A 134,143-nucleotide genomic window follows, 5' to 3' on the forward strand; every position below is an offset into this window, starting at 1 on the left:
CAGTGGGGGGAAACTCCGGAGAGCCAGAGCGTTGTATGCCCGGGCTGATGCGACGTGCGGTAGAGCGCGTAGGACGCCCCGAGCGCGCAGCGGGCCCAGAGGGGAGAGAGGGAGACGGTTGTGGAGGCGAGGGCATGCGAGCCGTAACAATTTTGTTAGTCCAATCCCATTCCAGATTCCAGATTTACCACAGTGAAGGCCGATTGAGTCGGCGTTGATGTCTGTGTTTCTCTTCCCTGTGCCATTGGAGACTTTTTGTGTGTTCGTAGCTCCATAATATAATACATTCGAAAGTATTATGGGACATATTATACATCAAACTGTTCGTCTATTTGTCTTGATTCTAGCCATCTAAATATCTAAGCTGACATAAATACTTTTTGAGCTAGAGCCGTCTGAACACGACAGTTCCACTGGCTGGCTATAGCCGGTAACACCGTATCGGAGAAATCCACAGCCTGGCTCCTGCTTGAGTGAGAATTGATCGCTTTGCGTTGCTTATTCCTCATCCAGTGATGGATGGGTGGATGGAAAACTTTCAACTGAATGTTCATATTGTTCTGATAATTGTAGGCTATAGCAACATAAGAGTGGCAGCTTTGACAGCAACCCAAATGAGCTAATCCCATAGTACCATTGCTAGCTAGCCATGAGCGAACTGTTGGATACTGCATTTGTGCAACGTATTCCATTGTCCAGTTGTCAAATCTATTTGCCAACAAACTGTTTGAGAGCCAGCACACAGTGTCCCCTGATCAAAAACATTTTTCATATATCACCTAACCTCTCAAGCACCTCAATTATTTTCTCTCTTTAGAGAAGAGTACAATCCATTACAACAACTATTGCTTAGGCCTACAATGTTTTTTTGTTGTTTTGTAATATTTTATGATGAATATGATAAATAAATGCTCCATGTAGTTAAAGAAAGTGTTATTCAGTTTTTCATATGCTAAAATTGACTGTAAATCTACTTTAAAGCTGATATTTCAAATAATAACTGACTGAGGGAAAGTGCCCCCTGCGCCCATGGGCAGTTCGCCTCTCTTCCTCCTGTCCTCCTCAGTTTTTTGAGTCACCAGCCGCCACTGCTGTACTGTATAATTACACACAACCCATGCTGTATCACACTAGCCAGGGGACATTGTATTCAAGTCAGGTCGAATATTTCAAATGAGTGTGTTATGTTGTTGTAGTGACCGGATATGCCCACTGGGGGGCAGCTCTGGGCTAGTTCAACTTCACAGCGATGTACTGCACATCCTCTTCCTGTTTCTTGGGCCCCAGTGATTGGATGATAGAGTAGAGGGGGACATCCTCCTGGGTCTTGGAGCGAGGGAAGCGGGCTCTGGCGTGGACGCCTTCCTGCTGGACTATAGCTGAATCCCAATCTGAGTGCGCAAACCACCCTTGCGGCCCCTCGCACTTGCGGCCTGAGGTCTGAGCACTTAATTGACGTCAACTGGAAGGGCCAGAGGGTGCAGGGCCGTGAATTAAATGCAAGCCCCCAGGATTCGAAATCTAAAGTGAAGGCCTATTGAACCGCGCCATCTTGGCTAGATTTGTAGTCATTTGGCTATTTCCGGTGACTTTTGTACTTGCGCAGTTGAGCTTTTCTGTCCGACGCGCGTCCACGAAAAAGTTCACCTTTATGTGAAATGTAGACGCATGTTCTCGGCTCTCCCCGCTTTGATTTAGCAATGAAAACCGGCTTGCATATTAAACTGTTTTTGTCAAATATATCCATTGGAGAAATTATTTTTTCATCCAGGCATCTTTGTTTTAACAGGTTAAATATAACTGAACATGTTTTGTTTGCTAGTAGATGGTATTCATTCCGTTCGCGATAACGTTATTGCAGCCAGGCTAAATTCCTCCAGGGAGCCAGTGACCGGCGAGTTGAAAAGCTTCACTCCCCGCCAGCAGGAGCTTTGGCCGCTGCTACCGCATCTCGGATAACCCGCTGAGTTCGTGGCTGCTATTTCACATTCGTCCTTGATCAATCCCAATACCGATCCATGGTAATAATGAATCAATCGTTCAGATCGGCAGTGCTGCATGCATGTTACAACATTGTTAGCTTTATTAACATAACCATAGCCTACATTTATCTCTCTAACGTTAGGCTATCCATCTTACACCAGTCGGCCATTCGATAGCTAGAAGCGGTCAACGCCAACGTTGACTGAAAACACCCAAACTCAGTGTATCGTTTCATCTTTATGCCTACACATCAACTCCTTTCCATTGTATGTGAATAAATTACTGTTATTCTAAAAATATCCCATTTCTGTCCATTCCTGGAAAAGGCTAATAATTGCTGTCAAATGATCACTCCAGTTTATCACCGTATCCCACTACCATTTCAACTATGCACAAGAGGTTGTCTTGTGGTCATTTTCATTAAAAAATGATTAGCCTGATCAGTTTGTTGTATGTATTAAGCCCTTTTTGAGCGGTGTGCTTTGACTACTCTCCTTTTTTGTGGTCATTTTCAATAACACATTTGATTAAACATCCGCACTGGCCTATGAACGGCTAAAGATTCCCCAGGCAGAACTGGTTGATGCTGCTAGGGAAAGGGATGTCTGGGGCTCCCTGCTGGAACTGCTGCCTCCGCGACCCGACCCCGGATAAGCGGATGACGATGGATGGTATTAAAAGACTTTAGCCGGGACCCCGTTGATGTTAGAATTAATAGGCTACCTTTATTTGTGGTACTTGAACTTGTGTCTGCGTTTCTGGCTTGCCATCATGGATGTATTGTTCATAGGCTATGTTTATCGGATGAGATGCAGTTGTCCGGGCAGGTCAGCTAATGTGATTTACGAATGGAAATACATGCTTGGGAATATTTAGACATTTCAAACTTCCTCTGTTAAGGTGGTGCTGGGGACAGCGCAGACGGCCTGCATGGCAGTAAATTATCAAAAATTAGGCAAAATCTATCTATGAAAATAACCTCAGATTGAAACATATTTTGTGGTGAATAAGGCGATATAGGCTTTATGTGTATTTATACGGAGATAAGATTCGATTGATCAAGGGCGAATGTGAAATAGCAGCCACGAACTCAGCGGGTTATCCGAGATGCGGTAGCAGCGGCCAAAGCTCCTGCTGGCGGGGAGTGAAGCTCTTCAACTCGCCGGTCACTGGCTCCCTGGAGGAATTTAGCCTGGCTGCAATAACGTTATCGCGAACGGAATGAATACCATCTACTAGCAAACAAAACATGTTCAGTTATATTTAACCTGTTAAAACTAAGATGCCTGGATGAAAAAATAATTTCTCCAATGGATATATTTGACAAAAACAGGTTAATATGCAAGCCGGTTTTCATTGCTAAATCAAAGCGGGGAGAGCCGAGAGAGCCGGGAACGTGCGTCTACATTTCACATAAAGGTGAACTTTTTCGTGGACGCGCGTCGGACAGAAAAGCTCAACTGCGCAAGTACAAAAGTCACCGGAAGGCCAGAAAAGCACAACTGCGCAAGTACAAAAGTCACCGGAAATAGTCAAATGACTACAAATTTGCCAAGATGGCGCGGTTCAATAGGGCTTCATTGTTGATAGCGGTCAGTGAATGGAGTGGCTGTATCCAATTCTATTAATACATCCATGATTAAATGGGACAGCACTTCCAGCGGCGTGCCAACGATTCCCAAGCTAGTTTAGCTCAATGCCCCTCCCACTTCGTTTTCATTGGCTGCCGCGTCCCTCCCCCCTGCTCTGACGCTCCCCTCAGCTCTCCGCTCGGCTCTGCAAATTGACCGATTGACGTCTGTTTTAATTTAATAATAATTAAAAAATTATGTTGGGTGGGATATGTTTGCAGCATGTGGATTTCAAGATAAATGTTGTGCTATCTGCAAATGTCATCATTTATGTGTGATGCACTCGGATCATGACTCGGATGCACTCAAGCACTGTGTCGCATGAGACGCGGTGGGCTGTGGGTATTTTCTGCTCCTAAATCCACGAAATTGCGGACTTTCGGTAAGTGTGGTTAAAGTGCGCAAAATGGCGGCAGTGGCGCACTTGTGGACCTAGCAATTCCGTTTTGGGACTACCCTGAGCCCTTGTGGACTTAGCGGGAACGCGCATGTAAGGCCACAAGGCCGCGAGTGCTCTGCACTTTCGCCTAAGTGCACGATTTGGGATTCAGCTTGTGTGTGTCTGAGTGTGTGTGTCTCATGGATGTATTAATAGAACTGGATAGGGTCACTCCATTCACTGACTGCTCGAAGACGTGAAGCCCTATAGGACCGCGCCATCTTTGAAAAAAACGTGTCAATGACCTGTTTTTGTAGTCCACGAACAGATGTGAAATGCAAACACGCGTTCATGGCTCTCCCCGCTCTGAGTTAGCAATGAAAATCGGCTTGCTTATTAATCTACTTTCGTCAAATATATCTGTCGGAAAACTTCTTTTTTTTTAATCCATGCATCTTAGTTTTAACAGTATAATTGTAGCTGAACATGTTTTGTTTGCTAGAAAAGGGCTTAATACTATTGACTGATTAATCAAATGTATTAATGAAAATGACCACAGCACAACATCCTATGCATAATAATAATGCATTTTATGTATATAGCGCTTTTCACAATAGTCACTCAAAATAGTTGTGGGGTTGGTGATAAAACTTGAGTGATCATTTGACAGAAATTATTTGCCTTTTCCAGAAATGGACAGAGACGTTATATTTTGTTAATAACTGGAATTAACTTTATTCACATACATGGAAATGAGTTGATGTGTAGGCATAAAGATTAAATGATAAACTGTCATTCAACAATTCCACTATAATAAGCCTACTGGTAATACATCTCTGCACTGGTCTGTGAGTCCCCCGAGCTCGGCGGGTTAGCCGCAAACTTCATGCCGCAACGAGAGACCCCGTCTCTGGGTGGAGAGCTGTTCAACTAGACTGGGACCAGGTTCCCTGAAGCTATTTCGCCTGGCAGTCCATCGTGTTGTTGTGAACAGAATGAATACCACCTACTAGCAAACAAAACATGTTCAGTCACTGTTAAAACTGATGCCTGGATAAAAAAAAAAGTTTTCCAACCAGGGCTTAAAAACGAAATTATTTTTCAATCGGTTCGCTCCGAGCAGAACCAGCATATTTAACGTTTCCGTTCTCGTGTTCCGCCACCAACATAGCGTTCCTGAACCGGTTAAGAACGAAAAATAACGTTCCGTTCACCGTTCCGGGGGTGTTAGCCTATTAAGACTCAGGCCTACAGTATTTCTTGTAAGGTATAACCTAATCAACAAGTCTAGGGTTGTGGTGGCCTTATTGCCAACAATATTAGCCTTGGTGATGTGTGCTGTAGTGTAGCCTTGTTGATTATTTTACAAGAAATACGCAACATTAGTCCTATTCCCGTATGCCCTTAATCCACACCGTAAACTATGCGCAGGTCTATCTTAAGTCATCATCATAGCTCATCATCCTTTTTAAAATATTTTCTTGTACTGTTGCTGCAAGCCATTTTATTCTGCTCCTGTAGGCCTATTGTTTGTTTTTATTTCGTTTTATGTTTTATGTTATTTATAAATAATTAGTCACCTCATTCATTCATCTGCGCAATCCCTATTGTTTATGCTGCGTTCCTTTTGTATGGAGCTCCGGATTTGGCGCCTATAGCCTACGCCTAATACGTAGCCTATCGTCTGCCATCCGCGGTCTTTAATATTATAGTAATTTAACTTATGCTATTCAATGATCAGGGTTGCACGGCACATTGTCACTAAAGTGTGCTCATATTAATTAATGTAGCCTAATCATTTGGTTTGTGAAAGTCAAGACGTGACGGAAATCTGTGCAACAATGGGCTATAACTAGATTCCAAGAGGCGCGCTCGCTTTCACAGCCTAATTGCCGAGTAGAACTCTGAAGGAGGCAGAACATTAAATTCGCAAAACATAGGTTTATGCATCCTAGTATAGATACTAGTATACATCCAAGCAACTGTCACAAAGTACTCCGTGTTTTAAATAGCCAAACCATACTTGGAGCGAGATGCGCAACGAGTGAAAATTGGCTTCCGCTGAATGTTGGTTATAAAGATAGAGGAACTTTATTGCAGACACGCAGGTCCATATAAAACATTATATTTGCACAGTAGGCTACTATTTCTTTCACTTTATTATTTGCATCATTCTTTGTGGACCAATGTTGGAATAAATTTGCCTTCGAACGTTATTGCCCACTCTGACATCCGCGGTCTTTATGTGAAATCTAGTTCTATTTCGTGGAGCTCCGCCCCACAGGGCTAGCTCCTATTGGCTAGCGAAACCCAGCTAGCTACATTGACTGAAGAAAAAAACATACACGCACCTGTGTCCAACCAGGTCCGGTGCACCACTGTATAAGCGGGCTACGCCCGCACATCTGCTCCTTCGAAATTTTCAGCTCGCATTGCTACTGGAGAAGATAAGAAGATGTCTACTCAGCGGACCCAAGCGGAACTGGCGGCGTCCCTAGATGACCCCCTGCCGGTGCCGATGGATCCGCCGGATCGTTTCTGTGTCTGCGGCTCCCGCTACAGCGACGTGGGACACCACCTCTGCTTCCGCTGTCTGGGGCCGCAGCACGCCAGAGCGGGTCTGGCTCCGTCCCCCGCCTGCGAGATCTGCGCCCTCCTGGACCCCATGGAGAGGATGCTCCGGGCGCATTTCTTCGCTCCGCCGCCGCTGGAGACTGAAGGTCTGGTCCAGCTGGTCGGCGAGGACATCGGCGCGCCCCCGCAACAACCGGCGGCCCCGATTACCTCCCTCGCGCCTACGGATGATGAGGAAGAGCTCTCCGAGGCAGACGAGGTTCTCTCTGCGTCGGAAGCCACTACGGCTAGTGGCGCCTCCTTCCCGGGGCGGGGTTCATTCGATCGCGACCTGCCCCGGCTGCTGGAGAGAGCCGCGCATCACCTCGGTATCTCCGTCCCGGAGGTTGCTGCGACTACGGGGCTCCCACTGTGGAGCTCCGTCTGCTACGGGCGTCCCTCTCAGCCTGCTCCTCGTCTCCTGCCGGCTATGCCTGACCTGGAGGCGTTCGTCGAGGCTGAATGGGAGCGGCCGTTGGCCATCAGAGGTCCGCTTCGCCAGTTCAGCAGAGCTACGAGGGTAACCGGCTGGACTGACGTAGCAGCTATCGGCTCTCCTCCTCTGGAACCCGACATTGCAGCGGTCCTGGTGCCTGGTTCCTCCGCCTGGGGCTCGGCCAGGAAGCCTCTCATGCCGGACGTCAAGGACAAGACAACCCTGTCCTTGGCCGACAAAGGTTTTTCTCTGGCCGCGCAGGCCGTGGCTGCCTCCTCCTCCATTGCTATGCTGGCCATTTACATCGGCCAGCTAGCTACGGAGCAAACCCCCCCCTCTATGGATGAGGACAGGAGAGCGGAGATGTCCGAAGCCGCCGGAGCCGTTGCTCAGCTTGTGAGAATCTCCGCCTCCTGTCTGGGTGGAGTGATGGCCACGTCGGTGGTGCAGCAGCGCCACCTATGGCTCTCCCTGACTCGTCTGCGCGAGGAAAACAAGAGTGTCCTCCTCAACTCACCGGTCAGTAGGGAGGGGTTGTTTGGGGCGGCTGTGTCTAACATCCTGGAGCAGTGTCGCAGCCAGGAGCAGGACCGGCTCCTCCTCGCTCGCCACCTCGCTGCTCCGGGGGAGCGCAGTGTGCCGGCACGTCCGCGTGCTCCGGCTGATGCTGCCGCGACTGGGAGCAAGCGCCGGCGGACACACAAGGCTAAACAACCTGCCACGGGGTCCCGCCCCGCTACGGCCCATGGACCGGTTCGCCCGGGCTCCTGGACTGCGCACGCGGCTCCTCCCCCGCGACCTCCCCCTGCCTACCCCGCCCAGGGTGCCGGGACCGGTCCGGCGTCTTCAAGCGCGCCCACCGCTCCGCCTCCGGCTTGGGGTAGGAAGAGGCGCACCTATTGACGGTGCGTGGAGATGCGTGACTGTGTTGTGCCCACACCACGCTCTGTTAAGAGCGGCGGTGAGCAAGTTTCCCTGCTCAATAAAGCAAACACGATGCAACGTTATCAAGCTGGTTGTAATGTGCAGTCCGCATCTCCTCCCTTTTCAACTACTGTAATGTTCTCGGCTAGAGCCGCTGGGTCTTCTGTGAAGGAGTCAGAATTGACCACGGCAGGTCTCGCCGCAGCTGGTAGACCGGCTCGAGCCGCGGAGTCTTTTCCTGCTAAAGCAGACGTGACTCACGCGGGGCTCGCCGGCTCAGCTGATGTGATGTATTCGGCTAGAGCCACCGGGTCTTCCGTGAAAAAGTCGGAATTGACCATGGCAGGTCTCGCCGCAGCTGGTAAACCGACTCGAGCCGCGGAGTCTTTTCCTGCAAAGAGAGCAGACGTGACGTGCGCAGCTCTCGCCGGTTCAGCGAATGTAATATATTCGGCTAGAGCCGCCGGGTCCTCTGTGAGAAAGTCAGATTTGACCACGGCAGGTCTCGCCGCCCCTGTTCTAAACAGACCGTTTGGGTTTTTAACAGAGGGGAGGTGTGCGCCCAGGCCAAGTGCTATGGCTGTACTGCCCTGTTCGGAGTTTTCTCGGGACCGACCGCTGGCGGGGTTTAGCGGCGAAAAAGATGCGCTAGACCCCCAGACGGCGTTCGTTCATTCGGGCCGAGCGTTCGAGCCTCTCCCTGTGTGTTCGACAGGTAGAGAGTTTTCACGCTCACCGGTCAGTGAGAATACTTCCGTGTTTACTGCCTCGGCTGGCTATTTAACACTGCCCGCCTCTCATGTCCCGTCTAGTCGGTCTGGGAAAGACGGCACCTTGACAGATCATGCAAATGAGAAGGCGGGGCTTCCCGCATTGCAACACTCCGCCGTTTTCTCTCAATGGGATGAGCACCGGCGGCTTGTTAGCAATGCGGACGGTGTCGGCTCACTTCCTCTTTTTGTGAATGAAGTGCTTCTTGACAGGAATGCCATTCATCCTCGCGCTGTTCAGGGACATGGAACTTCCAATGGGGATTTTTCATCTCCCTTTCGAGGGTGGCCCGCCTTGGGCCAGGACAGCAGAGTTTCTCAGCTGTCCGGTGGCGGTCAGGGCCAAATTGAACTATGGCAGGTTCCTCGATCTGTTCCCGCGATCTCCGGCACAACCTCTTTCCAACCGCTTCACAGTCTGGCAGGAGAGATGTCTCCTGGACAGCTGGTTGCAGCGTGTTCTACGGGAAGGGTATCTCATTCAGTTTTGTTGCCCCCCACCGCCCTTCACGGGCGTAGTGGAGACAGTGATACCGCGTCCCGCTCAGGCTGCCGCTCTGTCAGCAGAGATTGCAGAACTGATGGCGAAGGGAGCGGTAACTGTGGTCCCGTTAGGCCAGAGGGACGAGGGATTTTATTCCCGCTACTTCCTCGTGCCAAAGAAGACGGGGGGCGTGAGGCCGATTTTGGACCTCCGCCTTTTCAACAAAACGGTGGCGAATCTGAAGTTCCATATGCTTACGGTGCGACAAATGCTGGAGGCATTCCTTCCCGGCGATTTTTGCACCAGCATAGACCTCAAGGACGCTTACTTCCACATACCGATAGCTCATCGGCATCGGAAGTTTTTGCGTTTCGCCTACCTGGGTGTGGCGTACGAATATACCAGACTCCCGTTTGGATATGCGCTCGCCCCCAGAACCTTCTCCAATTGTGTGGAGGTGGCATTGAGGCCACTGCGCCGGCAGGGCATCAGGATCCTGGCGTACCTGGACGACCTGCTGGTACTGGCTCCGTCGCCTTTGTTGGCTCTGATGCATACCGCCACGGTGGTGCGGCATCTCACCGACCTGGGGTTTGCAATCAACTGGGAGAAGAGTGCTCTGTGGCCGGCCCGTCAGATTGTTTACCTAGGTATCAATCTGGACACGAGCGCCATGAGAGCACGGCTATCCGATTCAAGGAGGGAAACACTGGAGAAGAGTCTCAGTGTTTGCCGTCCTTCTCGAAAGATCGCGGTTCTGTCGATCATGCGCCTTCTGGGTCTCATGGCAGCCGCCCATGTGGTAGTGTCACTGGGCCTTCTTCACATGAGGTGCGTGCAGAGATGGTTCGCGCGGCTTCGTCTGGACCCTGTGAGGCACAGACGGCGCCTTGTGCGGATGCCGGGGTCGTTGTCAGCAGACCTCGACTATTGGAGGGACCGGCGCGTAATAGCGCACGGTGTTCCAATAGGCAGGGTGTCGGCTCACGTCGCTGTCTTCACAGACGCGTCTCTAAGCGGCTGGGGTGGTACATGTCTGTCCCAGGCCGTAGGTGGTTTGTGGGCCGTCGGAGAACGGCGCCACATCAACCTCCTGGAGTTGGAGACGGTGCTACTGGCATTGCGCCACTTTGTACAACTGGTACAGGGGCGCGATGTGCTGGTGCGGTCAGACAACCAGACCACAGTAGCTTACATCAACCGACAAGGGGGAGTCCGCTCGCCAGCGCTTCACCGTCTGGCGGTAACGCTGTGGCGATGGGCTCATGTCAATCTCCGGTCACTGACAGCGCGGCACATTGCCGGCCGTCTGAACGTCGGGGCGGACCTGATGTCTCGGGGCGGGCCTCACCCGGACGAGTGGAGCCTACATCCTCAGATAGTGGCTCAGCTCTGGACCCGGTTCGGCAGAGCAGGGGTGGATCTCTTTGCTTCGAGAGAGAACGCGAAGTGTCCCCTCTGGTTCTCTCTGAGACAGCAGGACCAGCCTCCGCTGGGCGTGGATGCGTTCGCGCATGCCCCCTGGCCGGGGGCGCTGCTGTATGCTTTCCCGCCGATGGGGCTGATTTTACCATTGTTGGCCAGGGTGCGGTCAGAGGGTGCATCAGTGATACTGATAGCGCCGGACCGCCACTGGGCGAGATGGTATGCAGAAGTGATGGCCATGACTACTGTAGAACCGTGGCACATCCCTCATTGGCCGAACGCTCTGTCCCAGGCGGAGGGCTCGATTTGCGCACCTCCAGTCTTGGGACGGCCGCTGGTGGCCTGGCTCTTGAACGGCGGAGATTGTCTGATAGGGGACTCTCTCCGGCCGTGATCTGTACAATTCAGAGCGCGCGCGCGGCTTCCACTGCCTTGGTTTACTCTGGCAAATGGGCTGCTTTTGCGCGTTGGTGTGAGGAAAGGGACTTCGCTCCCGAGTCATGCTCGGTCGAGGCGATTTTGGAATTCCTTCAGCACCTGATGGATCATGGTGGCGGTTTGGCAGCATCCACTATCAAGGTGTATGCGTGTGCTATTTCCGCATGCCATGAGGGGTTCGCCAAAACTACGGTTTTCGGGCATCCCCTGGTTAAACGCTTCCTGGCCGGCACGCGCCGTCTTCGCCCTGTGCGTAAGGCTGCGGCGCCGCCTTGGGATTTGCTCTTGGTTCTGGATGCGCTATGTAAAGCGCCGTTCGAACCAATGGAGCGGATATCTCTCAAGTGGCTATCGATTAAGACCGCGCTGCTCCTTGCTCTGACGTCGGGCAAGCGGGTCAGTGATCTGAGGGCGTTGACAGTTTTTCTCATCACGGGTGATGGGAGCAAAGCTGTGTTGCGCACGGATCCATCTTTCGTTCCGAAGGTGGTCCGGGGCGCCTATAGGGCACGGGATTTGGAGCTGGGAGCCTTCTATCCTCCGCCTCATGCGAGCGAGGAAGAGGCCCGCCTGCATTTGTTGTGTCCTGTGCGTGCGTTGACGTGTTACGTCCAGCGCACGGCTGCGGTCCGCACCACCCCCCAGTTGTTGGTTTGCCACGGCCCAGGGAAGGTGGGTTCTCCGTTGTCGAAACAGCGTCTCTCCCATTGGATCTGTGAGGGCATCGCCCAGTCTTACGTGACTGCGGGTCGTCCTCTGCCTGGTGCTGTTCGGGCACACTCCACAAGGGGTGTGGCCACGTCAGTTGCCCTGTTCAATGGTGTGTCAGTGGAGGACATCTGTGCGGCGGCGACTTGGTCGTCCCCGTCTCCTTTTGTCCGTTATTACCTTTTATCCATGTCCTCTGTCTCTGTGGCGTCATCTGTGCTAAACACAGCCGCCGGTGCGAGCCAGCGTTAGACAGGATTTTTCATGTAGGTGTTCGGCTCGAGTCGCCGGGTCTTCTGTGAAAGAGTCAGAATTGACCATGGCAGGTCTCGCCGCTACTGGAGAACCGGTTTGAGCCGCGGGGTCTTTTCCTGCTAGGAAAGCAGACGTGACTCACTCAGGTCTCACCGGTTCAGCTAAGGTAGGAGCAGGCCCGTCTAGTGACGTTCCGTTCCTGTTTATGTGTGAGGCTGGGACGGGCTTGTTACGGAGTAACCGCTTTGGTCCAGCTCTCGCCCCACGTACCTCTCCTTGCCCTCGGCTGTGATAGACTGAGTGTGGCGGGGTGGGGCCAGTGCTTGGGTCGGATCAACTGTTAGTATGGTCTCGCCTTGGAGCCCTGGCTTGTGTCCTGACTGGTTCCCTTACTGGGGCCAGCAAGAGTGTATGGTGCGGTCGTGTAGCTCCGCTTATGCCAATAGGAGCTAGCCCTGTGGGGCGGAGCTCCACGAAATAGAACGATGGTTACGTATTGTAACCCTAGTTCTATGAGTGGAGCGGAGCCCCACAGGGAACAGACTTGCTGACCCCGCAGTCTGCTCGCTGAAAATTTCGGTTAGGAGCAGATGTGCGGGCGTAGCCCGCTTATACAGTGGTGCACCGGACCTGGTTGGACACAGGTGCGTGTATGTTTTTTTCTTGAGTCAATGTAGCTAGCTGGGTTTCGCTAGCCAATAGGAGCTAGCCCTGTGGGGCTCCGCTCCACTCATAGAACTAGGGTTACAATACGTAACCATCGTTTTAGCCTACTGAAACATTACAGGCTATAGGCTAGCCTACTCTTATTCAATTAAACAAAATAAATCACATTGATATCCTTGCTAAGTAATACGCTGTAAGGACGGGCTGAACTACTGTTTTGCACTGGCAAACAAAGGAGAGTGTGTGACAGCCCTGCGCAACGCGTGCTAATTGGCTGCCGCTGAGTGGTTGGAAACATCAAGAATAGTCATGCATCTTAACTTGCAGAGTTTGAGAAACATCGAGTCTGAACTAGGCTATGGTGTGTTGTTGTAATATCTAAATCTCTTCATTTCGCCAAGCAAGCATTGAGGATCCTGACTGTGAAATAACAGAATTAGGGGCCTAGGCTACATTACAAAAACAGGACAAGATGTAGGCTACAAATTTAATAAATGTAATTTAGCCTATTCGGCCATAAAAGGCTCAGCTTGCTTATTTTTTAAAACATTTTTTAAGTTATATAGGCCTACTACAAAGAACGAAAAAATAACGTTATTAACCGGTTTTAAAGAATTCAAATTAACGTTTCTGTCCTGGAACAATTAAAGACCATTTCGTTTTCGTTCCCGTTTCTGTTCCTCGTAAAATACCGTTCGTTTTCGGTTTTCGTTTCCGTTCCTTGAACCGTTTCGGAGCCTTGGTTGTCATACCACAACCACAAGAAGGAGGTGACTGGCAAGGTCAGTCTCCGATTGCTCATCAGAGGAGAGCAGGGCCGGACTGGCCATGTGGCGTACCGGGCAAATGCCCGGTGGGCCGGACCTACTTGTGGGCCGATCTAAAAAAACGAGCTAACGAACGGCCCATAGAGCAGGGACAGCGGCCCATTGGTCCATTTTCTATACTGACACTGGGCTGGCCCAATCATATGTAGGCCCCACCCCTCCCTCTGTTAGTTTCAGGTGTCATTTGCGTGGGCCGTTAGAGAGCCGCAGCAGCACCCCCCCCCCCCCCCGTCAACAAATCGCGCAACAGCACCCCCCCCCCCCCCCCCCCCCCCGTCAACAAATCGCGCAACAGCCCCCCCCCCCCCCCCCCCCCCGTCAACAAATCGCGCAGCAGCTTGAAAACGAAACTGAAGGTGTTCCATCTCACCGCGTCGGCTCGGCTAGTGGGCCGACTGGGGCTACATTTCCCGGTAGGAAATATTCACCCAGTCCAGTCCTGAGCGCGACCTGGCGAGTCGGTAGAGCATCTGCGCGCTGGTTGTGGTGGGCCGGTCTGGGCCAAGATGCCAGGGCTGAATTTTTGTCCCAGTCCGTCCCTGGAGGAGAGGAGAGTGTGGCGGTGGCTGTCAAGGTCACTCTTGTTCACAGTGTATCCCACAGTCATTTAGGTGACACTTCTCTTTTGGGCAATAGAATGTCATTTGGGGAATGCAAGGCGTCTTCTCTTCTAGATCGCAACTTCAATGTCGCGTTGTTTGAAATCAGTTATGTTCAATGTTAGTTGCAGTGTGTGCAGGTGTGGGTGCGTGTGTGGTGCATCTTGTGAGTTTCTCCATGTTGCCATCATAACGATCATGAGAAGGAGGTGACCAGCAAGGTCATTTTTCCTCCGATTCCTCGTCAGAGGAGAGGACAGAGTGGTGGTGACTGGCTTTGGCCTCTGAGCCCTCTGGTTCAGCTGGATCCTTGATCTCCTGGTGTTGGCGATCCCCTGGTGGACCGTCCTCTGCTGCTTGGACCCGTCGGCAATGGCTTGCATGGATCCACGAAGTCCTCTCAGATCGCTGTCTGCGTGATGAGTAGAAACTGGTACGGCCCGAGCCACCTCGGCGAGTTCCAGCTCCTTCGTCTGTGGTCGCGGACCAGGACCCAATCCCCAGGAGAGATGTGATGCAGGAACCCCTCCTTAGCCTCAGGAATGGCGGTCCTCACTCTGTTGAAGACATCTGTTAACATCCTCCGCCACCCCTGTTTTTGAAACATGATCTGGCCCGTGGGCTAGTTTGAAAGCATAATGAAAACATGAACGAGGTAGTACAGGTTTGTCATTAGGCCCTAGATACAGGTTAGTTTGGTGGTGGAATGTGCACTTATTCCTCCATTTCTTTTTCTCCGCAGGTGGAGCAGATGCTTGTAGGTCAGAAATGTCTGCCAGGGACAGTGGAGGAATCTTGTCAGGGTCTGTGGATGGTACAGAGAGCATAGAAAGCACAGGGGAGGAAGCAGAGACAGCCGCAGCTTTTGCAGCGAGCTCTCGGAGGGTGAGGAGGGAGTCCCTGTCCTGGTTCAGCAGGGTGAAGGTGCGGTGGGACACGGTGTCCGTGTGGACGCCACACAGCCAGGGCGCCAGCAGCACGTACAGGCTCTTGAACTGAACCCGGTCCATCCCTGTACTGCTCCACGTAGGGCCGGCCCGGGTCGTGCTGCTGGAGGGCTCATCTCGGCGCTCCCGCTCCCCCAGTACAGGCTGATGAAGTGCTCCGTCTGTGGATCCACAGATGAGAGAGACAAACAGAGACAAAACAGAAGAGCAAAAGGAGAGTCCTCTGGTCTCCCTGTTCCCCTCCTTGGTCAGGAACGGTTATCAGCAGTCTGTTGGAGATACTCAGAAACATGGTTAAGCGCAAGCTCCTGCTTTGGGGAAAAATGTTGTTATTCAGTCAGGAACACTTAAACAGGGTGTCTGTTCCAAGTGTCATTAGAGCCAGTCTGTAGTCCCCTACAGTGACATCAGGGGCAGTGTTAGAATGACTTCAACACGCCCAGTCCCCAGTCATGATCAAGGCAATTGGATTTGGCTCTAGAATTTCTCTCGCGATTTTATGAAAATAAAATAAAATACCCACATTCTCGTCTCAACAAAACAACACCCCCTAAGGGTGAAAGCAAACATTTCCTGAAGTCAGGATAAAAATAGAGATGGGGCAAAGAAAATGACACTAAAATGAACTGGCTTCATTTATAATTAACTAATCAAAAAAAAATCCATTAAAGCTTCATTTGTATAGCTAAAAAATTTGTATATCTAAAACCTCCCTCTTCTGCATTTGAGGACAGAGTATTTGGGCACTGCTTCGGACAAAATGGTCTCTTCTCCGTTTCATACTTATCTGTCGCTCACAGTGAGTTGGTGACATGGCGTTGGCTTTGCATCTCACGAACCCCGGATCGCCCATCTGTAGGGAAACAGGCCGGTAACTTCCATCTGCACCTCCGGTCCTGTGCCCGCCTCCTGGTTCGGCATTCACCCATCACTCCCGGAACGACAGTTGTCTGTAAAAAACACTCAGAAAGAACACTCAGGCCCGATGAATGTGCCTCAAACTATAAACATGAGATATTTAACATAACCATTTAAAAATATATAATTGGGTTATGAGATGCTGCATTCAGATTAAGACACTGGCAACCCTTATCTATTCCCCCCACTATTATGCACAAACCTTATGTCTTAAGCTACATATCAGAAAGAGAGACAAAACAAACAATTAAACAGACAAACAGCAGGTCCCAAGCAGTCCCCAGGAAGGCATGATCCAGGCTCCTCAAAGACCTGCCGCCCAGGGTCCATAGCACCCTGAAAAATAAGACTCAAACACAGACTGGGTTCAATAGCAGAGGAGAAGGCCTAAAGCCAACTCCTCAAAAAACACATCATCATTATATGAATGAAATTCATACAGTAGAATACATAAAACGAACAGCTTATGGCCATTCATTGACTATTGAAACAAACTCCTGAATCAAACACCTATTCAAAACCCTGTCAAAACCCTGTCAGACTTTTGAGTTCGCACCAATCCCTAAAAGATCATCTCAGAAACATTAACAACAACTTAAAACTCAAAGGCTCTACATCTATTTCATCCTGTTTATTTACCTTAAAAATTATATATATATCTCTATCTTGGCTAGTTAAAATTTCCCTTATGGGTTGTTCAAGGGAACTCCAGCAGGTGGCGCTCGACCCCAAATCGGAGGCTCTTCCCTTTCTGACCTGTTCGGACGAATACCTCGTAGAAAGGGGCGCGCTTAAACTCGTAGAGAGAAGGGGCGTGGCTAATGGCGGGGGCATTGTTGTGTGATCATGGCGCAACAAGTCGAGGGGGGAAAATATAATTTTAAATCAGTTATTCTGCTGGGGAAATGGTGGAGAGACTGTTTGCTGAATCTCCTTATCTTTCCTTCCTGACCTAAAAAAAACAGTGCTCGTGCTACTCTCCCAAATCTTAAAAACAGACCAGTCTATAGAATTAACAGGCTTTTCCCTTAACCTAATCATCTCAACCACCTCTAGCTGAGCCCGAATCTTAGAATTTAACACTAAAATGTCAGATGGGGATGTAAGGAATCGAAAATGCTTTAGCGCATAACGAAATCTGCCAACAAACGCTCGCAGAATAATGCTTCAGCGCAACAATCTCATCAGGCTAGACGTAGAATCCTGTGACATCCTCTAGCCATATGTTAGTATCCGGGGTTACAGGGACACCTAGTGGTGATCCCAAAATGTTGCATGTATGACCCGGAAGTTGTCTTTGGCAGCGCGGGGAAATTTAAAGAAACAAATCCCTAATAACCACGACGCAGCCTAAAACCCCAAAACAGCAATGAAAGGAAACCTTATAGTTAACTCACGGCGGGAAAGAATACAATTTCGAAAGAAACAAAGACACATTAATCCGCTTAGTACTCACCCAGTCAGGAAGTGCTTTGTTCTCTTCTGGCTCAATGGCGGATCACCGCGAGAGCGGAGTTTTCCTGCGTCTCCTAGGCAACCAGCTAGCCTACTGGAATCTAGCAGTTACGAAATTTAACAGTCTAAAAAGTGTACAAAAATACTTACAATACTTTACTTGGATCCATGGCGCGCGTAACAAACAATACAAACCAAGAGCCGAGGCTCAACAGAGAACACATAAGACGCATAAGACGAAACAAAGGCCCACGTAACAAACAAGCATGCCCGGCTGCACCAGCAACTTTGGTCCAGGCTAAACCGGATGTCTAGATCCTACCAAAATACTGTACAGCCACTTGGTCAAAGCTAACGCTCGTTATGTTTACCAAGTCACCCGGGAACAAAGGGGAAAACGTTTCTCCAAGAAACGCGGATTGCAAAAACTCTCAATCACTCCCGTAGCTACAGCTCTGCGGTTTTAATCTCATCCGCGACCGGCCAAAAGGGAAACACGTCCTGTGCCAACTCTTTGGCGTATTAGACCAAAACCCACACTTCTTCTGAACACTGCTTAACCCTCGTAACGAAACAAGGACGAAGTCGAAGGACAATACGATATAAATATCTATTGCTGTTCACATCTCCTTGGATAGTTACTTACTTAATACCCACGCTGGGGTTTCTGTTTTCAAACAATCCAGACCAACACAACTGAACCAAATCAAGGCAAATACAGCTCAGAACCATAAGAGGGTTCGTTTAAACGTACCTGTGAGCCTCAAGAATCCAGTGGAAGAACTGAGGAAATAATCTCGGCGTGCGCTCTGGCGCAAGAGAGAAGATTGATTTTCCAAAGCCCATATGGACCGACACGTCTGTCGATCAGTTCATCCACTGGAATCCCGAAGCAAACACGCAGGCAGTTCTCCCTTTTTACCATTCCCGTTCGCCAACTGTGATAGTATTTTAAAACTGGTCTAGTCAAAAGATTTACCAAGATACGTTCAAAAGGTTAAGTCTGGTTTATTGTGGAAAACAATACGTGCGCAAGGACTTCCTGAACAACGCATCAAAGGTGGTTTCGTCAGAGAAGTGAATTCAGCCTCTTCTGCTCTGGCTTATATGCAGTCAAAACACAGGTAAAGTCCTTCTAGGATGTGATTGGCTAACTCATTGCACGTCATGTGAAATGGCAGGCGTGGCCAAGAGTATAGACATGTGACAAACAAAGAAAACAAAGGTCTGAAGACGAAGGTGTGGCCCTTCTGACTTAAACAAAGAGATGAGGAAGAGCTAGGCAGAGGGGGTGTTTACAATTACAAAGGGGGGAGAGTTGAGGTGTTTTACAATTACAAAGGGGAGACTGAAACTAGGGTTTGCAGGGGGCTTGATGAATACTTGGGGGGAGGTGATGAATTACAAGAGAAGTGAGAGGACAAAGGTTTTAAGGTGTTTGGATGTAAATTCCTGGACAAAACCACAATGATAAATGAGGCCACTGGATGGTGTGGTAATGTGTTTAATGTTTATCTGGATGGTGTGGTAATGTATAATGTGTTTAATGTGTATCTGAATGGTGTGGTAGTGAGTTTAATGTGTATCTGGATGGTGTGGTAATGTGTAAAGTGTTTAATATGTATCTTGATGGTGTGGTAATGTGTTGAGTGTGTATCTTGATGGTGTGATAATGTGTTTAGTGTGTATCTGGTTGGTGTGGGGAATATATCTGATATGTATTTAGGTGCTTGATTGTGTAATGACTTATAGACTAATAAACTCATCTTAAAATCTATTCTAAAACTGACAGGTAACCAGTGCAGTGATTTTAAAACTGGTGTGATGTGTGCCCTCCTTCTGGTCTTAGTGAGGACACGTGCTGCAGCATTTTGTACTATTTGAAGTTGGCTATTAGCGTTCTTTGGTAGACCAGATAGGAGAGTGTTACAGTAATCCAACCTGCTACTGATAAAAGACAGACTCAGGGTGTGTCAAGGTTACCTTTACACAGACTTGGGGTGTTTGGGTACCTTTTAAACAGACGCAGGGTGTTTGGTTTTACCTTTACACAGACTCAGGGTGTTTGATTCAGATTCAGATTTGATTTGTCACATGTACTGTATAGTACATCAAGTGTTAACCTGATCTTAAGAATGAATGTAGGTGAATGGCCAGCTGTGTTCTCAAAATTGAATGAGCTCTAAGTTGGCCCATGCTACATCCCTCCACAGACTTTCATGAAAATCGGTCGGGTAGTTATTGCGTCCTGCTAACAAACAAACCAGGAAAGGGTTTGTGGACCCGCCCCGTGATTTGGATCTTCTCCAAAATTGTATGGGTTCTAAGTTGGCCCATGCTGCATCCCGCCACCGAGTTTCATGAAAATCGGTGCAGTGGCTTATGCGTAATAATGACAGACATACAGACGTCGCTGTCACTGGGGCGGAGGTAATAATTTTAATTAGGTGATATTCCCACTATTTCTTTCTTTCTTTCTTTCTTTCTTTCTTTCTTTCTTTCTTTCTTTCTTATTATTATTCTCCCCGCTTTTTTGAACCTTAACTAGTTCTTCATACTTTGTCCTAGAAACTTCATTCAAACTTTAAAATGTTCATGACGTTCAGCTCTTGAACGGATCCATTCAGATTTTTGATATTTTTTATAGTTTTTAAGAAATTTAACTTTTAAAACATTTTTTTGTCCTATTGAAACTGCTTGAAACTGCTTTTGGAATGTTCAGAAATTTTATGTTTTTAGAGTGGTGGCAGCAGTTGCTTTGAAAATATTCACACATTTTGTAAACTGCTGGCACTCCTACAGTTTTGAAAGCTCACACACATATTATACATCAAAACATTCATCAAGGACACTTCCATCTTTCCTTCCTTTCCTTCCTTCCATCCTTCCATTCCTTCCTTCCTTCCTTCCTTCTTGCTTTCTTTCTTTCTTTCCTTGCTTTCCTTCCTTCCATCCTTCCCTTCTTTCTTTCTTTCCTTCCATCCTTCCATCCTTCCATCCTTCCATCCTTCCTTTCATTCCTTCCTTCTTTCCTTCCTTCCTTCCTTCCTTCCTTCCTTCCTTCCTTCCTTCCATCCTTCCATCCTTCCTTCCTTCCTTCCCTTACTTCCATCCTTCCTTCCTTCTTTCTTTCTTTCCTTCCTTCCTTCCATCCTTCTTTCCTTCCTTTTTTTCCTTCCATCCTTCCTTCCATCCTTCCATCCTTCCTTCCATCCTTCCTTCCCTTCCTTCTTTCTTTCTTTCCTTCCTTCCATCCTTCCTTCCTTCCTTCCTTCCTTTCCTTCCTTCCTTCCATCTTTCCTTCCTTTCCTTCCTTTCCTTCCTTTCCTTCCTTCCTTCCATCCTTCCTTCCTTCCTTCCCTTACTTCCATCCTTCCTTCTTTAAACCTTTCCTTCGATCCTTCATTCCTTTCCTTTCCTTCCTTCCTTCCTTCCATCCTTCCTTCCTTCCTTCCCTTACTTCCATCCTTCCTTCTTTCTTTCTTTCCTTCCTTCCTTCCATCCTTCCTTCCTTCCTTCCTTCCTTCCTTTCCTTCCTTTTTTTCCTTCCATCCTTCCTTCCATCCTTCCTTCCCTTCCTTCTTTCTTTCCTTCCTTCCATCCTTCCTTCCTTCCTTCCTTTCCTTCCTTCCTTCCATCTTTCCTTTCCTTCCTTCCATCCTTCCTTTCCTTCCTTCTTTCCTTCCTTCCTTCCTTCCTTCCTTCCTTCCTTCCATCCTTCCATCCTTCCTTCCTTCCATCCTTCCATCCTTCCATTCCTTCCTTCCTTCCTTCCTTCCTTCCTTCTTGCTTTCTTTCTTTCTTTCCTTGCTTTCCTTCCTTCCATCCTTCCCTTCTTTCTTTCCTTCCATCCTTCCATCCTTCCATCCTTCCATCCTTCCTTCCATTCCTTCCTTCCTTCCTTCCTTCTTGCTTTCTTTCTTTCCTTGCTTTCCTTCCTTCCATCCTTCCCTTCCTTCTTTCTTTCTTTCCTTCCTTCCTTCCCTTCCTTCCTTCCTTCCATCGTTCCTTACATCCCTTCCTTCCATCCTTCTTTCCTTCCTTCCTTCCATCCTTCCTTCCTTCCATCCTTCCTTCCTTCCTTCCTTCCTTCCTTCCTTCCTTCTTTCTTTCTTTCTTTCTTTCTTTCTTTCTTTCTTTCTTTCTTTCTTTCTTTCTTTCCTTCCTTCCTTCCTTCCTTCCTTCCATCCATCCTTCCATCTTTCTTTCTTTCCTTCCTTCCTTCCATCCTTCCTTCCTCCTTTATTTCCTTCCTTCCATCCTTCCTTCCCTTCCTTCTTTCTTTCTTTCCTTCGATCCTTCATTCCTTTCCTTTCCTTTCCTTCCTTCCTTCCTTCCTTCCATCCTTCCTTCCTTCCTTCCTTCCTTCCTTCCTTCCTTCCTTCCTTCCTTCCTTCCTTCCTTCCCTTACTTCCTTCCTTCCTTCTTTCTTTCTTTCTTTCCTTCCTTCCTTCCATCCTTCCTTCCTTCCTTCCTTCCTTCCTTTCCTTCCTTTCCTTCTTTCTTTCCTTCCATCCTTCCTTCCTTTCCTTCCTTCCTTCCATCTTTCCTTCCTTTCCTTCCTTCCATCCTTCCTTCCATCCTTCCTTCCCTTCCTTCCATCCTGCTTTCTTTCTTTCTTTCTTTCCTTCCTTCCTTCCTTCCTTCCTTCCTTCCTTCCTTCCATCCTTTCTTTCTTTCTTTCTTTCTTTCTTTCTTTCTTTCTTCCTTCCTTATATTCAAAGAAATGTTCAGAATGGCACTCTTTTTCAGGCTGCAAACTCATAGTAGTACTAGCAGTACTTATAACAAACACCTACTGCAACACCTCCACAGCTACTGCTCCGCCCGGGGTGGGCTATAGACACATGGTCTCCAATGAGGGGTGCATGGGGATGGCCTGGCAATCACTGACCTGCCCCCCCACAACCTCTGACCTTCTTTCTTATTATTATTCTCCCCGCTTTTTTGAACCTTAACTAGTTCTTCATACTTTGTCCTAGAAACTTCATTCAAACTTTAAAATGTTCATGACGTTCAGCTCTTGAACGGATCCATTCAGATTTTTGATATTTTTTATAGTTTTTAAGAAATTTAACTTTTAAAACATTTTTTTGTCCTATTGAAACTGCTTGAAACTGCTTTTGGAATGTTCAGAAATTTTATGTTTTTAGAGTGGTGGCAGCAGTTGCTTTGAAAATATTCACACATTTTGTAAACTGCTGGCACTCCTACAGTTTTGAAAGCTCACACACATATTATACATCAAAACATTCATCAAGGAAACTTCCATCTTTCCTTCCTTTCCTTCCTTCCATTCCTTCCTTTCATTCCTTCCTTCTTTCCTTCCTTCCTTCCTTCCATCCTTCCATCCTTCCTTCCTTCCCTTACTTCCATCCTTCCTTCCTTCTTTCTTTCTTTCCTTCCTTCCTTCCATCCTTCTTTCCTTCCTTTTTTTCCTTCCATCTTTCCTTCCATCCTTCCATCCTTCCTTCCATCCTTCCTTCCCTTCCTTCTTTCTTTCTTTCCTTCCTTCCATCCTTCCTTCCTTCCTTCCTTTCCTTTCCTTCCTTCCTTCCTTCCATCTTTCCTTCCTTTCCTTCCTTCCTTCCTTCCATCCTTCCTTCCTTCCTTCCCTTACTTCCCTTACTTCCATCCTTCCTTCTTTAAACCTTTCCTTCGATCCTTCATTCCTTTCCTTCCTTCCTTCCTTCCATCCTTCCTTCCTTCCCTTACTTCCATCCTTCCTTCCTTCTTTCTTTCTTTCCTTCCTTCCTTCCTTCCATCCTTCCTTCCTTCCTTTCCTTCCTTTTTTTCCTTCCATCCTTCCTTCCATCCTTCCTTCCCTTCCTTCTTTCTTTCCTTCCTTCCATCCTTCCTTCCTTTCCTTCCTTCCTTCCATCTTTCCTTTCCTTCCTTCCATCCTTCCTTCCTTTCCTTCTTTCCTTCCTTCCTTCCTTCCTTCCTTCCATCCTTCCTTCCTTCCATCCTTCCATCCTTCCATCCTTCCATTCCTTCCTTCCTTCCTTCCTTCCTTCTTGCTTTCTTTCTTTCCTTGCTTTCCTTCCTTCCATCCTTCCCTTCCTTCTTTCTTTCTTTCCTTCCATCCTTCCATCCTTCCATCCTTCCTTCCATTCCTTCCTTCCTTCCTTCCTTCCTTCTTGCTTTCTTTCTTTCCTTGCTTTCCTTCCTTCCATCCTTCCCTTCCTTCTTTCTTTCTTTCCTTCCTTCCTTCCCTTCCTTCCTTCCTTCCATCGTTCCTTACATCCCTTCCTTCCATCCTTCTTTCCTTCCTTCCTTCCATCCTTCCTTCCTTCCTTCCATCCTTCCTTCCTTCTTTCTTTCTTTCTTTCCTTCCTTCCTTCCTTCCTTCCTTCCTTCCTTCCTTCCATCCTTCCTTCCATCCTTCCATCCATCCTTCCATCCTTCTTTCTTTCCTTCCTTCCTTCCATCCTTCCTTCCTCCTTTATTTCCTTCCTTCCATCCTTCCTTCCCTTCCTTCTTTCTTTCTTTCCTTCGATCCTTCATTCATTTCCTTTCCTTCCTTCCTTCCTTCCATCCTTCCTTCCTTCCTTCCTTCCTTCCTTCCTTCCTTCCTTCCTTCCTTCCCTTACTTCCATCCTTCCTTCCTTCTTTCTTTCTTTCTTTCTTTCCTTCCTTCCTTCCTTCCTTCCTTCCATCCTTCCTTCCTTCCTTTCCTTCCTTTCCTTCTTTCTTTCCTTCCTTCCATCCTTCCTTCCTTTCCTTCCTTCCTTCCATCTTTCCTTCCTTTCCTTCCTTCCATCCTTCCTTCCCTTCCTTCCATCCTGCTTTCTTTCTTTCCTTCCTTCCTTCCTTCCTTCCTTCCTTCCTTCCTTCCTTCCATCCTTTCTTTCTTTCTTTCTTTCTTCCTTCCTTATATTCAAAGAAATGTTCAGAATGACACTCTTTTTCAGGCTGCAAACTCATAGTAGTACTAGCAGTACTTATAACAAACACCTACTGCAACACCTCCACAGCTACTGCTCCGCCCGGGGTGGGCTATAGACACATGGTCTCCAATGAGGGGTGCATGGGGATGGCCTGGCAATCACTGACCTGCCCCCCCACAACCTCTGACCTTCTTTCTTATTATTATTCTCCCCGCTTTTTTGAACCTTAACTAGTTCTTCATACTTTGTCCTAGAAACTTCATTCAAACTTTAAAATGTTCATGACGTTCAGCTCTTGAACGGATCCATTCAGATTTTTGATATTTTTTATAGTTTTTAAGAAATTTAACTTTTAAAACATTTTTTTGTCCTATTGAAACTGCTTGAAACTGCTTTTGGAATGTTCAGAAATTTTATGTTTTTAGAGTGGTGGCAGCAGTTGCTTTGAAAATATTCACACATTTTGTAAACTGCTGGCACTCCTACAGTTTTGAAAGCTCACACACATATTATACATCAAAACATTCATCAAGGAAACTTCCATCTTTCCTTCCTTTCCTTCCTTCCATCCTTCCTTTCATTCCTTCCTTCTTTCCTTCCTTCCTTCCATCCTTCCTTCCTTCCCTTACTTCCATCCTTCCTTCCTTCTTTCTTTCTTTCCTTCCTTCCTTCCATCCTTCTTTCCTTCCTTTTTTTCCTTCCATCCTTCCTTCCATCCTTCCATCCTTCCTTCCATCCTTCCTTCCCTTCCTTCTTTCTTTCTTTCCTTCCTTCCATCCTTCCTTCCTTCCTTCCTTCCTTTCCTTCCTTCCTTCCTTCCTTCCATCCTTCCATCCTTCCTTCCATCCTTCCATTCCTTCCTTCCTTCCTTCCTTCCTTCCTTCCTTCCTTCCTTCCTTCTTGCTTTCTTTCTTTCTTTCCTTGCTTTCCTTCCTTCCATCCTTCCCTTCCTTCTTTCTTTCTTTCCTTCCATCCTTCCATCCTTCCATCCTTCCTTCCATTCCTTCCTTCCTTCCTTCCTTCTTGCTTTCTTTCTTTCCTTGCTTTCCTTCCTTCCATCCTTCCCTTCCTTCTTTCTTTCTTTCCTTCCTTCCTTCCCTTCCTTCCTTCCATCGTTCCTTCCATCCCTTCCTTCCATCCTTCTTTCCTTCCTTCCTTCCATCCTTCCTTCCTTCCATCCTTCCTTCCTTCTTTCTTTCCTTCCTTCCTTCCTTCCTTCCTTCCTTCCTTCCTTCCTTCCTTCCTTCCTTCCTTCCTTCCTTCCATCCTTCCTTCCATCCATCCTTCCATCCTTCTTTCTTTCCTTCCTTCCTTCCATCCTTCCTTCCTCCTTTATTTCCTTCCTTCCATCCTTCCTTCCCTTCCTTCTTTCTTTCTTTCCTTCGATCCTTCATTCATTTCCTTTCCTTCCTTCCTTCCTTCCATCCTTCCTTCCTTCCTTCCTTCCCTTACTTCCATCCTTCCTTCTTTCTTTCTTTCCTTCCTTCCTTCCATCCTTCCTTCCTTCCTTCCTTCCTTCCTTTCCTTCCTTTCCTTCTTTCTTTCCTTCCTTCCATCCTTCCTTCCTTTCCTTCCTTCCTTCCATCTTTCCTTCCTTTCCTTCCTTCCATCCTTCCTTCCCTTCCTTCCATCCTGCTTTCTTTCTTTCCTTCCTTCCTTCCTTCCATCCTTTCTTTCTTTCTTTCTTTCTTTCTTTCTTTCTTTCTTTCTTTCTTTCTTTCTTTCTTTCTTCCTTCCTTATATTCAAAGAAATGTTCAGAATGACACTCTTTTTCAGGCTGCAAACTCATAGTAGTACTAGCAGTACTTATAACAAACACCTACTGCAACACCTCCACAGCTACTGCTCCGCCCGGGGTGGGCTATAGACACATGGTCTCCAATGAGGGGTGCATGGGGATGGCCTGGCAATCACTGACCTGCCCCCCACAACCTCTGACCTGAGGGGGCGGAGTCTCGCCACCACGCCACTATCCACGCCACCGTCCCCACATCTCAGACCCTGAGTTGGCTAAAGACGCAGTTTTCACGGTTGGGTGCATGTGAATGGTCCGGGGAGCAGTACGCTGTCCTAGACCGGCTCTGACCCGAGGGGGCGGAGTCTCGTCACCACGCCACTATCTACGCCACGAGCCCCACAACTCAGCCCCTGATTGGGCTAGAGACACATGGTCTTCAGGGCGGGTAGGTGGCCCGAAGAGGGGTACACTGTCCTCAACCAGCTCTGACCTGAGGGGGCAGAGTCTCACCACCATGCCACTATCCACGCCACAGACCCCACAACTCAGCCCCTGAGTGGGGTAGAGACGCACGGTCTTCGCTGTTGGGTGCATGGAGATTGCCTGGTCCATAGTAGTTCTAGCAGTAGCTGTTACATACAGCTGCAGCAGCTAGCCAACCTCACATTTTCTCCAGGAAATGTACTTTCTAGTTATACTTACTGTACCATTTCTTATCATTCCATTTACTCATAATGTTTTCATATGGTATTTTATTTCAGCAATGTGGAGTTGTTATACAGCGGTGTAAAGCAACCTGGCAAAGACTAACGAGTTAGTGGAGGGCTGTCTTCATGCCTTCGTTGAGGTGGTTGGTGCTGCTCATCCAACCGTCTGGAGGTTCATTGATGCCCTATGGAAGTAGCAGGCGCTCACTGGTCTCCAGAGGGAGCAGCTTGTCTGTATGATGAAGAGAGTCTCAACCTGCAGGACTACCTCTGTGGCATGGCGTTACGTTTGCCTTCGACCTGGAAGTCGAAACGGACACGACACAGCTATCTTTTATGGTACATTACAAGACATTGTTTGCCCTCTATTTGTAGCGCTGATGGGGTGTAACCGAGTATATAGTCCATTAACCAGGTAACCAATAGAACCTCAAGCCGCAATCACACCAAAAAGACTGCAATGGTCATCTGTCAAAATCTTCTCTTCCTCACAGACAGAAGACGGGTTTGCACCGAAGGTGGTTGTCAACTCAGCAGCTCAGCTCATTCGCCTTTGTTTTTTCAAAACACAAAATAATTTTTTACACGTCAGTGATCCATGTGAAGCCCCTGCTTTCTCTGCCACTGTTGGGTTAGTGTGTCACAGCCTTGATGCTTTGCCCACCCACCAGACAGGATTTCACTGACCAGATGGGTTTTCTGTTTGTAACTTTACATTTTTGTGCGTGGCTGTAAGCCAGCGCACCAATGATAGCAAATGTCCGGTTGTCACTCCCTACCTCCCTCCCTCCCTGGCTTCCTCCGTCGTGTTGTTGACCTGCAGTTCTACGTTGCTACCACAAGAGGCAGTGGTCCCAGAACCTGCAGTTCTATGTTGCTACCACAAGAGGCAACATCAAAACAAAAACACTATGACACTATACATTTTCCAGACCCTAGGTGGTGTAGTGGTTAGGGAGTCTGCCTCTCATGCCGAAGGTCGCAGGTTAAAACCTTGTGGGTTCAAGCCTCGGTTGGACAATATTTTATAACTGGATGTTATAGAAGCTATATAAAAATGTGGTTACCTGGCGGTGCTATGTCCGTTATTGAATTTATGTGCAGTAATTTAACATTTTAAATACTCCTGTTTTGAAATTATACCTACAGTATAGGTGTCTTGCAATTATTGTTAGTCACTTTGGATAAAAGCGTCTGCTAAATGACTGTAATGTAATGTAATGTGTCTCAGTAATTACCCATTATACAGTAGGCTATACAGTACTTTGCATGTATTTACCAGGTAAATGTTTCGTTTTTGAAGAGCACAATTTGCATCTTATTTTTGTCATTGTAATAGTCAACAGATACCCAGAAATGAATAAATATGACACTATTCATTTGATGTTACAGGCATGTTATCCTGGTTTGTTGTAAGCAATAAATGCAAAACCAATTATGTTAAACATGTATTGCCGTCCGTCTTGTTTTTCCCATAGAAAAGTATCGATAGTGGTATCAATAAGAACCCAGATCATTAAGCAGACTCGATAACGGTATCAATATCAATAAAAATTAATGATCCCCATCCCTAGTTATGACTACTGCTCAGCGGGCTACACTGTCCCCGACTGGCTCTGACCCGAGGGGGCGGAGTCTCGCCACCACGTCATGCACCCCACAAATCAGCCGCTGAGAGGGCTAGAGAAACACGGTCTTCACCGGTGGAGGCAGGTGGGTAGCCCGGAGAGGGCTCCACTGCCCCCGACCCAATATGAACCAAGGTGGCAGAGTCTCGCCACCACGCCACGGATCCCACAACTCAGCCCTTGGCAGGGCAGATGAGTCCACTAGCAATATTTAGGGATTTAGTGTAGGACTAGGCTATAGTTGAAAATGGGGAATAAATTCAGTTATATGCAACAGGCCACAATGCAAATCGAATTCCCTTTTTGAGTTAGGGGTGCAATAGTCAAGACCACAAACCTCAGACAGAGGTAAACACAATTTTATTTTTGGACCTGTTAAATGATAAATTCATAACAAAAGCTTTAAAAGTGGTTATATTATATATACACAGAAAGGCCCCGGAGACCTTGCTGTGTGGCGACAGAAGGCTACAGTGTCTTGCACAAGGACACTTCGGCACATGCCGGGAGCTGGGATCGACCCGGGGACATTACGATCCACAGCCGGCCGCTCTACCTCCCGAGGTTAATTCCGTCCTGTGTGCGCTCAGGTGTGGGAGGAGTGATATAATGATGGGTAGCACACAAGCCCCCAGGATTCGAAATCTAAAGTGAAGGCCTATTGAACCGCGCCATCTTGGCTAGATTTGTAGTCATTTTGCTATTTTCGGTGACTTTTGTACTTGCACAGTTGTGCTTTTCTGTCCTACACGCGTCCACGCACGTACCCGGCTCTCCCCGCTTTGATTTAGCAATGAAAACCGGCTTGCATATTAACCTGTTTTTGTAAAATATATCCATTGGAGAAATTATTTTTTCATCCAGGCATCTTAGTTTTAACAGGTTAATTATAACTGAAGATGTTTTGTTTGCTAGTAGATGGTATTCATTCCGTTCGCGATAACGTTATTGCAGCCAGGCTAAATTCCTCCAGGGAGCCAGTGACAAGCGAGTTGAAAAGCTTCACTCCCCGCCAGCAGGAGCTTTGGCCGCTGCTACCGGATAACCCGCTGAGTTCGTGGCTGCTATTTCACATTCGCCCTTGATCAATCCCAATACCGATCCATGGTAGTAATGAATCAATCGTTCAGATCGGCAGTGCTGCATGCATGTTACATCATTGTTAGCTTTATTAACAACCTACATTTATCTCTCAAACGTTAGGCTATCCATCTTACACCAGTCGGCCATTCCATAGCTAGAAGCAGTCAACGCCAACGTTGACCGTGGACGTGGACGCGCGTAGGATAGAAAAGCACAACTGCGCAAGCACAAAAGTCACCGGAAGGCCAGAAAAGCACAACTGCGCAAGTACAAAAGTCACCGGAAATGGTCAAATGACTACAAATTTGCCAAGATGGCGTGGTTCAATAGGGCTTCATTGTTGATAGCAGTCAGTGAATGGAGTGGCTGTATCCAGTTCTATTAATACATCCATGGTAGCACAGCACATATCTAAGGTTATCTGATCATAAGTAGGTAATGTGACGGAGAATGACAGCACTGTAAAGGTTAGCAGCATGCGGTAGGAACCATCTGTGGTAGGAAGCATAGAAACGGGCGCGGAACGGCGGTACACAACTCCTGAGCAGACGTCACATCCGCCCTCTTTTAGGACGCAGAAAAGCATGGCGGACACCGGGATAGTAGAGACGCTACTCCTGAGGGTGGACAAGGTGGACGGAGGGGTCGACAGTCAGGATGTTGCAACTTGTCTTGGCGTGGACCACCAGGTGATTGTTGGAGCGGTGAAGAGCCTACAAGCCCTCGGCGATGTGAGTTTCCCTGCCCGGCATTCACGCACCAGCAACAACCCAGAGTTCATTCAACGATGCTGTAGGAAACTGATGCAATACATGGATGCATTTAGCAACTAAACTCTGAACCAGTTGGTAGGTCATAATAAGACTTAAACTAAGGTTTGTAGTGGTGGTCTATTCACAGGATGCTGATGAGGCTAATTGATTCTCTGAAACTTGAAACGCTGGCTCCCTAGCTAGATTATGTTAGCTATAGCTAACATCTTAGTGTTAGATATATATCAGGGCTGTGGATGTCGTGTCTACACTAGTGTTCATATACGCCCAGTATATTGACCACAGAAATTATGTTGACTAAATCCTAACAGTTTCACATTTTGTTAAGTGAGTTGTCCACACTGGAAAACAACACGCTGGTGATTAGGTAACAAGTAGGCTAGTGTACACACACACATACACACACGTGTTCATCTAAGATTTTCTGTCCATAAAAATAAACTAGTCTGCCCACCGAGGCAACCTCTGATCTTTTGCTCCGATACTAGCACTAGTGTCAGACAAACTAACACAATAACAACTAACATTTAATCACAGTGCTAAAGGGACACAACAGCAAGAGCAACAGAGAAAATCTGCAAGGCTCCCTGATATGCTGGTCCCAAAAGCACTCTCCAACGTAGCTGCCAATCCTGCTACACTCTGGCCAATGCTAGACACACTCCAAGACAGCCTTAACCCTAACCCTAGCCCGGAAGACAGCCTTAACCCTAACCCGCAAGCCGGCCTTAACACTAGCCCTAGCCCACAAGACAGCCTTAACCCTAGCCCGAAAGACAGCCTTAACGCTAGCCCAACTGTATTCTGGTCATGGCACCACTGTCACAGGTTTCACTGCCTCGCTTGTCAGCATCTCTTCCACCCTCACTGAAGCTGGGTTCCATCTCAGGTCCTATGACTTGCCAGCACATGTCAACCTCTCATAAACACTGCTTTAGCCAACTACGCCACCGAAAAGCTAGTGATTCAGAATCAGAAACACGTATTGCCATTGTAGCTTTTACAACATGCTAGGAATTGGTTTCGGTCATGGTGCATAACATGGAGACAACATTGGATAGGGCGCAGGGACGAGACAGGACAGTGCAAAGAGCAGTACAAAATGCGAATGCAAAAAAAAAAATATATATATACTAAATTGAGTGAAGTCAGTGATTGTGCAAAGTGTAATGTGTGTGTGATGTTTATGTATGTGTGATATGTAAGTGCGGTGCTCTCATTCAGGGCCACCGGTGGGCATTGGTATTTATATTGAGGAGAGAGTTCACTAGCACACAATTAGGGAAGGGTATCGGGAACCGGTATTTTTTGGCACCGGTACGTCATTGGGTCAGTACCGAAATATCAGTAAGCTCATGGACAAACGGTGCTGCTATCTGTATTTAACAAGTTTGTTTCATGAATCCAGGGAGCCGTGTTCATTTCATATCAGCCAACGCAGCTGGCATCCGTCCCCTAACCATGACAAAGCTTCTGGTGACAGGCGATGACGTCGCATTGGTATTGTTTGCCTCTCTCTGGTAGGCCTCTTGAGGAATTAAGCATAGTGAGGGACAGGGCAAAACAGTACTTCACCAAATCTACCGACGGTGCTAAATGCAGTTTATTTAAAAAGTTAATTGTGTCTAAAGGGGGAAACATCAGCAACCTCATGAAACACTTACAAGTTTCACACAGTAAATGTGAAGCAGTGCAGCGTGTTTGAGTGCTTTAGCGAAGCGGCTAATGCTAACGCTCGTAGCTCTGATAGCAATGCTGCATGATAGGTGAGCTTGCCAGTGTGTCAAAAGTAGCCATAACCAGCAATGGCTGGACAAGTATCACACAGGACAGGATCACTATATAACAGTGACAGTCCACTATGTAAACGAAGGCCAACTGCGACAGAAACATCGACCCAGGCAGTGTGAGTCCCAAAGTGCAAGTGTAGTATTTTTTAAGGGTATCCTTAAGTATCGGTATCGATAAGCCGTATCGGTATTGAATTGATACCGGTATCAATAAAATCCTAACGATACCCATACCTACACACAATCAAGAATAAGATATATATGAAAAATACAATCTAGAACAGATTACAATACATCCCCAAATGTACAAGAATCTAAAATACCGTAATAGTGGCCTGTATTCAATTATAGGCCAGGTCTCTTATAATGGCCGGGGGCACGGTCAACGTGGACAAATATGGTCAACGTGGACAAATAGTGGTGGGCGGAAGAACGTTAGCTTGGAGCTAGAAGCTAAACATTATATTGTTAATAGGTAAACTGGCTGTTTACATACCGGTAGGCCTCTTTGATTTGTTTTGTTGGATGACACAGCATATTTTCTGGTTTGTGCAATGTTTTTGCAATAAAAGTCCTGAAATTATGGGATTATGTCCATGAGAGTTTAATTTTAAGAAATAAAGGCCTCCCTCTAATATAGGCCTGCCTCCAATAAAGGCCTGGGGCTCTCTGCAGCTCAGTAAATAAAGGCCGCGGACACTATTAGAGGATTTACGGTATATAAGTGTGACAGTAAACACTCCTAAACATCACAGCAGGCCACACCAAGCTGCACGGGTTAGGTAGAGAGTTCACTTGGCTCAGAGAGCGATCATACAGTATCTGATATGAGGTATGAATGAATGCCACTGGAACTTTTATATACCAGTTGTATGGACCCTATAGCGAAGGCTACAACCTAACGTTATCGGGGGTGGGAATCGGTACTGATCACACGATTTGATTTTAAATCGATTATCGTCAATTACATTTGATTATGATATAATTTTCAATGACATTTGCACCATTTGACAGCAGTAACCCATTAAATACAGGGGGTCCCGTAATTGTAGGGGAAGAAGGGTAAAATACATCCCAAGCACAACATTATTGTAAAAACAAGATAAAATCTCAAGATGTGTATATATAAAATAGATAATAAATTGTCTATTTTTTCTACATGAATTGACACCACCCCTACAACCTATTATTTAGTCCCCATCACATATGCACACCCAGCGCCTCCTGTCTGTCCCTCTGTGGTACTTTGTCCCCATCACATGGTCACCCAGCCTATAACATGCTCACCCAGCCCATCACATGCTCACCCAGCCCATCACATGCTCACCAGTGCGTGGTGTCTTCCTGTGTTAGGTGATCTCAGCGGAGCAGCGGTCGTCCAGGCGCTGGGAGCTGACGGGGGAGGGCTGTGAGATCGCCGAGCAGGGCAGCCATGAGGCCCGGGTCTTCAGCTCCATCCCCGACGACGGCCTGCCCCAGAGCCAGCTCATGGTGAGAGGACAGGGCGTGTTTGTGTGTATGTTTGTGTGTGTGTGTGTGTATGTGTGTGTGTGTGCATGTGTGTGCGCATGCGTGTGTGTTCAGATCGGATGGATGATGTTTGCACTTTGTTTATATTTTTGTGTCTCCAGAAACTGCCGTTTGGGAAGGTGGGCTTCAGCAAGGCCATGTCCAACAAGTGGATCCGTCTGGACAAAGGACACGAGGGCGGCCCCCGAATCTTCAGGACCGTACGACGCTCCTCACCTTTAACCTCTCCTCAGGATTTTACCTGTAACCTGTGATGCCATTGTCAATTACATGTGATTTAGTAGAGGTGTGTGTGTGTGTGTGTGTGTGCGCGCGCGTGTGCGCGTGCGTGCGCGTGCGTGTGTGTGCGCGCGTGCGTGTGTGTGTGTCCAGGTGGAGAGCATGGAGGACTCTGTGAGGGACAAGCTGCTGCTGGTCCAAAGTGGCCAGGCGTCCCAGCTGGAGGAGAAGGACAAGAATGAGCTGAAGAAACGCAAGCTGCTCTCTGAAGTGTAACAAGCACTCCTGTTTATAAACTCTTCATAACAGCTCATAACTGTAGAATAGGGGAGCTTACTGCATAACATAAACACGCAAATAACATTACACAGCCAAAGTTATGATCATGGTTATAGTTGTTATACCATAGTTTTTCACTTCATTTAGTGTGGAGAAAAAGTACATGAAACATTTACTCTGAATTCATACAGTATAAAGAAATTATCAATCACAGCTGTTACAAGTGAATCATAAATTGACTGATTCAGGTTTATCGTTAACAAACAAAATGTTTGGAATATAGCTACACTCACCCTAGCACTGTGGGACTGTTCCACCATATTGCCTATCTACTCTCACACCCCTTCCGTGTGTGTGTGTGTGTGTGTGTGTGTGTGTGTGTGTGTGTGTGTGTGTGTGTGTGTGTGTGTGTGTGTGTGTGTGTGTGTGTGTGTGTGTGTGTGTGTGTGTGTGTGTGTTGACTGCTGTCTCCTGTGTTTCTCAGGACGGTGAAGTCTTACTGGATCAGCAAGGGGAGCTCCTTCAGTACCACCATCACCAAGCAGGAGACGGAGCTCACACCTGAGATGATCTCCAGGTGAGGATCTCCCTACTGCCCGACTCCTCTCTGCCTGCCCCTCTGCCCCTCTCTGGTCGGATGGGGACCAGACTCAACCCTCTAACCAACCATCCTTGGTTCTGATTGGGACCAGACTCGACCCTCTGGACGAATCTGGGGCTGACATCATATCCTACCAGATAGATAGATCCCCCTTCTTCAAAATGTTGCACTATTGCACACAAGCACTCTATCCCTTCATCTCTCTTTCACCCTGACTCCATCCCTCTATCCTTATCTCACTCCTCATCCTTATCCCCATCCCTCAGTTCTCCTCACCCTAACCTCACCTCTAATTTCCTGCACCCTCTAATCTCTCTCTCTCTCTCTCTCTCTCTCTCTCTCTCCCTCTCCCTCTCCCCCTCCTTTGTTGGTCCCCAGTGGGAGCTGGAGGGAGAAGAAGTTCAAGCCCTATAACTTTGAGGCCTTGGGTGTGGCCCCAGACTGTGGTCACCTCCACCCCCTAATGAAGGTCCGGACACAGTTCAGACAGATCTTCCTGGAGATGGGGTAAGATACACACACACACGCAACACTGAAAATCAGGAGTTATGAAGTGTGTGTGTGTGTAATATTGTCCTCCTCTACACCTTGGTTAAAGTGTGTCTCCTGCAGGTTCACAGAGATGCCCACCAACAACTTCATCGAGAGCTCCTTCTGGAACTTTGACTCGCTGTTCCAGCCCCAGCAGCACCCAGCCAGGGACCAGCATGACACCTTCTTCCTGTCCGGTGTGTGTGTGCGTGCGTGCTTGCATGTGAGGGATGCCTGCGTGTGCGTGTGTGGCTTGTTGTGTGTGTGTTAGGGATGAGACGGTATGGATTTTTGCATTACGGTATGGTACGGTATCTAGTTACATGGTACGGTTTACGGTATTTCATGGTTTACGGCATTTCACCTCCCCAACACACAAAAAAACAAGTATTTTACTTTGAAGGAAAACAGCTTTATTGAACATTGGTGTGTCAGTTTATTAATAGCAAGCTTATATTAAATTACAAAATTAACTGTTTCAAGCAACTTGAAATGTGAAGTTTCAGCAGCGCTTTATTGTGTAATACCGTAAACGTAATACCGTAAACACAGGGAATGTCACGGTTCTAATACCGTGGACATTTTATACCCCGGTTCACGGTTTTACGGTATACCGTCTCATCCCTAGTGGTGTTCACAGGGTTGGTATGATATAGTATAGTATGATAGCATTCCCAGGGGTAGCATGATATAGTATAATATGAGAGCATTCCCAGGGTTAACCCCCCCAGTATGAGAGCGTTCCCAGGGTTAACCCCCCCAGTATGAGAGCGTTCCCAGGGTTAACCCCCTCAGTGTTCCCAGGGTTAACCCCCCCAGTATGAGAGCGTTCCCAGGGTTAACCCCCCCAGTATGAGAGCATTCCCAGGGTTAACCCCCCCAGTATGAGAGCGTTCCCAGGGTTAACCCCCCCAGTATGAGAGCGTTCCCAGGGTTAACCCCCCCAGTGTGAGAGCGTTCCCAGGGTTAACCCCCCCAGTATGAGAGCGTTCCCAGGGTTAACCCCCCCAGTATGAGAGCGTTTCCAGGGTTAACCCCCCAGTGTGAGAGTGTTCCCAGGGTTAACCCCCCCAGTATGAGAGCGTTCCCAGGGTTAACCCCCCCAGTGTGAGAGCGTTCCCAGGGTTAACCCCCCCAGTATGAGATCGTTCATAGGGTTAACCCCCCCAGTATGAGAGCGTTCCCAGGGTTAACCCCCCCAGTATGAGAGTGTTCCCAGGGTTAACCCCCTCAGTGTTCCCAGGGTTAACCCCCCCAGTATGAGTGTTCCCAGGGTTAACCCCCCCAGTGTGAGAGCGTTCCCAGGGTTAACCCCCCCAGTATGAGAGCGTTCCCAGGGTTAACCCCCCCAGTATGAGTGTTCCCAGGGTTAACCCCCCCAGTGTGAGTGTTCCCAGGGTTAACCCCCCCCAGTATGAGAGCGTTCCCAGGGTTAACCCCCCCAGTGTGAGATCGTTCCCAGGGTTAACCCCCCCAGTATGAGAGCGTTCCCAGGGTTAACCCCCCCAGTATGAAAGTGTTCCCAGGGTTAACCCCCTCAGTGTTCCCAGGGTTAACCCCCCCAGTATGAGAGCGTTCCCAGGGTTAACCCCCCCAGTGTGAGAGCGTTCCCAGGGTTAACCCCCCCAGTGTGAGAGCGTTCCCAGGGTTAACCCCCCCAGTGTGAGAGCGTTCCCAGGGTTAACCCCCCCAGTATGAGAGCGTTCCCAGGGTTAACCCCCCCAGTATGAAAGTGTTCCCAGGGTTAACCCCCTCAGTGTTCCCAGGGTTAACCCCCCCAGTATGAGAGCGTTCCCAGGGTTAACCCCCCCAGTGTGAGAGCGTTCCCAGGGTTAACCCCCCCAGTGTGAGAGCGTTCCCAGGGTTAACCCCCCCAGTGTGAGAGCGTTCCCAGGGTTAACCCCCCCAGTATGAGAGCGTTCCCAGGGTTAACCCCCCCAGTGTGAGAGCGTTCCCAGGGTTAACCCCCCCCACCCTGTTCTTCAGACCCAGCTCTGGCTCACCAGTTCCCCCAGGACTACCTGGAGAGAGTGAGGAAGGTCCACTCTGAGGGAGGCTACGGATCACAGGGGTGAGCCACACACACACACACACACACATCCTGTGTACACACACACAGCATGACCTAAATGAGCTGTCTGTTTGATGTGGAGGTACAAGTATGACTGGAAGCTGGAGGAGGCTCAGAAGAACATCCTTCGCACACACACGACGGCAGTCAGCGCGCGCATGCTGTTCAAACTCGCACAGGAGGTAACACACACTCACATGAACACACTCTCACATGAACGCACTCTCACATGAACACACACTCACATGAACACACACTCACATGAACACACTCTCACATGAACACACTCTCACATGAACACACTCTCACATGAACACACTCTCACATGAACACACTCTCACATGAACACACTCTCACATGAACACACTCTCACATGAACACACTCTCACATGAACACTCTCACATGAACACTCTCACATGAACACACACTCCCATGAACACACTCTCCCATGAACACACTCTCCCATGAACACACTCTCCCATGAACACACTCTCCCATGAACACACTCTCCCATGAACACACTCTCCCATGAACACACTCACATGAACACACTCACATGAACACACTCTCACATGAACACACTCTCACATGAACACACTCTCACATGAACACACACTCTCCCATGAACACACACTCTCCCATGAACACACTCTCCCATGAACACACTCTCCCATGAACACACTCTCCCATGAACACACTCACATAAACACACTCTCACATAAACACACTCTCACATGAACACACTCACATGAACACACACTCTCACATGAACACTCTCACATGAACACTCTCACATGAACACACTCACATGAACACACTCCCATGAACACACTCCCATGAACACACTCTCCCATGAACACACTCACATAAACACACTCTCACATAAACACACTCTCACATGAACACACTCACATGAACACACTCTCACATGAACACACTCTCACATGAACACACTCTCACATGAACACACTCTCTCCCATGAACACACACTCTCCCATGAACACACACTCTCCCATGAACACACTCTCCCATGAACACACTCTCCCATGAACACACTCTCCCATGAACACACTCTCCCATGAACACACTCACATAAACACACTCTCACATAAACACACTCTCACATGAACACACTCACATGAACACACACTCTCACATGAACACTCTCACATGAACACTCTCACATGAACACACTCACATGAACACACTCCCATGAACACACTCTCCCATGAACACACTCTCCCATGAACACACTCACATAAACACACTCTCACATAAACACACTCTCACATGAACACACTCACATGAACACACACTCTCACATGAACACACTCTCACATGAACACACTCTCACATGAACACACTCTCACATGAACACACTCTCACATGAACACACTCTCTCCCATGAACACACACTCTCCCATGAACACACACTCTCCCATGAACACACACTCTCCCATGAACACACTCTCCCATGAACACACTCTCCCATGAACACACTCTCCCATGAACACACTCTCCCATGAACACACTCACATAAACACACTCTCACATAAACACACTCTCACATGAACACACTCACATGAACACACACTCTCACATGAACACTCTCACATGAACACTCTCACATGAACACACTCACATGAACACACTCCCATGAACACACTCCCATGAACACACTCTCACATGAACACACTCTCACATGAACACACTCACATGAACACACTCTCACATGAACACACACTCACATGAACACACTCTCACATAAACACTGTTGTGGAAATTGTTCAGGAGAGATTCAATGCCGACGTTCTAAGTTGAACAAAGTTTATAACATGCAAGCAGCACAGTAGCCACATATAATACAAACACCCCCAATAACCCGTCTGGAAAAGGGGAACGTCACATCTCAGTTGCTTCATGCACACAGCAGTCTGCAGTGTGAGAAATGGCGGCCCTGATCTGCGGTTACAGTCAACATTTATACAGTCAAAAACAACCTTGGTAGCTGGGCCGGTTCGTAGCCCTCGCCTCCCACCCCCCAGTCCAGCTGGAATCCTGTTTAGTCGACAGAGACTGTCTAATAACAAAGAATTTCCATTACAACAGACTCACATTAACACGCTAACAATCCCACAGAACTTGACTGGCATATTCACACTCTATTCTGAAAGCATCCCTTTGAGAAATCTATTGAAATGAATACAATGAAAAAACACCCCTTTGTCAAAAAAAATCACACCCAGTTGAAGCGGTGGTGGTTCATGAGCACTCTCTACTGCCCTCTAGTGTTGGTGTGCATCGGTATTGGCTGCACGCTGGCTGGTCTTACATATGCTACACATGGACATGGTTTTTATCCCATTGAAATGAATGATGGAATGTTCAGTTAGAGTGGTGGCAATGGTGATTTGTTATACACCAAAATGTTCAGATGTTCTTGCTTTCACTAACAACTACCTAAGCAATGCCATTATAGTTTTTGAAACACTAGTGCACAGTGCCTGTGGGGCAATCCTGGTCTATCGATCTATCGACCGTGTTCAGGCGGCTCTGTGGCGCCCCCCTCTGGTCGGAGCAAACGGGGCGATTTGGTGCTCTCAGGGCTCTCCCCCGCACACTCCTGTTCCCCAGAATCTCTAGCGCCTCCACAGGGGGAGCTGGCTTCACTGTTTTGTTTTGGCTGTGTTGAGGCGCGTGCGTGCGAGCGGGACAGGTTTGGTATTTCTGTGTTGGTTACATCGAAACCTTTCTGCCAGTCCAAACCGTGTGTCTCTGTGACCTTCCCACATGGAGGTATGGCTGTTTTTGAATCCCATGGAGCGCCCTCTGGTGGCTTGGCGGGAAAGTGCATGGTCCACCCTACAGACACGGATACACACATGCTTTCTGCTATTATACCGGTAGTTAGATTCAGTGTTGTTTGAAAATCATGCTCCTCTTTCACACAAATGGTGGAATGGTGTTCAGAGCTCTACTCTAGAGCAGTTGGTAATTTCTAATTCATACCCATTTTCTAACTTGTCACTACTACAGTTTTTAAGCTGCACAGACATATTATATCTCATAAATTTTCATCTGGTTCCCATGATTCCTATAGTGTAAATATCTATGTTTTATATAAAGAAGTTTATACTTCTTGAGATAGAGCTGTCTGAAGCCGGCCAAGCTTTCCTCATGCCTGCCCTCTAGTGCCGGTGTGCAACGGTATTGGCAACTCCTGAGTGGTCTGAATCTCATTCTGCGGCACACACACACACACACACACCGACACACGTCACTGTCACATATAGAATCTGCTGCACCATTTAAAAATCAGAAACAAAAGCAACCCCCCCCCCCCCCCCCATAGAAGCCAACTGTGTCCTCTCCCCTTACTCCACCCCCACCCCCCCTTCCCCCCAGCAGAAGTTCACCCCTGTCAAATACTTCTCCATCGACCGTGTGTTCCGTAACGAGACGCTGGACGCCACCCACCTGGCCGAGTTCCACCAGATCGAGGGGGTGGTGGCCGACTACGGCCTGACGCTGGGGGACCTCATGGGCATCCTGCATCAGTTCTTCACCAAACTAGGTGAGTTACAACTCAGCCAATCCCTCACCGGCTTTCCCGCAATGGACACACACACACTGTTTCTCATGCCTTAATCCAGACTCCGATCCGATTAGTACTTTCTCTTTTCCAACCTCTCAGGAATCACTAAGCTGCGCTTCAAGCCTGCGTATAATCCCTATACCGAGCCCAGTATGGAGGTCTTCAGCTACCATGAAGGTACATCATCACCCCTGGCTGCAGATTGCTAATGCATGTTGTGGATGTGTAACGCCGGATGGTTTGTTTCACACAACCGTGTGTGTGCGCGTGTGTTTCACACAACCTTCTGGGAAAGCTCTGTTGAAAACTTTGGAGAAGGGCAGGCACTTTCAAAAATTCCAGGGGCCTCATTTATCATTGTGGATACACCCTTTTTCATTTACACCTGATTTTTGTACTTGCTTTTCTCCGCAAATAATGTGATGTATCATGACAAAACTCAATGGGAAATATTGTGTATATATCTCACAATATTTCCCATCGAGTTTTGTCATGATGCATCACATTATTTGTGAAAAGCAAGTACAAAAATCAGGTGTAAATCAGGTGTAAATGAAAAAGGGTGTATCCACAATGATAAATGAGGCCCCAGGCAGGTGATTGTATGAACCATGTATCTATCACCGTCTATCACAGACAAACTTCAGTCATTTCTCGCTGTCGTCCCACCCAACCACGCCTGCTAGATTTTCCTCACAGAACCCTGATTGGCTAGATTGTTTTCTGATCTGGTACAAACTGATTGATCGGAGCTTGTCCAGATTGATATGTGGAAAGAAACAGAATGTGAGCTGGCGTGATGATGATGGTCTCAGGAGGCTAGTGAATGTGGATAATGCAGCCTAACCAAGGTGAATTACTTAATTAATTAATTAGCCCATTGTAGATTACCTGCCCAGGTATGGTACTAGCTGTGATCGATTAAACTCTGTTTGTTTGTTTCTGTGTTAAAAACTGAAAAACTGTCTCTCTACCTCCCTCTCTTCCTCGCTCTCCCTCTCTCTATATATCTATCTCTCTCTCTCTTCCTCTCACACACTCCTCTCTGTCTCCTGGTCTCCCTCCGTCCGTGCGTCCAGGTCTGAAGAAGTGGGTGGAGGTGGGGAACTCGGGGGTGTTCCGTCCAGAGATGCTGCTGCCTATGGGGCTGCCAGAGGGGGTGTCCGTCATCGCCTGGGGACTCTCTCTGGAGAGGTATGTCAGTGACAGCAGTGCCCTGTCTGGGGTCTCTCTCTGGAGAGGTAGGTCTGTGACAGCAGTGCCCTGTCTGGGGTCTCTCTCTGGAGAGGTAGGTCAGTGACAGCAGTGTCCTGTCTGGGGACTCTCTCTGGAGACGTAGGTCTGTGACAGCAGTGCCCTGTCTGGGGACTCTCTCTGGAGAGGTAGGGGACTGACAGCAGTGCCCTGTCTGGGGTCTCTCTCTGGAGAGGTATGTCAGTGACAGCAGTGCCCTGTCTGGGGTCTCTCTCTGGAGAGGTAGGTCTGTGACAGCAGTGCCCTGTCTGGGGTCTCTCTCTGGAGAGGTATGTCAGTGACAGCAGTGCCCTGTCTGGGGTCTCTCTCTGGAGAGGTAGGTCTGTGACAGCAGTGTCCTGTCTGGGGACTCTCTCTGGAGAGGTAGGTCTGTGACAGCAGTGCCCTGTCTGGGGTCTCTCTCTGGAGAGGTAGGTCAGTGACAGCAGTGCCCTGTCTGGGGACTCTCTCTGGAGAGGTAGGTCTGTGACAGCAGTGCCCTGTCTGGGGACTCTCTCTGGAGAGGTAGGTCTGTGACAGCAGTGTCCTGTCTGGGGACTCTCTCTGGAGAGGTAGGGGACTGACAGCAGTGCCCTGTCTGGGGACTCTCTCTGGAGAGGTAGGGGACTGACAGCAGTGCCCTGTCTGGGGACTCTCTCTGGAGAGGTAGGTCAGTGACAGCAGTGCCCTGTCTGGGGTCTCTCTCTGGAGAGGTAGGTCAGTGACAGCAGTTCCTTCCTGCCTGGCATAGAGGACCTCCATTGGCACACACACTCTAGACTTTCTCTATGCCATCTATACACACTGACATACACACACCCAAAACACATTTACGTTACACTCTTACAAGTGTAGGAGACCAAACCCGAGAACCCAAGATATGGTTATCGCATCCGGGAACTGGGTGCCATACAGAATGAATGGGGAAATGTATTTTCAGTCCCAACGAAGTCCCGACTGAATGGTGCTCAATGGGCGGTTATTCTCTGTGCTTAGAACGACACTAATCGACTCCAAACTTCTCAGAAGCACATTGCTACATTCTGTAGGCTGAGAGGAATCCAATTATGTCCACCTCTTGACATCTGGTCGATTTTATTGACCGCTAGATCAACCAGAACATGAGCAATTTCACGCAAGAACAACTGTTCACTTAAGTCTTTAGTATAGGTGAACGGAGTAGAACAGCAAATTAGTATCACAACATTTTCTGTTTGGCAAGTCCAGTGTGAATGAATGATAGCTTGGTTTGGCTAACTAGCTAGCTTCTATTGTACAGGGTGGACAATAGAGAACCCACTAATTTTGGGCAAAACTGACCAACGGTTAAATAACTCGAGTAGCTGGAATGCTGGCCACCTTTTATATAAATAGCAACATTTTGCACTTAAAAAGCACATATCCACCGATGTCCACTAGCCTGGCTTCGCAACCCTAATCACGTGATCTCTCTCCACTTAGACACCCTGTGAGTTCACGTGATTAGGGTCACGAAGCCAGGCTAGTAGATACCATAATAGCTGAGTGGATATTTGTGGATATGTGGTTTTTAAGTGCAAAAAGTTGCTTTTTATATATATAAAAGGTGAGGGGCTACAACTGTAGCCACCTTGGAGAAAAGGGTTTCATCTTTCGAAAAATGTCTTCACTTCAGTGTGTAAGGTAAAGTAAAAAAGTCTAGGGCGCAATGATTAGTCCCTGACAGGGCAGTATACCGGGGTATAGCCCTGCATAGTATACCGGCCTTGACCAGGGCTACACCTACCCCTGCTCCCATCCAGACCCTACCTGCTCCCATCCAGACCCTACCTGCTCCCATCCATCTCTACCCCTGCTCCTATCCATCTCTACCCCTGCTCCCATCCAGACCCTACCCCTGCTCCCATCCAGACCCTACCTGCTCCCATCCAGACCCTACCTGCTCCCATCCAGACCCTACCCCTGCTCCCATCCAGACCCTACCTGCTCCCATCCAGACCCTACCCCTGCTCCCATCCAGACCCTACCTGCTCCCATCCATCTCTACCCCTGCTCCCATCCATCTCTACCCCTGCTCCTATCCAGACCCTACCCCTGCTCCCATCCAGACCCTACCCCTGCTCCCATCCATCTCTACCCCTGCTCCCATCCATCTCTACCCCTGCTCCCATCCAGACCCTACCTGCTCCCATCCAGACCCTACCTGCTCCCATCCAGACCCTACCCCTGCTCCCATCCAGACCCTACCTGCTCCCATCCAGACCCTACCTGCTCCCATCCAGACCCTACCTGCTCCCATCCATCTCTACCCCTGCTCCCATCCATCTCTACCCCTGCTCCCATCCATCTCTACCCCTGCTCCCATCCAGACCCTACCCCTGCTCCCATCCATCTGTACCCCTGCTCCCATCCAGACCCTACCCCTGCTCCCATCCAGACCCTACCCCTGCTCCCATCCAGACCCTACCCCTGCTCCCATCCAGACCCTACCTGCTCCCATCCATCTCTACCCCTGCTCCCATCCAGACCCTACCTGCTCCCATCCAGACCCTACCTGCTCCCATCCAGACCCTACCTGCTCCCATCCAGACCCTACCCCTGCTCCCATCCAGACCCTACCTGCTCCCATCCAGACCCTACCCCTGCTCCCATCCAGACCTTACCTGCTCCCATCCAGACCTTACCTGCTCCCATCCAGACCTTACCTGCTCCCATCCAGACCCTACCCCTGCTCCCATCCAGACCCTACCCCTGCTCCCATCCAGACCCTACCCCTGCTCCCATCCAGACCCTACCCCTGCTCCCATCCAGACCCTACCTGCTCCCATCCATCTCTACCCCTGCTCCCTTCCAGACCCTACCCCTGCTCCCATCCAGACCCTACCCCTGCTCCCATCCAGACCCTACCCCTGCTCCCATCCAGACCCTACCCCTGCTCCCATCCATCTCTTTTAGCCATGCTAATATGGAGTCGTATCCTAGATGGGCCTGTTTCACTGACTGTGGTGAGAGTCATGGAGCTTGAGTCTTAGCAGTTGGAGAGCTAGAATCACTCACTACTAATGACTCCTGAGTCACTATCACTATTAATGACTCCTACTGAGTCACTATCACTATTAATGACTCCTACTGAGTCACTATCACTATTAATGATTCCTACTGAGTCACTCACTACTAATGACTCCTACTGAGTCACTATCATTACTAATGACTCCTACTGAGTCACTATCACTACTAATGACTCCTACTGAGTCACTATCACTACTAATGACTCGTAATGAGTCAGAGAACTTGAATCACTATCACTACTAATGACTCCTACTGAGTCAGACGGCTGGGGGAGGCCCTGTAATCCACTGTGTGGGCTAGGCCCTGTAATCCAGTGTGGTAATCCCTCTCCCTCTGTACACACACACACACACACACCTCCCTCTCTCCTCAGTTGTTCTGCTCCTATCAGATCTACACATGTACACAGTATCACTACATGTACAGTATGTACACAGTATTACTACATCAGTGGAGGCTCGTCCATTGAGGCAGGGGAGGACAGTCCTCCTCAGTTTTTGGAGAGAAGAGAGGGATTAAAATATAAATATATGAATTTATTTATTCATAGTTAATATTCTCAGTTTTGTTCATAAAGCAGGTTTTCCCTATGGATAAAAACCCATTATTGAAATTCTAAAGCTCCAACAGTGACATATACAACATGCAGCTGGAGGACCCATAGATATCTATGGAAGGGAGGCTAGCCTCCCTTATGGCGGGTTCTTTTCTCTTAAATCAATGTAATGCCTTTTTTCTTGCTAATTTGTGATTGGCCAAAACGCTGAAAAGTTACCGCAAAGGAGGACAGTAGTCCGGCCCTGTCTGAACAGGATTCAGATATTGACAAAATTAGTCCAATCACATTCCAGATTTACCACAGTTGAAGGCCGATTGAGTCGGTGTTGATGTCTGTGTTTCTCTTCCCTGTGCCATTGGAGACTTTTTGTGTGTTCGTAGCTCCATAATATAATACATCTGGAAGTATTATGGGACATATTATACATGAAACTGTTCGTCTATTTGTCTTGATTCTAGCCATCTAAATATCCAAGATGACATAAATACTTTTTGTGCTAGAGCCGTCTGAACACGACAGTTCCACTGGCTGGCTATAGCCGGTAACGTTAGCTACGAGGTGCACGTCAGGCTACGGCATAGTCAGGCGCGCAGATTGGCTGGAGGCGCAAACTGTCGGCAACTCGTCCAAAACATTTCTAGAGACTGTGTCGCAACACCGGATCGGAGAAATCCACAGCCTGGCTCCTGCTTGCGTGAGAATGTATCGCTTTACGGTGCTTATTCCTCATCCAGTGATGGATGGGTGGATGGAAAACTTTCAACTGAATGTTCATATTGTTCTGATAATTGTAGGCTATATAAGCAACATAAGAGTGGCTTTGACAGCAACCCAAATGAGCTAATCCCATAGCTGTACCATTGCTAGCTATCCATGAGCGAACTGTTGGATACTGCATTTGCTGTGCAACGTATTCCATTGTCCAGTTGTCATTTATTTGCCAACAAACTGTTTGAGAGCCAGCACACCTCAGTGTCCCCTAATCAAAACATTTTTCATATATCACCTAACCTCTCCAGCACCTCACCAATATCAATTTTTTTCTCTCTTTAGAGAAGAGTACAATCCATTACAACTATTGCTTACAATGTTTTATTGTTGTTTTGTAATATTTTATCATGAATATGATAAATAAATGCTGCATGTAGTTAAATAAAGTGTTATTCAGTTTTTCATATGCTAAAATTGACTAAATCCACTTTAAAGCTGTTTCAAATAATAACTGACTGAGGGAAAGTGCCCCCCGGCACCCATGGGCGGTTCACCTCTCTTCCTCCTGTCCTCCTCAGTTTTTTGAGTCACCGGCTGCCACTGTACTACATGTTTGTACACAGTATTTCAAATTGAACTACATGAGATCCATTTGATTGTGTGCTGCAGCGTTATTCTGGCAGCGGTGCTAAGAGGGTCAACTCTGGTCCTGGGCCAGTGCTGATATGTGACCTCTGACCCTCTCTGTCTCCTGCAGACCAACCATGATCAAGTACGGCATCAACAACATCCGCGAGCTGGTGGGTCACAAGGTCAACCTCCAGATGGTCTACGACAGCCCCGTGTGTCGACTGGACTCCTAGATTCTCCGCAGGCATCTGGATGGACAGGCCCTCTCAGCTATTGCCACTTATACCACCAGGACTTGTCCCCTAACAGGACCCCTCGGCTCTCTTGTCCCCATACTACAGACAACCCCGCTCAGCTAGAATTCAACGAGACAAATGTGTCTGTCTGAGAGGACGCCATGGAGGACTCTGGGATTGGCGCTGGATCACGTGATAAACACACACAGGTCACACTGCACTTTGTGTTTAATTTATTGAACATTTATAGAAGACATCCCTGGCATATGGTTATAAAACATCCAAGCTGCCCTTCTCAGCAGCCCCTGTGTGCATGTGCACTGGTGTTAGAATTGGATACTTTGCTGCTGCAACCTCAGTGGCAAAGAGACTTAACCAGTGAGTCTGTTATTTTAATTCTATTTTTTAGGTCCCCTTTCCCCCCATGTCATGAGATGCTTGTACTGTACAGTTAGAACTCACCGGCTGCTGTGTCCTTCCAGCCCAGGTAATAATGAAATGGTCAAATAAACACCTTTCAAAGTGCAGCCACATGGCTCTGTCATTGTTCTTTGTCCACCCTGCCCCAAGAAGAGCTGTTGTAGAGAACCTTCTGAACACTATTACTAGAAACTGTGAGTCTTCATCATTGTCATCACACTATTGCACCGTTTTGGACAACACTTAGACTCATAATCCATTGTTACGTTGGGCAACATTTTATTGTTGTACAACAACTGTTAGGGTTAGTGGACAGCTCAGTCAATGTTGTTGAAAGTTTGTTTAGTGGAGAGTTTGTTCTCCTGCCAGTGAAGAGTCCTCCTAGATGTAGGATCAGTGATGGATCCAGGTGTAGTTTGGTCCTATCAGCTCTTGATTCTTCGTCAGGTTGTGACAGGTTTTGTCAGGTGTGTCGGGGGCCTGTGTGTGTGTGTGTCTGTCTGTGTGCACATAGATGATAGTGGTTTACTACAGTATGACGCACTGAAATGATCCCTGTTCCTCAAGGACACATCTAGAGTCAGGGTTTGGACACGCATGTCTAAGGTCAGGGTTAGGACACGTCTAGTAGGGTCAGGGTTAAGACATGTCTAGTAGGGTCCAGTAGGGTCAGGGTTAGGACACGCATGTCTAGTAGGGTCAGGGTTAGGACACATGTCTAGGGTCAGAGCTATGCTCTATGGACACAACTCTGGACATGATCTCTGCTAAGCAGCATTTCCTTCCAGATCTTTGCCATATGTATTTTTGGAGGTAGGCCTAATGGGATGACCCAGCCTTGGGAGTTGTATGCTTCTGATGTTATTACGTAAGGCTTGGCTCTGAGGTCTTAAAAACCCAGGCCTGCCATGAGAGGTCATGTGTGCAGCTGAACAACGGTTTAGAAGTTGCTCAGCTCAGTTGATCCATGTCTAATCCCTTCTGTAATTGCTTCTCTTGAAACAGTATGCTCGTTCTCTCTCTCTCTCTCTCTCCTCCATGAGTTAAGTAATTCCCTGATACGTGCAAATTATCTTGTGATCTGTCTTGACTTACCTCATGATAGTGCATGGGAAAGTTGTTCAAAAAGCCCCCCTCCCCTCTCTCTCTCTCTCTCTCTCTCTCTGAATAACAGGTGAACTCAGAGATTTGGAATAAGAGGCTCTTAAAATATGCATCAGTTTCAGCAGCATGGCATGTGGCATAAAGGCCCAGTATAGCTTTGTTAGGGACACACTGGGTTGAAAATGGCTTGTTGTTGACTGATTGTTTTGGTGTATTTGAATGTCCCTTTGTAAAAGAATGTACTGGTATTGTATTATTAATATGCCTATTGTAGAATGAGTGATAGATACACCAGTTGAAGACAAGGCTCTAGACCCTGTGTGCTGCACCATGTAATGTGTTAATCAAATCAAGCCTGCATGCCAGATGGGGGAATCCTCTGATAATGGCTCCTGGATTAAGTCCTGTTGACTTCATGAATTGTTGGAACTCCCCAAGTCTTTCTGGTAAGATAATCCCCCAGCGTCTGGAAATAACATTTTAAACCAGTGACAAGCAGGTCAGGTAAGTGGGTTTACCAGTAGTAAGCAGTCTGTTGACACGGAGGATAAACCACTTATTTCTACTAAAGCTCATCACTGAGATTGTGTTCCCCCGACCACTCCAAGGCTATGTAACACAGGAAGAGAAGTATTCTGAAAACCAAATACCGCTGTTATCAGAATCCCAGTTGTATATGTGAAAGGAACGTTATTACAGACTTTGAAGTGTAAAAACAGGAAGTTCATCACGGCTTCTCTATGATGCATAGCCCAATGTCTTTGCCAGAACCCCCACTACATGTTTCAAACAGTAAGTACACAGTAATAACATTGGCCTGTAGCTGCTGACAGTCCTCTGTGGTTCACCTTCACTTTCCTGTTACAATCACAGTGAACAGACACCAGTGTTTTAGTGTCATTTACACACGTTTATGAATATTCTATTACATCATCAAATCTATCACATCAGTACATTTCGAACACACAGAAAAAAGTGAATGCTTATAGTCCAGAGTCCATCAATGCTTGGCCTTGTACCAGACAAATACAACTGCTTGTTCTCTATTTGAAGTTTTTCTCTACTTAGATTGTAATAACGGTTGAGTTGGTACGTTTCTTCTGACAGTCCTGTCCTGTTGTTTTTCCTGTTGTAAGGTTAATTTGGCTTAATTTGTGATTGGTTACATAACAGGTTGTAATACATAGGCTACTGTAGTAACATCAGTCCTTTAGGTCTAGTTTAGTACCCTGTATAAAACAGCAAACTTTTGTTGCACGCTGCTCCATAGACAACAATGAAAAGCAACGTGCAAACACGATGACAAAATCTGCCCTGTGAACGCACCCTTAGTCTCTTCATGATGTGCAGGATTCAGAGCAGTAGTGTTTTTAAGGGTTATATAAGGTAAAGGGACCAGTGGTAGACTCCACGTCACTGAAAGACTTATCAGACCAAAATGAAATATGACATGATTTCCCCCTGAAATCCATTAGATCACTTTGGGGTTGGGTTCTTTTTTCATCAAAAGTTTTATCACAATGTGTATCTTCAAATAAGCTTTTCCAGGCAATAGCAACCAGTTAACCCCTCCTGTTCTGTAGGCTACTGAGATAATTCAAGCAGGCAAGCCTGGGTGTCACAGGGCGGCCTTCAGTGCTGAAAACGTGTCATCAGCTTTGATTGAATGCAGTTATCCTGATAGCTCGTAGATTCGTGAGTTCAGGTTCAGCTCTAACAGAGCAGACACTGTCCAGAGGGGCTCTGTCCCATAGCCCTGAGCAAGGGGGAGTCCTCTCTCTCTCACACTCTCTGTCTCTCTCTCTCTGTCTCTCTCTCCGTCTCTCTCTCCGTCTCTCTCTCTCTCTCTCTCAGACTGCTGTGGGGTGGGCACTGAGGGTTCTGGGGGCGTTGGGCAGAGCAGCAGGGCTGTGTGTGTTGAAGAGGGAGGGGATGTAGGTCAGGGCGGCAGGGCTGTAGCCGTGTATGGGGAAGAGGGTGGGGATGTAGGGCAGAGCGGTCAGCAGCAGGGGGCTCGTCTGGGGGCTGTCCTGCGGGGGTAGGGGTAGGGGGACGACCACCTCGTCCTGGTCCCACACGTGGAAGGCGTTGTGGCGGGACAGAAACAGAGCCGGGTCCCACACATGCCTCGACTTGTCGGCGCAATGAAGGTCTTTCTCCTGTTGATCATCACCACCGATGGGGCCCAACACACATTCTGAGGGGGAGGATAGGGGGGGGGGTTCAGGTTCACCACAGCCACATATACACGGCCCTTTCCCAGTCAATAGTAATAATATATTTTATTATTATTATCTACTTGCCTATAATCAAGTCAGAAATGTAATATATTTCAGGTTTGCTCTTTCAGCTGCAAACAGAAGTCTGAGGTCAGTAATGGTAGGTTCCTACCTACAATATCGATGGCCAGGTCCTTGATAAGATGTCCAACGATTGCATAGGCGACTCCAACCACTACCACTGCCGCCATCAGCAGGTACAGCACCGCCTTGGGCAGCTCCACGAGGCCCCTCACCGCCGGCTTGTGCTGCGTGTAGATCGACTCCAGGGGAGAGGCGTACGGCGAGGCATGCGCCTCGTTCGGGAAATTCAAACCGGTGATATTTAGGGAATTCATACCTAAACATCTGGAATAGACGTATCTAACCCTAACCCACCTTATATCAAGTCCATCGATTCGTCTGTGTGTAAAATACCGCAGACTCAACTTTTGTCTCAGGATCCTTTGGTTATATGAAAGAAACTGGATGTCAGAGTATCAAATGAACGGATCATACATGTCTACCTATTCTACGATACACGCATAGGCTAGGCTACATACCTTCAATTTGAACTACTTTTCCATGCACCGTGTCTACAATACAAACTTGCAGCGACTTGACAGTATGTCTATACAACGTTTTGTTATCGTTAAGTTCAGGAATCCATGCGTTTTGGCTGCTTTCGCCAGGTAAATATCGTCCAGCATTCGCTGTCCAAGGTGCTGAAATGAATTCCACGCGCGAATTCCACAGTAACGTTGGTACCTCGACCTTCCACCGGCGGTTATTCTGGTGTTCAGACCAGTTCAGTTCTATTAATACATCCATGGTTCAGACTAACCGTGCTAATGATCCCAGGTAGAGGCCACGCCCCTCTCTGTCCCAGTCTGGCTACGTCCTCTTTCACAGTCTTAACATGCGGAGACTTCTTCAGATGAGGATTTACATAGATGTGCTCTCCTTCCAGGGACCTATTCTGACTGCATGTTAACGGTCAACAAACCCATCAGCACGACTGAATGCATCAATAGGCCACCAAGGATGAAGATTAATCAAAATCAACAGTAAAATCAATATTGATCTACACATCCCAGAAGGAAGGTTTGGTAAATGGTAAAAGCTTTCACTCTGCAGGAGAATTAAAGGATAAATTCACACTATTATGGGCGTATTCTCAGTCTGTTTTACATGAATCTAACATGTAGAGATGATCATTTCCCTGATAGCCTCAGTATTGAGCTAGCTACAGTTGTTCTGCAGGCGCCCACTCGGCCATAATGGAGGTCAATGGGGCAAGTGAGACGTTGGGGTTACAGTGGTGCATTGGTACATGCTGTTAGGGTTAGGGTATACCAGTGGTGCATTGGTACATGGAAAATGTATTGCATGGATTCTAATTTACAGTGGTGTGAAGTGTTAGGGAAGTTTTCCTGAAATGATCTAGTCAATTCTGTCACATGGCCCTCCATTACCGTGAGAGAGAGGGAGAGAGAAACCAGTCTGTCCATCCAAATTAGTCAACATCACATTGAAGGACAATTTGTCACAGACATGACAAAATTAGATGCAAATTCACTTGTCAAAAATGAAAAGCTATTTCATTTGAGCGGGCTTGGAATTAGTACAGCGTGGGATTGGAGTTAGTACAGTGTGGGATTGGAGTTAGTACAGTGTGAGATTGGAGTTAGTAGTGTGGGCTTGTAGCTAGTACAGTGTGGGCTTGGAGTTATAATTAAGTTAGTAATTAAGAAATTTGTCAGTACAAATACAAAACACAGGGTAAAATGCTTGGGTTCTGGCTCAACCTTGCAGCAACATAATGATAATTTACAAGATGATCTTTAAGAACAGTGGAATGCAATAGGACAGCACTACACAATACAAAAAAGTGAAAGTATGGTGTGTATCTAGAGCAACAGACTATATATATTATAGAGCAACACAGCTACTACAGTATACATGTTCTTATAGAGCAACACAAATACTCTATACGTTATTATAGAGCAACACAGATACTGTATATGTTCTTATAGAGCAACACAGACTGTAGAGGTTCATGCAATAAGCTTTATTTAAGAAAAGATCAGAATACCAATCTTGACCTTTGATGCTGCATTCAAACCGTGCATTAAATTGACATTGGGTTGGGGTCTCTGGGTAGTTCAACATTTCATAAAGTGCAAACAGAATTCATTATGTTCTACATAATGAAGGCAGTAATCTGAAACTACACCCCTTAAATGATCTGTATAATAATCAATGCAAGGACTTGTCTTTGATACGTTGAAGAGAACACTAGGACAGTGGTCATTAGTGTATCACACATTTATCATCAGTAATCACACACAAGTCAATGGATTCAGACCTTAAATATGGACCTCAACTGTGTTTCTATAGACCATCATATTGCAAATCCTGTTAATTAACACCTTTAATATTCCATTTTTTGTAATCCCATCGTTCTCACATGTTTTGTTCAGAAAGTTAGGCCACTGTAACCGAGAGTAGAAAAATAGCTTTCTTACAAGTTTCAAAATTGAAAAAGAATTACATTTCACAATAGTCCATTGGTTTAGTGACAGACTACTCTTAGCCTGAACCTGGCATTTCTCTCAAAATAAAGAATGTAATGTACATAATCTACAAAGTAAGAGAGATGACATATCAGCGTTTAAGTAGATGACAAATCCACCCCAGCGGTCTGGGAGCTAGGTGAGGGTAGGAGGAGCAGGCTGGAGCAGCGCTAGCAGCAAGCAGACTAGTTCCCCACAGTGAACGACTGCAGTCCAGTGATGGCTCTTCCCAGAATCAGAGCATGGATATCATGGGTACCTGGAGAGCAAAAACACCAAGACAGGATATGGAGCTGATGATGGAGACAGCGAAAAATGTGGATAGATACAGCACAGGTGTACATACTGCATGTAACGTTAGTGATCTGCCACACCCACAGTCTTGAGAAATGTTCTAAACAGCAAAATGAGCTGTTTTTGAACCAGGTTTTTTAATAGCTCCCAACATTTACTTTCAGTCAGATTTTTGTGGATGCTTAAAGAGACACTAAACTTCACGCTCCCTCGCGTTACTGGCTGACGCACTGCTGCCCCCTGCTGGTGAGACCACATGAGCGTAAACATCCTCCTCACCTTCATAGGTGTTGACAGCCTCCAGGTTCATGACGTGGCGGATGATGTGGTACTCGTCCGCGATGCCGTTGCCCCCCAGCATGTCGCGGGCCTGCCTGGCAATGTCCAGCGCCTTTCCACAGCTGTTCCTCTTCAGCATGGAGATCATCTCTGGGGCCGCTCTGACAAGGGAGGACACAGGACAATCACACAAGTCACCTCCACCTAACCCCAATCACACAAGACACCTCCATCTAACCCCAATCACACAAGTCACCTCCATCTAACCCCAATCACACAAGTCACCTCCACCTAACCCCAATCACACAAGACACCTCCATCTAACCCCAATCACACAAGTCACCTCCATCTAACCCCGATCACACAAGACACCTCCATCTAACCCCAATCACACAAGACACCTCCATCTAACCCCGATCACACAAGTCACCTCCATCTAACCCCGATCACACAAGTCACCTCCACCTAACCCCAATCACACAAGTCACCTCCATCTAACCCCGATCACACAAGTCACCTCCATCTAACCCCGATCACACAAGTCACCTCCATCTAACCCCAATCACACAAGTCACCTACACCTAACCCCAATCACACAAGTCACCTCCACCTAACCCCGATCACACAAGTCACCTCCATCTAACCCCGATCACACAAGTCACCTCCATCTAACCCCGATCACACAAGTCACCTCCATCTAACCCCAATCACACAAGTCACCTCCATCTAACCCAGATCACACAAGTCACCTCCATCTAACCCCGATCACACAAGTCACCTCCATCTAACCCCAATCACACAAGTCACCTCCATCTAACCCAGATCACACAAGTCACCTCCACCTAACCCCAATCACACAAGTCACCTCCATCTAACCCCGATCACACAAGTCACCTCCATCTAACCCAGATCACACAAGTCACCTCCACCTAACCCCGATCACACAAGTCACCTCCATCTCTAGAAGCTGTAGGTGCCAGACTGTTAACCTAATCTGTTATAAACCTAGCTGTTATGCTAATATTATAAACCCCACTGTGGTAACGAGATGTTCCCATACCATTTTACTATTATTTATCTATACTGTGCGACAGCACAGGCAGCAAAATCACTGCCAGCATGGATGTATTAAAAGAAGAAGATTGCTAGGAAGCAGAAGAGGAATATGACGTGGAGAGCTTGGAGTCGGGGAGAGAGGATGGTGGAGATGAGGACGACTAGGCTACAGAGTTGGTGAGGAGACTTTTGGATGGGGGAATTTAGATGTATGCTGGCCAGTGGTTTAAAGCTTGTTGGTGTCATTTTGGCATAATGATTATGTTACTGTAAGCCCCACAGCTAGGCAATTGGGCGTTTGTGTTGTGAAATGATGAGTGGCTATTATGAAAACTTGTTGTGCGGCCTTGTGGTTGGGGACCACTGCTGTAGAATACACACTAACCCTAACACTAATACTGTAGACTACATACCAACCCTAATACTGTAGACTAAATACCAACCCTAATACTGTAGACTACATACTAACCCTAATCATACATACTTCTTGTCATCGATGAGCCTGCCCAGCTGCAGGCAGGACTGCAGGCCGATGGTGATCTCAGTGAGCATGTCGGCCATCTTCTTCTGCATCAGCTGGTTCCTGGCCAGGGGCACACCAAACTGGATCCTGAGAGACAGAGAACACCACCATGAGCTACTTACTACTTCACAGCTCACTGGGTAGACAGAGTGAATTTAAACATGATGTGGAATATTAGGCGTTGTGGAGCTTCCAGGTTAGTCGACCCATTCGATAACAGATCAACAGTAAAAAGCAGCCGACGTCTCATCTCGTCTCCTCACCTGTCCAGGGTGGACTGACGGGCAGCAGAACTCACCTGTCAAGGGTGGACTGACGGGCAGCAGAACTCACCTGTCCAGGGTGTATTGACGGGCGGCGTGGAAGCAGAACTCGGCGGCCCCCAGGGCGCCCCAGGCGATGCCGTAGCGGGCGTTGTTCAGGCAGCCGAACGGCCCCTGGACCGCAGAGAGAGAGAGAGAGAGGTGAGAAGACAACATCTACAAAAACACAACACACACATCTACACTACAACACACACATTAGCAGTCCGTCCAGGTCATCTATAGAACACAACACACACAGCAGCAGTCTGTCCAGGTCATTCCCTCCTCACCCTCAGGTCTAGGTGATCTCCCCCTCCTCACCCCCAAGTCATCTCCCCCTCCTCACCCCCAGGTCTAGGTCATCTCCCCCTCCTCACCCCCAGGTCTAGGTCATCTCCCCCCCCTCACCCCCAGGTCTAGGTCATCTCCCCCTCCTCACCCCCAGGTCTAGGTCATCTCCCCCTCCTCACCCCCAAGTCATCTCCCCCTCCTCACCCCCAAGTCATCTCCCCCTCCTCACCCCCAGGTCTAGGTCATCTCCCCCTCCTCACCCCCAGGTCTAGGTCATCTCCCCCCCCTCACCCCCTGGTCTAGGTCATCTCCCCCTCCTCACCCCCAGGTCTAGGTCATCTCCTCCTCCTCACCCCCAGGTCTAGGTCATCTCCCCCTCCTCACCCCCAGGTCTAGGTCATCTCCCCCTCCTCACCCCCAGGTCTAGGTCATCTCCTCCTCCTCACCCGCAGGTCTAGGTCATCTCCCCCTCCTCACCCCCAGGTCATCTCCCCCTCCTCACCCCCAGGTCTAGGTCATCTCCCCCTCCTCACCCCCAGGTCTAGGTCATCTCCTCCTCCTCACCCCCAGGTCTAGGTCATCTCCCCCTCCTCACCCCCAGGTCTAGGTCATCTCCTCCTCCTCACCCCCAGGTCTAGGTCATCTCCTCCTCCTCACCCCCAGGTCTAGGTCATCCCCCCCTCCTCACCCCCAGGTCTAGGTCATCTCCTACTTCTCACCCCCAGGTCTAGGTCACCCCCCCCTCCTCACCCCCAGGTCTAGGTCACCCCCCCCCCTCCTCACCCCCAGGTCATCTCCTTCTCCTCACCCCCAGGTCTAGGTCATCTCCTCCTCCTCACCCCCAGGTCTAGGTCATCTCCCCCTCCTCACCGCCAGGCCGGAGACGTTGGGCAGCAGGTTCTCCTCCGGCACCTCCACCTCGTCCATGATGATCATGCCGGTGGCGGACGCGCGCAGGGAGAACTTGCCCTCGATCTTGGGCGTGGAGAAGCCCTTCATGCCGCGCTCCAGGATGAAGCCGCGCACCTTCCCGTCGTCACTCTTGGCCCAGACCACCGCCACGTCCGCCACAGGGGAGTTGGTGATCCTGTGGACGGGGGAAGACCATACCATGAGTGTGTGTGTGGGGGTGGGAGGACCATACCATGAGTGTGTGTTGGGGGGGTGGGGGGGGTGGGGGGACCATACCATGAGTGTGTGTGGGGGGAGGGGGTTGCAGAAGGGGCAAGGTGGGGTCACTGGAAGGGAGGTGGAAGTCTCATAGCACACTGTGTTAGGGTTAGACACTGTGTTGAGACTCTCTCTCTCTCTGTATGTTTAATGGTTAGAATGTTCAAGCATGTTGATTAAGATGCTGTTCAGATTACCAAGCATCTTACTGTCTATGCCAGACCACTAAGGCTATCTATAGCAGCTCACTGTCCATGCCAGACCACTAGGTTATGTGTACAGCCACAAGGTCAGCTCACACTGTTCCACTTGCTGTTCTGTCCCTGTTCACCGCTGCTGATATCAGTATCATAAATACAGTGAAATTTGAGTAGCTCAGACCTGAGGGGAATCTAGCAGGCCTCACATTAGAATACTGCTAACAGCACCACCTGGTGGACAAACAGGGTTCAGGGAATGGCATGTTGACAATTCTGGTATTAATGACCATGCTTCCCTATACACAGGAAGAACAGCTGCCGCATGATCAGCAGCTCATGGAAATAACAAAACAATGACAAACGATGTCTATGTCTGTCTGGTGGGTATTGACAACTGAGAGCAGAGCAGAAGACATCAATATTCATCAATATCTAGGTACTATCAACCCACCCACAGAGTACTAATGGATGACTGATGGTACCGCTGTCCTGACCCTGACCCTAGCTCTGCTGTTGTGCTCACCAGGTCTTGGAGCCAGACAGGGTGAAGGTTCGGCTGGAGGGGTTGTACTTGGCCCTGGTCTCCATGCTGCCAGGGTCACTGCCATGGTTGGGCTCTGTCAGGCCAAAACACCCCAGGATCTCTCCACGTGCTGGGGGGGAGGGGGGTGACATTACAGATCACATTACACATCACATTAAACCATCATTAATAAGGATCTCTCCATGTGCTAGGGGGGGGTCACATTACAGATCACATTACACATTACATTAAACCATCATTAATAAGGATCTCTCCACGTGCTGGGGTGGGGTGGTCTCATTACAGATCACATTACACATCAAATTACATTAAACCATCATTAATAAGGATCTCTCCATGTGCTGGGGGTGGAGAGGACACTTTACAGATCCCAATAAACCATCATTAATACACATTCTAAAAAAATCCCACCCTTCCTTACAACAATCCCTGCCTTGGGTGGGATCTCTGATCTACAACTATGTATACAACATCTGCCGTGTGCTGTTTATAAGAGGCTTTTAACAACATGTGCTGTGTGTTTTGTGTTCATAACAGGCGTGTACTGCTATAATACTACGTGTTTATAACGTGTTTAGAACCTCCTGTGGTACCCACCCAGCCTGGGCAGGTTTATAGCATGTTTAGAACCTCCTGTGGTACCCACCCAGCCTGGGCAGGTTTATAGCATGTTTAGAACCTCCTGTGGTACCCACCCAGCCTGGGCAGGTTTATAGCATGTTTAGAACCTCCTGTGGTACTCACCCAGCTTGGGCAGGTTTATAACATGTTTAGAACCTCCTGGGGTACCCACCCTGCCTGGGCAGGTTAATAACGTGTTTATAACCTCCTGTGGTACCCACCCAGCCTGCTGTGTTCTGTGTTTATAACATGTTCATAACCTCCTGTGGTACCCACCCAGCCTGGGCAGGTACTTGTCCTTCTGCTCCTCTGTGCCGTAGGCGTTGATTGGGTGCATGACCAGGGAGGACTGGACGCTCATGACAGAGCGGTAGCCGCTGTCCACCATCTCCACCTCCCTGGCGATCAGCCCGTAGGCCACATAGCTGGTCCCTGCACAGCCGTACCCTGGGCGGCAGGAGGAGAGCACACCAGACAGTGAACACGGTGACCATACGCAACATACAAACCTAATGAAGGGACATTTGGTTTGTGTGTTCTGGCATGACACATGCTGGTGAGGCTTCTCTAAAAAACAAACAGGCCTTTCGCCTCAATTACACACCGAGGGAATAACCAAAGTCCATTCATCTCTCAGAACAGCCAGAGAAGCATGTTTACACTTTATAGCTGTGAACTGTCACATCTGTTTACAACACGTCTGTTTACATACCATACATTTGGCCGTGACACAGAAAACATCTAACCAACACACATTAAAAAGATGACATGCCAGGAAAAGAGGTTTTAATTGGCGTACCTTTAATGGTTGGGCCCAGGACACCAAGCTCTCCCATCTCTGACACAATCTCCCGGTGGAACACTGACAAACACAAAACAGACAGCCAGTTATCTACGTTCCCAAGGCTGCTGATTCAAAATGCTAGAACAATAACCTTGCAATAGCCATGCTGGTTTTTTTTTCTACTGCTATATACAGTGCACCAAGATGACTGCGTCTGTCTCAGACCTTCGTTTCTGTTGGCCATCAGGATGCGCGGCATGAGTTTCTCCTGGCAGTAGGTCCTGAAGGAGTCCCTGATCATCACCTCCTCCTCGGTCAGAAGACCCTCCAGGTCCAGAGCGTCCCTCCAGTTAAACTGGACCTTGGCTGGTGGGGGGTCACAGCAGGAAGAAAAATGAGATGACCATCAAACCACAGCAGACACAGTCGTAACGGTTAGAGGGGGAAGTGTTGGTGGTGGGGGGGGGGGGGGGGCGTTATCCACGTGCCTGATTTAGTCTTCTTCTCACTCTTCTCAGCATCTGTGGAAACAAGGTTTGTTTGATAAGACATTTCTAGATATGCATACATTGAGGTTTAACAAAAGCAAGTGTGTTTCAGTTGTGGCCAGGGTCAGTGTTTGTATCGAGTCCTACCCCACTGTGCAGGTGCTACTGTTCCCTGTGCTCTGCACGCGGAGATAACGGCACATCTCTGAGGGTTGGTCAGCAGACGACACACGGCGCTTCTCAATGCCATGTTTGTTAGGCGAAGTTCTAGGAGGAAGATTTGACAGGCTTTGAAAGACACGACAATCACGCGGCTATAGCTACGGTTAGCAAGTCATCCGAGTTTAAACATTTTGAGAACACCCCTGCTGTCGTATCGTATCAGATACTGAACGTTAAGCTCCCCTTAAGATTAATAACTACCATTGTTAGCTAGCCAGTCTGTTCTTGCACTAGCAACACAGGTATACTGCTATAACGTTAGTAGCCAAACACATACTGTGACAGCTAGCGGTTCAAAAAGAAAGGAGCCACTAATGTAGCGACCTTGTAGCGACATAGACGTTACAAGAACGTAGCTACATCTTCATATCAGCAATAGCTAAGTATTGTGGCAACTTCATTATTGTAAACACACTGACCTTTATTTTACGGAGTAATCTAGCAATCCGTGACCTGAGGTTGTCTTCTCTTCTCAGACCGTAGCTAGCCGCTAGCGAGGACAGACGTCAGCACAGCAGAATAGTCACGCTATGCCGCCATGTTGAGTGTGGCACAGGAACTCGAACTCTAATTTTAGTAATAGTTAATAGAAACCTGTGATTGACTGGACGACTTTACTCACACGGCATCACATTATTGAATGAGCTAAACTCAACTGAAATACGTTGTCTGCTTCAAGATGTCAAGATGAGTATTCGCATCATCACTAAGAATGTCTTCCTACTGCGCTCTCAGTGCCCAAGTGTAAGCATCTCTGATTGGCTGATTGCCGGGGGTGTAGTTTCGGGGCGTGGCCTGGTCCTTTGATCCCTCCACGTTTGACTCGGGTCAGCTCCTGACGGTCCAATTTCCCGAGTTGTGAAGTTGTTCCGACTTCGGTGTGTTCGAGCTTATACGTTCAATGTGGGAACAACATGAACGCTGCAAAGAAGATACTGTATTTTATTGCCCAGGACGTTTAAACAACCCGCTGATAGCTGTTTCTAGTGTTTGCGTGACAATAAAGAGCAAAGGATTCCCTAAAGCACAAAGATAGCCTATTGCTTGACTTGTTGAATAACTTTAACTAATCTAGATCACTCTACGTGGACAGCAACTAACGTTTACAACCTAATACTATATGGCTTACAAATTACATATGAGCCAAAAAATAAATAGTTTATTACCACCACAACTAAACATTTAGGCTATAACCAACTTTCGTCCGCTACGTCCTGCCTATGGCGTCACAAGTCGGTAAATTGTGTACCAACATTTTCGCCAACTTGAGGGGGCGATCGATCATGTATCTTCACAGTTGGGAACCACATGAATACAGTTGGGGTTTGATTGAAACTTTCAACTATTAAAATTCTCAAAGCATCCATATTTAGAAATGTGCTAACATTGGTAACCTAGACGAATGATTTAGACCTGATCAGAAGACTAAATCATTAGCGCAGTAATGTCTATCAATGCATTTAATTGGAGATAAAGTGAAGATACGCTGCCCTAATCATCTCATCTAAAAATCATTTTCTACCACCAGTGCATCATTCAGCCTGAAAAAAATGTAGTGGAAGCTGTATGCCTCCAGATATTAGTGGTATAGTCTATTGAGGAATGGAATGGAGGGGAATTGAGGATGTTGTTGTTTTTCTTCCCTTTTCTTGTCTTTCTCTTTTGTTACGTGCGGCGCAAGATGTGGCTTGATACATCTATATAAATAGATAATAACATACCGTTATGAGCGAGCACCCACCCACATCTGATTCGTTTACTTACTTGTCAGTCAAAACTTTCTCCGCGATCATTGGTCTAGTCTCCCCATAGGAATTTCACTAAATACGACGTGAGTTCAGTTTTGGAGTGGACTTCACCGTAGTAACACTGACCCACATTCATTTACAGCATCTCCACTAGACAGTGGATATGGGGGATCGTTTTTGAACTTTTGTTCACAAGTGGCCACACTATTTCATAATGGAACTGGAGGAGAAACCGAGATATGGTAATTATCGCTTTCTCTTCGGCTCAGACGAGTAGACGCATCTGTCCTGAGATATCAAGCAAAGTCCATGCAGTGCCCACGCACTGAGACACAGTAGCTGGAAGGGTAGGCTGCTGTATTGACCACATAACTGGTCTTGAATAGGGTAAGCTACTGTATTGACCACATAACTGGTCTTGAATAGGGTAGGCTACTGTATTGACCACAACTGGTCTTGAATAGGGTAGACTACTGTATTGAACACATAACTGGTCTTGAACAGGGTAGGCTACTGCTTTGAACACATAAGTGGTTGGACACTGCGTTTGATGGTGATGGTTTACTCAATGTTTCATGTTCAGTTTCATGTGCAGTGAACAGAGATGTTCATATCTACATTGTTATGAAAAAAGGCAGGGCAATTGTGGACTTGTGTGAAGACACTCCTCTCACCACTGAGTGCTAGCCTGCTCTCTCCCAGCTCGCATGTCCAGCTGCTGTTACATTCCCCAGACTGGTACAACATGGCAGGCTGGGAATGACTTGATAATTATAGGACAGACAACTAGAAAATGCCACCCAGCGTATTAGAGCAGTGTCTGAGCTGAACTGATGTTTGGACTGTTTCAATAGATTCTAATTTTAAAATATGGCACTGGGAGTCATAAACCTGAACCATTCTGAAGAGTTTCTATTTATTGTTCACTTGTATGTCAATTTCAACAGCCCACAATCAGCAAGAACCTCTTCTGCAGTAGCAGAATATATATCTGCCCTCTGGAGTTGTAATTGTGGTTTTAAATACCCCCCAAATGAGCGTTAGCAGTGACACACCCAGTTGTATGGTAGGGTAGGTTGCTGCCTGCTGCTTCTGTTGTATGGGGGAGAGAAGCGCTCTACTCAAATGCCTTCTTCCTGTCCGCGTCAGACACCCTTCTCATACATCCCATGATCACTAACTACTTTATGCGTCTTGCTCTCTCTCGCTCTGACACACACACACACACGCACACACACACACACACACACACACACACACACACACACACACACACACACACACACACACACACACACACACACACACACACAGTGGCATCACTTGACTATTATATGACGGATTGCTTTGTATTATCAAGCACAACCCAAAAATATCCCATCAATGTCTAATCCTGAAGTATTTTTTTTATAAAATGCTAATAAACGGTTATGTAAGAAATGACCGAGTCTAGGGAATAGCCAGCAGTCACATTGCAGGAAATTCCTGTGTGAATGTTGATGGGAACTGTGAGGCATCAGCGACATCTTGCATCGTCCAGCGACACATTCAGATCATTGCTCAGACAAACAGCTGATCCTGGTGTGACTCTGGACTGATACAAAGGCAAGGAGGTGTTTGGGTCTGAATAGCAAGCAGACAGTATCTCATTGCTTTCACAAACCATGTCTGAAAGAGTGTCAAAAAGCAATGGCTGGACCACGGGTACCAACAGGAACTGTTACAACTTTTAGCTAATCTATGTCCCCCAACAGAACTCAATAAACTGTCTCAGAGATGCTCAGCACCCCCGGGTACCATTTTAAGTATGTTACCAAGCCACCCTGCAGAGTATAGGCCCAGATCTGTGCCTGGTTGCGTTCAGGCTGTATTTGAGGTTTTCCTGGTAGCTCATGGGAGTGTCTCATACAGTGTAGGTGGTTTACTAACCCTAACATAGCTAGCTGGGCTAGGCTCAGTTCTCTCTCACATCATGGAGTAATTTCAGGCCCTAGCAGACCAGGGAGCCTCAATAACAGGGGCTCTGGCAGGATCTGGGCTGGCCTGTAGCCACGTGTAGTCTTAGATTATGTGTAATTATAAGATATATATAGTAGAGGTTTTGAAACCTGATCCTGAGTTTCTCTGATCTTCATTCCAAGCCTTCGCTGTGTCATACTTTTTAAATAGCCATGAACATTTTCATTCGAGGTTCCAGCCAGCTGTTTGTGCGTGGCAGGCCAGCCGCGCAGCTAGTATAGCGTTTGTCGGGTTATCACTCCCTCTCTCCCTCCCTTATTCCCTACAATGTTGGCCTGCATCTCTCTGTTGACACCACAAGAGGCAGTAGTCCCCGCACCCCAAAATCAAGAAGGGGGATGACTTTATAGGACTATACCCCAAAACCTCCACATGTTCATCCTTTCACTCCAACCTTTACCCCTTGCCTTATAGGTCAGATCCTGTCCCGCGCAGCTAGTATAGCGTTTGTCGGGTTATCACTCCCTCTCTCCCTCCCTTATTCCCGACAATGTTGGCCTGCATCTCTCTGTTGACACCACAAGAGGCAGTAGTCCCCGCACCCCAAAATCAAGAAGGGGGATGACTTTATAGGACTATACCCCAAAACCTCCACATGTTCATCCTTTCACTCCAACCTTTACCCCTTGCCTTATAGGTCAGATCCTGTCCCAACCCCAACCCTTATTCTAACCCCAACCAACACTAGGGACTGGAAGAAGGACACCAACACCAACCTGCTGATCTCTGCTGCACAAGTAGAGTAATGGTCAGAGCATTGGACTCCCACGCGGGACATTCTCAGAGATTACCGTCTATGCTGAGCGAAACTCCTCTAGTCTATATGTAGCTAAACAAACGCTGTCGTTTACGTTTTGGAACTGATGTGTCCAGGCGACAAGACCTATCTTCATTTATCAGACATTATTTCATGTCATTTCAATTCACAGCTATTTCTGTGGCATGACTAGCTTCCGTCCTACCAGTCTTGAACAGAAACAAGCCAGCCACGCACATAAGCCAGGCTGGACCTTGCCTGGTTTTTAAAATTACAGCAGTTGCCTTGTTCCCACAATCTTTACTATGTTGAATAGACAGACAGAAAGACAGACAAAGAGATAGGCAGACAGACAGAGGGGTAAGAAGACAGACAGACAGACAGACAGAGGGGTAGGCAGGCAGACAGGCAGGCAGGCAGACAGGCAGGCAGACAGAGGCAGCCAGGCTCCTTTCCCTGTAGTTTCCCTTGTCAATGAATGCCATATTCCTCCAAATCTGCTCCCTCACCCTATAGGTAATCAACCCCCCTGGTTTGGACTGCATAACACCGCCTTTTAATAGACCTCAGCTAGACTGTTGCTAGGGTCACAGAGCCTGGGGCGGAGGAGAGAGTGTCTGTTAGGGTCAGCTCCTGTAAGACTGGTGTTGTTGGAGTTATTGGACCGCCCTCATAGGGACCATGTCCTGTCTGTTGGTGCTCCATGCCAGACCGCAGTGTGTTCAACTCCAACATGCTCTTCCTGTTCGTGATTGGTCCGCATGGCTGTTGACCTTGGCTGGCGTTCTACTGCATTTCTCACTACTGAATACCAGTATACACAACATAGAGACAATTCTATATAGTCTCTCGTGGTCTAATTCTATTCCACGGGACTTGTCTCTGCAGCTCTAATGCTCTTTGCTCATCCAGAGCCATGTTTGCCAGAGTGATATGGACCAAAGATTGGCTAGATTGGCCAGAATCATGTGTTCCTTTGTGAAAAGAACATTCATTCTGCAGACTTTAGTGATTGTAATCATGTTCGGCACTGCCGCTGTCATCAACGAACAGCCCAGTCTGTCGGAGGGGAGGGCCCAGACATGACTGTCTGCCTCTCGGGTCTAGTTTTTGTTTGTTTGATTTTGTTTAAAAAGTGCGACTATTCTGGCAAATTGCTAAGCAGTTCACCTATCAACTATCACCTGGTTAAATAACCAGCTGGTTAAATACATTTAAATAATAAATCAGTAAGGCACCTTGTTTGGAATGCCAGGTAGTGGTACCCTAGTCTGGAGTAAAACACTACAAGAAGTAGGGGAGGAAGAGGATAGGAGGAGGAGAGGAGGAGGAGGTAGGGGAGAGGAGGTAGAGGAGGAGAAGAGTTGTGGAGAGAAAAGGAGGAGAGGTAGGGGAGGAGTAAGAGTGGAGGGGATGCCAGATAACAATGAGAGGAAACTCGGCTCAAAAAATTCAAGAGGAGATCCAAAACAAAGATACAGCAGTGAGCTGTAAACGGCCCCAGGTCCTGGTACGGTCCAGAGCTGCTACAGACTGTGCTCAGGTCCTGGTATGGTCCAGAGCTGCTACAGACTGTGCTCATGTCCTGGTACGGTCCAGAGCTGCAACAGACTGTGCTCATGAGAGAAACCGCCATCTCTCAAAGTCAGATATGTTTGTTTCTAAAGCCAGGCTCTTGTAGTGTGTCATAATCTAATAGTTTGCTACTCTTACTAATGCACGGAATAGAATTTGTCCTTTTACTGGGTCATAGGCACCAAGATGCTTTTAATGGATTAAAGCTGGGCTATTTGTACAGCATCCTGCCTCTCGCCTCCCTCCCTCAGACTTGAGTACACCATGCCTCTGATAACGGGCTGTAGGCTGTCTCAAGAAGTCTGGAAGTACAGTATCCAATGTCACTCCTCAAAACAAATTATTAAGATGAATGCTGTTGGCCTAAGATTAGATAGATATATAGATATATAGATAGATAGATAGATAGATAGATAGATAGATAGATGGATAGATAGATAGATAGATAGATAGATAGATAGATAGATAGATAGATAGATAGATAGACTTACAACATGATTGGCTATTGTGCACTAGCAGTCTACTATTATGTAAGTGGAACCCACAGAAATGAGTGACAGAGGCAGCTCCTATTCTCTTGTGAGAGGATGGAAAGTTGGCCCAGCCCGCTCCAACATCGGGCCTGATTAGAGAGGAAGGTTTTCAGAGTGATTCCAGCTTAACCTTCTCAACAGTATACCAGAAGAGTCTGCAGCCATCTTGAAACAGGATATACTACACTTACAGATGGCTGTCTGAGCATGCATGTCAGCTTCAGCTCAGAAACACTGAGGGCCAACACATTACAGTATATTATATTACAGTCATTTAGCAGACGCTTTTATTCAAAGCAATACAGCAATTGTGTTTAACGTAGGTAGTTAATGTACTACTACTCACCAGAACTCACAAGTGCATCTAATTTCTAAACAACTAAGAGCACATTGACTCAATACAAATTGTGACTGATAAGCAGACAAACACCAACTGTGAGAGCTCCAGGAACAGAATGTGGTTTGTGTGACTGGTTATGTGATGCTGTGAATCCCAGGCTGATGGGATAGAACAATACGGTGCAGTACCCTACCGTGACCACTAGGGGGTTAGCGTTCCAGTGCAGTACCATAGCCTACTTTAAAAAGTTGCTGCATTCACGCACAGCGGTGACATACCTCACCTGTGGCCGACTGAATCAAACCAGAGATTTCATTTTGGGCAGAATCGTTGAGGTAAAAGCGTTATCGGACATTAGGTAGCCCTGTCTATAATGTAGTTTACAAAGTAGATTGTAAAAACGTAGGTTATTGAGTTGTGTTGCGTGCATGCGTGTGGAGAGTAGGCTATGCCTTCCTGTGGCCAGCATCAGCTGCATCTCATCATCCCCAGTCTACTCCCTTCTCACTGGAGCGCTCGTCAACTCCACTGGAATGCAATGTATGCGACTGGTGTAAGAGTCTGTGCTTTACCCCAATCCTATGCTTCTACATCTGTGGAAAGGAGAGGACACATCTTTACTTGAGGACAAAGTTGGCAGAGTCAGGCGGTTTGTTTTCTGTGAACACATGTTTCAGATCTCTCCCTCGCTCTGCCTCCCTCCACAGAGGGGGAGGGGCGAGTCGGTGTACACAAACAAGTAGGGCGACTGTGTTTCCGCCCCTTTCAGCTGTGCTCCACCCGTAGCCTCCCTATAGGTGTGTTACCTGGCTGCCCTCCCCGCCTGGCTCTCTGGAGAGAACGACAGAAAGACAACAGGGAGCAGAGACAGGCAGAACTGCTCTATGTCAATGGAGACGGACAGAACAGCTCTGTGTTAACCGACGGGAAGAGAAAGAGAGAAATTAACAGGTGTAGTAGAGATTCGGGTCAGGCAGCTGTTGGGGGCGGGGAGCAGGGAGAGGAACCAGATTGTTCACATCTAAAGACAGGTTTGACCAGTTTCTCCCTCCACAATACCTCTCCCTCTCACTCCCTCTCAATACCTCTCTCTCTCTCTCTCTCTCTCTCTCTCTCTCTCTCTCTCTCTCTCTCTCTCTCTCTCTCTCTCTCTCTCCACTACTCACACTCTTATAGGGTGAGCAAGAAAGGGAAGGGAAGTGAAGAAAAAAGGCAGGAGAGAGTAAAAGGGTTTTCCGTTCATTTCAAAGTTGGACCCCTGAGGAATTCCAAGATGCCCGAGGAGGAGGCCTTTTACGGGAAACATGGTAACTTTATAACCAACTGCTCTTGTTTGTTTGTTTGGCCTGGGATTAAATGTTTCTCCGGCAGTATACCTTTTGTCAAACATTATCTAGTAGCTCACGTTTGGTATTGTGTGTCTCTAGACAAACTAAAGTTTATTGACTGGGCTTCTCACACTCCTGAACAGTCATTAGTTTGTTAAAGTAATGTGGTTGGTGTGGAGGGTGAGGGTAGCTCGTTTGGTGTGGAGGGTGAGGGTTTGTTTGGTGTGGAGGGTTAGGGTAGTTTGTTTGGTGTGGGGGGTTAGGGTAGTTTGTTTGGTGTGGAAGGTGAGGGTAGTGTGTTTGATGTAGAGCATGGGTTCCCAAACTCCATCCATGTGGGCCTCCCCTCTGAAAACAGTGACACACCAGCGCCCCCCCAATCCCCCAAATTTGTCCATTTTGCAAGGCAGCATTAGCTAGCCCATAATGTTACACAGCTATGTTAGCTCGGTGGCACCTGTTGCTAGTTAACGTTATGATGTTTTCGCACAATACATTCATGCCTGTGGGGGGAGGCTCTCTGCACTATACACAAATTTAGTATACATTTCTCCCATTATTTATTTAGATTGACTGACCTTTAAAATCACGTTTCATTCATAAAATCCATAGAAAATTCTAAAATAAAAAATGTTTTCCTTTTTTTTCTCCTGACCATCCCTCTGCGCCTCCCCTGAATTTCTTTGGGGCCCGCCTCACAGTTTGGGAATGCCTGGTGTGGAGGGTTAGGGTAGTTTGTTTGGTGTGGAAGGTTACAGTAGCTTGTTTGGTGTGGAGGGTTAGGGTAGTGTGTTTGGTGTGGAGGGTTAGGGTTGTTTGTTTGGTGTGGAGGGTGAGGGTAGCTTGTTTGGTGTGGAGGGTTAGGGTAGTGTGTTTGGTGTGGAGGGTTAGGGTAGTTTGTTTGGTGTGGAGGGTTAGGGTAGTGTGTTTGGTGTGGAGGGTTAGGGTGGTTTGTTTGGTGTGGAGGGTGAGGGTAGCTTGTTTGGTGTGGAGGGTTAGGCTAGCTTCATTGGTGTGGAGGGCGCCCTGAGGTGGAGCTGGAGCAGTGGTATCAGCGTGTCACCATTGCCGGCTGGCTGGGAAATGGGTGTGGGCTGAACCTGCTGATACAGGTGACTGAAGTACAGGTACACACCAACCTTTTATCTGTCTCTGTGTCCTTAGTTAAATAATGCTGCGCTGTGGGTGTATGTGAAAAAAGAGAATTTAAAGGGATGATTAGGCTCAGAAAGTGCAATTTGTGGTTATTTGGTACCAGTTAAGTTGTTTGTTTTGAGATGCTCTCTGTGGTTAATATATAGGGGCAAACTGTGTCAGTGTTTCCCCAGGTCATGTGACTATCATGGCGCGATCCGGCGAGGCCACCTCTTTGGTTTCTCCTGCCTGTGTTCAAGGGCACCTAAGAACATGTCCTGAACTCTGTACACAGATCCACCCCTCAGTACATCAGGATGAGTGGAGCTGAGCTTGTCCTTAGGATGATTGGAGTTGAGCATGTCCTGAGGATGAGTGGAGCTGAGCTTGTCCTCAGGATGAGTGGAGCTGAGCTTGTCCTCAGGATGAGTGGAGCGGAGCTTGTCCTCAGGATGAGTGGAGCTGTGCTTGTCCTCAGGATGAGTGGAGCTGAGCTTGTCCTCAGGATGAGTGGAGCTGTGCTTGTCCTCAGGATGAGTGGAGCTGAGCTTGTCCTCAGGATGAGTGGAGCTGTGCTTGTCCTCAGGATGAGTGGAGCTGAGCTTGTCCTCAGGATGAGTGGAGCTGTGCTTGTCCTCAGGATGAGTGGAGCTGAGCTTGTCCTCAGGATGAGTGGAGCTGAGCTTGTCCTCAGTAAGTAAGCTTTAGTAAGTAAGTAAGTAAGCTTTATTTATATAGCGCTCTTCACAGCACGGATGCACAGAGTGCTTTACAGTAATAAATTAAAATGGCAATACAACACGAGACAAAATTAAAACGACACAGAACAGAAAAAAACAACATTGCGAGCAGCAAGGCGTTATAGATGGCCGAAGGCTTGTCCTCAGGATGAGTGGAGCGGAGCTTGTCCTCAGGATGAGTGGAGCGGAGCTTGTCCTTAGGATGAGTGGAGCGGAGCTTGTCCTCAGGATGAGTGGAGCGGAGCTTGTCCTTAGGATGAGTGGAGCGGAGCTTGTCCTTAGGATGAGTGGAGCGGAGCTTGTCCTCAGGATGAGTGGAGCTGTGCTTGTCCTCAGGATGAGTGGAGCGGAGCTTGTCCTCAGGATGAGTGGAGCGGAGCTTGTCCTTAGGATGAGTGGAGCGGAGCTTGTCCTTAGGATGAGTGGAGCGGAGCTTGTCCTCAGGATGAGTGGAGCGGAGCTTGTCCTTAGGATGAGTGGAGCGGAGCTTGTCCTTAGGATGAGTGGAGCGGAGCTTGTCCTCAGGATGAGTGGAGCGGAGCTTGTCCGGAGGATGAGTGGAGCGGAGCTGAGCTTGTCCTCAGGATGCTGCTGAGGTCCAGTCCAGTAAAGGCATCTGTGCATTAGCAGCCACAGCACCACTCTGGCCGTGTGCATTATTAATGGGCTGTGACGCCATGGACAATATTATACTCCTCTGTCTGGCCAGGCTGGAGACGGGGTCTCTCAGACACTGCTGTGTGTGTGTGTGTGTGTGTGTGTGTGTGCGTGTGCGCGCGTGCGCGTGTGTGTGCGTGCGCGTGTGTGTGTGCGCGCACGTGTGTGGGTGCGCGTGTGTGTGTGTGTGGAGGATCATTGATGTCTTGTAAGATGAAATATGAGCCATGGACTGATGGGAACTAAACAATCCTCTAAAACAAGCTAATCCTAACTAAACAAACAGATCACAATTACCACATTTGCAAAAAGTGGACATTGACATCCCCAAGGATGATGGCACAACGCCCCATATAGATACAGTTAATCTTATCTTATGTAGACATGGCCATCCTCCTTCAGGTCTAGGATAGGTGGTTGATGTTGGGGTTGGGGCTTGTATTGTCCTTGCAGATTGATTATTACTCATACAGTGCAGATTATATTGATATCACCTCCTCTCCCTCCCTCGCAGACGGCCTGAGGTAGCAGAGATGGTTAATCGATGACCACCCTGCTAGATAAACCTAGCTACTGTAGACGACAGCAGGAGGCCAAAACCACCACAATGCAGATTCAGACCTCTCTCTCATTGACAGCTTCTAGCCTACTGGCTGTGTGCCATTATATGATAGGCCAGTCTGTGGTCTTTTATTGCTTTGATTTATGGACTAGCTACCTCCTTATGTGTATGTGAGCAATCAGAGCAGTGGATGTTTGTCTAAGGGGGATTGATACAGTTGTTTGAGCCACACACACATGTTGCTGACCTCTAGTGGTTGGATGGCGGGACTGCATGTTCTTGTGTTGCAAATAGGGACGCTTAGTCACCAGGGAGGAATTTCTCTGGTTGTCGGGCGTGTCCATTTTACCCTGGAGTGGGAATCCATCTGACTGACTGAGGGGGAGGAGAGTTTCTCTGTGCCACTGGTGGACCAGTACATAAAGTAGCCCTAGAACTAGTGGACCAGTACAGTGCATGGTCCACCAAATAGACTTGTGACTCACGGGTGCTCCTCCAGTACCAGGTGCATCACTGTGATTAAAAGCTGGAAACTGGAAGCCCTGTCATCATGTAGGAGGGAACTGTTATGGAAAGCAGTGGTACAGTACTAACTACTGCCAACCCAAACCTTCCTACTGTCAAGGAAAGCAGTGCTTTCTCATTCACCCAACCTACACTACTTCTAATCGTAAAATGCTACATGCTGTTTCAGATGAGTATTTGCCATTGATTCTGTTGTTTTGTGCCTTTAGGTGAACCAAAAAAGTATGACCCCACCTTCAAAGGCCCAATTCATAACAGGTGAGGTGGTTTATGTATTTTAAGTCATCAGACCATCATAACCCTGCTTTTCTCAGCTGAAACACCAGCGGACTCCTGTCGACTCCTGTCCACCCTCTCTGTCTTCTCCTCTCTCCAGGGGCTGCACTGACATTGTGTGTTGCATCCTCTTCATCATCGCCATACTGGGCTATGTTGCTGTGGGAGTACTGGGTAAGTCATACTGGGAGTACTGGATAAGTCATACTGGGCTATATAGCTGTGGGAGTACTGGGTAAGTCATATGGTAAATGGTAAATGGACTGCACTTATATAGCGCTTTTATCCAAAGCGCTTTACAATGAAGGCCTCTCATTCACCCATTCACACACACATTCACACACCAATGGCAGCAGCTGCCATTCAAGGTGCTAGCCTGCTCATTGGGAGCAATTTGGGGTTCGGTGTCTTGCCCAAGGACACTTCGATATGTGGACAGGAGGAGGCGGGATTCGAACCGCTGACCCTACGATCATTGGACGACCCGCTCTACCAACTGAGCCACAGCCGCCCATCTCCCGTCTCATACTGGGAGTACTGGATAAGTCATACTGGGCTATGTTGCTGTGGGAGTACTGGGTAAGTCATACCGGGCTGGGAGTACTGGGTAAGTCATACTGGGAGTACTGGGTAGGTCATACTGGGCTATATAGCTGTGGGAATACTGGGCTATGGAAATATGACTGACTAGGTATAATTTATGATTATACCGCTGTTATCACAAATATGAATGAATATGGATTCAATAAATTAAATCAACTCGTATGCGGCACCACCACCCTGGGCCAGGTTTCCCAAAACCTTCTTTCGTTAAGAGGCTCTTAAGCCCATTCAGTTGACCAATCAGAGAGCTTGCCCAGACCAGTTGACCAATCAGAACGCTCTAAATGAATGGCCCAAGAGCCTCTTAATGAAAGAAGCTTTTGGGAAACGCAGTATGGTAGACTGATGGTAGAACGTTGATGTTCGCGGAGGTTAGAGTTTGATTTCAGCGCTGCTCGGTATACAGCAACTGAAATGGTTCAGGGTTTAAAAGTTGCAAATGTCTCATTCAAAACCTCTGCTCTCGCCAGAGGTGGATCGTTTGAAGAGTTTGTGGAAGATCCTAAGACCCCGGTGTCGACTACAGAGATCTTAGCTAGCAGTTCATCAATTCCACGGATACAGATTTAGTTTCATGAATCAGGCACAAGCTTGGATCCTGGGGTTACGGGTTATTTGGAGAACACAGAACCTGAGAGAGAACTTTGAGAGCAGAACTTGAGAGAGAGAGAACCTGTCTAGTCCCTACTTAAAAAGGGCCAGAAATTGAGGTGTGCCCTGTTTGCATAGGCGCCAATTTATCACACAGTGACCCCCACTCCCGTCATAAAAGGGGAGCAAAGATTCTCTTAGGAGTCTGGAATCATCAAATATCCCTGTTATGGTTTCAACATGATATTACATTTTCCCAACATGCACAATCAACCGCTACATAATTTTAGCTTCAGATTTACCAAACATTGTTAGGTTGACCTAGCAGCATAGAACCAGTTATTTACAACACACAGTAACACTTGGTTACAAATACAATGCATCAATGCCCAAAGTTTATTCCCAGGCCTTATTCTTGTGGTGGGGGCGTCACATAGTTGGGAGAAAGTGATTGCACTTTATTAAAGAAACAATACAAAGAATGTCATTCCTTTGTCTCACTGTGTGAGTCTGCTGTTAAAGGACTATGCTCGTTTTTGACAACCTGGACCTTATTTACGACATATTATAAGAAGTTTGACTCACCCAGATCACTTTTGTGTTGTTCGGAGGCATGTAGAAGAAATATAAAATCCAGCGCGAGCCAGTATATCCATGTAATGGCGGCGCACGGGGCATAGGGAATGCAGTTTCTCAAAATCCATTTTCGGCCGCTAAACGGTTGTTTTCATCAATCACATAGCATGAATCGACAGTTGATATTCCTCCACGCCAGCCATTGTTGTTTTGGTTCCATATAAGGGGTCTTGATCCTCTGTAACATGATCTTTACAAGCCTCTCCCCCACTTGCTCCAGCACGCATGCGCACAGGCCAGCGCGCAGACTTGCTATTCTCCGTCTGTAGGCTACACTCGCGCTCACATTGTCTGCGCTACGATCGGATTGTTGGTGCCTAGAATATTGTGTGCAATATGGCTGAATATTTGTCAGATTTAGAGGATATTCTAGGCACCAACAATCCGATCGTAGCGCAGACAATGTGAGCGCGAGTGTAGCCTACAGACGGAGAATAGCAAGTCTGCGCGCTGGCCTGTGCGCATGCGTGCTGGAGCAAGTGGGGGAGAGGCTTCTAAAGAGCATGTTACAGAGGATCAAGACCCCTTATATGGAACCAAAACAACAATGGCTGGCGTGGAGGAATATCAACTGTCGATTCATGCTATGTGATTGATGAAAACAACCGTTTAGCGGCCGAAAATGGATTTTGAGAAACTGCATTCCCTATGCCCCGTGCGCCGCCATTACATGGATATACTGGCTCGCGCTGGATTTTATATTTCTTCTACATGCCTCCGAACAACACAAAAGTGATCTGGGTGAGTCAAACTTCTTATAATATGTCGTAAATAAGGTCCAGGTTGTCAAAAACGAGCATAGTCCTTTAAGAGATCTTCCTTTGAATGTGTGCCCTGGGTTTATTACCGCAGGGGGGGAAGGTAGGAGGTTCACGGCAAGGAGGGAAAGAGTTAATGTTTTGCCAAATCCCATTTCACAGAACCAGTCCTAAAAGGGTTTTGTCAGATTTACTGTGACTTTGACAGGAAACAGTCTAAACACACAATGCATTCCTCTCTACATGACCTCCCATCGTCTTTGGGTAGGGGAGAGCAGGATGTCCCGGGCCAGCTAGATCTTTATCAGGCGTCACCAAATTTCCAGTCGGCGAGATGGTCTCACAATATGGTCTGTCATGTCCATAATCTTCTACAGCGGTTCAAATCCCGGCTCCTCCTGTCCACTTGTCGAATTGTCCTTGGGCAGAGCAGTCCATTTACTATTTACCATAGGCAGCAACGTGACGTCCAAGTCTTTGATCTATGGTTGCACTTGTTTCGTAATCTTGGGTAACTCAGAGGGGTGGAATTTCCCCCTTGGGTGGGTTGATTGGTGCAGAGTGGAGGAGGTGTGCTCCAGGTGATCATCTCTGTCCTGTCCCCCCAGCCTGGTCCCAGGGTGACCCCAGGAAGGTGATCTACCCCACCGACAGCAGAGGGCAGTTCTGTGGGCAGGCCGGCACCCCGCTGGAGTAAGCTCCGCCCATCGTCCAACCGCAGGATGCAGAAACACAATCGTTAACTCTTGTTGATCAAATGGCTCCTCATTGATCACATTTCCAGGGGGTTTTCCACATAACTGATTTTACTGTGTGTGTCCTCTGCAGTAAGAAGCCCCTGCTGTTCTATTTCAACATCATGAAGTGTGCCAGTCCCATGGTGCTCCTGGAGTTTCAGTGTCCTACCACGCAGGTACAGTACTGAGCCTGAAGCCCTGGTTATACTCCCTGTGTTCGCTAATTCGCCAGGGTCCTCTAAGGTACATGTGACGTGAATTTCATCATCAGAGGGTGTATGCTAGGCTCTGTGCGGACACCCGTGTGCCTCACGTTTTTTGTGACCGTGCATACTAGCCCGCGCTCCCTCTACGCCATGAGTGCACCAACCGCCGCGTCCTCCAAGCGGACTACAGGAGTAGTATAAACAGAACCCCTACGCGTCCGCAGCTGTCCTCGTTTGTGTCTGTTTGGGAGTGTAACCCAGGCTTCACCCTTACCACCACCATCACAGCTCTCTGTGCCGTAACACCGTCACACCTCTCTAGGTTATCATGTACGTCTCTCCGTCTCTAGATGTGTGTGGAGAAGTGTCCGGATAAGTTCATGACCCTGGTCAAAGCCTACACCAACAACGTGGACTTCAAGTACTACAAGAACTTCTGCAAGGAGGGACTGACGGACAAAATGGTGAGTACAACGTCACAAGTCTCTGCCAACTTTGACTTTGACATTCTAAATTCCATAGATTCTAATGTCCAGTGTCACTGAAATGCCATGTCACCTTGGGGTTGAATTCTTTAGATTTTTCCAAATATAATAGCTGTGATGCCTGTGGTAAGTGTGGTTAACTGGAGCAGTGGTTTTGGGGGTATGAAGTGTTTGCTGATGGTAAGTGTTATCCATGGTGTTTCAGAGTGTTCCAGATATCCTGAAGGCTGGCCTCTGTCCTGCCATGTTGACTCCCAGCAAGCCCTGTAAGTCTCCTGTAACCCCCCCACCCCCAACCTATCCACATATCCCCATACCCTACCCTAACCCCCCCTCCAACCTATCCACATACCCCCATACCCTAACCTAACCCCCCCTCCAACCTATCCACATACCCCCATACCCTAACCTAACCCCCCCTCCAACCTATCCACATACCCCCATACCCTAACCTAACCCCCCCTCCAACCTACCCCCATACCCTAACCTAACCCCCCCAACCTAGCCTTCACCTGGCCTTGTCTTCTGGACTTCTAATGCTGACTAATCAGTCTGAGACATACAGCAGTTGATACATTTTTCTCATTGCCCCATGCAATTTTCCTCCCTACCTCCTAAACACACACACACACACACACACACACACACACACACACACACACACACAGTCACACGCAGGTGCTTCCCTGCCCTGGGCAAGAGGAAGGGAGGTGAGATCACCGTGGGAAACCAGTCCCAGTTTGACGACGGCGAGAAGATTAGGGACGCCAAGGATCTGGTGGCAGGGGTCAAGTAAGCTGAAACATACCCCCTAACCCTAGTGGAGGTCGTAGGTCAGACACACCCTAACCCTATCCCTAGTGGAGGTCATAGGTCAGACACACCCTAACTGTAGCCCTAGTGGAGGTCGTAGGTGAGACCATGAGGCTGAGGGCTTTAACACGTGTGCCGGCCCCTTTAGACGCAGGTTTGAGTTCCAGTTCGGTACGGTACCGCGCTGGTCTGGGACCCGTCTCTCCCATGGGGTTTCCCCATGTCCTTCTCCATGTTGTTGCAATGCATTTTTATTCTTATCCTATGCCACTTTGGATATCGTAAGTCTGCTAAATGGCTCAAATGTGAATTGAATGATGATATGTTGCAGTGGTCTCCTGAAACGAGTCCTATCATGCCAGTCTGACGAGCTGTATTCCCATGATGCCAGTCTAACTAGCTTGTTCCTATAATGCCAGTCTAACAAGTTTGTTCGTACATGCCAGTCTAACAAGCAGTGTTCCTACAATTCCAGTCTAACAAGCTTATTCCTATGATGCCAGTCTTAACGAGCTGTGTTCCTATGATACCAGTTTAACAAGCTGTGTTCCTTTTATGCCAGTCTAACAAGCTATGTTCCTTAAACAAGTCCTATGATGCCAGTCTAATGGCCTGTGTTCTTTAAATGATTCCTATGATGCCAGTTAAACGAGCTGTTCCTTTGATGCCAGTCTAACGAGCTGTGTTCCTGTAGGAACGCCACGGTGGTGATTGAGGCTCGTCAGGTGGCCATGAAGATCTTTGAGGATTATACTCAGTCCTGGTACTGGATCCTGATGTAAGACACGCCATGTCAAATCACACAGTGTTCCACCATGTTCTCTAGTGGCACATCTGACAGTATTCCACTATGTTCTCTGTAGTTTACTTTACGTGGAACTCCAGACTCTCTACTGACCCCTCTCTCTTCCTCCCCCCATCCTCTTCATCACCATAACCCTTCTCTCTCCCTCTAACCCTTACCCTTACCCCTCCCTCTCTCTTCCTCTAAACCTAACTTATCTCTTCCTCTAACCCTGCTCTCGCTCTCTCTCTCTCTCTCTCTCTCCCTCTCTCTCTCTCTCTCTCCCCCCCCCCCCCACCAGAGGCCTGGTGATCGCCATGCTCACCAGTCTGCTCTTCATCGTCCTCCTGCGCTTCCTGGCGGGCATTATGGTCTGGGTCATGATCGTCATGGTGATCCTGGTGATAGGATACGGTAAGGAGGGGCTGGTCTTTTCCAGCAGGCTGTTATGACAACCACCTCCCTGCTGAACCCTAGAGAACTCACTTATGCCAGGCCCTCACTCCCACACAGCCATATTGAAATGTTTTGCTCCCTCTTGTGGCCATCCTGTGTGCTGCCGGTCAGGTATCTTCCACTGCTCCATGGAGTACGTTTCCCTGAAGAACGAGCCTGGGTCTGATGTCACCCTGCAGGACCTGGGCTTCCAGACTGACTTTGCTGTCTACCTGCAGATCAGACAGACCTGGCTGGCCTTCAGTGAGTCTACACACCTACAGTAGCCATCCAGCAACTTCACCTGAACCTTACTGTAAATGTAACCCACCCAAAAGTCCCCCTGACCGCCTAGGAACCCTACTATAGAATAACCTGTCTCTCTCTCAGTTATCATGCTAGGAACCCTACTATAGAATAACCTGTCTCTCTGTTATCATCCTAGGAACCCTACTATAGAATAATCTCTCTCTCTCTCTCTCTCTCTCTCAGTTATCATCCTAGGAACCCTACTATTGAATAACCTGTCTCTCTCTGTTATCATCCTAGGAACCCTACTATAGAATAACCTGTCTCTCTCTCTCTCTCAGTTATCATCCTAGGAACCCTACTATAGAATAATCTGTCTCTCTCTCAGTTATCATCCTAGGAACCCTACTATAGAATAACCTGTCTCTCTCTGTTATCATCCTAGAAACCCTACTATAGAATAATCTCTCTCTCTCTCATTTATCATCCTAGGAACCCTACTATAGAATAATCTGTCTCTCTCAGTTATCATCCTAGGAACCCTACTATAGAATAACCTGTCTCTCTCTGTTATCATCCTAGAAACCCTACTATAGAATAATCTCTCTCTCATTTATCATCCTAGGAACCCTACTATAGAATAATCTGTCTCTCTCAGTTATCATCCTAGGAACCCTACTATATAATAACCTGTCTCTCTCTCAGTTATCATCCTAGGAACCCTACTATAGAATAACCTGTCTCTCTGTTATCATCCTAGGAACCCTACTATAGAATAACCTGTCTCTCTCTCAGTTATCATCCTGTCCATCGTGGAGGTGATCATCATCCTCCTGCTCATCTTCCTCAGGAAGAGGATCCTCATCGCCATCGCTCTCATCAAGGAGGCTAGCAGGTCAGAGGTCAGGACTAGGAGTAGGCTAGCAGGTCAGAGGTCAATAGGAGCCGTGCTGTTAGTTAAATAGTTAGTAAACTGTAGTTAGCTAGTATAGTTAGTATAGTTAGCTAGTATAGTTAATTTGTATAGTTAGCTAATATAGTTATTTAGTATAGTACATGGTCATGGGAGGGGATGGGGAATAACATGGAGAGATACTGATGATACTCTCTTGTCGGGGGCAGGAAGGATGAGCCTGGTGATTATCATAACTGGGAGCTTCCACCTACAGCTTCCCCTCTGACCTTGTGCCAGTAGTTGAGTGTTGACTTGAGTGTTTTGTTTGTTTGTAGTTGAGTGGGATTGAGATGAGAATTTGGAAGCATGGAATCGTGAGGTCATCCAGTTTATCAGAGGATTTGACACTTGATCGGCCTTTTTCTTGACGGTGCGTGTGTGTTGTGCTTGCAGGGCCATTGGCTATGTGATGTCATCTCTGTTCTACCCTCTGTTCACCTTCGTCCTCCTGGCCATGGTCATCGCTTATTGGGCCGTCACCGCCGTGTATCCTGGGAAATATAGTCTTCTCAATATGAACTGCCATGTTTGAAACCTGTGGTTTAGGACCTAGCTGTTACCAAGGGATGCTACTATGCTGCCCCTGCATCAATGGTCATCAGATCAGCTGAGTAATGCCTGACTGGCTGAGTGTTAGTATTGGGATTTGTAGTTCTGTGTCCAGTCTGCTGTAGTCCTTGACAGGGCTGGCCAGGTTTCTGTCCACGTCCAACGAGCCCATCTATAAGGTGTTCAACGAGACGGAGTGCGAGTTCTCCAGACAGACCTGTGACCCGGCCGTGAGTCCCTCTGCTCTCATTTTACTCATCCATAATGTGCTTCTTTCTTTCTCCATCTCTCTCTCCCTGTCTCAGTCCCTCCTTCTCTCTCTCTCTCTCTCTCTCTCTCTCTCTCCACACATTAATTCCCTGCATTTGTTAATTCATTGTCCCTCCTCCTTCAGAACTACAGCACCACTGCTATGAGGCAGAGCTGCCCGGACTCTGAGTGTCTGTTTGCCTTCTACGGAGGGGAGACCGTCTACCACAAGTACCTGATCGGTCTACAGTTCTACAACGTCTTCCTGTTCTTCTGGTGTGCCAACTTTGTCACAGCGCTGGGTCAGATGACCCTGGCCGGGGCGTTCGCCTCCTACTACTGGGCCTTTGTGAAGCCTGACGACATGCCCACTTTCCCCATCTTCTCCTCCCTGGGTAGATCACTCAGGTGTGTGTGTGGGGGGGTGGGGGGGGGGGGTTGCAAAATAGAATAAAAACTATAAAAACAGTGTGCAAATTAAGAACACTAAGATATTAAAACAAGTAAAGCTACGTGGTATAAGCAATGTTAAAAAGGTATGTTTTAAGATCTCGCTTGTGTGTGTGTGTGTGTATGCAGTTCTCTGAGGTGTGTGTGTTTGCATGCATGTAGTTCTTTATGGTTGCGGTTTTCTGAGGTGTGTGTGTGTGTGTGTGTGTGTGTGTGTGTGTGTGTGTGTGTGTGTGTGTGTGTGTGTGTGTGTGGGTGTGGGTGTGGGTGTGGGTGGGTGTGGGTGTGGGTGTGGGTGTGGGTGTGGGTGTGGGTGTGGGTGTGGGTGTGGGTGTGTGTGTGTGTGTAACACCCTCTCTCTTTCCTCTGCTCAGGTACCACACGGGATCTCTGGCCTTTGGTTCTCTGATCCTCTCCATCATCCAGATCATCAGGGTTCTGCTGGAGTACCTGGACCACAAGCTCAAAGGTTGGTCAGCCTGCCTGAGACGCAGTGAGATGGAACAGCACCCTGTGGGTCAACACATCTTTGTGTCTCTGTGTGTGGACACTCAACTAATAAAAGTGAATGCATGCTTTTGAGAAGAACACCAGAGGTGTTGCGCTGTGACTGACTGACTGGCTAGGTTAGGGTTAGTGGTTTTGTTCTGTGACTGACTGGCTAGGTTAGGGTTAGTGGTTTTGTTCTGTGACTGACTGGCTAGGTTAGGGTTAGTGGTTTTGTTCTGTGACTGACTGGCTAGGTTAGGGTTAGTGGTTTTGTTCTGTGACTGACTGACTGGCTGGGTTAGGGTTAGTGGTTTTGTTCTGTGAATGACTGGCTGGGTTAGGGTTAGTGGTTTTGTTCTCTGACTGACTGGCTGGGTTAGGGTTAGTGGTTTTGTTCTGTGACTGACTGGCTGGGTTAGGGTTAGTGGTTTTGTTCTGTGACTGACTGGCTAGGTTAGGGTTAGTGGTTTTGTTCTGTGACTGACTGGCTAGGTTAGGGTTAGTGGTTTTGTTCTGTGACTGACTGACTGGCTGGGTTAGGGTTAGTGGTTTTGTTCTGTGAATGACTGGCTGGGTTAGGGTTAGTGGTTTTGTTCTGTGAATGACTGGCTGGGTTAGGGTTAGTGGTTTTGTTCTCTGACTGACTGGCTGGGTTAGGGTTAGTGGTTTTGTTCTGTGACTGACTGGCTGGGTTAGGGTTAGTGGTTTTGTTCTGTGACTGACTGGCTAGGTTAGGGTTAGTGGTTTTGTTCTGTGACTGACTGGCTGGGTTAGGGTTAGTGGTTTTGTTTTGTGACTGACTGGCTAGGTTAGGGTTAGTGGTTTTGTTCTCTGACTGACTGGCTAGGTTAGGGTTAGTGGTTTTGTTCTCTGACTGGCTGGGTTAGGGTTAGTGGTTTTGTTCTGTGAATGACTGGCTGGGTTAGGGTTAGTTGTTTTGTTCTGTGAATGACTGGCTGGGTTAGGGTTAGTTGTTTTGTTCTGTGAATGACTGGCTGGGTTAGGGTTAGTGGTTTTGTTCTGTGAATGACTGGCTGTTTGCCTCTACAGGAGCCCAAAACAAGTGCACCAAGTTCCTACTCTGCTGCCTCAAGTGCTGCTTCTGGTGTCTGGAGAAATTTATCAAGTTCATCAACAGGAACGCCTACATTATGGTGAGTGTGTACCAACCGTTATCAACACAAACTGTCCCCTCTGGAACCCACTACAAAAATCCAATAAGATACTCTACGGTACCTCTGGAAAACTGTGGCATCTGCCTGGTGTCTGTGGAGGGAAAAGGCAGGAAGTCCTGAGGACTAACCCTAACCCTAACCCTGAGTGAATGTCTCTCTCTGGCCCCCAGGTGGCGATATATGGCAAAAACTTCTGCACGTCCGCCAAAGATGCCTTCTTCCTTCTCATGAGAAACATGATCAGGTGGGTGAGATGCGCGTGTGTGTGTGCGTGTGTGTGGGAAGTAGAGCAAATTTGCCTGATGGCAATCAGTCCTGTGATGAATCCGTCTTTGACCCCTCAGGGTTTCCGTACTGGACAAGGTGACCGACTTCCTGTTGTTCCTGGGCAAACTGCTCATCGTGGGACTTGTGGGTAAGTCCAGCACTAAAGCCATAAACCGTCACACGCCAAGTCCCTCATTCGATCTGTGCCTGGCTACACCACAGCATGTTGGGTAATTGAGCACTGCGTGCATAACGTCGTACATGTCTGAAAGTGCCGCCCCGTCCTCTGTGTCCCAGGAATCTTTGCGTTCTTCTTCTTCTCTGGGAGGGTGAAGGCGTTAGAAGACACGGCCCCCAACCTTCACTACTACTGGGTGCCTATCCTGGTGAGTCGGTGGGCTCAGGCTCACGTCACACCGTGTCCTAACTGCTTGTGACGCGAGCAAGAGAACGTGACATCGGATGCTTGCTGTTCTTACTGAAACCGTTAAATTTCCTGTTCTGTTACGTCATTTTTCTATATTCCCAACTGAAGACAGTTAAAGAACGAACGCCTGTCAATGCGAGCGACAGGATGAAAATAGGAACAGGGTGAGCGTCAAAAGGGCAGTTAAAACGTCGCGCTGCGTCGCTCGCGTCCAGTTAGGACATAGCAATAGAAAACAAAGCAATGGAACAAATTTTGTCGCTGACGCTCGCTCGCGTCGTGTGTAGTTAGGACACGGTGTTACGCCGTCTGAAATCTTAAACACACAGCGACAGCGAGAGCACCATCCTCAATCAAAACCTCAAAACACCTCATAGTAAAAACAACTGTATAGCTCATATGGAGTGTGGCCTGTTGGAATGTTACTGTTGATGGCCTGAATGGTGTGTGATGCTTGTCTGTCCCCCAGACCGTGGTTGTTGGGTCCTATCTCATCGCCCACGGATTCTTCAGTGTGTACGCCATGTGTGTGGACACACTCTTCCTCTGCTTCTGTGAGTACCCCCGCCGTCAACGCCTTTCTGGAGTTCACGCTGTAATATATACAGTACTGTGCACTAGGGTTGGGCATTGAGAACCGGGACCAAATTGGAACCGGTTCTAAAATTCCGATTCCAAAGGAATCGTTTATATATTTTAATTTCGATTCTGCTTATCGGTTCCTAAACAAATTTCAGTTGCGCTAATTTCAGTTCCCGTGTTGGTGGCTTGCGCGTTTGCCTTTGGTTTGCAGTCCGCCAGAAAAACCAACGAAGAAGAAGTAGTTTCCGTCTTTGCGATTTGAATGTAGAGCCGTTCTCAGAGGAATGATGAGTCGGCCCAGTGCAACACCTGTGAGAAGTTTATTTCGTGCAAGGGAGGATGCACAACTTATTTGATGAAACACCTGCGCTTGCATGGCATAAAAATCAACAAATGTCCCATCTTTGATGCGTTGCGCCGGTCTCCCTCCGTCTCTCCCGCCTCGTCCTCAGTCAACCCTAACGAGCCAACCTCGCACCTCGTCGTCGCAATCGGGTACGTGAAAATTAAATAGCACTAACGTTTGTCTTATTGTCAACAGCGAGACAGCAAACAAATTATACTAGACCGAACTGGCCAAATGCAAATACTGTAATGTATTTTTTCGTAGATGAACGTCCGCAGATTGCTAGTAGCCAGCCTGGCATTACTGCTGCTAGTGCTAATCCACGACGTGACACGCCATTCACCCTGGCGGCAAAGGGAAAGATGCCAGTGGAGAAAGTTAAAGAGTGCCACAGAAAAGTGACAGCTTATGTGGTAAAACGGCTGCACCCTTTCTCAGATGTCGAGGCACCGACATTTAGGTAAGCAAACATAAGAATAGAGCTAAACTAGCTAGCTAAGATAGCTAGGCTAGCTCTAACTCTAGCTAGCTAGCTACTCACCACCCTGACCTAAAGTAACAGTAACGTTATGTTTGTTTTTGTGTTTGCCTGGAGGGAGAGGTGAGGGAGGGGGGAGGGATGCAGGGAGAGGAGAGTGATGGATGAGACTAGAGGATGGTGGGATGGAGGGGGAGGAGGAGAGGGGAGGGATGCAGGGAGAGGAGAGGAGGACAGGGAGGAAGGATGAAGGGAGAGGAGAGGATGGAGAGGGATGAAGGGAGAGGAGAAGGTGGAGGGACGCAAGGAGAAAAGAGGGATGGAGGGAGAGGAGAGGGAGGGGGTGTGGAGGTTTTGAAAAGATTCTCCCATTCTGGGAGATGCAGGTTGTCTCAAGGGATTGGCAGGATTGGAGAGGGGAGTTGTGGGTAGAGAGAGGGGTCGCACACACACACACACACACACACACACACACACAGCTGACGCATCCCTATTCACTCTTTCACACACAGATTCACTGTCACACACACCAAATTAAACTATGTGAATTCACAGGTTCAACTGTATGAAATGAATTTTGAATGACTTGTTTTCAAAGGTTATAACAAATAAATGTTTCTTCTGTGAAATAAGCGTGCAGCCTGTTTTGACCCCACCCATCAAAGAATCGGAATCGAGAATCGTTAAGAACCGGAATCGAAAACAAGAATCGGAATCGGAATCAGAATCGTTAAAATCCAAACGATGCCCAACCCTACTGTGCACATGACATGATGCTAACATATACTGTACACACTTGACACTGTAATATATACTGTACACACATGATTACAGGGCTAACATATACTGTGCACACATGACATGATGCTAACATACTGTACACACATGACATGACACTAATATATACTGTACACACGATTACAGGACACTAACATATACTGTACACACATGACATGACACTAATATATACTGTACACACAAGATTACATGCTGTAGAGAAGGAGTGGAGGTCTTCAAGAAGAATTCCAGTGAGAGGGGCAACTCCTCTCCAATGAAACACCGTTTTACTACAAGATTTCTAATCTTCTAATACATGTTCATTAGATGCAGACAAACCACACTACCATGTCTGTTTTATATGTGTTTCCTGTAAGAGGTCATGTGTTCTGGAAAGGTCATGCTCTGTCTTCTCTAACAATCCAAAGCTTTATATAGTAACCGTGGTGTAATGAAGATGAGCCAAATGTGTGCATGTTAGCAAGTTCATGCTGTCCCTAAAACGGAACATGCTGTCCCTAAAACGGAACATGGGCCCAGTCCCAATGTCCACCCTTGCAGACTCACAGACTTAAGGGCGCGCCCCCGCGAAGTCCGCGAGGGCTTAGGGGTGTCCCAATGTCAAATCGGCAAGTGCATGAGGGCTCTCTGGCAGACATTTTGAGCCCTTTATGTCCCCTTACCATAAGTCTGCACTTCTGCAGACTTTGCCTAAGGGAATTACCCACAGTTCATATCGTTGTGACGTGAAACACGGGGTTACCTGAAGAACAGCCAATAAACAAGCACGGACAGATCAACCAACCCTAACGTTCACGTTACAAAACAAAATATGTTTTCATGTTTTCAGCTGGACTTGCTTATCTGCACAAGTAGCCTTATAATTATTTTGGTTTCATTATTTTTAAGTATGGGTTATTAACCTCATGGGTTTGTTTAATGTGATTTGTTTAAAAATATGTAGGCTATGGTTATAAATTACATCGATTTCTGTTGCTCTAAATCATATGATTGCCCAGTTAAAAGCAGTGTTCTTTGAATTGAGATCTCCAACATGAATATGGAAAGAGTTGTGAGGTGCAGGAATGTGTATACATAATATATTATCATTCTTAAGTAAATACTTGTGGATTCATCACAAACAATAATTACAGGCAGTAATGTAGTTCGCATATGACCACAAAATGAAATGATTTCAACAAGTTGAACAGACATGTTTTGAGGGTAACACAAGAGAGTTCTGATAATGTAAAGGGGATTTGACTCAGCCCAAAATTAATTTACACGAAGGCCTACAAGAAAAACATGTAAAATTGAAAACTTGATTTAAAAAAAAAAAAAAAAGCCCCACACCCACAATAGTAAGAAATATGTTTTCACGTCAACGTAATGTGGTGTCGCAAGTGCTGTCCCATTCCTTTTTATACCAATTAAAGCCCTTGCAGCCTCTCGCACTCAACCACTTTACCAGGTGACGTCAATAAGTCTGTGAGGGCTCAGGGCTTGAGGGTTTAGGGGGGACATTGGGACTGACCAACATGCTGTCCCTAAAACGGAACACCTGTGCTGAGTGTTCTCTCCCCTCATGACCTCTGTGAATGTATAGAGAGGTGAGGTCTGATGTCATTTTGTAGGCTGAAAAGTTAGCATCGCCGCCATTTGCTTCAGTTCTAAATCCCTATGGGAAAAATGAATGGGATTGATGAAAAATGCAGAAAATAAGGCATGAGTTTAACAGAGACTCCTAGACTGGAGTATGTTTTGTTATAAAAGTTAAATAAATAATTGAAGATGGGTTTTGTGAATTTTGAAGCCTTTAGTTAGTTCTGAGGTTGATGTTGCTAGTGCTTTCTGTCGGCCTCCATGTTTATGGTAGCTATGTAAATGCATGTGGAATTAGTGTTCGTTGTAGCTAAATCTGTCCATGGAAAGAATATTTTTTCCATCAGATATCTTAGTTACAACTTTTATAACAAATCGTACTCCAGTGTGGGAGTCTCTGTTAAACACAAACCTCATTTTTGCCATTTTTCATCAGTCCCATTCATTTTTCCCATAGGGATTTAGAACTCGGAACCAAATGGCGCCGATGCTAACTTTCCAGCCTACAAAATGCTGACATCACCTCACCACTCTATAGCGTTGGGCTGCCTCTACTCACGACTGCATCTGGTCTTTATAATTCTATACTGCTCTATCAGTACTGTGTTCCTAGCCTGGCTAACTGCTTGATAGTAACTGCTTGATTTCTGGTTAAAGGTGATTGGGGAAGTTTGGGTGTTTGATGCATTTGCCTGATATTTTGACTTTCTCTTTGTCATTGTCTCTCTTCTCTCTTCCCTCAACTGAACATTCCTATTTTTCCTCCCTTTTCCTTTTCTTTCTTCTGGCTCTCTCTTTCTCATTCCCCTGGTTTTCAATACTCCTTATCAATTCCACCATCCCTTAACCATGTAAACCTCTTACAAAACACACGTGCACCAAACCACGACACACACACACCTAAAGGCGAGGACTTGGAGAGAAATGATGGTTCTCCGGAGCGTCCATTTTACATGTCTGCGAGCCTCTGTGAGATCCTGTGGGAGAACAAGGCTGTGGAGGAGAACGGGGAGCAGGTGGAGGCCTCTCTACCTCAGCCGCCTGGCGACCAGGAGCTCCAGCTCAGACTGCAGGAGGAGCACAGGGAGGAGAAGGAGGACATGGCTTAGTTCCAGTAGTTTGAGTTGATAGTCAATCACCTGCATCAGACTGATAGAAGTCTTCTTAATTACTTTGAGAACCTGGTTTAGTATTAAGACGATTTGATAAGTAGAACTGGGTCTGTTGTTTGAAGAAGTGCATTTAGTATTAGAAGATACAGTGCGTCAGATATGTTGAGTGTTTGCTTCAACCTTGAAGTGTGGGAGATTCCCAACCCTTGCTCCTCCGACCACTGGCCAATAGAACCCTGAAGCCAGTCATGTGCCTCATTAAATAGTATTGTTTACAGATGATTATAGCACTGCAATATGCTACTTATCAATACTACTCTGTGATCAAACTGTTAAGTGCACCTTTTTTTTTCTTCCTATGACCAATTCACTGATGCTACTGAAGCCATATGAGATGACACCCACTTGGTGGCGAAACTAACCGGTTACAGCAGTATGTCAGAGCCACTGTGAGGCAATGCAGTCAGACTCCATACCTCTTTGCCTTATAATATGTGCCTGGCTGTCGGGACAAGCTGCAGTTATGACGACACTCAGAAATACCCATGTGTGCTGTGGCCCCCGGACAGCTGCATCACACACCCAGTACAGTTCCAGTTAGATGGAGCAACACCAGCCCAGACCAGCTGGCCTGGCTCAGTCATGTGAAAAGAGTGTTGGTCAGAGATGCACACAGCGTATTCTTGTATTAATCTCCATGTATACTGTAAGTGCCCAGTGCGTAGATGCTGAAGGCACCCTCTAGCGCTGCCTGAATCTGGATCTGTCCTGTGTGTCTCTCTCTCCTTGGCTGTCTGCATGTTGATAGTAGATTAAAGCTACCAGTCTTTCTGTATCTGGCTTTCTCACTCGTTCTCTCTCTGCATTCTAATGGTGTGGATGAGCAATGGGATCTAAGGTAACCTCTTTCACCTACTGTAGAGTCTATTTTGGGTTTATCAACTGTGACTTGACAGCAGCAAACACACATTGGCTATAAAGCTGTACTGATTTTAAATGTCCCAAAGTGCTGTATGCATAGTTGCTGTTTTGCTAGTTAACACAGTGGCATCTGGTTTGGGCCCTGTGATTTTACATGTGTAGATGTTTACTATAGAAACTGGTGCTTTGTAGAGATTTGATCCATGTGTTGTTCTTCAGTGGAAGACCTGGAGAGGAATGACGGTAGCGCAGAAAGGCCCTACCTGATGCCCGAGAAACTCCTCAAAGTCCTGAAGAAGAAGAACAAGGCGGAGCCTGCGGAGTAGAGCGCCCCCCGGGGCGAGGAAGTGTACATGTGTGGAATGGCTCTTCTCCGGAGGCCATATTGGTGTATGAAGTGTATATTGGTGGTGTGGAGTTTGTATATTAGTATGCCTTTAAAGATAGGCTTGGCCAAGCACCTTGTGCTGTTACTTTTAAAAGTGCCTGCGTAGGTGACAATCAGTAGTGTCATGTGTACACAGACACACACACACACGTCGTTCTGTGCCGTCCCCACTGTGGCAGGGTTGTCAGTTTTAATACGGCAAGGGAAATGGACTTGTCATGTTGTCAGGTGTTTAGTACGGACATAATAGTAGTTGTAGTGTTTTTTTTCAAAATTTTACAGACTGATTATTCTTGATGAAGTTGATTTGTGGTTTATTTTATTTTTTATTTTTCATAAAACATATATTTGCCAATGTTTGAAGTATGAGTATTTTATGCTAAATATTGTTTGGAGTGTGTTACATGCGCAGAACTAATTTAGTCTTTTTATATGCTTTATTTGCACAGGCATTGTTCTGTTGTATCGGTCATGTTATGTTTTTAATTATGTAACCTCATGAAAGCTATGCAACTATCTGAATAAATACTAAAGATTTTTCCAACACTTTCTGTCGTATACTATACTATGGACAATCTAACCAAAGCCATTGATACTGTACTGTAGCCCTCCTGGGGTTAGGGTCAGTTGTAACATCAGCATCGGTGCCACCTCTCATTCCCAGCATGCACCATTACATCAGACCATCCCGGTCTCTCACATGCTCCCGAACGCAACTCTAAACAGTAGGCCTTTTGTTCTTATGTTACGATGTGTAAACATAGCCAGGGAGTGTTTTAACAGATTGCCATATGCTTGTTTCATATGCCTGTCAAGTTGGAGTCAGCATGAGTGTCGTTTCATACATTTTAAAATGAAGATTGTTTTTTTACACACAAGATGTGTGTGGGAGAGGGATATTTTAGCCTACCTGCCATGCTTTTGTACTGTATGCAGGGGATGTAACATTTATGCTAACAATCATGGATTCTGCTATTCTAAATCCCCCACCACAAGGTGGCGCTCATCGGCTGTGTGGAAGTACAACTGATCAGGGAAGTGACCACCTTATCCCAGCTCCACTGCCTACTAACCCTGACCCTGCTCTCTTCACTTCATTCAGAAATTATGGAATTTAGCAGGGCGAAGCAATATGGCTTCAGTCCCAGCCAGCCAATCAGTTGACAGATTAAAGTTATACTACATTACTATACATTATAGTACTACATACTACAATTCTACAGTAGACCTAGGTCAGATACACAGATCAAATACTTGAAAATGTCTTGGGAGACTTTGATTGACCTTGGGAGTGCTTGATTTATGTCATTATAGTGGGTGAACTGGTATAGCTGTGTCATCCCCAGGCTGTATCAGTGTCTGAATCTGACTGCTGGCTCTGCATGAAGAGATGGAAGGTCAGGGTGATCGTGGTGTCTGGATCACCCTCTCACATTTCTCACAACTGATGTTATCTGCCACTGACGTAGACGCGTCTGTCTCCATGATGGCTGAGTGACCCCAGCTTGCCAGCCTCCAGTTGGATGTTACATAAAGTAATCTCAAATGTCTCCTTGATTCCTCATGTCCTCACTCAGCTCTCTGCCTGGTAGACTAGACTGATTTTGGCAAACCAACAATAACTAAACCAACACCCAGTTGTCAATCCAGATGACCCGTGTAATGACAATAATATGTCATTTACTCATACAATATGTGTGCAATCTGTTTAATACTCACTAAGGGCTTTGTGTGATATTATATGATAACCCAACAGGTCACCCATATCTACCCTTTATTTCTCTACGTAGTTGAAGTCACGCCCTCTGCACGCCAGCAGAAGGATATCACTTTGCCTACATGCATTGTGCTCTTTGCCACTGGGATAAACCTTTTGTGTCTTCTTCAAAAGGGAACGTCTCAAGCGGGAATCACAAGGCAGTGTTCTCCTCCAGCGTACTCGGACGTCACTGCCCTGCCACAGCACAATACTGGGACTATCCAAGGCCCAGCCACAGGACCCTCAGACTTGCCCCAGGGCCACTGGCCTTTCAACCTTGGCTTTAAGCTCTGTCATTACAGTATTAGTGATCATATTTTTTCTTTCACCTCAGTCCTACAGTGAAACTTAACCGTATTGTCCAGACTTGCTGACACTACCTGATGATGGCATCACAGTGGTTCTTATGTAACGTGTTTTGTGTGGGGTTAAACAGAGACATAATGGAGGGATTGGAATAGGAGAGGGTGCAGGTTGCCCAATTGTGTTGTGCGTCAGAGTGTGTAAGGTCTGGAGAGGTAATTTAACGGTGTTGTTCTCATAATGGTCCCAGTGTAACTGAAGAAACCAGGGTCATCATTACATCATTACGACTGGAGCTGGCTGGCATGCACCAGATATGTGGCATCGTGGTCCAGCTGCTTCTGAAATGCCAAACCCAAACATGTCCTTTACAAAAGAATGCTAGAATTCTGTGTTGACTTTGTTGAATTTGTTGCACTGCATAGATGAAGGACAGAGAGAAACAGATAGAATGAGAGAAAAAAAGATCACGAGAGAGAGAGAGAGAGAGAGACTATTTTTATCACAATTTCTAAGATGTAATAAGCATTGACTCGGTTTAGTTCCAAGGAATTTGACCTCAATTCAGCAATTTGTATTTGGTCTGGGCCTAAATGGTCTAGATTCTCAGTGAAATGGAAACAACAGAACGGTCACAACGATTATGGGTCTGAACCTAACAGTACAGTACTATTTAGAGAATAAATGCATGTGCACTGTTGGTAGTTATGAGTACTGTTGGTCGATATACTGTTGGTCGACAGTACCAATACCTACCAACAGTACCCATATCGACTGTTGGTCGATATGGGTACTATTGGTAGGTATGGGTACTGTTGGTAGGTATCAACAGTACCAATATCCAATACCTACCAATATCTACCCACATTGGATTGTTGGTAGATATTGGTAGGTGTCATTGGTAGTAGAGTACTGGTGGTAGATATTGGTACAGTAGGTGTCGTTGGTAGTAGAGTATTGGTGGTAGATATTGGTAGGTGTCGTTGGTAGTAGAGTACTGGTGGTAGATATTGGTAGGTGTCATTGTGTGTACAGTAGTAGGCTATAGTGTAGGAGATACTCCCATTTCCACATTCCACCCAACATCTGTAGCCTTCATAGTTCTGACTGGTCTTGCACAACCTGAGCTGATGTTCATTTGAGACAGCCAGACATTCCAGATTAGAGTCCACTGCAGCATTGATGGTGACAGACTTTTATTGGATAACAGACACATTCATAATTTCTGACACATCTCTGACGTATGTCCTACATCTTCCATATAAGATGTATTTTGACCTGACCTAATCTCAGATGCCTATCAATCGTCTCGACTGCTAAGCTCCACCAATCATGTTCAGCTGAGGACCATGAAGGCGGGACCAGTTTGGATCAAGCTCCACCCATGTATAATCATCGCGTGCATCACAGAGTAGAGAACAGTGATCAGACCTGATCAGAATGTCACCTGGCACATCAAGAGGGTTGAAGACTACCTGCAGCATGCGGCCGCTCTGCTGTCTTACACAACACACTGCTGTGGAATCTGGGTGAAGTTAAGACACTCAGAATGAAATTGAGAAACTCTGCGATTCTGAAATTGTTAGGGATTAGAGCAAGGATTAGATATCGACATCATAATACATATTATAATTCAGCCATGGACTGTAGTAATTCTTGAGGATTCTTTTGGGATTAATTTCCCATAGACCAAATTACACTACCAACTCATTCCATTACAGGACAATCCATGTTTACCCTGGTGCTTGGCGAAGGCATCAGTGGATGCATCGTTGTTAGTGAAGGAAAGTGAACTAAACCCAAACCTTAACTTCTCCCTTCACAACGAGGAGATGACACTGCAATACCGGGTAGCAGTGAATGTCCGACGTACACAGGTCTGGCTCAGAGCCCTGGAGCTAACATCAGACCACATCTCATGACCACATACTAACATCACACCACATCTCTTTGAACAGTCAAATAGGTGCCCATCACACAGCGCACCTGAGGGTCAGAGCAGCAGTGCCTCATTTGGTTAAAGCAGAGAGAATGTGTTCCAAGTCTTTAGTCAGAGAGGTGTGGTGAGTGACTCATCTTTCTGACTAAAGTGACTCATCTTTCTGACTAAAGACTTGCTAGGCTTTCCATCACTGACGTTGACTCCTTTCCTCTCCATTATTCCTAGTCAATGCTAGTCAAGATGGAAAGTCTGCACACCCCTTTTCACCTCCATGTTTCATTACTTTGCAGACTTTATTCTACAAAAAAATTTTTTTTTTTAATCCAGTTTGAAATAAGGCTGGAACGTATCAAAATGTGGAAAATGTGAAGGGTTGTGCAGACTTTCCGGCTTGACTGTACATGTACTGATTTTTCTGGGTTATAATCCCAGCGCTCGCAGTGAGCTACTGAGGATTAAGAGTAATAGTGTGACCATCTTAACTAAATCCACTAATGATTAGCCTCATGTTATGTCCTTGTTAATAATGTTCTGAAAAAGACATGTGACTCCATCCACTGTTGTTTGCAGAGCACAGCAGTTGTGACGACGCACACATGCACTCCTGAATAAAAACATCTGCAAGACTTGGCAGTGAAAATCAGATCAATTTCAGTTAGCTGAGTGTACCAATTGATGTTACTCTTTCGGTTACTGTGAAAGCATCTCTTTATGTGTTTTATTGTAGTGTAGATATTGTGAGAATTGTGTGGCTTCAGTATAATGCTGCTGATATCTTTTAGCAAAGCCTAAATTAGCCTTCTAGAAAATGTTCACTTTTCTGGAATGGCAGCCGTTAGTCAATTGGTTACACTTTTAGCAAGGAACACAAGTGAATCACAAGCAAGTTGACATGAGAAATCAATCCACCTATTCAGGCCACACCTCATCAATTCATAGATGTTGTATGCAGGCAGGAGTGAGTCAGACACTTCACTGTTCACACGCTCTGTCATTCTGTCTAATTCTGTGCTCTGGACCTGGCAGTGTCCATCGCTGTAGTTGGGATTAATTATAAGCAGGCACTGTGTAGCCGCCTGTCTGAGTGGAGGGGGTCCTGGCTGAGAGAGTCCTGCTGAGTGTGTGAGGACAGTGATGGGGACATAATGAACTGTTCATCTAGGATGTGGGTGAGAGAGAGAAAGAGAGAGGGACACAGACATTATTATTGAGTGCTCCTCTTTACTGCTAATGGGTGGTTGTACTCATTACATTACATTACAATCATTTAGCAGAGCATTAGTCCAAAGCGACTAACAATAATTGCATTTAACGTAGGAAAAGCCAATGTACTTCTACTTGCCAGAACTCACAAGTGCATCTTCTTTCTAAAACAAGTGAAGAAGAGCATAATCTACTGCTGAAGGCAAAGTGCAAGAATAGAAATCTAAAATACAATAGGTGCTTAAGAGGGAGGATCGTTGTAGTACTTCTTGAGGAGATGACTTGAGTTTTGAGCCTGCAACGAAAGATGGGCAGCGACTCTGCTGTCCTGACGTCAGTGGGCAGTTTGTTCCACCACTGCGGGGCCAGGACAGAGAAGAGCCGTGACCATGTCGATCGACCGCAGGGGCCTCGGAGTGATGGGGCAACCAGTCGCCCCGAGTTAGCAGAGCATAGCGGTCGGGAGGGGCCTCAGAGTGACGGGGCAACCAGTCACCTTGAGGTAGCAGAGCATAGCGGTCAGGAGGGGGTAAGGGTTTGACCATGGCCTGGAGGTAGGAGGGGGCTGTTCCTTTCATTGCCCTGTAGGTTAGCGCCATAGTTTTAAACTGGATGCGAGACGCTACAGGGAGCCAGTGTAGGGAACGGAGAAGGGAAGTTGTGTGGGAGAACTTGGGGTGGTTGAACACCAGGCGAGCATCAGCTTTCTGGACAAGTTCCAGGGGTTTAATGGCTGACGCCGGGGCCCCAGCATGGAGGAGTTGCAGTAGTCCAGGCGGGAGATGATCAGGGCCTAGATGAGCACCTGCGCTGTTTCATCAGTGAGGAAAGGGCAAATCCTCCTGATGTTGAAGAGCATGAATCTGCAGGAGCGTGTGACGGATGTGATATGTGCAGAGAACGACAGTTGGTCATCCAGGGTCACACCCAGATTCCTCACAGTCTTGAGACTGTGTCTTCAATGGTGATGGCCAGGTCCCGGTGTGGGCAGCCCTTCCCCGGGAGGAACAACAGCTCAGTCTTGTCCAGATTGAGCTTGAGGGGATGTGTCCCCATCCACTCCGAGATGTCAGCCAAGCTCCCAGCTTTGCGTGTCTCCACTTGTGTATCAGAAGGGGGAAATGACAGGACCAGTTGGGTGTCATTGGCATAGCAGTGATAGGAGAAGCCATGCGAGCAAATGACAGAGCCCAGAGATGTAGTGTTCTGTCACGGCTGTCTGCAGGGGTGAACGCAAGTTAGAACACAGAACAACAAAAGACTACCTCAACACTTCTACAGTAACTTGCACAACTTACACAAACTACCGTCCTACCTACAGGATACATGGTCATAGGTCATGGTCATCTACTGTATGTGTAGACATGGGCCTATGATAGGCCTAACTCTGCTACCTAGAAGGTAAAACAGTATGGCAATTAAGACTCGCAGACCAGAGACTCATCTTATAAACTGCTGATCACAAGATCAACCTCCATGGCGAGACTTCCGCCATGATGTCACTTCAGTGAGGAACATGAGGAACAGAGATACTCATCTCAGGTACACAACAGGAATGTACACAACAGTCTCTGTAGCCTATAGACCTGTAGGGACTGTTACAGTTCAAAAATAACATTTAATGTTTTCTTAGTACATTTTAAGGTAAATAATGCAATGTTTGGGGGGAATTGTTTGATATTGTTTTACACTGATATTGATGTTGAACAGAAAACAAAGACATTCAGCCACCTCGTCACGCCTTCTCATTATGCATGGTCCTCCCATCGGCACCGCCCACCCTATAAAGAGTTCCGAGTTTCAGGTGAGGCGCTCAGCTGTTGCGCTCGCATGCGGCGATTCTCTGATGCAACTATCGGACAACTTTCACCTGCCAATCTCAGAACTTTTTAGGGAGCGAACATTTTGTTTGATGCGCGTTTTTTTTATTGAACCATGTCAAATATCTCCACTTAACTTATAGAGCGCTGTTATATATATATATGAGGAGCTTAAAATGTGACAAATAATACGCTGGTTTACAATTATATTTTAATGGCACGTATTTATGTAGTTTAACTAGAGTGAAACTGGAAATAATATTATTGATCATGCAGCCCTAAACGTCACCTCCCGTGAATTGCGTGTTATATTATTTATTTCTCTTTATCAGCTCATATCTGTCGAGATGGAAACTCCATAAAAGACGAGATGGGAAAATGGGAGATAACAATGGTAAGCCTAATTTCTCTAAAAAATCAGGTAGCCTGTTTTCCTGTGTTATGTTTTTATTGTCTATAGAAACAGCCTCGGGTGTTTCTCATTTTGAAATGAATGACAGTTCGCGGTTTGAGCTATTGATATCAAGTAGTCTATTCTAAACTGGATCGAGATGAATCGAATGCATGTTGCGTACCCTACCATAAATAACAACTAACTTTAATAGCTCTCAAAACAAATCTCTTCCCCACCTGTTGGGCATAAATCACTGAGATTATGTATTTTTGCATTTAGGTATTATAGTAGTCACACGTGCTACAAATGAGTAAAAATGTAAAAAAAAAAATGTACTGGTGGTATCTACGTGTTAAACTGTGTACTGTACCGAGGTACTACTGTATCACTGAGACTTGTGAGCATGCATGCACCTCTGGGGGTGGGAAAGACGGAGCCTCGCAGTTTCAGGGACATTTTTTCATTCATTCAACGATACAATCTGCCTGTAATGACCTCAGACGGGTGATCTGCAGTGGGCTGCCTGTTCTACAAAGACCAAGTGGTGTGACATTGGTGAACAGCAGTATCCGTGTTTCAACACTGCAGATACAGTATGTGTGATCCTGTTGGCAGGTGCTCTTTGTCAGGTGTGTATAATTAGAGGCACAGCCAGCCCTCTGCCTACACAGGGCGTCTCTCTAGATCATCTGGATAATAATCAGGTCTCTGGCTGCACAAAAGGTGCAGTGGAGGTGGTTTGAAGCCACCTGGGGAGGAGGTAGACCTGCTAGAGACCTGTGGTCAGTGATAAAGTCTAATGAACTTGACTAGATGGTTCCATAAAACCCTTTACTCTCTTCAGTGTCACACGTATCCTGTAATCCAGGAACTGGCGCTATTTTAATCTGCATGATTGACAACCACACAAGACATTCCATGCCTGTGTTGCTGGTGAGAGGGTTGGGAGGAGGACCTGCAACTGGGCTTCAAGCCAAGCAAGACCAACAACAACAACAACCTGGACACAACAGTACTAGGAAGACAGGGATTCAGTATGAACACTTTGTTCCACCTAAGATTGTAAGAGTTCAGTGTTGTGTGAAATGATGTGTGAAACCTGATGCCTGTGATGCTGATGATAAAGATATTTATGTCTGTATAATGTACCTGGGCTACTAACTAACCAGAACCTAGGTTCTCTACCTGGGCTACTAACTAACCAGACACCTAGGTTCTACCTGGGCTACTAACTAACCAGACACCTGGGTTCTACCTGGGCTACTAACTAACCAGATACCTGGGTTCTACCTAGGCTACTAACTAACCAGATACCTGGGTTCTACCTGGACTACTAACTAACCAGACACCTGGGTTCTACCTGGGCAACTAACTAACCAGAGAGGGCTCTGAGAATGGAGGGAATTGCGTGTGAGCATGGAGAGAGAGAGAGCAGAAGAAAGGCACTAGCATGTGAGGGCAAGACGATGGGGTGAGGGGGAGGAGAGTGAGATAGATTGCAGTGAGGGGCTGCGTTGAAAGAGAGAGGCTGATTTTTGGGTGGACAGTCATTAGATACAGATGGTTGTCCTGCACAGGGAGAGAATGAGAGAGGAGGCTTCCTCTCAGTGCCTCAATGCAATCAATACTGTTTACCATGGTGCTTTGAGATCACAAACTGTAGAAATCATACTCATCACTGCACCTTGTATGATCGGGTTGGATGGTCTGCATTGTCTACTCGTAGACGTATTCATTGGTACATCATTATTTATAAGGCAATTCTTGGTCTTGTTCCTTCTTACCTCTGTGCCTACATTATACAAAAAAGTACTGGGAAATACTCCTTAAGATCACAGGACTTCTTGCTGCTGTCTGTTCCCAAAGTCAGAACAGAAAAGGGGAAAATGGCTTTTAGTTATTTGGCTACTTCTGCCTGGAACATGCTACAAAATGATCTCAAACTTGAGGAGCAGGTCTCAATCGATGTTTTTAAATCCACTATGAAGGTTTTAGAGGTGGATTTAACAGTATGTTCATGTTTTTAACTAGCGTATTGCCATATAGCCAAATCACCAAGTCACGTGTAAATTGTATTACTGTTGCATCTCTGTGTTTTCTGTTGTATTTTCCGTCTGAAACTCTGTGTTTGGATTGCACTGCTGCCCGTCTTGGCCAGGTTTCTCTTGAAAAAGAGATTTTTAATCTCAATAGGACTTTTCCTGGTTAAATAAAGGCTAAATTATTTTTTAAATTGATTTATGCTGATTTATTTATGAGCTTGTCTTTGTCTCCCATTTAATGTCTTTGTCTAGGCTTCAGGGACATGTTCCCCCAGGCGCTGTCTCTGTTGTACCACACACCTCTTCATCTCAATAGACAAACATTGCTCTTTTCATGAATGTTCTGGAACATACTGTACCTCTGCATGTATTAACCTCGGTGTCAGAAGATTGAGTGATTGCATAGAGCGCTGCAGCCAGTGAGCAACAGCAGACACTGTTTCACCCAAATCAATGTTGGTCTAATTCATTGCTCGGAGCGGGTTATGTGAAGATGATTTCTCTCACTCTGACTTTCTGTGTACTGTCGTATCATTGTACTCTTGCACCTTGCCTTTAGCACGACATTATGCTATTAGTCACTTGTTTAGAAAGGAGATGCACTTGTGAGTTCTGGTGAGTAGTAGTACACTCTCTTCTTATGTTAAATGCACTTATTCTAAGTTGCTTTGGATAAAAGCGTCTGCTAAATGACTGTAATGTAATGTCAATTCAAGATTTCTTTATTTATCACGTCTAATGTACGTGTACAGTTAAAGTGATTGCTGCCGGCTCCAAGATTATGCTCAATACATATGAACTTAAATTTAGTAACTAAATGTAATAAGAGATCCAGGCATTTGTGTCCTGCTGGCTGCGCAGTGTCCTCATGTGTTCCTGTAGGTGTTCAGGGTTGCAGTAATGGATCCTACCCCTATAGTTGTTCTGGTTGTCCCAGGCTGCGGGGTGTAGTGGTTGTGGATCTGACCTGCTGGTTTATTCCCTGGAGGCTCCTCCGCGCTGCGTCTCCGCTGACCTCTCAGCTGACCTCTCCCTCAGGGCCGCTGGCCTGTCACACCGGGGCACGTCTGTGGGTGCTCCTAGGCTGTTTGTTGCTGGTAACCTTCTGTTACCTGCTAATGATCCCTCCTCTTCAACTCAGTGTTGTCTCCATAAACACCCCAGTGTTGCCATAGACAGACAGACAGACAGACAGACCCCCCCCCCCCCCCCCCAGGAAGATTAGCTGTCGTTCTGCGACAGTTAATGGGGATCCAAAAGAAACATAAACGTAGATACTTTAATAATCCCCATGGGGGAAATTTGGGGAAAAAGTACAGCAATAGCGGGGAAAAAAAGTAGAGCGGAATAAAGAATATACATAATAGATTAAATTAAATCTGTCACAGATTGTGTATTGTGTAGACTGTAAAGTATATAGACCTCATTCCATACCTAGGCCTGTGGGAGTTGTTGGGTAAGATTGTGCTCTTGTGGACTTCAGTTTCAGCCCTCAACGCCCCTGTCTCCCCCCCTTCTCTCTCTCTCTCTCTCTCTCTCTCTCTCTCTCTCTCTCTCTCTCTCTCCTTCTCTCTTAGTTGTCATGTCTAACCCTTCCTTCGCCTACATTTTTTTCTTACCCAGAACCCCGTGCAGGAGTGGGGCGAGGAGTATGAGGAGGGGGTGGTGTATGGGGTCACCCTGCGCAGGGAGCCCGTCTCCCCGTCCCCTCAGCCCAGCGAGGCGCTGCCCAGCCACGCCTACGTCCAGTACCGCACCTGCAAGGTCCGTCGGCTGAAGGCCGCCTCTCTGGACCGGCTGGTCGCCTACCTTCTGGACCCCTGCTGCCCAGAGCCAGACTATGGCAGAATCTTTCTGGCCACGTACAGAACTTTCACCAGTACCAAGGCACTCATAGCACTGCTCTTTAACAGGTGGGCCTTTAGACTCTCTCTCTCTCTCTCTCTCTCTCTCTCTCTCTCTCTCTCTGTCCCTCTGTCACACTCACCCACTTCACAAAATGTGAAATACATACTGAAGCTAGCCTGTGACAACAAAGAGACTGGTACAGATCTTGGTGTGAGGGTATCTATAGAGCATGTTTCTTTGCATAACCAAATCCCCCTCACCTTGACATTCTCCCTTCACAGGGTATTGATCCCACACACCTTTTCTGCTCTCGTTAATGTTTAGTGGACCAGCCCCAGAGTGTTATAATACCCCCCAGCCACTAGTGCTATTGACCAGAACTGGCACACGCATTCACATTCAAATTCACCATCACACTGCCATTGTCCATCTCTATCTGTCCTGGTTTCAATCTTGTTCTTTATTTGGGTGTTTCAGTCTAGACCTCTCTCTTTCAACAACTGTTCTCCATGACTATTGGTGTTTTTGTTGTTGCTTGTTTCTTCCCTCCCTCCGCTAACTCTGGCGAACGCCAACACCTCTCAGTCGACACACATTCCTTCTAATTATAGCACTTGATAAGATTTAGACAAATTGGCGTTACACTCGGATGCAAAGTGACTTGTTTTGTCAGAGACATCAATTTCCAACACAGTTCAGTTTACTTTATTCATACCCGTAGGTAGATTTGGTTTGCAGCAGAGTCATCGATACAACAAACAGACAATAGGCAAACATAGTAAAAACATAGTGGGAAATAAAAAAGTTGAAATTGAATCACTAAAACCCTTAAAAGCCAAGAGACAACAATACAAAAATACATTTACATGACAAACCGTCCATCCCGGCTGCGTCTTTGATGTAATGATAATAACCAGTCAGCAGCTGCCCATTACCTGGACTCTCTCAACAACAGCTGTTATACACAGCGGAGTTGCCTCAGACTAGGGTTAGGGTGACGTCACTTTAGGACGCCGGGCTGTCCTGATACCCTCCCTAAAATGGCTCGTTCACCTCAGCGTCTGATAGTTGTATAGATCTTAAACAGGCTGTCTAAGTGGACATCGTCTTCATTTATTTGTTTTTACTGTTTTTACTGTACTTGGGTTTGTTTGTAAGCAAACATAAGCTTGTAGTCAAAATAATGTGATCAACAGCACAGGTAGGTGGGTAGGTGGTACTTTATTGATCCCCAGGGGGAAATTGCATAAAGATGAGTCTTATTCTGTCTGTGTCCCTTTGTGTTCTCGCAGAGCCAACGCTGCCTCAGATCTGGACAACAGTGAATGCCACAGAAGGTGAGTAGACAATCGACTCCATTTCCCATAATCCCATTTATCATCTTGATTACTGCACTCTGGGTTTAAAGACAGTACTGTGTTGTTTCTGCCTGCATTGCTATACTGTACCTACAGTAGGTCTTTTGAAAATGTTAGGTGAATATCAATCAGACTGGTGGAAAAGGTAGAATCAGAATCAGAATCAATTTATTGCCATTGTAGTTTGTCACCATAGTAGGAATTTGCTTTCGGACATGGTGCATAACATTGAGACAACATTGGACAGGGTACAGGGACCAGACAGGACAGTGCAAAGAGCAAGTACAAAATGCTCGTGCAAAAAACAAAAAGAGATAAACTAAGAGCTAAGCTAAGACAGCTCAACTAAGCTAAGCTAAAATCATCACAATATCACAGGAGACGTAGAGTAGTGGAATCATCCGTTCTGTTCCGTCCCTAGTCCCCTGCTGGCCCTGCTGCAGGCCTGGCTGGAGGATTACAGGGAGGACTTCCGGGACGCCCCTCAGCACTCGTCTCTCCGGCTGCTGCTGGAGCACCTCCGGGCGCGGCCCTGGCTCTCCTCCCTGGCCCAGCAGGCTGAGTCTCTACTCAGCAGGCTCCAACAAGACGGTACGGCCTTCATGGAGGTGGACCAGAACCCTACTAACCCTACTATCCCTAACCGCTCTTCATGGACAACCAGGAAGCCTCCCACTCTACCCTAATCTTACTCTAAGCTCCTATTTCCTAACCCCTACGCTACCCTTCATTACTGTACTCTACCCTAATCTAATCCTAATCTTCTAATCCCAACCCTAATTCCACCATTCATTCACATAAATACACAAATAACAACAGAACAAATACAACCACAATGAGGGAGCTGTTCTTATGAGAACAAATACAACCCTATACAAATACTGACCCTAACTATCTCCAATCTTCATTACATAACCCTAACCTAATCAAACTCCAACCTTCATTACCATACTTTTAACCTTTATTGTTAGCCTTCTCATTTTCTTCATCCTCTGTCTCCATAGAAACAGAGACTGTTGGTCGCTCTGCGCAAGCAGAGGTAGAACAGGAAGGGGAGGGAGAGGAAGAGGAAGAGGGGTCTGAATGGGACCATCTGGATCATCAGGGAGACATCATGGACTTCTCAGTCACAAGCATCGCAGAACAGCTCACCCGATTGGACTCGGTACGTGTCGGTCATTGACATTACGGTTTATGGATACTGATCCCCTGACTATACAGTTCACTTGTAGACCTAACCCTAACCCTTAGGGAGGAAAGGTAAGGGACAAGGCTTCTAGGTCCCTATTAAACACTAATGACTTGAAGATTCTCCCTGCCTCTTAGGAGCTGTTTGGACGCGTGGTGCCCTACCAGTGCTTGGGCTGTGTCTGGTCCCAGAGGGACAAGGAGAACCAGTCCCCCACCATCCGGGCCACCATCGCCCAGTTCAACGCTGTCACCAACAGGGTCATCACCTCCCTGCTATGTGTTCCCGCCCCCTCCTCCCCTGGCCCCGCCTCCCTCCGCTGGACGCCGTCCAACCCCTACCACAGGGCGCGTGTCATAGAGAGGTGGATCAGGGTGGCACAGGTGAGCGAAGGCTGAAATTGCTCGATCTGAAGTGCCGCCTCTGAGTGTTTTGAACCCAGGCCTTGTGCCAAATCCAAAGCCTCATAGTTACTAATGAATGAACCGTGTTAAACCTGTGACTGATCTCCCACAGGAGTGTCGGCAACTGAAGAACTTCTCCTCCCTGAGGGCCATCCTGTCAGCCTTACAGTCCAACGCCGTCTACAGACTGAGGAAAACGTGGGCTGCTGTTAGCAGGTAGTTAACACCAAGATATCTGGCAGAGTAACCCTGTAGGAGAAGTTGGGTTCTGATGAAGAATGTCAGTGGTTTAAATCCCATCTGTTACAGACAGAATAATATTATTGAATGACTTGTAGGCTATCTCTACCCGAGGGAGACAGTATAGAATTTCATGACATTGAGCATTCGTCCATCTACAACAAGGTCATGGCTGTCTTCTGCCAGGCTCCTAGTGACATGGTTTCAGCTGAGTCATGTACTTTAAAAGCCAGTGGTGTGGGACTGTCATAAGAACAGCTTCACTCTTTAACCAGGACGATGATCCCTCATCTCTAGGATCTGAAAGGCTGAGACAGCAGATGATACACGCCGACAGTAGATGACCCAGATTCTTTTGCTGATCTCAGGTCATCATGTACCCTATCTTGGCAATAAACATAGTGGCCGTGTCAAGGATAATTGGACCATCATTTCATAAGTTCCCCATGCAGTTCTTGTCTGGTTTGTTGGGTGAGTATTGATGGGTGGTTCTTCTTCTACAGGGAGAGCATGTCTACCTTTGAGAACCTATGCGAGACCTTCCCTGATAAAAACTGTGTGTTGACCAACAGAGCGATCCTGATAGAGGTGAGAATCCAAGTAAGAATGATCTATTTTCACCTTAAAATGGGCACAAATCTATGGTCTTTGAAAGGCAAAGCAAGTGGCAGAGTATGAAACCCTAGTTTTTTTGTTTGACCTTCACTTGAATCTTCAAGTGCAAGCACCTTGCCATTCTGCTTTCACATCTTGTGTTAAGTTAATGTTTACTGTAATATCCCCAAGCACACACATAAAGAGTGTTCCATTATCCAGTCTGCTTCAGACTCTTACATCAGAGTCTTTGCTTAGGTGTAACTTTCCTTGTGAAAGGAATCCTAAGTCAACACGTACTTATTCTCCATTCAGCTCCACAGGATGCTTTTCTGCTGGGAGTTTTTATGGTTTTCTGTTGGTTTCCATGGAAATGTGTTAATGCGTCTTACACCTTTTATTAGATGAACCTATCCGTCCATCTGTAGTCTTGTTCTGTTCTGTCTCAGAGAATCAGTCACAGGCACTGCCTCTGGCTCCAAGGAAGTGTTTTATCAGTAGCACAACATATTTTCTTGTAATCTAATGTTAATCTATGGCCTCATACAAACTATCTAACCATAACTGACTGCTAAAAAACATTTGGAACAGCATTTTCCATTTGCCATTTTCATTTGGTTCTTCTGCGGTAAGAGCGATCACATTTGGTATTATATTTGGTAACTCTTTCTCAGTGTCTGCTAGAGAGAGAAATGCATGCTTCTTGGCTATGTTCCTAAAAAAATGGTTTTGGTCATATTCTTAAAGAAGCACATATTAAGAATATGACTAACTGCTTTGTACCACCTGAGGAACATTGCCTAGGAGCGCCCATATCTCTCTGTAGCGGACCCTGAGAAACGTACATGCTGTTATCATAAGCAGACAATGCCCTCCAAGCGGACACACACATGCACACAATGCAAAAAGCACTCGATTCTTTTTTGAGACCCTACAGTGCCTCTTGCCTTTTATTGCGTTTTTTATTGTGAGGTTGTATTGTTATATTTTTATTTGTCTGACTGAAACAAAACTAATTTATATTGTGGACAAATAAAGGCATCTAATCTAAGCTTTTATCTTTTATTCCCCCAGTCTCTGGAATAGCCTGCCAGAGAGCTGGAGGGGGGACACAACTGGAGATTTTTTTAAAAGCTCTTACTGTATAACACACATTTTTACTCTTGCTTTAAGATGCTCTTGTGTGTTAGTCTTTTCTATACTCAGTTTACTTTTCTGTTTATTTATTATGGTTACCATTTATTTATGTATTTTATTAATGTTTTGTAGCCTTATCTTATTTTTTCTTATTTATTCCAATTCATTTTGTGAAGCACATTGTATCTTATTCACGTCTGAAATGTGCTATATCAATAAAGTTTGATTTGATTCCTAGTAAAGAGTGCACATTAACCAGATATGGTGCAACTGGTGAAATAGTGCATGTAAAAAGTGAAATCTTGGCTTTATAACTTGTGATCGACTCCCCCCTTCATTGTCATAGCTCCTGTTCACCCAGCAATGAAAATGACTTAAAGACTTAGCAGCCTGTGCTGGCTGTGTGCTGCAGATTCATAGCTTGACTGTGGGAATATGTGTGTCCATAAACTCCGACAGAAAAATAGCTCCTGTTTGCCTCTTCTCCAGGACGAGAGCCAACCTGTCGTGTATAACGTTTCTCCCAGGATACCCAGACCATGTCCTCTACCCAAACAGATGGTGAGAGACGCCTCACACCCCAGCATGAAAAATACCCTATCACTCTAGTAGCTCATCTATAACACTGCCATATTGCAACTGTGGAAACTCTTGATATGAATATGTCAGCAAATTGGCTGGATTTATTGTAATCTTGGTATTGTGGAGGAAAGGGGAAGGAAGGCTCTGGTTGTCTACTCAGTTTGCAGTGCTAGTTTCTTCTTCTGGAGAAGTCATGCAGTCAGTAGGGAAATCCCCCATCACAATCCTCGGCTGTGAAAAACACAAGAAGTGTGACCACTTTCATATCCCCAAAATTGTAGACATGGAATAAAAGTAGTCACTGTTTTTTGCTGCCCAGCCTCTCTCTTTTAAACAAAGCACAGGCAGCTAACTACAGATTCCTCCCACTGTCCTAGCAGCTTAAACTACTGAGATTCCTCTCACTGTCCTAGCAGCTCAAACTACCCTGATTCCTCTCACTGTCCTAGCAGCTCAAACTACCCTGATTCCTCTCACTGTCCTAGCAGCACAAACTACCCTGATTCCTCTAACTGTCCTAGCAGCACAAACTACCCTGATTCCTCTCACTGTCCTAGCAGCTCAAACTACCCTGATTCCTCTCACTGTCCTAGCAGCTCAAACTACCCTGATTCCTCTCACTGTCCTAGCAGCACAAACTACCCTGATTCCTCTAACTGTCCTAGCAGCACAAACTACCCTGATTCCTCTCACTGTCCTAGCAGCTCAAACTACCCTGATTCCTCTCACTGTCCTAGCAGCTCAAACTACCCTGATTCCTCTCACTGTCCTAGCAGCACAAACTACCCTGATTCCTCTAACTGTCCTAGCAGCAGAAACTACAGTACTGAGATTCCTCCCACTGTCCTAGCGGCAGAAAGAATATTTCACGTAGCTGGAGAGCCCAACCCTATATTTAGCGACTAGCGTCTCTGACAGGTTTCCATTGGCTCCAGTCCAGTGGAATTAAAGGATGGTAATAATGGCCTAGTCCAGTCCAGGGTCTTCTTGCTTCATAAGTGTGTGTGTGTGTGTGTGTGTGTGTGTGTGTGTGTGTGTGTGTGTGTGTGTGTGTGTGTGTGTGTGTGTGTGTGTGTGTGTGTGTGTGTGTGTGTGTGTTTTTTTTTCCAGAGCACGTCCGGTGGAGTGGTTCCCTACCTAGGCACCTACCTGACTGTCCTGACAATGCTGGACACAGCTCTACCTGATAGTGTCGAGGTGAGGAGAGACAGATTCAGCTCTGATAGTGTGGAAGTGAGGCTGGGACAGACTCAGCTCTGTGGAGTTGAGGCTGGGACAGACTCAGCTCAGACTAGGGCATTCACGCCTACTGCATTCCCCCAAAATAGTGGATTAGATGATTTATCATGGGTTTACCGCTATAATTTTTTTCACCCAATAACAATGGTCAATATATATATATTTTCTTTATAATTAAAAAATTATGCAACAACAAAGATGAACAACTTTTTAAAATGTATATATATAGTTGATCAGCAATGCACTATACTGTAGTTTGATAGTCGATTAGTCTGTGAAACCCATATAATTTGTAAGCTCAGAATTTGAATACATTTGAATACAGTTCCAGTTCTATGTCACAAGCCACTCAATTACTGATAACTAAAAGCCAGGCTATATTTGTAGCTACATTTCTATCACCCCATTATCTATTCAGAGACACCATTCAGAAACACGTCAATTTCATGTTCGCTAAAGCTACGTTTAATGTTAGCAAGAGCCATGTGGATCATTGTGTGACTGGTAAATTACATTCTTAATGTGCTCTATTCTCACAGGGGGGCCTCATAAACTTTGAAAAGAGGAGGAGGGTAAGTTGTTCCTCTTTTCTCCTTCACGTCTCACCCTCCATGAGCTTAAAAGTTCGAGGGGAAATGACACTGTACACCACAAAGGTGTCTGATGAATGTATGTTGTGCACCTCTCCCTGGTCTTGGCCTGAGGGGCTGGTGGCTGTGCAGGCCAGGGTGTGCAGGCCAGGGTGTTTACTCAGCACACAGTGTTGATAACACATTCTCCACTCCTGTTGGCTGAGCTTTGTGGTGTGGAGCGGGACAGGACAGAGAGACCACTGTGTGGTCCCTGGATGTCTGTGTGTTGTACTCTCCAGGCCGCACCCTCTGTCAAGAAGCCTTTATTGCAATATCATAACTATTTAAAATGTTATCAGGTGTTTCTAGTTCAGGGCAGGTTATATAGCCATGCCACTTATCAGCACAGACCCATGATGCTCTGTCTTTCTCTCTCTCGTCCTTCCTTTCTCCCTCTCTCTCTTTCTCTCTGTCTTTGTATGTACTTTCTGTCTGTCTGTCTGTCTGTCTGTCTGTCTGTCTGTCTGTCTGTCTGTCTGTCTGTCTGTCTGTCTGTCTGTCTGTCTGTCTGTCTGTCTGTCTGTCTGTCTGTCTGTCTGTCTGTCTGTCTGTCTGTCTCTGTCTCTCTCTCTCTCTCTCTCTCTCTCTCTCTCTCTCTCTCTCTCTCTCTGCAGGAGTTTGAGATTCTCTCTCAGATCCGCCTGCTCCAGGTGTCCTGTTCCCAGCACACGTTTCCTCCTCACCCCAGGATAGGCGCCTGGCTGCAGGGACAGGAGATGCTGAAGGACCAGGAGAGGTGAGGTTAACCCTAGCCCTTCCACCAGTCTCCCACTCATTCTTAAACGCCAGACCAATGACCATTCTTGTTCCATGTTGACTTTTTTATAGAGTACCACTGTGTTTATGGTAGACCACAAGAAGAGTGCTGCTTCTCATGGATCCCATCATGCCCTTAAAGGATGTCCCTTATTGGCCAATAAAGCTTTGTTACAGCAGGCTTACATAACCTAAATGGCCCCTCTCTGAAATCTCTGAGTTTTTAAGGGTGGTGATTCATTGAGTAATTCAGAGTTCAGTACACTGCTGAATAATGTATGTTATGTTTATAACAGGTCTTAGTAAAGTTCCAAAAATGGGTTAATGTTTTTTTTTGGGGGGGGGGGAGCAAGCTTGTGTGTTCTTGTCACCTGATCAACTATTAACTGTTGTTCTCTAAAGTTTCTTATTCACTACAGTACCATCAACGTGCATAACTACTCATGTACAGTATGCATACTGTAGGTGCTTGTATGAGTTTCATACGTCTTTTAAAATATATATATTTTAAATAATATATATATTTTAAAACCTTCTCTATGTACATTTGTCTGTGTACAGTATGTGTGTGTGTGTCTAACTGTGTGTGTGTGTGTGTTCTGGCAGCTATGAGCTGTCACAACGACTGGAGCCTCCTGTAGACCCCGGCTCCCCAAAGCCATGGAAGCACCGCACACTCTCCAAGAAGCTGTCCTGGTGAGAACCTGCCCTTTACACACACACACCTGCTATATGCACACACACACACACACACACACACACACACACACTGGATGTACGCAAAGCACTTTGGCAGTTCATGTAGGGTTTAAACTGAGCTGTTATCCTCTCTTTCATCCACTACCACTCACTGACACTGAACCAAATCAGAAGGACACTTGTGGCCATTTTGAATACTGCTGTATATGGTAGTCATTACTATTCAACAACAAAATATTTAAAACAACACATTTGCGTAGAATTTAGCGGAGATGCCCGGCAACGACTGAATTGTCCCTAGCAATAACTTGGTGGACAAATGCTTAAGACAGATCTCCTTCTTTTCTGGTCCTGTCTCCCTAGTCCAATATCACTGATAGGACTGGCTTGCTGTTTCTTGCTAACGGCTGTAGTATCTGGTTGAATTTGGTTGCGCGGCGACAAAGCCCAGAGCCTCCGTCAACACTACAGTTCTGTGCACATAAATACAGGACAAATCAAGTGTCGTATTGACTCAGTATTGAAAGGGCATTTTATTTTTCGATACGGGACAATCCCATATCGACTTGCCTACCATTGCAAACCCGGCTAGATTTCAGCCATGACATTAGGCTCATTCGCCCACTGAATTGCATAAGGTTAATAAACAAACCAGACATGTAATGTTTAGCTAGGTTAGTTTTTTTCAACCCTATAAGCTGTTATCCATTTGTATGCAGAAAGTGCACATGTAGGTCAAATGCATGATCATCAGGTCAGGTTAAGGAACCAGTCATCAAAATAATCAGATCTGACTGTAGCTCAAATTAAGCTATGCAAAAAAAAGGTATTGCGCACTACGTGTGGTCGCATTAAATGCCTATCAGAGGTCAAACCAAAATTACACCCTGTACTGAGTATAGTAAGACTTCATCTGCTCCTGTCAGGATAGTAGTACATCATCATCATCTTCATACAGTATGATTGTGTACACAGTGTTGACTCGTGTGTGTGTGTGTGTGTGTATGTGTGTGTGTGTGTGTGTGTGTGTGTGTGTGTGTGTGTGTGTGCAGCCTCCTGACGGTGAGTGAGGGATCCAGCAGGAAGACCCAGGCGGACCAGATCAGCATGTCCTCCTCAGGGTCCAGTGGGTCTGAGATGGAGGATCTGTCCTGTCTCAGACTGCAGGTAAACCTTTCACTTAAGACATTACCATGGGACAGTATGTCTGTCTGTCTGTCTGTCTGTGTGTGTGTGTGTGTCTATCTGTCTGTCTATCTCTCTGTCTGTCTGTCTGTCTGTCTGCCTGTGTGAATGAATTAATGAATGAATCAATCAATCAATTAAAGTTTATTTTCGTATCATGTCCGAGGACCCATCCCTTACGGGATTATAAGACACCATAAACAATAAACAATAATTAACTATATCACATACACTTCTCACGGTTTGTAAGCTACGCAAGTTCTCTTTGTTCGTTTGTCCCAAGCTTTCTCTAAATATTCTGCAAGTGCAAATACCCTATGATCAGACATCCATTTTAGTCTCTCTGCATCGCTCAACCACATCAAATCAATATTTTTACATCTCTCAAATATTCTTTGACGCAACTTATGATATAAGGGTCAATATCAATATAACTCCCCGGTAACGTCCAGTTTCAAGGTGCAGGGGCAAGATCCCAGAGCGAAGTTGGGCACATAATGATCTTTGTCTTTTGGATAATGGAGCACAAACATATTTTTCATTTCCATACCACCTTTTTATCATACTGAATGTTCTTAATTTCGGTTTATATAGTGTGTGTGTGTGTGTGTGTGTGTGTGCATGCATGCGAGAGTGTGTCTGTCCATCCGTCGGCTTCTCCCTGTGCCAGTGTTGTTTCCAGCTCTGGGCCTTTAGTTACGATGGATGGATGGATGGATGGATGGATGGATGGGTGGGTGGGTGGGTGGATGGATGGATGGATGGATGGATGGATGGATGGATGGATGGATGGATGGATGGATGGATGGATGGATGGATGGATGGATGGATGGATGGATGGATGGATGGATGGATGGATGGATGGATGGATGGATGGATGGATGGATGGATGGATGGATGGATGGATGGATGGATGGATGGATGGATGGATGGATGGATGGATGGATGGATGGATGGATGGATGGATGGATGGATGGATGGATGGATGGATGGATGGATGGATGGATGGATGGATGGATGGATGGATGGATGGATGGGTGGATGGGTGGGTGGGTGGGTGGGTGGGTGGGTGGGTGGGTGGGTGGGTGGATGGACACTAGGTAGATAGATACTAGATAGATAGATTGTTGTTTGATCAAACGAACACACAGAGAGTAGATAGATAGATAGATAGATAGATAGATAGATAGATAGATGAGTACACACAGAGAGTAAACCCTGGCAGCTCTGACAGACCCTGAGGCCATACTAATGACTGTGCAAATGGACAGGGGTGTATCCCTCACATGTGGCACTAATAGGGCATTCTGCAGCTACTGTCCTTGAAAGGTGGAATGTGAGTGGAGCAGGCTAAGTGTCTCTCCTCTCTGCTCTGCTAAACATTACGTATGTTCCCAGTCGAAGTGTCAACATCCATATCCACTCACCGATGTTCTCCTGTTTTCCTGTCTCTCTGCATGTATGAATGAATTTTATTATGTAAATGTCGTGCCATCAATTGGCTCATCCCTTCTTATGGTACTACTGGTTAGTCCTAGCTAGCATTTCCACTGAACATATTAACAATAAAGAAAATAACAAATACGAGCAGAAAAGTAAATAAATAAATAAATAAATATACTGTACGAGTACACCCTGCCCTCTATTGGTAAACACATGAATGAATAAATAAATAAATAAATAAATAAATAAATAAATAAATAAATAAATAAATAAATAAATAAATAAATAAATAAATAAATAAATAAATAAATAAATAAATAAATAAATAAATAAATAAATAAATAAATAAATAAATAAATAAATAAATAAATAAATAAATAAATAAATAAATAAATAAACAAACAAACCCTACACCTCTATTAGTAAATAAATACATGAGTACAACCTGCACCACTATTGGTAAAAAAAACTAAAAAACACCCTACACCTCTAATGGCAAATAAATAAATAAATAAATAAATGATTACACCCTACACCTCTAATGGTATAGTAAAAAAATAAATACATGGGTAGACCCTACACCTTTATTGGTAAATAAATAAATACATAGGTACACCCTTCACCTCTAATGGTATCGTAAATAGATACATGGGTACACCCTACACCGCTAATGGTATCGTAAATAAATAAATACATGGGTACACCCTATACCTCTATTGGTAAATAAATAAATACATGGGTAAACCCTACACCTCTTATGGTATGGTAAGTAAATAAATAAATACATGAGTACACCCTACACCTCTAATTGTATAGGGAATAAATAAATAAATAAATAAATAAATAAATAAATAAATAAATAAATAAATAAATAAATAAATAAATAAATAAATAAATAAATAAATAAATAAATAAATAAATAAATAAATAAATAAATAAATAAATAAATACACCTGTAATGGTATATTGCTCTCTTTCTCATGCTCCATGCTTTCTCTAAATAATTTATTTTCTGTGTCTCTCTTTGTCGCTCTGTCTCCTCCCTCTAGTCCCAGTCTTTGTCCAGCTCTTGCCAGAACGTAGCTGAGGTCTTCCCTCCCTCCTCGCCTGACTCCCCCTCCCTCTCCAGCTCCGTGTCCAGCTCCCAGCCAGACCTGCTGTCCCCGCCCGGCCCCACCGCCCCCCGCGCCAGGCCCCCGCTGGCCTCCCAACACCAGCGCTCTGTCTCCATGACCTCGCTGCCCCTCTACAACCGGCAGGTGGCTGACTCCTGCATCATCAGGATCAGCGTGGAGAGCTGCAGTGACAACGGCAACATGTACAAGAGCATCCTGGTGAGAGTCCATTATCAAACATGTACAAGAGCATCCTGGTGAGAGTCCATTATCAAACATGTACAAGAGCATCCTGGTGAGAGTCCATTATCAAACATGTACAAGAGCATCCTGGTGAGAGGGAGGAGTTCAGTCCTTTATCAAACCACTAGACCGTGTGCATTGCTGGTGGTCTAGTTGTTTTTAAAGTTATTAATTTATTTATTATATATTATATATATATTTTTTTTTTACTGTTGGGGGCCGTTGTAGGTAGTTCATCTTCGTCATTTCAGCGTTTTTAAATTTAAATTTAATTATTATATAAAATAATTAATTTGATTTAATTCATATTAAATAAAATAATTCATTTTAAAATTAATAATTCATTTTAAAAAATTGGTTATTTGAAACAAATTATTGCGGCAAGCCCGAGATTAAAGGAGTAGTAAAGGGAAAATGCATGTTTAGCCCTGTTAAGGTTACTTATGATCATATACTATGGTTCAGATCAAAACGTTGACAAAACTAGCACTTTTGAGAAAGTCTGATAATTGCTCTACCACCGTTTTGGGAATACAATGGATGTGGGTGGGCAACGTGAAAAATCATTCAAAAAACATCTTTAACTCTCAATTTCAAAGACAAGAAACTCACTGAGGTTTTAGTTCCCCACATCCATTGTATGACCAAAACGGTGGTAGAGCAATTATCAGACTTTCTCAAAAGTGCTAGTTTTGTCAACGTTTTGATATGAACCATAGTATATGTTCATAAGTAACCTTAAAACAGGGCTAAACATGCATTTTCCCTTTACTACTCCTTTAATCAACTAGTCGACTATTTTGAGGTGGTAGGTTAGGGTTACTTCCTATACCCTGTCCTCTTCTTCTTTTTTCGTGTAACATCAGCTGCATGGGAACCACAGCACCTCTCGCCTGCCAGGCCTTAGAGCTTAACCACCTGCTCCATGACAGGCTCACTGCAACAGTGGAGCCTCCCCAGTGTCTCAAGTCTAGACACCCTTTTGTGCCTGACGCTCGGGATCTCCTGCAGCAATGCAGAGATCTTAACATCAGTGAGACAGGATGGGCAGACCTCACCTGGCATGCAGAGTGGGAGGCAAACCCTCCAGAGTGATTTTATCCTGGCCGCCAGTCCCTCCCCAGACTGGCATGGGTGAAGCTTAATGGTCTCCGGACCGGCGTCAGACACTTCTGCTCATCAATGCACAGATGGGGCTTGGTATCCTGTGCGGCGTGCGAGTGTGGTGCCGAGGAACAAACCGTAGACCACGTCATCCAGGACTGACCGATATATCAGACACCCAACGGAATGCGTGGCCTGACGGTTGTGGATGACGAAACGGTGACATGGCTCCTGGAGGTGTGTCCGGATATATCGCCCGGGTGACCCCTCACCCAGGCTTGGGGTGGTAAAAGGATAGCCCCTCGCCCCCGAGCCTGGGGGGGAGAGGAGAAACAAACATCTAACCCAAACGAAGAAGGAGAAGAAGAAGAAGAAGAAGAAGAGATCCAACTCGGTGTCGTGCAGCCATGCCCTCATCTCTGGTCCTATGTCGAAAAGGGTGGTCTGTATAGGGGGCAGGTGGTACTTATGTGTTCATCAGTCTGCTCAGGCTGTCAGCTGTCACTGTCTTCCAGGCCCCACTTGTTCATGGATGATTTAAACTGACCGACCCCAGTTCGTAGACGGTTCAGTAAGGTCCATTGCTGGCGTGGTAGCTCGTCTCCTCCTATAGCACCACCTCCTGGCTCCCTGTCCCCGTGTTAATGGCTCTTCTGATGTGTGTGTTTGTGGGTCTGTGTGTGTCTGTGTGTCCCTGTCTGTCTCAGCTGACCAGTCAAGACAAAACGGCACAGGTGATCCAGAGAGGTCTGGAGAAGCACCACCTGGAGCACCTGAGCAGCCAGGCCTTCACCCTCAGCCAGGTCATCTCTCCAGGGAGAGGTGGGCGGGGCTCAGAGCTCGCTGGGACACAGCAGCACTCATTTCAGTGTTAATAAATGACTGTAATGTCATGTATTAAATGGTAATAAATGACTATAATGTAATGTAATAAATGGTCCCGGAGAAATAGAAGACGTATCGGTGTCGACAAGTCAAATCACTGGGCAACTACTGTGTTTTTGTCAAGGAACAATTCATTTTAGCAGTCTGGTGTTAACTTGGTGTTTTTTTTTGTGATCAAATGTTTATTTATTTTCCTTTAAAGCGCACAAAAACAAAACAGAAAAAGGCCACGTCCTGCTACCTAACACCCCCAACATCCATACAATCCAATCACACAAAAATACATTGCAATATGAGACCGCACCACAATTACCATGTATTATACAAAAGCTTGTGTGAATACTCGATTGTGATTGGCCAAGACGCATTCGAGAGGCATACATTATTTCTCCACAACGCCCGGTATATACGCCCGGCATCAAACATGTTCTAAATCAATGCGCAGTTCATACAACTGACCCAAACGAGCCGTAGCATCCCAAACATGATATAGTGGTTGCTATAGAAACTAAGTAAATTATATCCATACAATCCAATCACACAAAAATACATTGCAATATGTCACCGCACCACAATTACAGTACCATGCAATAACCTACTGCAGTTAAGGTGTTAACTTAGTGTAACTACAAATTAAACAGTGACCTGTGGGGATGACTGATTGACGAAGACCATTGTAACATCCTCATGTGATAATATGATATATTATCACACACAATATTAGTATATATATAACTATATATAATATTATGTAGATGTTCAGATACATGCCATCTATTCTTTTAGCCTTTTTCCCCATTTTTTTTTTCTTTTTCCTCTCCAGAGTTGCTCATCCCAGAAAAAGCCAACGTCTTCTATGCCATGTCTACATCGGCTAACTATGACTTCATCCTGCGCCAGTGTCCGAAAGGCAAGAGGCGGCCGCTGACCGCCACCTGCAGTCTGGACTGTTACACAAAGTAGCGCCTCCCGTGGCAGGGAAGAGGATCTGCAACTTGAGCTCTGGAGCAGATAAGCACAACAGATTTTTAATTTCCATTTTACTCTTCTTATTCTTTACACGTTCCAACATGGACAAACTCCTGTTTGGCATACAGAATGGTTAAATGACAGGAGCAGATGAAAACTATTTAGAAATGTGATGATATGATGGCACTTTATGAAGAATACATTTGAAGGCACACAGGAGCTGTGAGAGAATTAAGACATGGTCCACTGCTGGACGACAATGAGACACAACATTCCCTCTGGACTGACTGAAGAAAATCTGATCGGTTTTAGTAGGATGCTGCTCTTAGACACACACTCACACACACACACACACACATACAGACTCTCTCTCTCTCCATTTTGCATCGTCTTTCAACCCCAAGCTGCCTGAGTTCCTTAGTTTTTCAAATTTCAAAAAGGACATTGAGAAATGACTGACAGTTTCTCAATTGGGAGAAGAGAATACCTGAGCAGTTCTAACCTAGCAGACAGACAGACGGACGGGCGGACGGGCAGACGGACAGACGGACAGAACAATATAAATACCGTTTCTACCCACATTGAACAGCAGTACCAGGCAAATCTGGTTTGAATAGTAGTTGAAACCCTTTTACACACGTTGAGTATTAGTTAGGTGTGTTTCTAATACTAGTACTGTATGCCAGTTACATTTTAAACCTGAAACTGAGCAGCAATGAAGTATTTGACAGAAAGGATTTCAACTGTGATTGAATGTGACCTGGGTCTGATGGCAGAGCCACCGGAGAGGCGGAAGGGAATTTCCTCAGCAGGAATGTCCTGAACAGAAACTATGTTCCCGTCGCAGGATCACGCTGTCAACAACAGCCGCTGTCATGGTGATAGCGATCGTGTGTGGGAGAGAGAGAGAGAGAGAGCGAGACAGAGAGAGAGAGAGAGAGAGAGGAGTGTGTGTCTGGCCTGACTGGCCGGATGAGATTCCAGCCACGCAGGACCCGTCACATACCGTAAAGAGACCAGTTACGTAAGACCTGTCACACACCTTAGAGAGACCAGCTATGTAAGACCTGTCACGTACAGGAGAGACACCAGCTACATAAGAACTGCCGCATACAGTAGAGAGAGACCTGTACCAGCCAGACAAAGACTACTGAAGAGACAGAAGACAAGACTGTGATGGCTCTGATGATGACATGTTAATGTTCATATGTCTGTCATGGCTCTGATGATAATGACATGTTAATGTTCATATACAGTAGGCCTACAGTAGACTGGCAAGACTCTGATGATAATGACATGTTAATGTTCATATACAGTAGGCCTACAGTAGACTGGCAAGACTCTGATGATAATGACATGTTTATGTTCATATACAGTAGGCCGACAGTAGACTGTCATGGCTCTGATGATGACATGTTAATGTTCATATAGGTCTACGGTAGACTGTCATGGCTCTGATGATAATGACATGTTAATGTTCATATTGGTCTATGGTAGACTGTCATGGCCCTGATGATAATGACATGTTTATGTTCATATACAGAAGGCCGACAGTAGACTGTCATGGCTCTGATGATGACATGTTAATGTTCATATAGGTCTACGGTAGACTGTCATGGCCCTGATGATAATGACATGTTAATGTTCATATACACTAGGCCTACAGTAGACTGGCAAGGCTCTGATGATAATGACATGTTAATGTTCATATACACTAGGCCTACAGTAGACTGGCAAGACTCTGATGATAATGACATGTTAATGCTCATATAGGCCTACAGTAGCATTCAGTGTTATTGTGATGAATGATTGATTTGGTTGATTTGGTTTGTTTTAAATTGTATTTTGTTTTAAATTGTATTTTGTTTTAAATTGTATTTTATGTATGTCTATGATGGTTCTGAACAGTAACACTGCATCTCATTCATTTAACAGAAACAAACTTTTGCATTGTCTGTGAGTTTGCTTGAATTCACAAAACAGATCTTCACATAAATGCATTGAAGAATGAGATAGTACTGAAGCATGTATTTTAAAATGAGGTAGTACTGAAGTAGGTGTTTCTTAAATAAACCTTTCTTTATTTAGATCATCTGGGTAATGGGGCCTGTGGAAGTCTGAATGTGTTTAAACATCTTAGCACTGACCCAAACTGGTTGAGCAACATTCTGCCAATGAATAAAATATGAGAAGACTAAATCCAAATCCTTCATGAATACAGCCTGTGTACTTATGGTGCTGACTTGGGCTGCATGGGCTTCCATCTCTGAATGCTGACGTCATGCCCCCCTGGCATGGGAGGCTGTGATGTAGAGACGGGCCCTGTTTTAATAGTCTGAGAAAACAGTCTGCCCTACTCCCCTACCTCCCTCCTTCCTTCCATCCTACCACATTCCCTCCCACCTTCCTTCCCTCCCTTCTTCCTTTTTTCCTTCCCTCCTTCCTTCCTGAAAATCTGTGATCTGACAGAACTGGATGGTGAAACCTCTCTACACAACCCTAACCCTAACCTATCAGTACAGCTGTTAACTAATCCAGTCATATCATACTTCTAAACAGTTACAGGGATGGAGGAAAGGATGTACTTCAACAGCATTCACATGATGTATATAAGAAGGCAGCAGTGACAGCAAGTAGATGTGTAAAATATGATAAATCCTTAAGGGGAGACACTACAGTCAAAATGGTGGGATCAACAGGTTGGATTGGGGGTAAGTCCTTGCGACATGCGTCATGTCCAGGGGTTGTATTTGTACACCAAGCTGCCTCACGCTAAGGAATCAGGAGATAGGCCTGCCCTATGGACCACTAGGCTGTGGTCTGGTCCTGGACAGAGCTTGACTGCCCCCTGTAGGCAGAAACCTGAAAAACACTTTATTCAAATGGTGAATGAGATCAGAGCACGCCGGGTTCAGACGCCGGAGTATGAACGACGACCTTGGCAGCTCGGGACAACCAGCAGAGGTGCATTGACAAGTGAAGCCGGGGGGGGGGGGGGGTATATTCTGTCTTCTGGTGCGCGGTAAAACTGAAAAAATGACATGACTTGCAACCTCTCAAGTGCGTGGCCAAATCTCTGAAAATGTTTGCAGTAATTGCAGAGATTAGAATTTTATTTTCAACCGATCAAAACATTGTGCAAGCCTTCAAAACGTATTTTCGGGATTGCAAAACCTTTTTCAAGCATTCAAACACTGAGTTTCAACTTTTCATTTCAGACCGCTGCTGCGGAGTTTCAAGTCCACCTTTTCAAAACCGTCTGCGGAAGAACGCTGCCAAAATGACATTACTCGCAACCTCGCAAGTGTGTGGGCAAATCTCTGAAAAAGTGACTGAATGCTTGAAAAGGAGTGTTGCAGCTGAGAAAAAAAACTCAAATAGGCTACAAAACAACATTTGCAGAGATTCGAATATTATTTTCAACCTATCAAAACATTGTGCAAGCCTTCAAAACTTATTTTCAGTCTTGCAAAACCTTGTTCAAGCATTCAAACACAACCTTTCACATGTTTTTTTTAAGTTTCGAATTATGGCATGATTCTAATCCCATAATTAGAATGCCATATTAGACATGCCCCCCATTGGCTGTTAGCCCAAATCAAGAAGAGGAAAAAAAGAATAGTCCGAAAATAATAGACTACTCAATATGTAGCCTATTGTATGTCAAATTATATTAATATCCAGTCAATCAAGAGAAGTTCATTAAAAACTGTCTTTCTGATTAATTACTTATTATTAGGCCTAATTATTAATTTAATTCTGCGTTTGGCGGCCGCGGCAAACTGATCAGACAGAGCGCGAGAGTGTGTGGGAGACGTGCGTGCGAAACGGTGAAGAAAGACCTCTTAGCTAAAGTTACGATAACTAGTGAAACGTGTTATTATAACTAATATCTTACAAAAATTGACATACGTAAATTCTTTAGTGTCCCCAGGCCTAGTAGGACAACAAGTTTGAGTTTTTACTTGGCGTAATAGTGAACTAATGACCGCACTTGAGTCACTGAATCCAAACAGCAAAACCTTCCTCAATGAATGTGACACATGTAAAGCCCATTCTAAGTTTATCGACCACTGAAATAGTTGAAGCAGAATATGTGGTTACTCGCCAGTTCCTGAAAGCAAACATGACCTCTGACGATGAAACATGGACAATCTCACGAATTGTCAAAACATTCCACGGCGCACTGGAGGCTATGCTAAGTGTGACGACGGCCTTTAAACATGCTCTTACATTTGGAGCATCAACTGCAATGTGCGAGAATTCTTTCTCCACATTAAAAAGTGTTCTCACCGACAACAGACTCAGCATGCTGCACCAACGAAAAGCACATTGAGTGCAACTGGCCTTTGAAAGAGACTTGACCAAGAAATTTGAAAATGAATGGAAGGAGGCAGTTATGAGGAGATTCAACGACGCCGACTCCAGCTCTACTAAGTGGTGAGTACAGTGTACTATTGTAGGCTAATAATAATATGTTAGCACCTTTCAACAAAAAATGCAGCTCAAAGTGCTTTACAACAGGAAATTTACATTCACATAAAAATATACATAAAATGATCATAAAAGCAGGGAAAATAAGATGGAAGATAAAACTATAAAAAGAAGATAAAGATGAGAAAAATACAACATTAACAAATATAATAATATTATTATTATAATTTGACCCCACTGCTGATGTGTTTGTTATGTCGGTTCATACACAGTTAAAATTTGCGCTAGTAGGTTAATAATAGGCCTATCAAGGCTATATGTGAGACCTGTGGGAAATGCAATGCTGCCCCCTGATGGTCATCACAGCCGGGGCTGGTGGAGCCGTTTATATTATACCTCCATGGAGCCGACACGGCCGGCCCAATCCCAAACCACCCCCTACCCACTCCCACTCCGCCACCGAGTGTCCCTCCAAATGAAGTGTCACTCGCAGCTGTGGAGGGCACTCTCAATCGAGGGGGAGGGTATATAAATGGAAAGCCAAATGTGGGACGGACTCCCTACTCCACCGGAACCGACTGGGACAGGGCCGTCACCATGGCATGTTTAGTTGATTTATGGGAAAATGTTGATGATTTATTAATACAAATATAAATCACTATAATTAAATCCATGTATGATGAGAAATGGTCAAAAATCCAAACACAAATATGTTTTTGCAAATGAACTCTAATTAAATGAATATTATAACACTGTCCTGAGACAAATACATAAATTAATTAATAACTTACTCCCATGCCTCTTTGGCAGCATTCCTTCTTTTGTGAAGAGGCATTTGCATATCGCAGCCTAATCAGCTGCTTTGTCTGTTCCATTGTCCCTGTAAATAATGGAATATATGATGTACATTTGACGTAGACCTAGGCCTATTTAGATTTATTTTATGTCGGCTATGAATACAGGCTTTTACGAGTTTGCTACAAGTCAAGTGATCTAGGGATAAAGTGATTGTATCACTTGGTTGTATCTTTTGACACCATATTCTGCGATTTTGTTTGATGCAGTGAAATCGGTGTGAGAAAAACAAATGTTTGAATGCTGTAAAATAATCTAAAATAATTGACAGTGTAGGAAGACGGAACTTTATTTATATGTGGTTTCCTGCGGCATCTATTTGGCACGTGCACTTCCTGCTTCGGCTATCGGGAGCTTGCACCGATGCAGGCTTGCTATTTAAGGGGTTGACAGCCCACTCGCACTCCAAGCGCACTCCGCGCTAATTGGTTTGGGACGGCCCTTAACATGGCGAAGCTCGGCGTGAACGCGCAAATGGAGGGGGAGTGGATAGGGCGAGGGCTTAGGGGGTGGTTTGAGATTGGGCTGCAGATTCAGCCTGCGCCATCTTGAGTTTATATATCCTGTCCTTGTCATGGTCTATCACAGACAAAACCAACCACATTGGGACATATTTGCATTTCCCCCCTAATAATGACAAGAGTCCATATGCCAAGAGTCCTAAAGCTTATGAACTGATGAGCTAATTTTGCCTTATTGTTAAATCATTGTTACACCAAGTGTTGCCGCTAGATGGAAGCAAATACTCACGTGCTTCACAGCACCATGGCACCAATGCGCCCAACCTCAGCTAGCCTGCTCAACACAGCCTGCTCAAGACTCAAGATCGGTTTATTGCCATGTATGTTTCACACATACTAGAACCATGTATATGGTTCTCACATACTAGGAATTTGACTAGGGTTAAGGCATGCGCTGTTGTTGACGACATAGGATAGGGTGCAGGACAGGACAGTACAAAGACATAACAGTGCAAAACAGTAGGCCTACAAAAAACAGTGCAACAAAATGCAGTCCACGTACAAATTACATACAGTTAAAAAAGAAAATATGTAGAATAGGGGGTGGTGAGTGTAGTGTGTGCAGATTGTAGTGTGGTGGGTGAGTGATGTTGTAGGCTACAGTGAATGCAGTGGGTGTGCCGACGTTATGTGGAACAATCTGGGTTCGTGTGCAAGTGGTGCAGGGGCTAGAGTATAGAGTCAACCCATGTGCTCAACCCAGCTAGCCGGCTCAACCGAGGCAGGAACATGCATTTCCAGAGATTCTCCACCACATGGCAGTAGCACAATGCAACTGTGACGTGTGCTGCTGCCTACTTTCCCCCGTCAAGCCATTGTCCTCTGTTCTGAAGTAGATTGTTAAAGCCTACGGTACTGTATATATATATATATATATATATATATATATATATATATATATATATATATATATATATATATATATATTAATAGATAGGCCTAGTTGTTAAGCCTACAGTCCACTGTTTTGGAATAGATAATTGGCACGGTTGAGCAGGCTTGCTGGTCTTTAAAAAAATAAATGATCAAACTATTGCCCACACATTAATGATCAGCGCACTAGATTGAAATAGACACAAACTATTGATAGCTCGGCGGAATCGATCTGTTAAAGCCAAAGTCTAAACCTAGGCCTATTTGAGGGATGTCAAACTTGAATGTAACCGTTATTGCTTTTGTTGGTGTCCCACTATTCAATGTGAAACAGAGTAGCTTATCGCAGGCATTGCGATGTCACAGTGCAGTGCTGCAATACTAGTGTGCGTGCGTGTGTGTGCTCGCGTGCGTGTGTGTAGGTGTGTGTGCGTGTGTGTGTGTGTGTAGGTGTGTGTGTAGGTGTGTGTGTAGGTGTGTGTGTGTGTGTGATAGAGAGAGAGAGAGAGAGTATGTGTGTGCGTATGTGTGTGTGTAGAGGTGTGTTTGTGTGCAGGTGCGTGTGTTTAGGTGTGTGTGTGTGTGTGTGTGAGAGCAGTTGTGCGCATGTGCATGTGTGTAGGTGTGTGTGTGTGTGTATAGGTGTGCATGTGTGTGTAGGTAGGTAGGTAGGTGTGTGTGTGTGTGTGTGTGTGCGTGTGTGTGTGTGTGAGAGCATAGTGATCACAGGGAGGGGGTAAATGGACCAGATGCACAGGTCAGCAGTTCTAGAGGAGAAACAGAAAGCCTCTCACACTCATGTATTATGCATGCTTGTGGTGTCCAGCAGCCTCCAGTGTGTGTGTGTGTGTGTGTGTGTGTGTGTGTGTGTGTGTGTGTGTGTGTGTGTGTGTGTGTGTGTGTGTGTGTTTCCAGAGCAAGTCCGGTGGAGTGGTTCCCTACCTAGGTAGGTGTGTGTATTATCAATGCTGCTCTCAGTCAAGGTTGAGGTGTCCTAATCACTGCCAATCTCAGGAGGGTTGTTATCCAGATGAATAGTAGCAGGGTTGTTATAACACAGCCAGATGAATGGTAGCAGGGTTGTTATAACACAGCCAGATGAATGGTAGCAGGGTTGTTATAACACAGCCAGATGAATGGTAGCAGGGTTGTTATAACACAGCCAGATGAATAGTAGCAGGGTTGTTATAACACAGCCAGATGAATGGTAGCAGGGTTGTTATAACACAGCCAGATGAATGGTAGCAGGGTTGTTATAACACAGCCAAATGAATGGTAGCAGGGTGGTTATATCACAGCCAGATGAATGGTAGCAGGGTTGTTATAACACAGCCAGATGAATGGTAGCAGGGTTGTTATAACACAGCCAGGTGAATGGTAGCAGGGTTGTTATAACACAGCCAAACGAATGGTAGCAGGGTGGTTATATCACAGCCAGATGAATGGTAGCAGAATGGTTATAACACAGCCAGATGAATGGTTTCGGGTCGTGTTGGTACAGTTAGCCTGATGGGTTTTTAACCCTTTGAATATGACCACATCACCAGCAAAATAAAAATAAAAGTAAAAAAATAAACCAGGCCAGGTCAAGCCTGGCTTATGTGCATGGCTGGCTTGTTTCTGTTCAGGACTGGTAGGACGGAAGCTAGTCATGCCACTGAAACAACTGAATTGAAATGACATGAAATGATGTCTGATAAATTAAGATAGGTCTTGTCGCCTGGACAGATCAGTTCCAGTGCTTCCAATGCTAATCCTGCACAATAAGAGCGGCAGCTTCCATAACATTAATGGTAGCGGTCAGTGGTTAAAGCAGTTACACTGATGATTCCTGTAACGTTAGCTATTTTTCTGCAATTGGTTCAACTTCTGTTTCTGGACAAAGGTAAGGGATAAACCCAGATAACACAAGGCTAGCGGATCTACAGCAGGTCCCCGATGGATGCTCCACCACCATACCGGTAATTAATTGTCTATATCCTAGGCTCATTGGCCGTGGGGTCTGTGGCGTGGTGGCGAGACTCCGCCCCCTCGCGTCAGAGCGGTTCGGGTGTTACTTCCGGGCAATCTCCATACACCCACTGGTGAAAACCGTGTGTCTCTAGCCCGCTCAGGGGCTGAGTTGTGGAGTTCATGGCATGGATAGTGGTGTGGTGGTGAGATTCCGCCCGCTTGGATCAGAGCTGATTGAGTGCAGTACAGTGACCTCTGGGCAATCTCCTTGCACCGGTGAAGACAAGTGTGTCTCTAGCCCACTCAGGGGCTGAGTTGTGGGGTCCGTGGTGTGGACAGTAGCGTGGTGGCAAGACTCCGCCCCCTCTGGGCTACCCACCTGCCCCCACCGGTGAAGACAAGTGTGTCTCTAGCCCACTCAGGGGCTGAGTTGTGGGATCCGTGGCATGGATAGTGGCGTGATGGCGAGACTCCACCCCCTTGCGTCATATTGGGTCGGGGGCAGTGGAACCCTCTCCGGGCTACCCACCTGCCCTCACCGGTGAAGACCGTGTTTCTCTAGCCCTCTCAGGGGCTGATTTGTGGGGTCCGTGGCATGGACAGTGGCGTGGTGGCAAGACTCCGCCCCCTCGCATCATATTGGGTCGGGGGCTGTAGACCCCTCTCTGGGCTACCCACCTGCCCCCACCGGTGAAGACAAGTGTGTCTCAAGGATCCGTGGCGTGGATAGTGGCATGATGGCGAGACTTCACCCCCTCGTGTCAGAGCTGGTCGTGGACAGTGTACCTCTCTCCGGGCCACCCACCTGCTATAATAATGAGAAGGAGGATAGATGTCAATGGATTAAATCAATTATCTCTACCTCATCTGATCTCGGATTAGTGGAGCTGATGCTCAGGAAACGGATTGATGTTGGTCTACATTAGGGTTAGGTTGATGTTGGTCTACAGTAAGGGTGAGGTTAGGTTGATGTTGGTCTACAGTAAGATTAGGGTTAGGTTATGATGGTTTGATGCTGGTACACAGTAGGCCCAGAGTTAAGTTGACTGATGTGTTGTTTATATGATATTATTAGTTCACTCTTCCTGCCATGTTAAGTGCTGTGGGCACCTTGAGGAGTGTTGCACTAATATAATCCATTATCATCACATAATCATTACCATATCCTAACGCATTGATAATACACTTATATTGACTCAGTGTTGTAGCTTACTACTGTACACACACACACACACACACACACACACACAGGCTGCACCCCCCCCCCCCCCCCCATCCCCAATCAAACTCAAATACACACCATATTTGGGGCTAGTAGAAAGTAGTCAGCCATAGCAAACACCTCATGTATACTGTAACTGTGCTCAGGGGTGTTTATACTGGCCAGGCTGATCCTCCCCCTATGCAAGACAAGACAAGACAACCAGAATAAACCTTTTACTGCACAGAGCCATAGGAGCACTGCAGGTGTGTGGACAGACAGCCGCCCGAGGTGTGACGCTAGTGTCACTGAGGTGAGGCGACTGGTGTTGTCCTTAATAGACACGCCAGGGCACTTGGCTCACTACTCGCAGCCCAGGCACCCGCCAGGATGCTGGCATGCCGCTCTGCACACTGCTGAACAACCAGGCTGCTAGCATGTTAGCATGTCGCTCTGCACACTGCTGAACAACCAGACTGCTAGCATGTTAGCATGTCGCTTTGCACACTGCTGAACAACCAGACTGCTGGCATGTTAGCATGTCGCTCTGCACACTGCTGAGCAACCAGGCTGCTAGCATGTTAGCATGTTGCTCTGCACACTGCTGAACAACCAGACTGCTAACATGTTAGCATGTTGCTCTGCACACTGCTGAGCAACCAGGCTGCTAGCATGTTAGCATGTTAGCATGTTGCTCTGCACACTGCTGAACAACCAGACTGCTAGCATGTTAGCATGTCGCTCTGCACACTGCTGAACAACCAGACTGCTAGCATGTTAGCATGTTGCTCTGCACACTGCTGAACAACCAGGCTGCTGGCATGTTAGCATGTTGCTCTGCACACTGCTGAACAACCAGACTGCTAGCATGTTAGCATGTCGCTCTGCACACTGCTGAACAACCAGACTGCTAGCATGTTAGCATGTTGCTCTGCACACTGCTGAACAACCAGGCTGCTGGCATGTTAGCATGTTGCTCTGCACACTGCTGAACAACCAGACTGCTAGCATGTTAGCATGTCGCTCTGCACACTGCTGAACAACCAGACTGCTAGCATGTTAGCATGTTGCTCTGCACACTGCTGAACAACCAGGCTGCTGGCATGTTAGCATGTTAGCATGGGGCTCTGCACACTGCTGAGAAACCAGACCCACCCTGCGATCATTGGACGACCGGCTCTACCTCCTGAGCCACGTAGCCGCCTTGCTCAGTCAGTTATTGCTGGAAACTCACATGTGGCAGCATTACAACTTTACTGTGCAATTCACCTCTGAAGTAGTATTCATATCAGCGGTGCCTCCTATTGCTGCTCAATAACATCCCAGCTCCTTCATGTGTGACGTCATTAACAACTTTACTAGGCTAGTTCGTGTTAGGCTTTTGTTACCACCGTCATGTTCGCCAGTGCAGGTTTACCTCCTGGTCAAACACACAGATCAAATAAGTAAATCAGGTGCAGCCCAGGCTCTTGGCTGTGTGGTAGCTGTGTCTAACCCAGGGCTGGTCCTCTCTGCCAGCGGGTTCAGCTGTGCCCTCCAGTGCCTTGTGTTTCACATCCGCACACTCTGGCAGTGAGCGCTGAACTTTGTCCCAGTGGTCTGGACGCTATCTGCTGCTGCGGTAGGATCCACCCCTCCTCCCCTCCTCTCCTCATAGAAGGAGTGGAACAACGTTAACGTTACTCTATTTGAGTAGCTGCAGAGAGGGGAGAGAAGGGGGGGTTGAACATGCTTCCCAACATAATTCTCCCATTTACCTGGTTTTGCTAATGAGTTTTCCATTCTCTCCTGCTTCTGTTTGTTTTATGTGTGTGTGTGTGTGTGTGTGTGTGTGTGTGTGCGAGTGTGTGCATATGTGTGTGTATGTACGTGTATGTGCCTCCTCTCCTTCACTCTAGTATGACTCATGCTCTGACGTTTACAGACCTACACAATCACATGCTTGGCCTGAGCACATGGCTTCTGAAAGACACACTATCCATCACGTGCTGACCTCTCTCTTTCTTTCTTTCTTTCTTTCTTTCTTTCTTTCTTTCTTTCTTTCTTTCTTTCTTTCTTTCTTTCTTTCTTTCTTTCTTTCTTTCTTTCTTTCTTTCTTTCTTTTCTCTCTCCCTCATTCCCTCTTTCTCTTTCTTTCTTTCTTTCTTTCTTTCTTTCTTTCTTTCTTTCTCTCTCTTTCTTTCTGTCTCTCTCTCTTTCTTTCTTTCTTTCTTTCTTTCTTTCTTTCTTTCTTTCTTACTTTCTTTCTTTCTTTCTTTCTTTCTTTCTTTCTTTCTTTCTTTCTGTCTCTCTCTCTCTCTCTCTCTCTCTCTCTCTCTCTCTCTCTCTCTCTCTCTCTCTCTCTTTCTGTCTGTCTCAACAGCAGCACTGTCCCTGTCTCAGCTGGCTCTGCCTGTTGCTGTGTGGACAATAGCAGCACTTGTGTTCTCCCAGCTATGTGTGTTCATAACCCCCCTCTACTGACAAAACAATAAGACACGCTGACCTGGGAGGAGCAGGTTCACTGTGAGAGGTCCTCCTGGCCTCTCTCCTCTCCTGAACACGTGTGTGTTGTCATTGGTAGCATTCTGTAGGGCTAAGCCCAGACATACAGTATGTTCTTCAGTACAGGTTCTGGTTGAGCTGCTTCAGGGAATTCTCTGGCTTCTGGGTGAGGGTGTTTGTCTGAGCATGTCCTGCTCAGGTTGAAGTCACTGTGGATGTAATACTGTACACTGCTTCAGAAGTCATGGTGCAGTTATGTGTATGGTAATTGGAAGAGCTTCAGCTTTGTTTATGGTAATTGTAAGAGCTTCAGCTTTGTTTATGGTAATTGGAAGAGCTTCAGTTATGTTTATGGTAATTGGAAAAGCTTATGTTCATGGTAAGTGGAGAGTGCATGGTAAGTGCATTTAGAAGTGTGTGTGTTTAGAAGTGTGTGTGTTTAGAAGTGTGTTTGCTTCTGCACAGAAACCCAGCGAGGGAGAGGGATCCAGGGCGCACAGATTTGATTGCTTAATATATTTGTGTGTGTGTGTGTGTGCTCTACTTAAGGCCCTTCACCCAGTTAGCCAACCTCAACTTCACCAGCCTTGCTGAGGGGGTCGGCGTCACTCTCTCCACAGAGATAACAGTCATAAAGTTCCCATGCCTTTACACAGGCTTGCTGGCTTTGCTATTTTAGCTTCTATTTGCTAATGGTTGAACCTCAAGGTCAGTCAGAATCGGCGTGCTCAGATTGTCATCTCTGTTATCCACCCGTCGCTGAAACCTGGCCTTACAGGTTCAGTGACCCACATACCCTCACCGACTTCCTTAACCCTAGCCCTAATCTATCCTCTAATTCTAGAAACAAAATCCCAAACAAATATCTGTGTGAACTCCTTAATGCCCAGGTCTGCTGGCAGGGTCAGAGTCAGGGTCAGGGTTAGGGTCAGGGTTAGGGTCAGTCAGGGTTAGGGTTAACCCCCTCCCTTCCTCTGCCTCTCCCTCCTCCTCTCTGTCCCCCTCTCTCTCTCTCACATTTTTTCTCTCTCTCTCTCTCCCTCCCTGTCCCTTCCTCTCTCTCTCTCTCCCCTCCCTTCCTCTACCTCCTCTATCTGTCCCTCTCTCTCTCTCTCATTTTCTCTCTCCCTCTCACTCCCTGTCCCTTCCTCTCTCTCCCTCCCTCTACCTCTCGCTCTCTCCCTCCCTACCTCCCTCCCTCCCTCTCTCTCCCTCTCCCTCGTTCTCTCGAGGTGTTTACATTAGCAGAGGAAGGAAGGCATTAGAGGAGGAACAGAGAGGAGAGGCTCCAGTCTGTAAACTGACTCCCCTCCTGTCAGAGTGTCCATATATAGCAGCAATATAGCCCCCCCCCCCCCCCCCCCCCCCACACACACACACACACTCAGTGTCAAGGTCGTCCATCTGTACTGTGCTGTATTGTGAAAGCTGCAGTTGCTCCTCAGGTTTCTCCAGCTAATAGCCAGTCTGTCAGTCAGTGGTCGACGGCCACCTCAAGTGTTGTTTTGGGTGATATTGCGTCAGCCCCCCGCCCCTCCACTTGTGTTGTGGCCTGAGCTCGTCTTTGACACCCTGTAGGTTAACTCAACAGGAAATACTCCTTTGTCCCTGGCCTGGTTACATCCACTGAGCTGCTGTCCTTTCAGAGTCATTTGAACCAGTGTCTCTGGACAACTGGAGGGGGCTGTTGACACTCTTCTACTGTATGAGGTAATGGAGCTCGCGTGTGTTGGCTCTGACTGACTGTCCTACTTAACTCACGTGGCACCAGAAGGAAATGCTACACTCACCGCTCCTTTCCCAGAGGCTGAGGGAGCAAAGGGTGTGTGTGTGTGTGCGTGTGTGCTTGTGTGTGTGTGTGTGTGTGTGTGTGTGTGTGTGTGCGAGAGGCGCACACTTGTTGTCAAACAAAGATAAGCCCATGGGCTGATCATTAATGAATGTAAGGTGTGGAGTTCCGTGCAGCACACTGTGCTATGGAAGCTCAGCCCTCTATGAGACTAGGACTCCCTGTACCAGCACACTATAGAAGTTCACTATGAGACTAGGACTCCTGTACCTGCACACTATAGAACCTCATTATGAGACTATGACCCCGCCACAATGCACAAAGTGGCTGTATGATTGATGGCCTGTTGTGGAAAAGATTTGACAAGAATAGCTACAGTATCTGGTTAGAAGGTGGTGGCTCTGATCTGTGGTTAGGCTGGTGTAGCCTGGTCTGTGACTAAGAGAAGTAAATAGTGTAATAGTGTAATAGTGTAATGTGTAAATAGTGTAATAGCTTAATGGAGTAATAGTGTAAATAGTGTAATAGTGGAAATAGTGTTTCCCTCCATTTCCTCCACTAACACACAGGCAGTACTTCCTTGTGACCATATTAGGTGGCGGAGGGCTGTTGAGAAAGTCTAACTGTGCATCAAGAGCAGATAAGAGAAGCTTTTCCTCTAATCTCTGCAGTACATTTCCTGAATGACTGCTTTATTCACTTGCCAACTGACTCATCATAGGCTGATGATTTTTTGGTGTTGTATTTTTTAACGTTTTTTTTTTACCTCAGCTCATTCTCATGTCCTCACGGGCTGAATGCATGAAGAGACTGGAATATGGGGCAGAGAGAGAGAGAAAGAGAGACCAGCGAAAAAGAGAGACAGGAAGGAAGAGACAAGGCCCAGCTTTGTTTGAGCCGCACAATCGCTGAGCTATACACACGGAGGCCTCTGTGGAAGCAGGTCCCCAGGTCCCCAGCCCGGGACCCTCTGGTGGGAACAGGTGGTCGGCTATGGCAGTGGCCGTTCCCAATGACCTCTGACCTGTAGAGGAGGTGTCAGTGGTCTCTGTGTCTTTCTCCTGACACCTGACCCCCCATGACCCTGTAGTCACGGTGACACAAGGCTGAGTGTTGGGGAATGTCAGAGCTCACAGTAGTCTCAGGTCTCTCACCCGAGGCCTTTTATCCAACCAGGCCGGGCTCGACTGGATGGAACTGGATGGAACTGGAGAGAAAGGGCTGCTCAGTGTTTGTATGTATGTAAACAAGTATCAGGTTATGGTTCACCTCCTATCCCTGTATAGAAGATCATCTGATGACAAAGTCACATCTATACACAAGCCGCTAGTATTATCTGGAAGTATTGCATAACCTGCCGCCCCCGGTGTCATATCTCACTTGGCTGTCTATCTGACTATGAGGATGCCTATCTGCCCTCTCCTCCTCCTCCTCCTCCTCTTCCTCCTCTTCCTGCTCCTCCTCCTCCTCCTCCTCCTCTTCCTCCGCCTCCTCCTCCTCCTCCTCCTCCTCCTCTTCCTCCTCCTCCTCCGCCTCCACCTCCGCCACCGCCTCCGCCTCCTCTTCCTCCTCCTCTCTCTCCATACTGCTCCTCTCCTGAGAGGAGTGTCGCTCCTGTCGTCACCCGTATGGACACGTGATGCAGGTCTGCGTGCTGTTGGCTCGTGCCTCGTGTTGTAGGAGAACTCAGACTCAACTCAGTGAACTCAGTATCAACTGTGCGAACAGGGCCTCAGTCAGAGCATGTTCAGTCAGGTGCCAACTTGACCCCGTAGCCCGAGCCTCGGAAAGAGCTACGGGTCGCAAATGCTGTTTTCATGACGCACAACTTTTATTGTGAGAGAAAGTGCACCCAAATGTTTGGTTCTGTGCCAGCTGGGCGGGCGGCACGAGTCTGGTTCTCTCTCACGCCCACCAGTCTGGCAACGCTCAAAAGAAACCTGTTTTTGGCTGTCCAATCAGCATCCGGTTGAGCTGATGAAAGGATGAAGGAAGTGGTGAATGTGGCGCTGCCTGTGAGGAGGCTGGTGTTGATGCAGCTTCCGCTCCTCTTTCTGGACGCTTTCGGATGCTCCGCCGGTGATGTCAGTCAGTGCCGACGGGCTGATCCAATGGCCTGCTGACAACTTCGATCGAACCCCATTGGCGCCGCCTCTCGCGGATTTCTCCCGAGTGCTGCCAGACTTGAGCGCAGCTCACGGGATCAGAATGGTCTGGCCGGGCTAGAGTGAGTCATCCGCACTGATTCTGCTCTCAGAAAGACAGACGGACGGACAGACAGACAGACAGACCGTCCGTCCGTCCGTCCGTCCGTCCGTCCGTCCGTCCGTCCGTCCGTCTGACAGACAGACAGACAGACAGACAGACAGACAGACAGACAGACAGACAGACAGACAGAGACGGACGGACGGACGGACGGACGAACGGACGGACGGACAGACGGACGGACGGACGGACGGACAGACGGACGGACAGAGGGACAGACGGACGGACGGACAGACAGACAGACAGACAGACAGACAGACAGACAGAGACGGACGGACGGACGGACGGACGGACCGGGCGGAGGGACAGACGGACAGACGGACAGAGGGACGGACGGACGGACGGACGGACGGACCGACCGACCGACCGACGGACAGAGGGAAGGACGGACGGACGGACGGACGGACGGACGGACGGACAGACAGAGAGACGGACAGACAGACAGACGGACAGACGGACAGAGAGACAGACGGACGGACCCAGGCTAGCCCTTCCCTCATCCTGCTGTGTTGGGAAGTTGCCATCCGCCAGTGGTCTGTGTTTTTCGGTCTGTGTTTTTCCCCCCAGTATGTGACACACTGACCCGCGGTGTCAGCGGAAGCCTAGTCGGCCGCACCCTCACATAGCAGGGGGACCGCGGAGAGGGGGTTAGGGGGGCCCGGAGAGGGGGTTAGGGTTGTGTGTGTGTGTGTGTGTGTGTGGGGGGGGGGGGGGGTTCCGCTCAGCTCTGGCATTCCTGTCTGAGCAGAGGATCACGCGGCTCCCTCCCCGCCCCATCTCGTCTCCTGAACCAGGCTCACACACTCAGGCCCTTTGTGTTTGGCTCCTTAAAAGGTCGCCTTGTTTCAACGATCAACGCTCACACATTCCTCCTAAACACAAACAGTTATGCCCCAACGTCAACATGCTGCAGAGTGTAACACTCATCTGGGAGGGAGATAATGGGTGTCTTTAGAGAGAGAGAGAGAGACAGAGAGA

General features: G+C 46.7%; 4 protein-coding genes across 5 annotated transcripts; 3 read left to right on the top strand and 1 right to left on the bottom strand.

Moving 5' to 3' along the window:
• The first annotated feature begins 30,081 nt into the window (after nt 1–30,081).
• farsa (phenylalanyl-tRNA synthetase subunit alpha) lies at nt 30,082–47,832 on the top strand. Of its 2 annotated transcripts, none has more exons than XM_084437680.1 (13): nt 30,082–30,236; nt 33,422–33,559; nt 33,700–33,798; nt 33,971–34,089; nt 34,581–34,673; nt 35,076–35,204; nt 35,310–35,425; nt 37,215–37,299; nt 37,382–37,481; nt 40,706–40,874; nt 40,995–41,072; nt 41,975–42,089; nt 47,204–47,832. In XM_084437680.1, the coding sequence occupies exons 1-13, from the start codon at nt 30,090–30,092 to the stop codon at nt 47,307–47,309; spliced, it is 1,494 nt and encodes a 497-aa protein (XP_084293806.1). In that variant the 5' UTR covers nt 30,082–30,089; the 3' UTR covers nt 47,310–47,832. The 2 variants fall into 2 exon arrangements, with proteins under 2 accessions (XP_084293806.1, XP_084293807.1); XM_084437681.1 differs by having other exon boundaries at nt 40,709–40,874.
• Nucleotides 47,833–53,150: 5,318 nt separating this feature from the next.
• LOC311308961 (glutaryl-CoA dehydrogenase, mitochondrial-like) lies at nt 53,151–61,172 on the bottom strand. The gene is made up of 12 exons (XM_084438069.1): nt 60,867–61,172; nt 60,373–60,492; nt 60,226–60,258; nt 59,963–60,103; nt 59,753–59,815; nt 59,230–59,400; nt 58,312–58,441; nt 57,289–57,505; nt 56,156–56,259; nt 55,784–55,909; nt 54,244–54,404; nt 53,151–53,929 (listed from the first exon to the last, which is right to left on the bottom strand). The coding sequence occupies exons 2-12, from the start codon at nt 60,473–60,475 to the stop codon at nt 53,856–53,858; spliced, it is 1,323 nt and encodes a 440-aa protein (XP_084294195.1). The 5' UTR covers nt 60,476–60,492; nt 60,867–61,172; the 3' UTR covers nt 53,151–53,855.
• Nucleotides 61,173–62,293: 1,121 nt separating this feature from the next.
• On the top strand, nt 62,294–90,241 carry LOC311308656 (choline transporter-like protein 2). The gene is made up of 22 exons (XM_084437663.1): nt 62,294–62,437; nt 72,575–72,623; nt 72,742–72,815; nt 75,838–75,922; nt 76,058–76,142; nt 76,523–76,636; nt 76,863–76,923; nt 77,326–77,449; nt 78,165–78,248; nt 78,556–78,668; nt 78,822–78,953; nt 79,734–79,833; nt 80,287–80,379; nt 80,588–80,672; nt 80,837–81,099; nt 81,516–81,610; nt 82,681–82,784; nt 82,976–83,049; nt 83,150–83,220; nt 83,370–83,458; nt 83,969–84,053; nt 89,537–90,241. The coding sequence occupies exons 1-22, from the start codon at nt 62,410–62,412 to the stop codon at nt 89,641–89,643; spliced, it is 2,115 nt and encodes a 704-aa protein (XP_084293789.1). The 5' UTR covers nt 62,294–62,409; the 3' UTR covers nt 89,644–90,241.
• Nucleotides 90,242–97,102: 6,861 nt separating this feature from the next.
• LOC311309693 (ral guanine nucleotide dissociation stimulator-like 1) lies at nt 97,103–116,784 on the top strand (the record flags this gene model as incomplete). The annotated part of the gene is made up of 16 exons (XM_084439017.1): nt 97,103–97,126; nt 100,792–101,081; nt 102,309–102,353; nt 102,796–102,965; nt 103,379–103,539; nt 103,701–103,946; nt 104,080–104,183; nt 104,711–104,795; nt 107,631–107,717; nt 108,299–108,331; nt 109,006–109,127; nt 109,754–109,843; nt 110,899–111,013; nt 113,530–113,808; nt 115,644–115,758; nt 116,645–116,784. 16 exons carry the CDS (start codon nt 97,103–97,105, stop codon nt 116,782–116,784), a joined length of 2,106 nt encoding a protein of 701 aa, XP_084295143.1.
• Between the last annotated feature and the right edge of the window lie 17,359 nt (nt 116,785–134,143).

This window comes from Borostomias antarcticus, assembly GCF_949987555.1.
Source record: "Borostomias antarcticus genome assembly, chromosome: 5".
NCBI lineage: Eukaryota > Metazoa > Chordata > Actinopteri > Stomiiformes > Stomiidae > Borostomias > Borostomias antarcticus.

Coding starts and splice junctions, on each gene's coding strand:
- farsa (XM_084437680.1), top strand. CDS start 30,090: ATGGCGGACACCGGGATAGTAGAGACGCTACTCCTGAGGGTGGACAAG. Junction 34,674..35,075: donor ACACCTGAGATGATCTCCAG/GTGAGGATCTCC, acceptor GTTGGTCCCCAG/TGGGAGCTGGAGGGAGAAGA. Junction 41,073..41,974: donor GGTCTTCAGCTACCATGAAG/GTACATCATCAC, acceptor CCGTGCGTCCAG/GTCTGAAGAAGTGGGTGGAG.
- LOC311308656 (XM_084437663.1), top strand. CDS start 62,410: ATGGAACTGGAGGAGAAACCGAGATATG. Junction 76,143..76,522: donor TTCAGTGTCCTACCACGCAG/GTACAGTACTGA, acceptor CTCCGTCTCTAG/ATGTGTGTGGAGAAGTGTCC. Junction 77,450..78,164: donor GATCTGGTGGCAGGGGTCAA/GTAAGCTGAAAC, acceptor GTGTTCCTGTAG/GAACGCCACGGTGGTGATTG.
- LOC311308961 (XM_084438069.1), bottom strand. CDS start 60,475: ATGGCATTGAGAAGCGCCGTGTGTCGTCTGCTGACCAACCCTCAGAGA. Junction 60,259..60,372: donor AGTAGCACCTGCACAGTGGG/GTAGGACTCGAT, acceptor TTGTTTCCACAG/ATGCTGAGAAGAGTGAGAAG. Junction 55,910..56,155: donor CGTCAATACACCCTGGACAG/GTGAGTTCTGCT, acceptor TCTGTCTCTCAG/GATCCAGTTTGGTGTGCCCC.